Consider the following 144,179-nt stretch of genomic DNA (forward strand, 5'->3'; position numbering starts at 1 on the left):
TAATAATATCTTTCTAAAAGATGCTAATATCTCTAAACAAACCACTAGGAAAATCTTTGTTTGCACACACACACTAATGTGTACACAAGCTTATGCACATTATTTCCAAAATACTAGTTATGTACTCCCTACTCCTAGCTCCATGTGTGAAACCAATACGGACCAATTGAATCAAAGTCCAAAAGCACACGAACATCTTGACTCATGTCCATGACTACTCGGCATAGGGGGATCTTTTTTTGCAAGCTTCGACTTGCGAGCTTTTTGGAGTACCTCCTAAAGCATTTCCCAAAACTCTCTCTCTCTCTCTTTGTTTCTTTATACTACACATTGGTGTAGGCTTCTTGGAGCTTGGACTTGCGAGCTTTTTAAAAAAATGGTGAGGTTGTTGGAATACCTCCTAAAGCATTTCCCAAAACTCTCTCTCTCTCTCTCTCTCTCTCTCTCTCTCTCTCTCTCTTTGTTTCCTGATACTACACGTTGGTGTAGGCTTTTTTGAGTCAATAAATGGGCATAGAAACCCCCCTAATAGAGAGGTGCGGCAATAAACATTGGGAACAGTTGGATGAGAAAGGGCCCATCTAGGACATTGTTGAAAGTGTGGAAGAAGGTGTTGACATTGAGCACATTAAGTCTTGAAGCTTTTCGAGAAGTGGAGGTAGATCTACACCAATCACACCTACAACTACCCCCAGCTCTGCAGTTGACTCACTTGGACACCTCTACACCCTCCCAACCTCCCTTTCAGGTCCAGTCACCTCCTCAGACTATCCTCTCATGTAAGCTCTCGCCTCCTTCAGACTATCCTCTCAAGTAAGCCCTCGCCTCCAAAAGCTCTGACTATCAACTAAGAGCCTCTCCTGACCACAGTTTACACCCCAGCTGACTAAATTCACTCCCAGCTAACACAGAACAGCCTGATTCTTCCTCCGAATGCTGATGGCTGACTCCAGTCATAAAACTATTCTCTAGATATCCAGAATGTCCTCCAGTGTCATCTAGCCTTATAATTACAACCCCAGGACCTTCCTGGACACCGTGCTGACCCTCTTCTGACCACTTGCTGACTGATATAGACTTAATTCTACCTCAGAAGTCTGACACAGAATCTACTGACTTAGAAACCTTCACTAAAACATAATCTTTCCTCAAGTGTCCTCTAACATCCTCAAACTCTTAGGCAGCTCCAAACTGACCAAGATATCACACTTATGACTCTTTGTTACAGCCCACAACTGCTTTAAATCTCACTATACCCGACCAAATAAACTCAACTGACAAAACTAAAGTAGATTCTCTCCCCTCTGTGTCAGTTGTCACTTCTAGACCCTCATTGACACTCAAACCATATCAGGATTCAACCTCAAAATCACCTAGATGACAATAGATGAAAAAATAGTTTGATTTTGCCTCTGAATGTTGATGGCTGACTCTAGTCGTAAAACTATCCTCCAGACCTGTAGAATATCCTCCAGTGTTGGTTGACCTTATATTATTCACAACCGCAAGACCTTCTTGGACACCCTGTTGACCCTCTTTTTCTGACCACTTGGAGATTGAATTGTATCTCAAAAGTGACGCAAAATCTGTTGACTCACAAACCTACACCAAGACATAATCTTTCCTCAGATGTCCTTTGACATCCTTAGGCTCTCAAAAAGCTCCAAACTGATCAAGATATCACACTTATTACTCTCTATTGACAGTCGCAGGCCCACATCCGCATTAGATCTGATTGTACCCGACCAAACAAACTCAACTCACACACTTGAAGCATATTCTCTCCCCTCCTCTGTGTCAACTATATCACTTCTAGACCCTCAAGACACTCAAACCATATCAAGATTCAATCTTAAAATCACCTAGATGACAACATATGACATGGCTGCCACCATAGAAAACCCCATCAGATCACAAACCTTCTGACTATTGATAGCTAACTTCTAACAGACTTCAAACAGTGAGCTGGGACCTACAAACACCTCTCTCAAGCTCAGACAAACCAGAGCAAGCCCTCCACATCTTTAGTTGATCAATCTGATGTCCAGCTTTGCTGATAGTGTTTCAAAACCAATAGATTCAGATTGAGTCAGAATCAACTCTTCAATCCATCAATCACACCTATAGGAGCTCAACTCCATAAACTCAAACAAACAATATCTTCATCACAACTGAACCCCCCAAAAAACAAAGGACATCACAAACCAAATTATGTCTACCTCAAATATACAAAAACCAATCATTGTCTCAATAGCCCTAAACATATCAAAAAAGAACACAAAAACACAAGAATTTCCCTCAGATGAATCACAGCCAACAAAGCTTTGAATACACTATCACGCATGACAGACCTGGCTCTCACAAATAAATAGCCCTCACAACTGATAGAAAAGCAATTACAATCGATGATGAATTGAACAAGATCAAGTCTCTAATGGGGATACTTTCCCTCTGCTCTAATTCAAACAATTTTGCTCACGTTGCATCGTCTCTTCTACATACATTCCTTCCATCTATACATTATGCTTAGAGTGGGTTTGGATTTCTCCACAATAGACAGAGAGAGACAAGATTCACTCTCAACAATAGATAGATTATCATTAAACATAGGTATATATAGGTGAGCCCCAATATGATGATGTCAGCATGATGCAAAGACCTAGAGCATGATGGAAAACTAGAACACGCCTTACCTATACACAATTCTGTTAGCAGATAGCTGAATCTCTGGTTGCTTAGACGTATCACCCATGGGCTTCATTATCGTTTACAATGTCAGGGAAGGCCTCTTCTACATGGTTATCCCTTGCATCATTGAACCACTCCACAAAGCCTTCGAGTAGCGACAAGCCTCTCATTTCAAGGTCTCTAATAAGACTTCGACTCTCTTCACACATGCACTACCAATATGTCTCCTTCTTGAGATAGGTTCACAATTTTGCGAAATCTCAAAACTTTCTAATGTAACCTTCATCTTTCACATTACTTTGAATCATCATGTGCAAAATGGTAGCTTTCTTGCAACATCACAAATGAACAAAAATGGAACATTGCATGTTGTTGGGAAAAAACATGACACAAACAGAAGCACCACATGTTAACCCCTCCAATCTCACCTATTAGGCTCAACTCTAGACTGAGCAAGGGTGAGTATCTTGTCCCTTGCCCACTGGACCAGTTTTGTTGTTCCAGTCATATGCATGAATTAATTGGAAAAATGCATCACCATTGGTAGGGTTTGCAATTTGCAACAATTTGTATACTCTATCTCGAAAGACATTCTCCACCCCTCTAACCTCTTTGGTATGAGCTTGTGTGAACTCCTCTAGTGTCATACTTTCCCTATCCAACTTTGAAGTGGCCCTTTTCAAAGCTTCAGAGAACTCTTACAATGAAACTGGCCACATAATTCTCTTGATTACAACTACACTATAGATAACAACTTGAGATCCACAAGAGCAAGGCTTGCTTTTCTGGAGTTCAATATTTGGAAGGTTAGGCTGGAAGGTTAGGCAATATGCACCAGTCGGCCAACATAGTGTTGTCAGCCAGTCGCCTTTTTTCCACCACTTATATATATTTGTGGAAGAAGTCATGGAGCTTGTTGAGCTGCTCCTCCCCATCAGAGATGCTTTAGTGGGTCTGCCTGGGGTGTCAGTGGGCTTTCCACAGAACAACAACAACGAGAGAGACTGACCATTGTTGTTGAGCTGGTAGCAAACCCTTCCATAATCTCCATGGATGAGCCCACATCTGAACTTCAACCTTTACTAGTAGAGTGATGGCAAAATTCTACCTCTACGCAACAATATGCCAGCTCTGGGCACCGCCATGGCAGATCAATGAGCTCGTTGATTCTTGCATAGGCCCTCGAGCTTGTTGATTCTGGCATTGACGTAGCTTCCTGTGTTCTTCGTCTCCATTCCCTGCACATCCTTGTCTCTCTGGCTTTTAACCACTGTGAAACACACCACACTCGTTAGCTTGATGCTAGGAGCAAAGTGCACCTTACACAGCAACTGATCACCATAGCATCCTGCTTCGCGCACCACACTTTCTCTTCCTCTTCAGGAAGGTTCCTCGTCATCCAGCATCGCAGGAGCAATCTGCTCAGCAAGGCTTGAAACGTAGCCACATACTCATCGTCACTGTCGATAGAAGGAGGCTGCAGCTCGGGTTCGTTGTGGGCAGCCCTGGCGGCAGGGACGAAGGACTGGCCGGAAACTACAGCCATCGAGAGCGAAACAACCACCAAGAGCCACTAGGTCATTGACAATCAGAAGCTAGTGAGCTTATAGACGAGCTCGTTGATGCCATGGCGATGCCCAGAGCTGGTATATCAACGAGCTCGTTGGTGCCATGTGCGATGCCCAGAGTTGGCATATAACAAGCTCGTACGTGCGGTGCCCAGAGCTGGCTCATTAATGCCACGTGCTATGCACCGAGTTATATGTATAATATACTAATTAAGATATTAGTATATATATATATATTAATATATGTTTAATATTAATATATATAAGATATTAATTAATTTTTTAAAAATATATTAATATGTATATATATATATATATATCTATATAATCTTGGGCCTCATAGAGCAACGTCCTTTCATAATGACACCTACCCACAATGATACCCCCTGATTTCATTGTTTTAATGTGGTGGACATGATTTTGAATGTTTTCACTCTGCAAAACTATTGTAGCCCCTACTATTTTTTATGAGTTGGTCATTTTGAAGCCTTGTTTTCTACTCTTTTGCTAGCCTCCTTGTGTTTTGTATTTTTTTTGAGCTGGTCATTCTGAAGCCTAGTTTTCTATTCTTTTTTTAGCCTCCCTACATGGAGATGCCTTAGTTTGTAACTATCGATTGGCTTGCAGAACCTTCTACTCAATTATCTATACAAACCATCCAAGTCCCTGAGGGAAAACTGATTGTATTTGAGCTTTTTTCTAGAAAAGTTCCATGCTCATGCTTTTGACTTTCATAGCTTTAATGTTGTGGTGGGACATAATGGGGGCTCTTATGAACTACAAGGTCATATGGATTTAGATGGCAACAGACATTCTCTCATTGATTGCTCTATGAATTTGAAGTATGTAGTGTTGTTATCAAGGTCCTTCTTCCTCATCTCCTATTGTTCATATAGAGAGCTCATCAGAATCAAATTCAATTCTTGCCAACCAAGAATATAGATCAAGCACCCCAGCTTTCCATCCACCTCGAATGGATCCATCTACTATTGTTACACTAATAGTTCTTATTGATTTGGAAGGAGGGGATAATGTTGTTCCATCAGAGAGCATAATTCCCTTCTTGATGGTATAAAGACTAGAGTTATAGTAATGGAGATCCCTCGTCATTACAATGGGTACATGATAATGGAGTTTCCACCAACATATGGGAAGGTGAAGGCTATAGATGAAATGGAACAGAAATACGATGACATATTTGGACCAAACCAGTCACCACAAACATGCTAATTGGGTATACAGTAAGACTAAGTCACTGCATTCGTTCCCTCCAATGTCATTGAGTTACTTGCCGATACTTTGTAAGCAACAAGAAATTCAATAGTACTTACATCTAGACTGCAATATTGCTCCTATCCCACTAGTGCCAAGTACTTGGTCTATAGCACAGGGCACCAATATCACTTCAGATGAGATAGAAATGTTGGAACAAGCTGGGTTCACATTGCAAAGAATGGAGGATCCATCTAGTCAACCAATCCAACAAGTGAGTATGGATGAAGATGCTCCAACATTATTAAAAGATCCAAGTTGTACTCCCACCCACAAGGGGCTATAGTATTAGATGGAGATCCACAAATTCACAAGATTCGCGAGACGAAAGAGAACTAAGAAGCCAAGGTCTGAGATGATGATGTTGAAGAGTGAAATAGTTCTACAACCTGGCAAAAAAAGTATCTTCCATGTATTGTCTTTTGCCTCCGAGGCTAAAAGTGTTCAATATGATGTACATGTCATGGACCAACCAACATTCTCATGTCCTGATTTTTAGCAAAGGGAATCTGGAAATAAGTCCTACCTTGCCTGCAAGCACCTCTATTTTGTTTTCCTTGTTGTTCTCAAGCTTGATGAGAATGAGCACATGTTTGTACACCTTACAAGGATCTTACAAGGGCCTTGCGTGCAAAAAGGAAACATTGACTCCATTTGTGAACCCTACACCCCACCCACTCCACATTTTTTTCCCTAATGAAATCCCCCCACATATGTATATGTATGGGCACTTTCAGAGAGTGAAGTTTTTTTGTACGTACCTCACCTATATAATGTACCTAAAAGATGTACTTTCCACTACACAACCACCACTAGAAAGAGTATCTTCCATGTATTGCCTTTTGCCTTTTGGTGCTAAAAGTGTTTAGTATGACGTACATGTCGTGGACCAACTGGCAGGCTTATGTCCTGATTTTCAACAAGCTACCTTGCATAGAAGCACTTGTATTGTTTTTCTATGTTGGTCTCGAGCTTGATGAGAATGATCACATATTTGTGCTAAAAGGGATCAGAACTAGGCAGGCTAAAAGGTCCATGCTCCAAGGGCACCTATCAAACTTGCTGTAGTCCTCAGCCCTCCAGCTGACTCAATTAGACACCTCAACACACTCCAAACCTCCCAATCTGATCCAGTTGATTCCTCCAACTGCCCTCCCAGGTCATCACTAACCTCCAACACCTCTGATCTTCAACCTATATAGCTCTACTGACCTCCTCTGACTCCCAGCCTGACCACAACAGCTCCTTGACACTCAGCTAATTGTAAACAATTCGGAAGACCCGAGTCTGAAATGAGTCCTCTAGGCTCCTCTATTGTCCTCCACCATCAACTACACTCAATTCACAACTCCAAGAATTTCCTGAACACTCCTCTGACACTCTTCTGACTAAACTTAGTTGAGACAGACCCAGCTATCCGAAATAGCCTTAACTGATTTAACAGACTCAACTGAATCAAAAACTTTCTTCCATATGTCCTGTGACCTTCCCTAACCCTCTGCTTTAAACTCATCAACATATCACACTAATGACTCTTTGTTGATTATAGCTGACACAGCTGACTCTAATCTGACTGTCCTCTCAAAACTGACTAAATTGACTCAACTTTCTTCCATATGTCCTCTGACCTTCCCTAACCCTCTGCTTTAAACTCATCAAGATATCACACTAATGACTCTTTGTTGATTATAGCTGACACAGCTAACTCTAATCTGACTGTCCTCTCAAAACTGACTAAATTGACTCAACAACTGATGTAGGATTCCTCTCCTCTATGTCCGTTTGACACCTCTAGATACTCAAACCAAACCAAGATCCATCACAATAGACACTCTACTGACATCAGCTCGATAGATAATTGACTCTGGATCATGACTGCTAACTGCTCCTGCTAACTATTGACTGCTGTTGACTGCTGAGACTGACCTCTAATAGTTAGCTCAAACTCACCAACACTTCTTTCAAACTTCAACAAACCAAATCAATCCCAATAAACCTTCAGCTGACTATATCTGATGCACACAACTGACACACAATTGGCCCTGTACCTTCTCTCAATTGATTCTGAGACTGAGTCCGCACTAACCTTGACACACACAGATGCTTCATCCTCAAGAACTCAACCAAAATAACTCAATCATTATAACTAAAACATCAAAACAAGAGACTTTGTATCCATCCACAACTGACACAAATCAAACTCTTTGTCTTCTTTAGATAGACAAAAACATAAATGTTTCATCAGCCCTGAGACGTGGGCACACACATATGAGAAGAAAACATAACAAAGCTCAAGGATTCCTCTCACAGGTAAACCTCGGCGGCGCGAGCGACAAAACTTCAAAAGCATAAACTTCATTAACTATAGTTGAGGAAGAATTGAACTGGATCAAGTCTCTAAAAAAGGCTCTTCACAAGGACCCTAGGGGACACACCTCCTAGGCGGATCTCTGGTCTTTAGCTCTTCCTTTGCGCTCTGATCCAAATAGCTCCTACTACACTGTCTTCTCATCTGCAAACTTGAAAATATCAGCAAGAGCTCTAGCCCACAAACTTCATCAAAGGAAACAAAGCTGTCCTGCAAGAGACACACTCGGGATTTCCCTCATAGCATCAAAGGGGGACGGGAGAGAGAGAGAGAGAGAGAGAGAGAGAGAGAGAGAGAGAGAGAGAGAGAGAGAGAGAGAGAGAGAGAGAGAGAGAGAGAGCTTGTATGGGAAGATATGAATTTTTGTGCACAATGCCAAAGTGAGAGAGAACACTCCAAGACTTAGAAAAAGCTCGCATTTTTCAAAAAAAGCTCGCGTGCCAAAGCTCGCAAAGAAAAACAACTTCTTGGCATAGCATGTTACAAGCTTTGCTAATCAACTAGTAGCCAAAAATTAAGATAACATTATATTTTTAAAGTTACCTTCTCCTAAGTCGATAAGTACTCATGTACTTGTTAACATAGTGAGGCCTCGACCTTCATAATAACTCCAAAATACTTGATCATTGAAAAAACCATAATATATGTTTGATCACCATTTCTTGGTAGATACGCTATTCATCTCTTGAAGGCGATCACGCCACTCTAAAAGGGGGGTTGTTACGTAGCCTGTAACGACATGCGTAAGTTGCCCATAGGCAGCGGGCGACAAAGCTCGATCGGACATGGAGTCCACATGCCGGAGTGCATCTGGCGACTGTGTTTGGGGTTTAGCAGTGAGGTGCCTGGGTCGGAGGACCATAGCCAGGCTAGTGTGGGCAGGCATGCCACTATATAAACTCAGTAGTGTGGACACTTATTCACACTCCTCTATGGTTGGGTGGTGACTATACAGCTCTTGCCCCTCTTGGGCTATGGTGGTGGTTACCGTGATGTAATAGGTGGTGAGAGTGTTAAAGCGTAAAAGGGGAATTATTCTTGTTTATGATTGACACTGGATGTGTCGAGCCATCAAAGGGGAATTTTCCTTTTCCATGCTTGACACTAGATGTGTCAAGCGTGGGGACTTCTCCTTGTCCATGCACTTGACACTGGATGTGTGGACATAGGCTAATAATGGGCTAGGGCATTTTTCCCCTCCTTAGGAGGTTATTTCCCCTAAGCATGTGAACACACTCTTATGAGTGTGTAAGTGACCTTATCATGTCACTTACTTTACTCATTCTCATCAATCTACTTTGAGTGTTGTGCTTCTTTTCATGTATGCTATTGTATATATGTGTATGTTGTTAACTTATGCACATTATTTCCAAAATAATAGTTATGCACTTCCTACTCCTAGCTCCATGTGTGAAACCAATACGGGCCACTTGACTCAAATTCCAAAAGCACACGAACATCTCCACTCATGTCCATGACTACCTGACATAGCATGTTACAAGCTTTGCTAATCATCTAGTAGCCAAAAATTAAGATAACATGATATTTTTAAATTTACCTTTCCCTAAGTTGATAAGTACTCATGTACTTGTTAACTTAGTGAGGCCTGAGGCCTTCATACGTACTCTAAGATTACTGGTCAAATTAGGATGCCATGCCCTGTCTTTAGCTTCAAATGATTCATTGCTTGAAGCATAAACCACACAAATACTTGATCACTGAAAAACCATAATATATATTTGATCACCATTTCTTGGTAGCTACACTATTCATCTCTTGAAGGCAATCATGCCACACTAAAAGAGGGCTAATGTCACAAAACTTTATAATGGTTGGACATAGAAACAGATATGCATTGCCAAGCAACCAAAGTGGTTGCAGGAGTAGACATGTGGATAAGCATGAATCTACTCGTGGGCTGTGAGTGGTACTCTCATTGGTGCATGGTTCTCTTAATTTTCTAGTAGTGCATAGATATTATACATCACATAGATGCTGTCTATGTGGAAATCCTCTTCACTGCAAGATGTGTAAACTATTCTTGGAAGAATGCAAGAACTTTTAGAGAGAGGAAGGTGTACCTTTCCTTAAACTATGTGTAAGGTCACTTAAACTTTACCACATTATAGAACAATTTGCTAAAGACTTGTAAAACAGTTGCGCAAATTTGTTGAATTAAAGTCCATGTGGTTTCTAACCACAAGCGAAAACTTCTTTGATGTTGTAGAACATGCAAAGGAAGTCCTTGAATGTTGAAGCACATTCAATATGAGGTTCTTGAGGATTTGAGAATTTCTGGCGTATACTAAAGGTATCATGTTATTTGATGCCTTAGTAGCAATTTGTGTTTTATTGACATCTTTCATAGTTCCAAGTGGCAGTTGTGGTTTAGGGTTCTAGGTGAAACACAAGTTTTGCATGTTTCCTTGGTTATATTACTTAAGAAAAATATATGATGTGTGTCTTGCTTTCCTTGTTCGTAGTACTTACAGAAGTTAGAGGCATAGATGACCATATGGCTTACTTGTTTACAACTTTATGAACCGTTTTTACCAAAAAAAAACTCTTCTTGAAGGAAAAAGTAAAAATAATGTGCATAAAGTAGGAAGTTAGGAGTAGGGAATGCATAACTATTATTTTTGGAAATAATGTGCATAAAGTTATGAGACTAGTAGATACCAAAGAACTGTCTAGATATGCCTCATCAATACATGCAACCTACTCTTCGAGTTTTTAATCCTTGTGAAACTCATGCATCAAGTCTCCCTCGTTCATATACCTAGACTCTAATTGCTTGTGCAAGTAGGCCACATGTCTCGTCATTATGCACCTAATAAAGCACAACAAGTGTATCCAAGCCTACTTGGTAGTTTTACATGAGCAAATATGAGGAGTCATGCTCTTTTTCACAACACAAAGTGCCACCAATTCATATGCATGTGTAATCCATGCTATCTTGGTGTGGGAGGTGAAGGTGGATGCCATAGTTACATCTAAAGTAGTATCACTATTCAAAATACTCATTCTATCTTGCATGTGTAATCCATGCTATCTTGGTGTGGGAGGTGAAGGTGGATGTCATAGTTACATCTAAAGTAGTATCACTATTCAAAATACTCATTCTATCTTGCATGTGTAATCCATGCTATCTTGGTGTGGGAGGTGAAGGTGGATGCCATAGTTACATCTAAAGTAGTGTCACTATTCAAAATACTCATTCTACTATCTTGCACTGGTGGTGAGGCAGGGCATGCCTTAATGCCAATAACAAAAATGTTTCCAAAGCTCTTTGGAAACCAATACATGATGACGTTCATTATATAGGGCCACAATGAGTAGTTGGTCTTGTCAAGAGTATCCTCAATAGATCACTATTGCTTGTCATTTCATCCTAAAAATAACAAATCGCTAACATAAAATGAAAATATCCCAACAACCTGCAAAAGTATTGTCAATTCCCATAGTGAATGCAACCAAGGTAGCTTACCAACAGAATGATTGATGACCTACAAAGTGTGAAAAATGGCAGAGTTAGTGTAGAAATGTTACAAGTTGTTGACAATGATAATGATGCTGACAAAGCTGTTGATGATGAGCTCAAAAGATGGGATGTTGACGGTAGAGAAATGGTGATGATTTCCCTATTTGCACACCAAATTTATTCTATTGCACTGCAGAAACCCTAAAATTGAACAAAGATAGTTTGAACTGAGACTCCCTTAGGATTTTTGCAAACACCTTACAACATGCAAGTGGGCCCTAGAATGCATCCGAAATGCAAAACTATGTCATCATTGTGAACTCTTGTGAACTCTAATAATGTAGTTGACATCACACACGATAGGGTTTACCTTTTCCAACTAAGAGGATAGCTCAATTTGAGTCAATCAGAAGAGTATCTCAAGGAGGTGATAATTAGAGAGGTGACATAGGTGAAAGCCAAGAGAACCTGCTCTGATACCAATTATCGAAGTGGAGATAAAAGTCAACAACACACACAAATATGCAATAGCATAGATGGAAAGACGCACAACACTCAAAGTAGATTGAGGGACAATGAGTGAAGTACAAGTGAAGTGACATGATAAGGTCACTTACACACTCACTCATAAGAGTGTGTTCACCCACCAGTTACATCACAGTAGCCACCACCCTAGCCCAAGAGGGGCAAGAGCTCTAGTCACCACCCAACCATAGAGGAGTATGGATAAGTGTCCACAGTGCCAGGTTCATATAGTGGCATACTGCCCACACTAGCCCAGTTGCCCACAGTCCTCTAACCTGGGTGCCTCACGCCTGAACCTTGGACATACTCGCCACACACGCTTCGGCATATGGACTCCATGTCCAATCGAGCTTTGACATTACCCCCCCCCCCCCTTCTAAAGAATTTTCATATGCAAAAACAAACTGGAGAAAGTTATTAGTAAGCATATATAGTTGTTTTCACTTGAGACCTGTTCTACTTTATTTTTTCACTTAACAAGTGAATATCGATACACAGTAAACCTCGTGTTTCGATCTCTCAACTACAACTTGAAGGTAAACTATATGCCCTGGATTTTTGGATGCCACTAGCACAAAAGTTAGATGTACTTGAGATTTTTTTGGGAACTCAAGTTTGTAGACTACGCTACCAAACATTTGTAGACTATGCACTGAATACTTGTAGAGTACGCTACCAACTTGTTGACTCTTCTTCTTGCATAGCTCTACGGCCATAGGAGATCTAGACTAGAGTCCATAAAACAATGTAAATGGAGCAAATCTAGTCATTAACAACAAAAATAAATTGCAAATGTGAGAGGTACTCCTCTCCACTATATTATTCATCTATGCACAAGCATATGCTCTAGAACCTCGACCACCATCAATCTATGGATGGTTGACCTCACTCTTACTTAGAGTCATATTTATCCTTTGAAGATTTTCCTTCAAGATGACTATCAAACTTTCTATCTCTACCTAAAACTATATTTGCAGGCATGCCATATAGTTTGTAGAGATGTTTAATAAAGTGCCTTTCAAACTCAGATGTTTTCACATCTTATTAGTTGGTCAAATGTAACTGACCTTTTTTACTTTTCCCTTCAAGAAGAGTTTTCATTCGTGAAAACAGTTCATAAAGTTATAAACAAGTGTCTGTGTCTAGGCCATATGGTCATCTATGCATGTAACTTCCCTAAGTACTACGACAAGGAAAGCCAGACACATATCACATATTTTTCATAAGTACTACGACCAAGGAAACTTCAACACTCATGTTTCATCTGGAACACCAAACCATATATGTCACGTAACCTGTTAATAGCATGCCTGCGTTGCTCGTATAGCGATGAGGACAGAGCTTGACCAGACATGGAGTCTACATTTCGGAGCATGTGTAGCGAGTGTGTCTGAGGCTCAGGGGGTAAGGCACCCAGGTCGGAGGACCATGGGCAGCCAAGCCACTATATAAACCTAGCAATGTGGACACTTATCCACACTCCTCTATAGTTGGGTGATGACTAGATCTCTTGCCCCTCTTGGGCTATGGTGGTGGGCTACCGTGATGTAATAGCTGGGGAGAGTGTTAAAGCGTAGAAGGGGAATTATTCTTATCCACACTTGACACTTGATGTGTCAAGCCATCAAAGAGGAATTTTCCTCATCCATTCCTGACACTAGATGTGTCAAGTGTGGGGAGTTCTCCTTGTCCATGCACTTGACACTGGTGGATGTGTGGATGTAGGCTAATAATGGGCTAGGGCATTTTTTCCCTCCTTAGGAGGTTATTTTTTCCAAGCGTGTGAACACACTCTTATGAGTGAGTGTGTAAGTGATGTTATCATGTCACGTCTCTTGTACTTCACTCATTCTTATCAATCTACTTTGAGTGTTATGCTTCTTCTATCTATGCTATTGCATATCCATGTGTGTTGTTTACTTTTATCTCCAAACTAATAGTTGGTATTTGAGGAGGTTCTCTTGCCTCTCACCTATGTCACCTCTCCAATCATCACCTCCTTGAGATACTCTTCTGATTGACTCAAATTGAGCTATCCTGTTAGTTGGAAAAGGTAAACCTATCGTGTGTAATATTAACTGCATTAATAGAGTTCAATGATGACATAGTTTTTGCAACTTTCAGCCATTTTTGGATGCATTCTAAGGCCCATTTGCATGTTGTAAGGTTTTTACAAAATTCCTAAGGGAGTCTCAGTTCAAACTATCTTTGTTCAGTTTTAGGTTTTCTATAGTGCAATAGAATAAATTTGGTGTGCATATAGGGAATTCATCACCATTTCTCTATCTTCAACATCCCATCTTTTCGTCAACAGCTTTGTCAGCATCATTATCATTGTCAACAACTTGCGGGACGGCGAGTAACATTTTTAACTCTTCCATTTTTCACACTTTGTAGGTCATCAATCATTCTGTTGGTAAGCTACCGTGGTTGCGTTCACTATGGGCATTGACAATACTTACAAGTTGTTGGGATATTTTCATTTTGTGTCAGATATTTGTTATTTGTAGGATTAAATGCAAGTAGCAGCAACAACTTGCGGACGGTGAGTAACATTTTTAACTCTTCCATTTTTCACACTTTGTAGGTCATCAATCATTCTGTTGGTAAGCTACCGTGGTTGCGTTCACTATGGGCATTGACAATACTTACAAGTTGTTGGGATATTTTCATTTTGTGTCAGATATTTGTTATTTGTAGGATTAAATGACAAGTAGCAGCAACAACTTGCGGGACGGCGAGTAACATTTTTAACTCTTCCATTTTTCACACTTTGTAGGTCATCAATCATTCTGTTGGTAAGCTACCGTGGTTGCGTTCACTATGGGCATTGACAATACTTACAAGTTGTTGGGATATTTTCATTTTGTGTCAGATATTTGTTATTTGTAGGATTAAATGACAAGTAGCAGCAGAGTGATGTATTGATAATAAGCTTGGCGGGACCAACTACCGATTGTGGTCCTATATGATGAACGTCATCATGTATGGTTTTCAAAGGGATTTGGAAACATTGTTGTTATTGGCATTAAGACATGCCGTGTCTCCACACCAGTGTAAGATAGAATGAGTATTTTGAATGGTGACACTAGTTTAGATGTAACTATGGTATTCTCACCTCCCACAACAAGATAGCATGGATTACACATGCATATACATTTGTGGTACTTTGTGTCATGAAAAAGAGCATGACTCCTCATATTCTCTCATGTAGAACTACCAAATAGGCTTGGATACACTTGTTGTGCTTTATCAAGTGCATAACAAGACGAGGCATGTGGCCTACTTGCACAAGCAATTAGAGTATATGAGACGAGGGAGACTTGATGCATGAGTTTCTCACAAGGATTAAGAAATCAGAGAGCAGGTTGCATGTATTGATGAGGCATATCTAGATAGTTCATTGGTATCTACTAGTCTCACAACTTTACATATCAAGGTTTATTTCCATGATTTGGCTTATAAGACGAAGGGTAATCCCAATGCCCTTACATTTGAAGAGTTGGTTTGTAGTGCTCTTGTTAGAAGAGAAATACCAATAAAACCAAACTGTTATGCATGTAGGAGATCATGCATTTATCGCTAGTCAAAAAGGTAAAGGCTAAGCTAAAGGTAGAATCAACCTAGTCTTCTAGCAACAAGGATGTAGAGAGGCAGGTGATAAGCTCAAGTTTCTAGATTTTTTGACGTCTCTAAACCACTCACCATGATAGGTCATATGGTTAGAGGCTCTTGAATCAACATGTTAAATTCAAGATGTGCTACATAACAAACAAATGCTCGCATTTATCTTCAGCCTGCTTATTTGAACTTGATCCCGATTGCTATCGTTGCCAATTGCCTCAACCTCTCTAACTCCCCCTACCTTTGAGATTGGCCTCTCTTACCCCCTTGTCTTGAGACTGGCCTCTTCCACCTATGAATGTTTGCTGCTACTATGAATGATTAAGCTGATGTTGTCCATAATTCTAATTTTCAAAATGGCCCACGACCTTGGTCTCGCAACCGTAGCCTCTACCTCTACCGGAATTTGAGTAGAAGGCCTATTCTGAAGTGTTCTTGCTTTGGGGAAAAGAGTTTTCACCCAAAGACTTCTCTTCTATGATTAACATAGAGACCAAATCTCGAAAGTTCGGAACAAGCAATAGAGGTCTTAAATGGCTTATATTCTTTGCCAAGTCCATTCAAATAGACACTCACCAAGTCATTGTCTTCCACTGAGACATTAATAGATCCAAGGGATTTAACAATACTCTTGATTTTCAACTCAGCATACTTATTGATGGACATATTCTTTTTCTCCACTGTATGCAGCTCCTATTTTAGCTATAACTTCCTTGCCTTTGTGTTTGTCTAGAACATCTTCACTAGGTTTGCTTGTAACAACCAGAGATCTGCAAATAGATAATTTCTATGTGTACCCTACAACACATCAATATCTATTATAACTCTTGTAGCAGTACTTCTACACAATCTGTATGCCACAACAACATGTAACCAAAGTATATGTACATACACCCACAGTCACTATCTACACCCAAAATGCACTACTACACCAATGAGAGAGATAGTTCCAGACTAGAAGTTCAAGACTACATGTGCAATCACTATCTACACCCAAAATGCACTGCTGCACCAATGAGAGACACAGTTCCAAACTAGAATTTTCTCAAAATGCTCCAAAACGTCGTGCAATGGCTAAAAAAAAGGCTAAAATACACTCGAAACGTAAATCTAGCTGTAAAATTTTAGTATATAGTACTATGTACCATACAGGTATCTCAGCACATGTGAAAACAACTCCTCAATCGGAGATGTATCTCTTCTAGAGCTACCTAGGAGATGTCGTACTAAAACAAGAAGGGAAAGAGATGATGATGCTCTCACCCGTATATATACTACTTCCTTTGCCTTCGTAGCTTCCTTTTCTTCTCAGCTCCTTAGCCCGAACCAAGCTCTGATAACATGAAAAGATTGGGGGAGGAGAGGGAGTTTGAGCTCTTGCAAGCATACACACACTCTCACGACAATGGATAAGACACACACAGAGATGGAAGGCTAAATTCTTCTTCTCCTTTGTTACTCTCAAAAGAGATCCACAACAAAATATAAGTGAAAACAAGCAAGATAAATGTGCCATAGCTTGGTTGGACTACGTAGGTGTAGTCCAACTGTAGAATCACTAACGAGAAACCATTGTGTTAGCTACCAAACACGCGAGTGGTGTAAAGGTGGAATGGTCACCCAGGCACGTCATGACTGTCAACTCATGTTGAGCTTGACATCTCAACAGTACTTCCCAAGGATATCTAACTACGATATAAACATTCTTAACATGCACTCTGACATCAACTTTCAGGGATTCATGTGACAGAATCCATGACATTCTTGTCTCGCGAGCCACCCTCCCAAGATCTTATAAACACAAGGCAAGTACATGTTAGTTTTCATTAGTAGGCTAGCTCACCATCCTTTCTTAGATCCGAGAATGTCAAATCACTCCTAGCATTGGGACTAAAGCTCCATCCATATAGACCTAGACCACACCGAAACATCCTTGGTATTGCAAACCATACCTCTAGGAACTACCCTAACGAGGCCATCCATGGACCATCTACATCACAATGGACTAATTGGAGTCATGGTCTACGTATAGACCTCATATGCACAATAACACAATATAACAATAACCCATGCTTAAATTGCTTTTGCCTATATCTAATAAAAGCTATACTTATATGTGTGTGTGTGTGTGTGTGTGTGTGTGTGTGTGTGTGTGTGTGTGTACACACACACACACACACACACATGTATATATCTATATATACGTATATATATCTCACATATATATTATATGTATATATACATATACATATACATCTTGTCAATTAGCACATGTGACTTAGGGGAATTGAGAAGGGAAGCTATAGATTAATTGTTTCATCTTGTAGAAGTCATCCCAAACCCAACTCCTGTCAATGGGGAAGTAGAGTGGGCTCTTGTAAGCTGGAGCTGTGCAGTAGACAACCCAATACTTCTTTTGATAAAGATAAGGGCCTAGGGGTTTGGTGCAAGCTTACATTGGTTCTTCAAAAATCTTATCCTTGATTACTGAACAAATTGTGATGCCATGCCTTGTCTTTTCCTTCAAATGATTCATTGCTTGAAGCATAAGCCATTAGACATTTATCACGTAGTCTAGAATGAATTCAAATGTGATGAGATTGGGGACCATTAGAGGTTGGCTGACGTATCTATTGTTCCATAATGCAAGTCTCTTCTATCGGTGCATGGAACAACTTGAAAGGCCTCCTAAGAGGCACACATGAAGAGACTAAGTGTAGGGCTACATGGTATCCAAAGGAGAATGGCTTTGATTGATTTGTTCACCCTTTTATCCTTTAAGAGGAACTACGGAAGATACCCATGTATCTTCACTTGGAGTATTCTCACGCACTAACTTGTTTTAAGGAACACCTAGTTTACCGCCACCACTGTAGATGCCAGTCTAGTCTAATCGAGCTCCAATAAGCAAATTTCTTCTAAATACTCTTCAAGATTGGTGCAAACTACTAAGTAGGAGAAACGTATATACCAACCTTTTTGCAATTGTTTCCTAGTGTATCTTAGTGAGGTCTCACTAAACTAGGTCATAAACTTCTAAACCCCAACAAAATTGTTTTGATTGATTAAATAGCTGGAGTGTTTGAAGAAAAATTCTTAATGCAGACATGATTTGTTCAACGCCACCTGGAAGCTCGATATCAATAGCTCTTTATCGCATCTAGTGGGGAGAGAATAGTTGATAATTCCTCTAGCATGAGTCCTTCATGTGAGAGCATGATGGATTTTCGCATGGGACGGTGATGTGAAGATCAGATTTTTCACCCTCTAGGAACCTACATTAAGGAAGGATGAAACTTTTTTGGGAACAAATCATTTTGCAGATGCATTGATTTTGGGAGGTGATTGCACTTTGTGGTAGAGGCCATGAGCTATTTCTTGAGGGTACCAAGTTGAAACCACAATACAAGTGCCCCTCTAGATCCAAGGGCTTTGCTCTAAAAGCTGTGGCCTCCTGGAAGTAGCTCCCCAATTTTGGCACACGATGCATCATTGAGTTCATGCTCTTGCACCATAAAAATATAAATTTGGCCCCCACAAAAGAGGGATGAGGTTGATCTGTAACAAAATGCCTCCTGCATTGATTATGCATCCCACACAAATCTTCACGTCATAATAAGCTAGTCCACTAAGGACATCCTTGTGCATATCAAATGCATCGAAAATACAAATGCTTGAATCAAAGCAAGAAGCACACAGTCCTGATAGCCATTGAGCAAGAATATCGTATACCAATAACTATCAAGGTATTTAGAACAAAAATCAACATGCCCCTGACAAACCCCATGACCACACACTGAGGAACTCTGCAACATACCAAACTAGCCCACTCTCCGTGCATGCATGTCTGCAAGTTCATACCCTTGTATACATGAATGACTGCACCTTGAAGATTTTCTTGTTTAGTGTTCTATGATACTAAAGAATGCTTTTAGTACAAACAAGCTCCCTGAAAATAGTGAACCAACGCCCCTCCAGCTTTAACGTCAGATGGAAGATTAGTGTATTAATACTCGTTGTAATGGATCCCTCCTACCTTCCAAACCAGGAAAGCAGTACCAAGCATGATGCTGATGATTGTTAGAAATGAAAAGATGAGTACTAACTGGCCAGCATTCAAGGTGAAGTCAAACTTCTTCTCCTCCGGGGTCAGCTTTTTGGGCTCATCAAAAAGATTTGTAGGAACAATAGGCTGGCCGAATTTTGTGGTCTTGCCACTGTCAAGATCAGATTGGCGTAGAGCATTCAGCAAATTCTTGGGACCAAGCTCTTTGAGACCCGCTTTTGAGTTGAGAAAAACACTTGGCTTAGCACCTTTGAGCTTCTCTGCTCCTCCTGATAGAGGTGATCTGGGAGTGGAAATGCCTTGATAGCTTGGTGTTTTGGAGCTCGGGGAAGTGACTGGTGTCACGGTTGATGTCGTGTTTCTGATAGTAGTATTGCCTGCTGATTTGGCAGCTATACGGGAAGAGATTTTGGCACCTACAAAAGGACTCCGAGAAGAAACAGATGGAGAGTCTGGACCACTAGCTTGGGCGCCCTTCTTTGAATCATCTTCTTTTTCGCTTAATTCTGTGCTTGTGTCTTCAACATCTTTGCCAACAGTAGCACGAAGCACAATCCTTTGCCTTCGTTTCGGCTTTATTCCTTTTTTGAGGAGCGGTCCAAAAGCATGAAAACCAGACTGAATTTGCTGTTCTCGGACTGGAGAAAGAGCTTGTACATCTCTGCTCAGAAAGCCATGATGCCCATGTATCTGCACAAAACAAGTTCATAACCGAGCACAAGGAGTGTTATCATACATGCAACATGCCAACAACAAATACAAATGCAGGAAATGCTTTCTTAAGATATCTAGAGAGCCATTAGTGAGGCTACTGGTACGATAACCTCAAGCATATATGGTCAAACTACCATTGATCTCTTGTTGAAGCTAAATGGAATACTTAAAAAAACCAACACTTGAGATTTCGTCAATTAAGGGACCTTTAGATGCGGTGCGACAAGCCCAAAAAGGAAATTGATTTACAAAGCACATAATACCTGTGTGTGGTTGAGAGCTGTACTGCATGTAAAGGCCATCACGGACGCTCTATGCTTCTTGCAACTACAAAAGCACGCCAGTCTGTCATAATAAAATAGAAAAAAAAAGTGTACCACATGTTTATGATCACCAAAACAGAAAATAAGCCTAGGCAAATCTACTTGGGATTAACAACAAAAGTACTTCCAGCAGTGGTTCAAACCTTAAAAGTGCTAAACAGACCAATATGCATAATAATGCACACGCACCTCTTGTTCTTAAGAAAAAACCTCCTTAGACTGCTCCCCCGAGTTGTCTGATGCAATGTGTGCTTGGAGTTCTTCCTTTGAAGTTTGAACTTATGAAAATACGCGCGTTCCATGGAGATCCTTGCTTGAACTTGATGAAAAGCTACAAGTTCCGACTCCCTAAATATTTCCATCATCCACCAACTCCAGCTTGTGAAGCATAAACTCTAGCCCATGATGCTCCACAAAATTGCTCTAATGGTAATACAAAATGCAGCTTGCAATGCATAACTTCGCATTGATCTTGAATAGACCCTTCTTGTCACGTGCACCATCTCTCCTAGGGTGATACATGGACATTCTCCTTCATCTATGACAAAGGATACCTTCGCGAATGGGCCAAGAGCAAGCATGTTGTGAGCCCTAGTCCAAGGGAAATTCTCCTTCATCTAGAGTAGAGGATACCTTTTCTGATGGGCCAAGAGCATGTTGTGAACCCTAGTCCGAGGGACAAGTCGCCAAGTGCCATCTAGGTCATTAGGGTTTAGTCTTGTCGTGCCCGTGGCACAAGTCCATGTAGCCCTCTTTCCAAGATGTAATGTTGTACAAGTTAGACCCATGGTCAGGTGGTTGGGAATGCTAGGTTAGGTGTCAAGTCCTTGTTCAAGTCTCAGACAAATGTATCATTCTATGACCAGCCCATAGGCACCTAGTGTGAAGGGACCAAAAAGGGCCAATTTGCGTTCATCAGGATATTCCTATGAAAGGTGCTTAGGGCTGAAGAAGACACAGAGCTTCCATGCATGTAGCACATGAATTAGAGCTTCAAGCTGATTCTGTGATTTTGTTGCTGCTCGTGTCCAACCCACCCTTACTCAGAGCGCATGGATGAAACCATTGCCTGTGTCTTGATCTTATGATGGTGTAGTGACCATGCAACATTGTATCAGCATCAGGCTCAGCAATGTGAAGTGTTGAAAGTGTCCTGGAAAGAGTGCATAGGTCCAAAGATGAAAGAATGGGTACTATGCAATGATACCCACAAAGAAATGGACAGCAAGCATAAAAAGAGAAAAGAAGATCACTACTGAATATCACCAGAAAAGGTTGTACAGGACGTGGAGCAGCACGAAGGAGGTCCCGTAGGTGTTGCTTATCACTGCAGAAGCTAAAAAGAGAGATGAGAATGAAGCTAAGCCTAGCCATCTTTATATAGGTGGGAGAGGAGCTGGCGGCCAATAGAAAATTAGAGGACTCGCCGACAATGAATAAAAATGCTAAAATGAGGCCTAAAAATAGGCAAAAAAATATGTAGTGCCTCGATGCATATGCAGGGCTTCATATGGAGCCAGATACAAGCATGAATATGCATGGGAAAGTCCATCTGGGGATGAAATAATTTCCAACACCTACTCTTTAGCACCAAATGGATGGACCACCAACTCCGGCACACTACAAAAAACCCTCCAAAGAGTCTGAAGGATCACCCTCCTCATAAAAGGCACAAAGCTCTCGAAGATATGGTACATCGGAATACCAAGAAGTTCTCCGGAAGAAGCCACGAGAAGATCGAGAAGATATCAAAGACGAAACACCATGATCAATCTAGAGAGAGATGTCAGAATACGCAGCGGAGATGATGACCAGATCTGGGAACACGAGCAAAAACGCAGTGCAGAAAATCACAGCTCAAGAGAGAGAGAGATAGAGGCGTGTAACTCTGCTCTATATACACAAGAAGATCCCGAGTATGATACAAAAGTGGTGGGGAGCATGGGGCCTATTTATATGCCCCATGCATGCAGTTGGCCAGCGCTAGTGGCTCTCCACGACTGCATGAAGCAGTCGGCCAGCAGAGAAAACTCCACGACTACTGATTAGGCAATCGGCCAGCCACACGACTGCTGAATGGGCAGTCATCCAGCCACCAGAGACTCCTGCCAACATCTGGCATCCATCCACACCACGGAAAAATGGGAAAAATAGGGGAAAAATGCGGGGAGTGAGGAAAAATGATAAAACACCTCATAAGGGCGGGCACACCCACAACAAAGGCCCTGGTGTATAAAAATAGACAGGAGATGACTTCTAACACCCCCTCTCAGCTCCTGGCTGTGAAACCAACCACAGGGAGCTGGGGTGCCGCCTGAGCAAATCCTGAGATAGCGACTTCGTGAAGAGGTCCACTGTACTGTCCTCCGTCGAACAGAACTCTAGCAAGATGTCATCAGCAACGATCTGTTCACGAACAAAGTGCCTCTGGACGACCATGGGTTCCACCAGTGGAAGCCCAAACCTGCAATGCAACCTCTGCATCCTCACCACCTCACAAGCAGCCCGGTACTCTGCCTATGTCCGCGACAAGGCAAAAGATGACTGCCTCTTACTGCTCCGTAAAACTGCTCCTGGGCCGGAAGTAGATCTCCTCGTGTCCGGATCTCCTCCCCAAACTGAGTCACTCCAACCGTGGAGTCGGACTCCATCAATCAATCCCCCTCCTATGTACAAGAGTCCATGATCCTTCGCATGCCGCAATAACCACAGGAAACGCAATCCTGCCTCCCAAAGAGTCATCCGCAAAACCATGAGCTCAACTGCCTCATCAGGAAGCTCCCGTCCAATCTGGTGTCCATCAACTAGATCAATGAACCATTCTGCTTCTGAGTCAAAGAGGCATCACACTGATCACAAGGATCAACACCTGTTACGGTGCAAAACCAAGTCCTGGAAACCTGCTGAAGACCACGCAAGGCCTTCTGAAACCTGTCAACCACCCCCTCTGAATCCGGAACCACAAAGCCTGGAGAAACCACCTTCTTCTACAAGTAATCAACTACCACCTACTCGGCTTTCCGAAAGGTCCCCGTGGAAAGAACATCCTCATCTACAGGAGGTTCTTTCTCCCGAATACTACGAGACATCAGAGCATAAGTTACCTGTTCAGTTTCCTCTGACTGACGAACACAAGAACTACCAACATCAGTACTGGAGAGTTCCTGCCAACTGCTGCCATCAACTGGCAAGCTATCCACCATCTGGTCCCGGAAAGCCTGCACCTGCAGCATATCCCATTACCAGACTACCACTCATCACAAACCTGAGGACCTGGGAGAGAGAGTGCTGAAAGCTTGTAAACTCCATTCTCCACTCCGCCTTCCCAAACCACTTGGCCTGTTGCTTTGTCCCGGAGAGCAACAAAATGCGCATCAAACTCCACCCGTACACCAGTCTTGCAAACTTGATGCACTGACAACAGATGAAAACCAAGTGCCGGAACATACAACACCTGGGAGGAATGCTTCCCCCCTCTGCCATTGGGAACTATCTCCATCCTACCCTCACTGTGAACTAGGATAGTGGATGTATCCCCAGTAAGAATGTGACCAAAAAACCTGCAGAGATCCTGTAAACCAGAGCGGGAAGGAGTCATGTGCCTTGAAGCACCACTGTCTAGAATCCACTCCCGAGTATCCGTCGCGGAGAGTCCTCCAATCTCCTCCCTGCCTGAAGAAAATGAAACAACGGTGTCCACCACCTCCAAGTGCACAAAAGCCGGAGTCTTCATGATTGCTGCTGAGGAATCTTCACCCTTCTCGGTCTTCCGCTTGGGACACTGCCTCCAATAGTGGCCTTTCTCGCCACAATCATTACAGGTCCTCTCTGTCTTTAGTTTCTCGAGGTCAGTAACGGACTTCTTCTCAGAAGACTTCTCCGACGAAGCCTTTCCTTTTGCCCGTGTTACGGCCTTTCGACCGTTGGCCAGTTAAGGCCTCCGAACCTCCACCCTGAGGAGGGTTCGTGAAACCGGCCTGACGGGCGGTGAAACAAACACTCGCACATAAAACACTTCAACGCCATTGAGGACCTCGAAAAGGAAAACAAACACAGGGAGCTAGAGTGCTCCTGCAAACAGTACACGCACACAAATTGGCCCCAAAACGCAGTGGCGCCCCTTGTGGTATTTCTTTAATTGATTATAAGAGCTTTGATTACAATAAAACTGGAAACTCAGCCATCATAGTAGAACTCCTAAAGCCTGCAAAGAACCTGCATCATGGCTTCTTGTCCACTCGGCATCCACAAACAAATCCAGCTATTTTTCACATCAAAAGACTCTCTCACATTGAGTCTGCATACAGAAGCTTTCTCCCATGATCAAGGCTGCCACAACCATCCATAGCCTCTCACACTATGAACAGCATCACACCCTGACACATCCAGTGCTTCTACATCACAACACACACTCCCAAACTGTCTCTCAAAAGAGAACTTGTATCACAGCACAGCATACCATACAGTCGACACACCTGTACCAACCCTCTCTACCTTCCAAGGGTACTATCCATCTCTATCATGGATTCCTTGTCCCCTGTCCAATCAGTAGCAAGGCTGTACCAAACATGTGTCCATTCCTATACCTTCTGCTTGCACGTGACCTATCTCCTGGAGAAACCCAAAAACATGTTTCCTCGAGAAACCTACGACCTGTTTCCACATGAAACCCTTAGGCCTGTTTCCCTTTGAAACTTCTGTCTTGTTTCCATACAGAACCATTCATGGCACCATTCAACAACAGTGCTAATAACGGCATACATCAAGTTACCTGTTTCCTTAGGAGGAAGAAAACAATCTTCCCCATGAGCACGCAGCCATGCGAGCTTGCTTCACTCCCATGCCAATAAACATAACCAAGTGACCTGTACTTGCAGCCAATAACCCAAGTACAAAGCTGAATTTGCAGCCAAACAAAAACAGCCCATAAACAGTCCTCAAACTGATCTCAAGACAATCCCGAACCCAAAGCAAAGAGAAGCTGAAAGTTCCATCAGTTGAACGCCATCGACATGATGTCTATGTTCATGAAAAACCAGCCCTTCCTTTCTGCAAAAACACGGCGTCCTTCAAAAAGCACACCTGGCTGCCTGTGTGTCTAGAGAAACCAACCTGTAAATCGCAGCCTGACTCTTGTGCAAAAGGGCATGAGTTTCAGCCCTCTGCGCCTGCAGTCCAGCCCACCTTCTGTTCTGCAACCCAACAGTCGCCACATAGAGAGGGCACGTGTGCTACCAATCCAGCCCACCTCCTGTCCTGCAGCCCAACAGTCCTGCCCACGTGCAGTCCAAAGCTACACTTCTATGCAGTCCAGCCAGCCACCTATTCACAGGAGAGACAAAAAGCGTAAGAACTGCTGCAGCCACCTGAACCAACGCCGCCTGTACCTGCAGCCACCGTACACTGTACCTGCTGTCCGTACAGGGCTGTACGGCCTGTTCTTTAAAAACTTACAGTAGCCACACCTTCTCCATCAGTCGACTGCACTTCCCTTTGCATCCACGCAAGAGAACTAGCACGCTTCCCAAAAAGCTAGAGAGAGGGAGAAGAGAATCGTGGGCCTCCAAAAGTGGAGTAGCCTCTATAAATTGCTTAGGGGCCTCCCAAGGTTTTAAAACCTTTAAAACTTTAATTTTTTGCCCACCAAAGGTTATAAAACCTTTTTAAATTAAAGTATCTTTGCCCCCTTCACACTTGGGGTTGTCCACACATGGGCTTCCTTTTTAACTCAAATTTGATGCCATTCACATTGTCCACCATGTCCCCGTGCACACCTGCATACTGTCCAGAGAAAAACACAGGGTCGTGATTGTTCGTGAATCGTTCCTCCTGGTCCAAGACCATGGGCACAAGCTCCTCCCACGTGATGGTGCTGAGCCTGCCACTGGTAATCAAAGACGAGTAAAATGCTGAGTACTGAGAGGGCAAGTGCGACAGCAACGTTATGGCCAGGTCCTCTGACGATATCTCCTTCCCAGCCTGAAGAACTTCCTGCTGAAGAGCCTGCAGCTTGTTAATATGCTCCCGCATCGTCGACGACTTTGCAGGGCTCATAACCCGCATCTATACTTCCAAGGAAATCCTTTTCATGGGCGATACCCTGTTGTAAAGAGAGGCCATATGTTGCCATATACCTCTGGCCAGCATCATATGCTTTACATGATTGATTACCTGCGGTATGCAGTTGAGAAAGATAAACAAATGGATCCTGGCGTTAACACGATCCCACATCTGTGTCTGAGCCTCCTGGTCCTTTCGGATGGACGGTAGCTCCCCTTCCTCTACTTCCAGCCGTGGAACCCCAACAACGACGAAATCAGCCACCAAAGTAGGAAGCTCCAGAATATGTAAGGATATCTCAACAAAATCATCCATCTGCTCTATAGAAGAACCACTATCCTCCTCTGAAAGAGAGGAGAGAAAGTCTGCAATAATAGCATCAGCATGTAACAGCACGAGAAGGAAGATACTCATCCAAAGGGATTAGAGGAACCGATAAGGTCTTTGTCAGAAACTCCTGTATATAATCCACTTTTGTGGACAGGGCACTGACTTGGGTAGAGGGAATAGGTATCTGTGAAGAGGACACCCGTGTACTGTGAGTAGGGGAAGAGAAGAGAATCCCCAAGAGGGGAGAATGGTGGTCTCCAGAAGCCATCACCTCCAAGAGCCCAAACCTCCTTTAGAAAGACTAGAAGAGAGAGTGGGTGGGAGGGACCAGAAAGAGAAGAGAATAGAATGACTGTTCAATGGTAAAGGTTGTAAAGCAACTCTATAGGAAGAAAACACAGCACTTGAGGCAGTCCCGAGTAGAAACGCAGCTCCACACGAAAAAATGCAGGTTACTGATGAAAAACACAGCAAGTGAACAGCTCCTATATGCTGTAAACAGTCAACAACAGCATGGAGTCCCGAGTAAAAACGTAGCTCCACAGGAAAAAATGCAGGTTACTGATGAAAAACACAGCAAGTGAACAGCTCCTATATGCTGTGAACAGTCAACAGAAGCGTGGGACAAGAAACGCAAGTCCCTATAGATGTTTCCTACTCTGATACCATGAAAGAATGGGTACTATGCAATGATACCCACGAAGAAATGCTGCAAGAACTGTAAAACACTGTGTATGGACAACAAGCATAAAAAGAGAAAAGAAGATCACTACTGACTATCACCAGAAAACGTTGTACATGACGTGGAGTAGCACCCATAGGTGCTGCCTATCAATGCAGAAGCTGAAAAGAGATGAGAATGAGGCTAAGCCTAGCCACCTTTATATAGGTGGAAGAGGAGCTGGTCGGCCAGTAGAAAATCAAAGGACTAGCCGACAATGCATAAAAATGCTAAAATGAGGCCTAAAAATAGGCAAAAAAAATATGTAGTGCCTGGACGCATATGCAGGGCTTCATATGGAGCCAGATACAAGCATGAATGTGCATGGGAAAGTCCATCTGGGGATGAAATAATTTCCAACAAAAGAGAGTAAGTCAGCATGTATCAAGACCCCCAGAAGCTGGTTGGTGTTACGCAAACACAAGGGAAGGGTTTCATGAGTCATAGCCGTTTGGGACAGCCAAGGAAGGCTTTTACGGAGCAACTTCAAGGGATGATGATCATCCAAGGGGTGCAGCCAAGGGTGCCATGATCAATTTCAAGAAGAAGGATTCATGTTTGTGATTAGGGATAGGGCAAGAAGGCAAGGGGACAAAGTGGAACACAAGGATTCATGTTTGTGTTCAGGGATAGGGCAAGAAGGCAAGGGAACAAAGTGGAACAAATGCACATGCCTCTACATCAGATTTAGAGTGGAAACAGAGACACAGCAAGGTTTTCAGTGAAAAGGTTGCTAGGAAGGGAAGGATGGCAAGTTTGGGAGTCCATGTGGAGACAAAGGGATGATGTCAATCATCCAAGGTCAAAGGTTGGAATCCCGTCATCAAGTTTAGCAGGAACGGATGTCGTGCACACATGGACATGGCTGATTATCCAAGGCTGATCCCTGATTTGCAGCAGATAGACATTAGGATTAGGGTTCTAGCAAGCCCGATTGAAGCCCAGATGGACAAGTCTAAAGTCGGCATGGTGGACAGCAGCTCCAAGATGAAGTTGGCAACATATATATATTATTTGTTGTCCATGGAGCTCGCCGACAGCAGGTCAGCCAGTTGATTATGCTTCCATGTGCCTATAGAAGGCAAGACCAAGATTCCTTGTAATTCATCTCTCTCCCGTATGGAGGCAAGTCATAGATAGGAGTTAGAAGGTCATTAGTCACCCTTTTGGGCAGGCCAAAGGCCACAGAATTTGTACAGACATACATCTTTTTGTATCATATGAATATACTGAATACACAACCATCTCTCTCTCTTATCTATTTGCGTTTGCATCAGGATGTTCCTATGAAAGGTGCTTAGGGCTGAAAGAAGACACAAAGCTTCTCCGCATGTAACATAGGAATTGCAATTGCGTGATGTCAAAGGACGCGATATACCAATCATCACAATACTCATGGAAATCCCGTTGATATAGCTTGAACATGCGGCTCCAACTTCCAAAATGTTGACTAACAGAATACAAATCCCCGCCCATGGTCGACCTATTAGCAATACTCCACATATTCTAGCTCTTCTGCAAATGCTGACTCCACCGGACACATGGGAAATACTATTGGACCCACCTCATCCTCTGCTAGAGTGAACGTGGAGGATGAACTCGGATGACTCTAGACAATTGGTGTTGCCATCAACTTTGGGTTCCGCTGGTCCTCGAATATCCTTCTTTAGACGCAATTGGGCACACTGCCCCCCCCTCTCCCAAAGGCAGCTTAGTCTTCCAAGCACGAAGACATTATAACTTGTGGTCGCAAAGCTGCCACAACACCAACAAGGGCCCTGCGGGGATTTGAACTCAAGACATCCGATGGGTTACACACCCTTTGGTGACTTGTTCCGATACTTGTGTGCCGACTTTGTAAGAACATAAGATAATTACACCACACCCCCTTCAGCGACTCGTTCCCGATACTTGCATCCACTTTGTAGGAACTGACGACAATTATGCAACTTCTTGGTCGTTTCTCATCCAAACTCTTAGAAACCCCCTCCTACTAAGTTTCGAACCCTGGTAAACTGTTGACTCTCCTCTGTGATGCCCATGTCAAGCTTGCCTGCGTTTGCCAGAACTGCTTATTGGCATTGGATCTCTCTTTGACATTCTGCCAGCTTGCTCTCCTGAGTCCCAACACTTCCAAAGTGTCATTGAAGCCTTGCTTTTCAGACTTGTGAATCCAAGAGATATGAGTCTTGAACATCTTCTCCCTAGTCTTTGACTTGTACTTGCAAAAAAAATTGATCCTCCATCCATGCCTGTCATGAAGAAAAACACAGATATTGTTGCCTCCTGCCTACACCTAGACTTTGCCTAGACTCTCCCTAGCAACCTATGCATATAGAACCTGCATGACACCCCAAAAAAGACCTATGCTCTGATACCAATGTTACATGATAAGTGAAAGGGTGCTTGATTAATGCTGCAGTTCACGCTTATAAAGTGCACAAACTCAAAACACAAATAGAAGAGGTTCAAACTTGCATTTCAACCTAATATGCTTTAATTGACTGAATAATTCTAAATATTTACGATGATAGTTCAGATCTAGACTTGATCTGGACACATGAATGTTGTGCATTAACTTCTATTATGTGCTAATGACCTAACCACTGCCATAAAGATGTTCAGGGCTGGAAGCTGCTGTGGTATGGCTGCAAACTGCTGATCCAGGGCTGAGGCTTGCTTTATCCAACCTGGAATACTAAAGAGTGGACACGCAATTGGTTTTTGAATGGAATAAGACAACGCGGAAAATTTAGAGGAACTGGAAGAGGAAGAAATATAAGGAGAGGACCAACACCTCCTATGCTACTTCAAGAGTCGATCTTACCGGCAATGCTTGCTAGAGCAGAAGCATTGTCACTCATGTCGATTGGAATGGCATCCCTGTGAGACTCTCACAAGAACATGAACACTTCTCAGAGCGCACAACTTGCTGTGTGTCCTGCTGCTCATCCTCTGATAACAGGAATAGCAGCCAAAAATAGCACCTAAGTCCTGATGAGGTTGGAGATGAACCCATGTCTAAGGCTGGAGATCATTTTGCTGATTATTACTTGCTGATGCTTATAAACTGCGGAGAGGCTAAGCAGGCAAAAGCTTGAAGCTCAACAAAAATATGCTAGCCTCTAGGGCTCTTATTTATAGGGTCCCAAATAAACCTTTGCAGGCTGACTGTCAAAAAGAGGCCCAGATGTGAGCACTCTCGCCGAGATTGCCTCTACAGACCTGCCTGCCCAAATGGCCCGCAAAAACTGCTCAGACCTGGTCCAACCAGCATCCATGTCTGTAAAGACCTTGTCCCTAGTCCCCTCCCCATAAGCTTTTTGGGACCAAATGCTTTGAAAAATAGGAGGCCCTACCGCACACATCTCCTCTTCCAATATAGCTTCAAATCTTCTATGTACTACCTAAGTTTCATAGACTCTGCGAAGCAATTTAACGTCTTTCAGAGCAGGTATGCCTACAGTGTACCCAGACTCTATAAAATGAAGTGTAGATTAGAGCCTCATCTGTTAATCTTAGTTAGGGGATGATTCTCCAGCATTGATTCCTCTTCTCAGACAATACTTCTACAGCCTACAATCCATCCATTGTGCTCATATCCGTCCTGTCACCTTGTGGTGTATTTCAATAAAGTCCTACCCATCTTTCTTCAAACTGAGACTCACAACACTAAGCTTTGGCAATAGCTTTCTACTGTGCTAGGTTGGTCTCACCCAGCTACACGACTTCTTCGTAGTTAGCCAATTGTGTAAGTTATAAGCTCTGTGTCCATCCACATGGCTTTAAAGAGCTCTTCATGACACTGTGTCCACAATCTGCTGCCCTACGTGAAGCTCTGTCTCCTTTGACAGTCTATGGCTGATCATCTTAAGGATATCACACCAAGCCATTAAACCATGATGAGCATACCAAATGTGCACATGTTGTGTCAGGGCATGCATATATATAATACAAGTGCAAGATATGTGTGTTAGCCGAGGGGATACGTAAACATGTCCCACGAGGGCAAGGGTACATGTTATCTGCACATGCTATATGAGGGCATGCATACATGCTAAATAAGGGGATGCCTACATGAAGGTAGTCGTCATATACCCTTGCCCTTATATCACGTATATGCATGCCCTCATATAACATATCTGCATATGTTAAATGAGGGCTGTGCATGCCATGTTGTAAATGAAAGTACACAAGGGTTAGTCGTTTGAAACTAAAGAGGGCCAACAGTCATGTACCCTTGCTCTTATCTGACATGTATACATGCCCTCGTATGACATGTACCATATATATGGTAGATGAGGGAAAGTAAACATGAGGGTTAGTTATGAGGCCAGCAATCAAATACCCTTGTTCTTATATGACAGGCATACATGCCTCATACAACTTGTATACAAATGGCAAATGAGGGCATGTGCAAATGCTCTATGAGGCCATGCATACATGAGGGTCAGTCATTGGGAATAAAAGGAGCTCTACAGAGGACAGCATGGGTATCTTCATTACTTTGTGTATTTACTTGGTGTATGTAAACCCTTGCCCATTCTCATTGGTTTTGAAACCAAGAAGAAAGCTTTAAAAATTCGGTACGTACAGCGAAATATTAAGGCGTTGTTTAATGGCGTAATGGAGAATTACCTGGAGCTATGGCATACGTGAGCGATTCCGACTATAAACTATGTCATCTGGCCTTGAAGGAGAACTTAAAACATACGAAGGAAGAGATAAACTATTGAACGGTGGTTTTTTTGCTTGCCTCATATGCATTAATTAAATCCACCTTAATGCAATGGCATTTTTATATCATGGGCCAAACATAAGAGATGTGTAATGGTATGATTGATCCTAGGAAATGAGCCAATCATAAGGGAGGTGTAATGGTATAATTGGTTTACTCAAATCATTTTAGCATTGGCACATTGTCACCTAGTTGAGGTAAAGTTTCCTTTTGATAATATTAATTTTGATGTCTCCTAAAGTTTTATGAGATTCCTCTGAATATTTAACACCTCTGCTTACTAATGTTTGAGCTCCAAGTATATCACGAGCATCATGGCCAACACCACTCATTTTTCCTCCCCAACACCTTTGCTCACTTTTGCTACATCTCCTAGCTCCAATGTTGTGAGTACCACTTCTTGGTCAAGGTGATCTCCTGAGATAAAATAGTTTCTTTCTCAAAAAAAATGTAATCAAAGAACTAGTAATCAAGTTATAAGTAAAAGGACCCATATAAAAAATCACTAGAAACGTAAAATTATCACCTATTATTGTTATTGCTATTGTTATTATTATTACTATTACTATTGTTGCCATCATCATCATCATTATTGTTGTACTCTCTCTCTCTCTCTCTCTCTCTCTCTCTCTCTCTCTCTCTCTCTCTCTCTCTCTCTCTCTCTCTCCATGCGCGCACACATTTTGTTTTGTTTCAACTTGGCACAAACGTGCCTCATTAAACTCAAAAGGCCAAAATCTTTTGTCACTATGTGTGTTGGTGTGTGTGTGTGCGTGTGCATACGTGCGTGCATGCGTGTGTGCGTGCATGCATGCGTGCGTGCGTGCGTGTGTGTCTGTGTGTGTGTGCATGAGTGCACATGCACACACACACAGACACATAGTAAATTTAAATGGCCTTGAAGGAGACCTCAGTTTTGTGAACTCTATTTTGTCTGCATGTGAGCAAAACTTGAAAAAATCCAAGGCTAAAAATGAAACAATAAATAATGGTAAATATGTAGATACTTTAAATTCTTTATTATGATAGTATCAAGATGTTTTTCTTGATGATTCGCCAGATGGTGTCCAACCACTAGGTTGGTAGACCATTCCATTGATGTTCTACCAAGTATCAAGTCTACAAGCAAGCATGTTTATAGACTTAACAACTCTGAAGCACATGAGTTGGAGTAGCAATTTGGCTGATTATGCGAGAAAAGGTTTCATAAAACCTAGTTCTACTTCGTCCATTCTTTTGGTTTAAAAAAAAGATGGTTCTATGTGTATGTGCTTAGATTATCATGCTCTTAATCAGATTACAATTAAGAACAAGTATCCAATGCCCTGCATTCAATGGTGCATGTTATTTTTCTAAAATTGACAGCCTACCACTAGGTCAGAATTAGGAAGCACGATGTTTCCAAAACAGAGGTTTGGCTTGTTATACGCACGCTAGTAGTAGCCGTTGCCTTCCTTGTGAGAAGGGAGTACAAATCTGAAGCAATTAGCCGAGGTTTTTGTAAGAAGAAGAGGGAGCTCTAGTCTGGAGAGACTAGATGAGTCTCTTGGGTTATGTACTGAGACAAAGAGATCGAGGGTGCACTTAAGGGTGAACCCTTCATAAATTTGACATTGTTTCATTGCTTTATAAAGGTAGAGTTTATGTACCATCTATTGGTGACTTTCGATGCCAAATGTTTATTTACAAAAGACCTATGCACTATTTAAAAGACAATTCTATTAGCCTAGTTTGTTCAAGGATGTCTAAGTTCGTGCTGAAATGCAAGAAGTGCCATGTCAATAAGCATGAGCATTTTCAAAGTAGGATGCTTTCCCATTGGACATTCCCAAAGGAAAATGGGAGAGTATTTCCATGGATTTTATCATAGGGTTACCTAAAATGAGTCGAGGATATGATTCAATTTGGGTGGTTGTAGATAGGTTGAGTAAAATGGCTAAGTTTATTCCTACTATAGAAAGGAGGTAAAACTCCTAATCTAGCTAAATTGATTATCAAACATCTTTATAAGCTATATGGCCTACCCCAGATATAGTTTCTAATAGAGATACGAAGTTTGATAGCCACTTTTGGAGGGAAGTCTTCAAAAAGTTGGATACTACTCTGAGTATGGGTACAATTAGCCATCCACATTCTAATGATCAGACACAAAGACTCAACTAAGTTCTAAAAGACATGCTTTGCGCGTATGTAAATAAAAAGAAATCAAATTGGGAGGAGTACTTACCACTTTTGGAATTTGCTTATAATAGTTCAAAACATTTGGCGATTGGATTTAGCCCATTCATGTTGATGTATGAGATATCTTGTAGCCATAGGGCTAGAGAAGGAGAAAATTCAATCTGTCAAGGATTTCCTTGAGGACATGCAAGATATGCTAAAAGCGACAAGAGATAGCGTTCGTAGTAAACAAGGTCATGAAAAAACATATGGTGACAAGAGCCGTAGAGAAGTGACCTTTGAAAGAGGGTGACTTCGTTTTCTTGAAATCCCCTATGAAGTCGGAGACTCTCAAGACAAGGAAGTGCCACAAGCTTTCTCTTGGATATTGTGGTCTGTTTAAAATCCTTAAGAAGATTGGTAGCATAGCGTACAAACTTGAGTTATCAACAGAGAGCTCTTGAGGACATCCTATTTTTTATGTCAAGTAGAATACAAAAAATAATCGATCATCAGGATAACGTAGTTACTCCTGACGTTTTGGTGAAACTTATTAAACCGTCATCTCTTCCACATGAACCCGACAGGATTCTTAGATTTAGGGACTGGAACACCAGACATACTATGTATCGAGAGGTCCTTGTCAAGTGGAAGGATAGAGACAAGGAAACGTCCACTTGGGAATGCTCGAGTAGGCTTACCAAATACTATCCTCAGCTTGTTTTCATGGACAAAAACTCTTTGTAAGGGGAGGTAATGCCACGTAGCTTTAACCAGCTACTTAAGGCTTTACCAAACATGGAGCTCGATCATCAAAGTGCGATCGATAAGGGTGTCCAGGGTCAGGGGTGAGGTGCCCAAGTTAGAGGACTACGGGCAGCCGAGAGAGAGTATGGGCAGGCATGCCACTACATAAGCCCGGCAGTGTGGATGCTTATCCACACTCCTCTATTGCTAGGTGGTGAACAAGAGCCCTCCTCTCCTCGCTTATCTTGGTAGCTATGGTAGCTTCCTATGGGTGGGCAATGCTAAAGAATATGTTCAAATACATCATCATAAAAATACTATAAATATATCATCACATAAATCATTACAAAATCCATCAATATCTTTGCTTACCCACGACGTATTTTTTAGATCAGAAAGGTATGCACTACTAAGCTTGAACACTCTCCTAAACAACTATTCTAACTAGAGAAGCCCACATCTAATAGCCATACCACTCCCAAAGCAAGAACGCTCCACCCAACCAGTGAACAAGAGCCACAAGAAACTGATGCACATGTTACAGGCACTATGCTAACTAGAATTCTTGCATCTGAATCCAACAGTCATGCCAAAATCCAAGGAGCCACATTTGACAGCCATACCACTCCCAAAGTAAGAACGCTCTAGCCAACCAATCACACAGGAGCCATATGAAAGTGACGTGCATCTTTAATGCCCTACCTAGTACAACCGGAGTTACCTCTCATCCATCACATTGGTCATGTAAGGAGTACATCCACATCCAATCGAGATGGGTCAGGGTCTCGAGTGATCGTCTTTGTGACAAGACTCACCACTTAGGTGACATTTGCAATGTAAACCATGCACCTAATAGTTGGTACCTTCACAAGCATTTATAGTAAAAAATTTCACAATAAATACAAGATAAACAAGTAAAACATGATAAAATAGTCATGCATCCACAATCTGGTAAACTATCACAACTTCGACGAGACTTCCACACTCCTCGAGTCACAACTCCATAGGGAGTCGTTGTAGATTTTTCTATAATCACTAAGGTTGAGACACAAGTAAATCTTATAGTGGCTTTGCATCCCTTGATTTCTAAGTTCACAACTTGTGTCAGATCTCTATAGGAGATTCTTAGCATATCCTATCCATAGGGGATTCTAGACTTCTAACATATCCTATGACTTAGGACTTTAGGTCTTTAAGACCTTCCTTCAAAAGTCTCATTACTTTATACTCTTATCAGCATATACTTATGGGTCTTTAAAGACATAAAAATCTTAATTGAATTGTTAGTTCTCTTTATTAACCAAAAGCTTTTGGCTCTTAATGCCAACTAATTTAACTAAAAGCTTGGATCTAACTACCTCTCTTTTTCTCTCCTAAGCAGTTCTAGATTAACCTTTATTCTTCAAGGTTCTTCTTGATGCAAACTCTAGAATAAGGGGATATTTCTCTTAGGAATTTAGTCTAAATGTCTTGTTATACTTGGCTTAAAAACTTAAGAATTTATATTACTCGATTTATCTTATCTCTAGGCTAAAAAAGAATCTTTCTCTCTTTAGGTTTGATTTGAGATTTACTTCATCATTTTTATCCTTTGTTTTTGACCCAAGAAAATCTCATAAATTGTTTTCTATCCTTCTAGACATAATCTTCTTTCTAGAGAGATACACAATTTCTAGAGAATTCTTCTTTCTCTATAACTATCCCAAGCTAATCCCAAAAAATCTTCATAGGTAAAGGGTTAATTCTATGATAATATCCTATCTATAATCTAATTTCTAGAGACAAAAAAAGGATTCTAAAGAAATCTTCTCCTCGGGGCATGGCTTCACATGCTTTATGGGATAATGTAGAAGATGTCACATGGCTTTCTGCTAAGTTATCTCATCTCATACTCACTCCCTACCATCTAGTGTGCACAAGGCACCACATTCTCAACACCCACCACATTCTCAACACCTACCATCTAGTGTGCACAAGGCACCACATTCTCAACACCTACCACATCCTCTAGATATATGTTGGTTTTTCAGCTCTCTCGGTGATGATTTGAGTTGACTTTTGGACTCTATAGAGTCCTTAGGCTATGGGTAAACACCTCCTAGGAGGGCTTCAGCTAATTGTGAGCACACACTATGAATGGAGAATATGAGAAGGCGGCTAAGAATCGTAAAATTTGGATAGCATTGCATGAATCTAGGCAAAACCTCTAGTGGAATTGGATGCCTTGGATCATAGAACATGGAGCTAAAAGAGTTGGGTGGTTGAGTAACATAAGCAGTTGGAACCTTAGCCACAAGTGAGCTTAGTAAATAAGCTTATGGATAAGTGATAATTATGAGCTGATAAAGATGATTAGTTTTAATTAAACTGAGTGTGAGCTTGTGGGGAGTAAAGAGCATCACCTAACCTAGCAAAATGAGGGGTTAAATGGAGATAGGGAAGCTTGATACCATGATAAAATACATGGTGAAGTTATGGCTATGGTGTTGATGAAGCTATGGTGGAAGTGTGAGTGAAGAATTTATCATGCTAAATGAGACTGTGTGGGCTAAATAAACTGCACACTCAAGTTAATTAGACTCCAAGATAGATTAACTTGGACACATAGAGAAACTTGAGATAAGTGCATTGCTTCATTGCTTTAAGATGAGCTCTTTATATAGGAGTTTGGTACATCCTTGGATCTTGGCTTTCACCTGCTTTATGGGACAAAATAGAAGATGCCACATGGCTTGATGCTAAGATATCTCACTCCCTACCATCTAGGGTGTGCACAAGGCACCACATTCTCAACAATATGCCTCTTGCATGTGTTATGAAGTGCCTATTCATGCAAGATATCTATATGAAATACAAATCCCTTGAATACCCCAAGTGGCATGCATGGACTGATGATGTGCCCATGTCGGTGCTCCTCTTCATGTTGCTTTCTTCTTTGTACTGCTTTCTTCAATGTTTGCACCATCTCACGTCTATTTTCTTTGACTTATAGCATTCTAGCAAATCATGTAAACAAAAATTATGAGTGGGCATGTTGCTTGTGATTTTCTTTGAATTCTAGGACCTTGAGATAAATTGAGATATAGAGTAACCATGGCTTGTGCTTTGGAAGCTTCTATATTTACTCGTGTTCTTGTCTACATGCTTTTGCTTTCTTAGGAGATGGAGATGATGCAAAGGGGGAGGGATTCAACAACACAAATGTCATCAACGTAGTCCCACGCTTCTAGAAACAAGAGCCACCCTTAGAGTCCAAAATCATGGTTGAATTTTTCTAGCCTTGAAATTAATGGTCCCCAAATTTGGATAATTTTAAAAGAAATCCAACACGAATAAATATACCGTCATTTCGAGATGACTTCTCTTTCTTTTATCATTTTCTTTCTTTTCACTTTTTCTTATGTTGTTTAGCACTCTTTTCTCATTTTCTTCTTTCTTCTCTCTTTTTCTTGCTTGCTTTCTTTCTTTCTTCATTTTCCTTTTCTTTTTCTTTTCATTCTCCCTCTCTTCTTCTTTTCTTCTCTTTCTTCTTCTCCCCTTCTTCTCCTTTTATGTTTCCTCCTCCCCAACTTCTCTCTTTCTTTCTTCCTCCTCCCCTTTTTATCCCTTTCCTTCATGTGTGCAAAACTGGGTGGGTAGGGGCTAGCGCTAAGGGGACAGGTGGGTTGGATGCATGGTAGGGCCCGTGGGGTGGGTGCATGGGTGGGATGCATAGAAGGATAGGGCTGGTGGGTTTTGCACTGTAAATGTGCTAGTGAGGCTAGGGCTAAGGGGACGAGTGAGTGGGATTTGTGGAAGGGTGCGGTTGGGTTTCCTTAGCAATAGTAGCTGGACTGATGGGACCTACAAAGTCTATGCCCCATAGAGTGAGTGGGATGTGTGTGGAAGGGCATGATTCCTTGGACGAAGGCTACTAAGAGACAAGTGTGTGAGATGCATGGAGGGGCGTGGTTGGCACAAATCTATTACGGCTTGGACACTCTAGGTCGCTCGATGAGTGAAGGCCCCTAACCAACTATTGGCACACGAGTGGTTATTCATCTAAGTAAAATCCCAAATATCTCCCTTACTAGCCGTTTTTGGGGTCCAAGGATCTAGGAGCCTATCCACCTCTGAGCCACTCCTTAACCAGTTAGGCCATCACTAGGAAGCCTATCCACTCTAGAGACCACTTCTGCATTTCTCACCTAGGCGTGTACTAGGAGTACACCCATATTTGACAAAGAGGGGTCAAGGTATCGGTTGGATAACCTTCACATGGCGCACCCTGTGGGTGACATCTGCACAAGAAAACAAACCTGCTGCGTGGTACTCTCATAGATCTCCTCATCATTTGCCGATGATCCTTTACCACCACTACTATCACATGGCACTTATTTTAATTGTTCTTGAAAATAATTCACAATGCTTTGAAAAGATGCTTCATGCATGACACAAGTTATCAGACAACTATTGCAAGAAATTTATTGTAAGATAAATGAGACAACTTAGCGTTTTAGAATGATCTTTCGACCATGGGTCACGTGGCCTTTTTTTTTTTGTCCAAGTCTCTACCATTCTTTCTCTAGGAAACGATAGGAATTCCTTGAGTTTCTTTAAGATCTAAAATCTTTTCCTATAATTTCTATAAGTTATTGAGATGAGGAAATTTCCTCTCCCTTATCTTTCTTTGATTTGAGGGCAAGCCTTAATCTAACCCTTAGTATAGATCCTTTAAAAAATCCCATCATTTTCATTGGTTCCTTTCCTTAATCCAATCCTTAGTATAGATCCTTTAAAAATCCAGTCATTTCCAATGGGTCCCTTTCCAATCATTTCCAATTGGTCTAATTCTATTTTACCACCTATCAAAATCCAGTCATTTCCAATGGGTCCCTTTCCAATCATTTCCAATTGGTCTAATTCTATTTTACCACCTATCAAAATCTATTCCTATTACGATAAACTCGTCTTCTTTTTTAGTACTATGATTAATAACATTAATCTAGCTTCAAAAGAGATTAATGAGAATTAATAATTCTAACTTATATCAAAGAATAATATAACTTATTATTTTGATTTTTTCAACACTTATTAATAAATATGTTTTAGACAAGTCATCTCTACCATCATTAACTTTCTTAATCACATTCTCATTTCACTAATCTCCCTAAAAAGGAATTTAATGAATCTCTATTTTGATTTTTTCAACCCCAATTGACAAATACGTTTTAGCCAAGTCATCTCTAACATTATTAACTTTCTTAATCACATTCTCATTTCACTAATCTCCCTAAAAAGGAACTTAATTAATTTTTAACATATAATCAAGAGACGAATCCTCTTCGATCTTACGGAAAAAATTTAATTAAGATACCTAATCATCTCTACATCTCCATTTGTGCATAAAACTACTTGCATAAATTTACTTCTCTCTTAACTACTCTCTAATCTCATTTAAAATTAAGGGTTTTTTATTCACACATCTATTAGGCTATAATAAAAATTAGCATCTAATTATCTTGCACCATTTATGATTAATACCTAAATCAAGTTCATTAGTTACTCCTTAAGATTACTAATCAAACTAGAGTTTTCAACCATATCTAGGGTGATTGATCCATCAAACCTTCTTAGCTTTAGCCCTAATTTAAGTCCTAAAGCATCTACACACACTAATCTCAATTCTAGAAGGGGTTAAGCCCTAAACAATTTGTTTGGTAAGTATAGTCAATTGAGAGAATTTATCACCTTAATTATTGTAATTAATGTATGTGAATGGACTCACTTTTGATGACTCAGCGTTGAAAAGGTTTTGAGATATCGGAGAGGCCTTAACTGAGCAATAGCATCCTCTCCCACTTGAAGATGATTCCTAAAATAAAGTAATCTCCCTTAATCTTCTTGCTAATCACAAAACAATGGTGTCAATCCTCATACCTCAAGGGGTCTTTATATAGGCTAGAGTAGCCCAATCCACCCCCCTTACATGTAAGAGAGATAAGAAGTCAAGGGACACTTGCATGCTCAGAAGAGAATGGTATTCATCCTTATACCTCAAGGCATCTTTAAAGTAGCACCCCCCCCCCTACATGTAAGAGAGATAGGATATAAAAGAGAAGTGTCTTGCCACATGTTAAGTCAAGGATGTGAGCTAAGGGGTAACAAGTGTCATGACACTTGTCCATCCTTTTGACAAGTCATAGCACACTTGTCCCACTCTCCAAAGCTTTCCTTTTAGAGGTTAGAATTTCGTAAATTGAAACATATAGATTTAGAAGGCATTAATAGGTAAATATTATTATATTTAGTAACAGACTCCCTAAAACCAAGGAAATCCCTAAGTTTTAGGATTAACATTTTTAGGCTAATCCGAGGCTCCAAAATTTTAGGGATCCCCCAATATGACAATCATATGAAAGATCTTTTTAAGTACATATCACAAAAATAGTAATAGCATTTTACTTAGATGTTTTTATTCATAAGAATGATATTCTACATTCTTGGAGAGGAACTTTACATTCTCCCCCACTCGAAGAATCGATAAAATAGATGTCACCGTGGGATAAACATGATATATCATAAGCTAAAACATGAAGTGCTTCTTTTACTTTGTTTATTGTGGAGAGGATGTTTTACTTGGGGATAATGATAGTGGTAGCATGCCAAAATAACTGGGAGCACATTGTTGCCCATTTTATAGCCTTTAGCACATGATAAGACTTTAGATTAAGGTTCAACTCTTACCACATCTTTTTTACTTCACCTTTACTCACTTTGTAACATGGTAGAATCACCTACACCTAAATTTATGGCTAATTGATTGCTCACCAAAATCATAGGAAGGAAACTCCTACATTTTAGCAAGCTATAAATTGCACCAACACCCACTTTTGAACAGCTAGTATCTCTCAAATGGTGTCGAATTTGAAGATGATCGAAACTACAAAGTTGTAGCCAATCATATGAACTATTATCCTACAAAGCCTTCATCAGCACTAGCATCATAGGCATGGATATATTATAGCTGCAATAGCCATAGTTATATAGTAATTTTAAGATTTCACCTACCACCAATCAAGCTTAAAGATCTATGTATAGTCAATGTAATTTGTTGTGATCAGAGTGAGTAATACAAGGATAGAAATTTGTATTAAGAGCTGATCTTAACAAGCTAATTAGGTTTTGAGGGATTGAGTTAATTCTCCCATGTGTTGAGTTCATTTAGCTCATTCTAGTGTGCAAGCATTAATCTTTCATAATACAAGCATTTTCTTGAGTTTTTTCTAGTTGTAAAGTCTCTCTATTTGTGTATTTTATCTTGATATTCAATCAAGTTAATCTCTATTTTCCACAGTGCTTTCAAGTAGTCCATAGTGTATTTAACCTTGATATTCAATCAAGTTAATCTCTATTTCCCATAGTGCTTTTAAGTAAACCATAGAGTAGTATTTTTATTTAGTATTTTAAGTGCTTTTTAGTACTTATACAGTGCTACATCCAACACTCTAAAAGCAGTCATAGTGTTATCTAGCCTATACTACTTTCTTGAACATGGTATCAGAGCATAACATGTGGTAAACCCTATGTCCTTGTGTGAATCCAAAAAGCCTAGGAAGTATTTCATCTCATCTCATCTCATAATGGATCTAAGTGATATCCATGTCCTTAGTGATGCAAGCAAACTTGACAAAAACAACTACAATGCATGGAAGTTTAAAATACAAGCTCTACTAATAATTTAGAACATGTGGAGGATTGTGACAACCCATGATGGTGGAGAATAAAGGAATGATTGGGATAGAAGATCAACTCAAGCTTAAGGCTTCATCAATATGAATTTCAATGATAACATGGTTATATACATCTAAAGTAGTGGTGCAAGTGGAAAGGAAGCATGGGACATCCTGGCAAATATGTTTCAAGGTAAAAGTACCATTAGAGCTATGCATTTAAGGGCTAAGCTTACTAACATTCCAAAGAATTCAAATGAAAGTGTACATGATTATCTACTAAAGCTTGAGAACATCCAAGATGAGCTTATAAAAATGGGTAAAACAATGAAAGATGAAGAGATGACACAAGTAATCCTCAAGGGAGTCAAGAAGCAGTACAATAACTTTGTTACCTCTATTATTGCGAGTAAAAAACTTCCTTAACTTGAAGACCTTACATCCCTTCTACTTTAACAACAAGAAGAAAGGTCATTGGAAGACACACCCAACTTAAGCAATAAGAACCACCACCTACAAAGGAAGATCCAAGGAGAAGAAAGGTCATTGGGAAGACACACCCAACTCAAGAAAACAAGAATCAATACTTACAAAGGAAGATCCAACTTTAGAGGAAGAAGTAGAAGAGGAAGAGGAAAATACCACAACTACTACCCAAGAGGTCCAAATAAAGCTTCAAACTCACCAATTGAAGCTACAAACTCATAGCAACCATAATATTAAAGAGGAAGAGGTAACTAGAGAGGATCAAGAGGAAGAGGCTATGGACAAAGAAGTCCAGGAGTATGCAACTACTGTGACATTCCGGGCCATTGGGAAAGAGACTGTAGGAAGAAGCTAGCAATAAATGGAAGAACCCAAATCATAAATGGACAAGCCAACAATCAAAGTTCAAACTAATTCAAACTATGTAGCCTCAAGTTTCGATCAGCCCCAAGAGCAGGTGTTTCTCTCTACATGCATGGCACATCTACAACAAGTGGTAGAAGATGATTGGTATGTTGACTAAGGAGGTTCTAAACATATGACTCATCCTAATTAGTTCAGCCCATCTCAAAGGATGCATCAGTGATGATTACAGAGGAGATGACTCCCATCATACAATACAAGGACAAGGCCCCAATCTAATACAAACATCATTAAGTCAGGTAAAAGATTTAACACATGTCGATCAATGGGTTTAAGAATAGTTTTGCAAGTGATGATATCACTCTCTTACCTATATATTGATGATTGTATTCTCACAGGTAGCAACCTGGAAAGTAGTCAAGACACTTTTGGCAAAGGAGTATGAGATGAAGGATCTTGGAGAACTTCACTACTTCCTTGGAATTGAAGTCTTTAGAGGGATGCAGACAATTATCCTCTCATAAATAAAAAGTATGCTCATGACATCCTAAAGAGTTTAGCATGGATTCATGTAAACCTACCAACACGGCTCTAAGATGGTTAATACAAACATGTACAGACATCTAGTTGGAAGTTTTAATTTACCTCACAAATCACAAGACCAGATCTCTCATTCTCTGTGAGTGTTGTGAGTCAATTCATGCAAGAACCTAGGCAATATCATTGGTTGACAGAGCCAACATGTGAGTGTTGTGAGTCAATTCATGCAAGAACCTAGGCAAACTCACTAGTTGGCAGAGCCAAGAGGATTCTCACATATATCAAGGGTACATTTGATCATGGATCGATTTATGAAGCTAACTCTCCCATGAAGTTCTTTGCATACACAAATTCTAATTGGGTTGGAAATATAGAAGATAGAAGCTCTACATCAGGATATTGTTGCTTACTTGGAAGTGGTATGATCAGTTGGTCAAGCAAGAAACAACATAGAGTTGCACTTTCATCAACAAAACTTGAATACAGAGGGGCTACAAATGTTACAAAACCTAAATACAGAGGGGCTACAAATGTTACATATGAAATCATATGGAAGAATTGAATTTATAGTCCCCCTAAAGTCTTTTGGCGAAGTGGACCTAGTACATTGCTTCACTCACCAACAAGTTGCAAACATCTTCACAAAATCCCTCAACCATGAAAAATTCAATATGCTCAAAAAGAAGCTTGGTAGTATTGAGCAAGTACACTAGGGGGATGTTCAAGTTAGGCACTTACACTAGGCATTTTAAATATCATGTGCATTTTAAATATCATTTTTCGTATCCTTTAGCACATGATAGGACCTTAGATTAAGGTTTTAACTCTTACCACATATTTTCTATGTTACCTTTATACACTTGGTATATTTCATAGCCTTTAGCATATGATAGGACTTTAGATTAAGGAAACATGCTAGAATCACCTACACCTGAATCTGTGGCTAAAATCATAGGAAGGAAACTCCTACATTCTAGCAAGCTATAAACTACTGCACCAACACCCACTTATGAACAACTAGTATCCAAATGGTGTCAAATTTGAATATGGTTAAAACTACAAAATTATAGCCAATCATATGCACTATCATCCTACAAATCCTCATCAGCACCATCATTATAGGTGTGGAGATATTACAACTTCAACCATATTTATTGGAGGATTTCGACTGCACCTTACAGAGGGTGAGGGTGATTAGATTCCAAGCACATGAGTGGCACATAGACCCCCGCCTCCCAAGGTGTCTAGGGAGAGACTCTCATGGCTATGGATTTGGTGTTGAGATATCGAGCTCATCTAGTGAGGCGGTGGACACTGATGACCTGCCTCGGGGATAGGCCCCACACTTACACCACTGGCATGGTCGGTGAGATCATGGGTGATATGCGGCCAATGGGATGATAGGCTATGTGACAACCATTCTAGAGACTAGCATAGTTATAGCGCTAGCTCATTTAGTTGGGTTCACACTATAGAGAACCCTAGTATGTATTTGGTTGAGTACCTTTTCATATTGTGTGTACTCTTATCTTTGTATATGTGGTGTGTTGAGTGTTGTGTGAAGAAGAAGAAGATTTTTAGCCTCTCACCTTGTGTGTTCTCTTTTAGGGTTTTGTGAGTGTGTGTGCTTGCAAGAGCTCAAGCTATCTTCTCCCCTGCATCTTTTCATGGTATCAGAGCCTGGTTCTCTTTTAGGGTTTTGTGAGTGTGTTCTCTTTTAGGGTTTTGTGAGTGTGTGTGTGCTTGCAAGAGCTCAAGCTCTCTTCTCCCCTGCATCTTTTCATGGTATCAGAGCCTGGTTCATGCTAAGGGTTGAGCTGCAAGCAAGAGAAGCACAGGAAGCGGTACAAGGGTAAGAGCTTCATCTACTCTTCCCTATTTGTATTGGCGACTACACCCTTGTCGGGAGCTCTACGGGAGGCACCGACAAACGATCTCTAATTAAGGAGCTTTCTTCGTGGGAGTAAAGCTATAGGGCAACTATCTTGGCCTATCGGACAGAAATTTTTTGGGCCGAAAACGCGTTTCGGGCGCATTAGGACCTTCGTTTTTTGGAAAGCAGGCGATTTCGAGCACTGCGGGTAAGTCATCGATTCTTTGCAGAACTCTATTTTAAGAACTGCAGGAAGATAGATTGTTTGTGCAGACATTGTGTGTGCTGCAAGGAGGTCAACAGTTGCCATTGGGTGTATGTATGCACATTGAGGTCACTGGTTGTGACATTTGAGTGTAATACAGTACCGTTGTAGAAAATACAGCAGTTTGTGCAGGACAAACCAGAGTGCTGTTTTTGGTAAATTTGTGTGTCTGGCAAGATGTCAAATGATGGCATAAACCAGATTGTTGCTAAGAAGCTTAATAAGAACAACTTCCATGCTTGAAGGTTCAGGTTGACAAATTTCCTGATGGGAAAGGGTTACTGGGACTACATAGAAGGTGAGCATGAAGAGGCACCGGAGATACCGGAGATCAATTCGACTGCTGCAGATGTGAAAGACTTCAAGGATTGGAACCAAGGAGCCAGAAAAGTTATGTATTGGCTCTCTATCAGTATACAGGACAACATGATTGGACACACATAGGATGCCAAGTCCCCCAAGGAGGCATGGGACACCTTGGTAAAACTCTATGAAACGAATACCAAGGCACGAAAGATACAGTTGAAGAATGAACTTCATACTGTGGAGAAAAAAAGTATGTCTGTGAATGACTATGCATTGAAGATCAAGGGTATTGTGGAATCCCTTGCGTCTATTGGTGTTTCAGTAGATGATGATGATGACAAGGTGGAAGTTTGTCTACGTGGTCTCAGGCCACAATACAAGGCATTCAAGACGTCTGTTCAGACTCGGAAAAACATTCCCAATTTCACAGATTTGGTGTCTATGTTGATTATAGAAGAGAAGAGCTTGGGTGGAGACCAACAGTCTTCACAAAACAAAAACAATTCAGAGCAACAGGCCTTCTACACAAGTTCAAGAAGAGGATGAGGTAGAGGAGGCCGTGGACATGGCCAAGGAGAGGTGGCCGAATAGATAATCAGATTATGGCCCAGCAATAGTAACAACAACAGTCCCAGAATTCACAACAACAACAACACGCAGGTGGAAGAGGCCAATTCAGAGGCCATGGGAGTCAAAGAGATCATGGAAATTGGCAAAGGTAATATACTGATACACGTGGATGCTTTTATTGTGGTAAACCTGGACATGTGCAGGCAGATTGTTATAAGAAGCAAGTTGACATGCAAAATGGTAAACCTGGACATGTGCAGGCAGATTGTTATAAGAAGCAGGTTGACATGCAAAATGGGAAATTGCAGCAAAACAACTATGCATCCTCGAGCAGAAACAATGAGGATAATGTAAGGTTGTTTGTTATGCAGCATGTCGTTAATGCCATATCTGAAAATGTTGAAGCATCATATAAAGATGATGTATGGTACATTGATTCAGGTGTTTCGAACCACATGACAATCATGGGGAGTGGTTCAAGGAGATGAAAAACCTTGAAAGACAAGGTTTTGTGGAAACAGGGGGATGACACTGCTCATCCAATTGCCCATGTTGGAGATGTGCCATTGTCTATGCAGGATGGCAAAGTGAAGTACCTTGCAAATATACTTCATGTTCCGAACATAACAAAGAATCTGGTTTCAGTTGGTCAGATGATTGAGCAGGGTTTGCAGGTTCGATTTAACCCTAATGGTTGTTATGTTAAAGACTTTAAAGACAAGTGCAGGTTGGTTACAAAAGGCAACAGAGTGGGCAGAATGTTTACATTGAATGTAAACATGCCTGAAGTGAGTGCTGCGATGTTTGCAAATGGTTCAAGAATTGTTGCAGACACAGACATTTGGCATAAAAGAATTGGACATGTGAATGTGCAGAGAATGAAGTCTATGCAAACTAAAGGAATTGTGACAGGGCTGCCAAAGTTTAAAGTTGAAGGCATGCAGAAAATATGTGAAGCATGCCAATTTGGAAAGCAAACAAAGCATGTATTTCCACGTGACAGAAATGTGAGCAGAAATGCACTAGATGTTGTGCATTCAGATGTATGGGGTCCTATAAAGACTATGTCTATGGGAGGCTACAGATATTATGTGACATTTATTGATGACCACACAAGGAAAGTGTGGGTATACTTCATGAAGGAGAAGGGTGAGGTGTTCACTCATTTTTAGAATTCCAGAGTTATTGTTGGAAAAAAAATAGGAAAATATGTAAAGTGCCTAAGGTCAGATGGAGGGGGAGAGTACTTCTCCAATGAGTTCTCTGAATTTTTGAAGAAGAATGGTATTCGGAGACAGTTTACATGCAGATACACTCCGCAGCAAAATGGAGTTGCTGAGCGGAAAAAGAGGCACATTGCTGAGATTGCGCGAGCATTGATGGTGGGGGAGAAGAATATGTCGCATAGCTGAGGCTGTTTCTATAGTATTTTACATCATGAACAGGACTCCAACTGTAGCCATACATGATGTAACTCTAGAGAGGAGAGGTTTACCCTGATTTGTCTCATCTGAAAGTCTTTGGATGCATTGCATATATGCATATGCCAGATGAGTTGAGAACTAAGCTGGATCCAAAAACTGAAAAATGTGTGCTTATTGGGTATTCCCTTGAGCAAAAGGGGTACGGCTATGGAAGCCATGAATGCAAAGCTGCAAAGATCTGGGAGAGTGAAGAATCCTGTGCAGAGGTTTACCTATGATGGTTATGTGGCACATCACTATGCATACATGGCAAAAGTTATGCAGGTTGTAGAGCCCACATGCATTGATGAGGCTGTTGGAAATGTGTGTTGGGAGAAAGCTAAGGATGAGGAGATGGATGCACTATATGGAAATGAGACTTGGACTTTAGTGCAATTGCTTGAAGGCAAGAAAGCCATTGGATGCAAGTGGGTGTACAAAGTAAAACATAACAATGATGGAAGCATAAGCAGGTACAAGGCTAGATTGGTAGCCAAAGGATATGCGCAAACATATGGCATTGATTATGAGAAAACTTTCAACACAGTTACCAAGATGGCAACAGTGAGAGTTGTGATAGCAGTGGCTGCGTCAAAGCAATTGTCTTTACATCAGATGGATGTAAAGAATGCATTCTTGTATGGGGATTTGTAGAGGAAGAGGTGTATATGTTGTAGCCACCTTGTTATGAGGATGTGAGTCACCTCGAGCATGTTTACAGGTTGAAGAAAGCCTTGTATGGCTTAAAACAAGCACCAAGAGCATGGTCTGACAAGATTTCTGAATATTTTGTCACTATTGGCTTTCATGTAGCTAATGCAGATTTCTCGCTGTATGTGAGACACAGTGATAGTTGGGTTGTGCTTGCTGTCATCTATGTAGATGACCTGATCATTACGGGGGACCATGATGCAGAGATCTTTGATGTAAAGATCTTGCTTAGATAGAAGTTTGAGATGAAGGATCTGGGAGAGCTCAGATATTTCTTGGGTATTGAGATGATTAGGTCATCACATGGTATTATTGCAGAGACAGTATGGCTTGGACATGTTGTCCAAGTATGGTATGATAGGCTGTAAGCCTATCTTAGTGCCATTGGATCAGAATGGCAAGTTGAGTGTAGATTCAGGAGAGATTTTGGAGGATCCTACTATGTATAGGCGCATAGTAAGAAGCCTGATCTACATGACGATCACCAGGCCAGATTTGAGCTATGTTGTTGGGTGGGTGAGTCATTTTATGCAGGTTCCTCAGAAGCCGCATTTTGGATGCATTGAGATGCATACTAAGGTATGTGAGGTCTACTTTGCATTGTGGACTATTTTATGAAACTGGGACAGAGATATGTGTACATGGGTACACAGATGCTGATTGGGCTGGTAGTATCTCAGAGATAGAAGATCTACTAGTGGCTTCATGTTTTCTGTGGGGAGTGCTGCTGTGACTTGGAGCAGCAAGAAGCAGCCTACGGTTGCTCTATCATGTACAGAGGCCGTGTACAGAGGTGCTGCTATGGCAGCATGTGAGGTAGCTTAGTTGAGAAAGCTACTTGCAGATTTGGGTCTATCAGTGGATAGACAAGTTGTTATTTTCTGTGACAACATTAGCAGTTGGCCAGGAACCCAGTTTTTCATGCTCGCACGAAGCATATAGAGGTCCACTACCATTTTGTTAGAGAGAAGGTTTTGGCAGGAGACATTTTTGTTTATGTCAGCATATAGGATCAGGTCGCTGACATCTTCACCAAAGCATTGGGTACAGAGAAGCTCCGTAGATTCAGGGCTTCGCTTGGTGTACATGAGATGGATTTGAGCTCGAGGAGGAGTGTTGAGATATTGAGCTCATCTAGTGAGGCAGTGGACACTGATGACCTGGGGGATAGGCCCCACACTTACACCACTGGCATGGTTGGTGAGATCATGGGTGATATGCGGCCAGTGGGATGATAGGCTATGTGACAGCTATTCTAGAGACTGGCATAGTTATAGCGTCAGCTCATTTAGTTGGGTTCACACTATAGAGAACCCTAGTATGTATTTAGTTGAGTACCTTTTCATATTGTGTGTACTCTTATCTTTGTATATGTGGTGTGTTGAGTGTTATGCGAAGAAGAAGAAGATTTTTAGCCTCTCACCTTGTGTGTTCTCTTTTAGGGTTTTGTGAGTGTGTGTGTGCTTGTTGCAAGACCTCAAGCTCTCTTCTCCCCTACATCTTTTCATTTGGGAGAGCCAACCTCTCATGCGCCTCTCCAGTGAAACTCGAGAGAGTGGACTTAACGTGATCGTGTTGATTGGGAGGAGACTCTGGATGCTTCCTTTTTGCATATACGATGTGGCTAGGCCACACGATTCAGATGCCATAGATTGATGGCACTACAGCAACAACCAGCATGACATTGGCAGTCACAGGGCCTCTCCCAATTTTTTCTTTCAGATTTTTAGAAGAGGCTCTGGGATAGTTTTCGGCCTTAAAAGATCACCCTCTTTCTTTGGATGATGGCACACGGGAGCTTGGCCATATACACATGGTTGGCCATTGGAGATCGACCAGTAGCTTGCCCAAGGTGCAACCACCCTTAAGAGTCTCAGAGTGACATTGTCTTTGGGATTGCCCAAAGGCTCGACAAGTTTGGCAGCGGATTCTTCGCATCTTCACGATGGGGATAGGACCTCAACCCGTGCGATTACATGGGGCACGGTCGCTTGGGCAACAGAGACTAAGGTTGTTAGGGCTTATGAGGAGGATGGTGGGGGGCTAGCCCTTCAGCTCTCTCACCTCTGCATTTCGGCAATACCAGTCAACTGCATTAGGGATGGGATATTTGTAGTAGCATTGGCACATCTGGAGAGCTAGATGTAGCAAAGCTATCAAGGGTACCACACTCCACCTATGAATTCCATAAGGAGAATCTGGCTTGACATCATACATACCCTCCGTGGGGGGTGGTTAGTTGGGGGAAGCCGTAGGGAGGTTTTGACTGCATGCGAAAGTGGCAGGAATCTTTCTTGAGGCTTTGGTGGCCTAGCCCTTTTCTCACCACCACTAGAGATGGTGATCCCATTTGGCATTACAGACCAGCTGTGTGGTTATTCCCCCCTCCCCCTATTGAGATAGCCTTCTCCTCATAGAGTGACCATCTCGAGGAGAAGTGCAACTTTCTCCACCTCTTGATTACTTGTTTCCCCACCCTATGCATGGAGGCGAGGTTGTCTCTAGCCCTTCATTTGCTATTTTTTACTAACTAATAGAATGATATTTTTCTTGGAAAATAAGAAATTGACTATTTTTGTTGTGTTAGTGTAGTGGCATGTATGTGAATTGTCAATGTTTGTTAGTGAAATTGAATGTGTGTGTGGGTGAGTGAAATTGTGTGCCTAGTTTTATGTGATCACTTGTAGCATTGTGTGAATTTTGTTCATGTGTGCATATGTGGACGTATGCATAGAATTGTGTGAATTGAATGTGTGTGTATGCATATATGGTGCTTATGTGATTTGTGTGTTTCTTTGTAAGGGTTTATTGAAGAAAATCCAAAAGTAAATTTGAATGTGAGCATCACCTCGCCACCCACAAAAATGAGACAAATGAAATGGTGGGGAAAGAAATCACAAAGAGCATGAGTGTGAGGAAGGGAAATGGGGATCCCTCACATGATGTGACCTTGGAGGCATCTAAAGGAAATGAAGGAAAGAAAGAAACCTCAAAGGAGAAAGAGGAGAGAAAAAAAGTAATAGAGAAGGGTGATCCGTGGGAGAGTGAGCGACAACATATACATAAGGAGGGACTTTCTTAGTTTGGGACCACAACACACAAGATCTTATTATACGTGCTTGAGTCCTCTTGAAACAAGCTTTTTTGTTGGCTATTCTTATCGTTGGCTTCAGTTTCATAAAGGTTTTCAGTATGTGACTACTATGGATACTCTTTTGGTTGATATTACAACCATTGATGAGTGCGCACGAGAAAGGTGAGAATTTGTTGTCTAGTTACAATGTCTTATAGTTAGTGCATGTAACAATTATCTTCACTCTATTTGTAGTATTAAAGAGTTTTTTCAAAGAAACTCTACATCTATTTACCACTATCATGGTGCACCTTCTAAGGAGGTAGCTCAACTCATTTTTACCAATTTTCCCACTTCTATGCTAGTCCAAGGGTTTCCACGTAGTATCACAAGGTAAACTTTCGGTCACAAAATGTTGAGAAATCTACATGATTGTTTAATTAATGATGTTTTATCACATATCTCTTTATAAATGAATGCAATTGGTTTGATTCATTAACTGATTTCATGGTCCTCTTGAATAGAGGGTCTCAAAAAAGATATCCCAGATTGGAATGTATTCTCCACTCAATTGGTTAAGGGGACCATGGACATTGCACATGTATATCTTATAGATGAGGGAGTTCTTGTTACTTCATTAACTGATTTCATGGTCCTCTTGAATAGAGGGTCTCAAAAAAGAGATCCCAGATTGGAATGTATTCTCCACTCAATTGGTTAAGGGGACCATGGACATTGCACATGTATATCTTATAGATGAGGGAGTTCTTGTTACTTTATGCCTTGTTGAGCATTTTGGAAAGGTATTGAAGTATGCAGGTAAATCAGGCTTACGACTCCATCAGACGCTTATGTACGATGGTGGTTACATGCATCGAGACACTCTAGAAGAGGTGTGTATGTTGCAATATAGTAATCTGATTCATCCAAAGGGCTGGCAACTTGCCAATGGTTACTTTCAAAACTGTGCATAAACTTGCTGAACTCAAAGACCCCAAACTAAATGTGTGGCCTTGTATTTTATAGATAGATAAGGCATTTGATAGCCTACTAATAAAGTGATGCACCAAATATTCCGCTTGCACCCTGGAGACTAAGCCTAGCACCTGTCTCTACTGGTGTAGCCCAACAGGCTTCAAGACCAAACCATGTAAACAATCTCTGTATGTACTTTAAATGCAATATCATAATACTATCATCACATTGCAAAAATTGTATGCCAAATAATAATGCAATGAGCCCAAATCTGTCTTCTCAAATTATGCATTTAATTGAACATTGAAAGATGAAATCTTCTCATCATTAGGGCCTGTGAGAGCCAAAAAACAATATTTACTCCTCTTTACATAGAGGGTACTCTCAGTTGGACTATTGTAAAAGCCATTATGCATTTATCTTCTCATACCATGCTCTAAGAGCCTAATTAAGGCCATATAAAGCTTTTCTTAACCTTCATACTTTCATGTCCCTTATCACCAAAACCACGAGGCTGAGATACATATACTTCCTCATGTAAATCACCATTTAAGAAGGCAATCTTGATGTCCAATTGATGTATGTGCACGTTTCAGAGAGTTTTGGGCACGTTCACAAGCTGTAAGGTTTTTGTAGACATCCCAAGGGAGTGTTAGTTCAAATTAATTTTGTCCGATTTTGGGCATTCTTCATAGCAGAAGAAACATTTATGGTATAAAAAGGACCCTCATCATCTTTGACATCACATCTTCAAGCTCAACTTCAAGTTTTCATACACTTTATAGGTTTCCATCATCATCCTAGTGATCTACTGGCAGAGTAACATTGGTTGCATTCAGTGAGAACATTGACATTACCTATAGGTAGTTAGGATATTTACATTCTATCTTAGAGAATAGTTATTGCAGCAGTGATTTATTTGGAATGCTTTCTACTGAGGATAAGCTTGATAGGACCAACTTCTCATTGTGGTCTTATATGATGCATCATGTATTGGTTGCCAAAGGGATTTGCAATGTTGTTATTGGCATTGAGGCATGCCCTGTCTCGCCCACAACACAACAACATAGTACAGGTACTTTCTTAGTGAAAAAAGCCAAGTAGGATGGCAGGGAGGTTTAATGGATGAGTTCCTCACAAGGATTGAAGATCTCAGGAATGTATTGATGAGGTTTATCTGGATAATTCTTTGGTGTCTGCTATTCTTTTATAGCTCTATCAGATTTATACGAGGGTTTTGTATCTACACTTTGGATCATAATGAAGGGTAATCCCAATGCCCTTACTTTTGATAAGCTAGTTGTTGCAGTGCTCTTGCAAAAAGAGAAATCTTGGCAAAACCCAACTAGTATGCATGTGGAAGATAATGCATTTGCTACCAGTTAAAGGTAAAGGCAAAGCCTTTTCTCAGGGTGGCTATTATCCAAAGGCAAAATCAACCATTCTTCTCGAAAGGATGCCAAGAAGGGGGGTGATAATCCTGAGAAGAAAGGCAAACTACTATTGGAAGCCAAGCCGATGCATCAACAACAATAAGTGATGAAAAGAAGGAGTCAACAAACTCTATGCACATGATTGGGCATTCATTGTGCTCTATCCATAATGTATGCATGTCAGTGTGATAGAGAAACATATATGGTATTTTGATAGTGGTGCTACCAAGCACATTACTTCTTAGAATGATTTAATTTCTCACTTGAGTCTTCTCCTCAAGGAGGAACAACCACATGTGCAAACAACTTCTCCTCCTTGAGTCTTCTCCTCAAGGAGGAACAACCACATGTGCAAACAGCTTCTCGTATCTAGTAAAAGGAGTTGGTAAGAATGTTCTCACTGTTGTAAATAGTGGGACAAGCACTCTCTCATAAGCCTTATTTTGTTAGTCATAACCTCTATGGGGAAGCTCACTATTTTATTTTAGGATTTTTTATTTTGGATGCACCTTTTATTTATATTATCTACCACGATTAATGTGTTTAACCAACTATGTGTACTGGTATGACATAGTCAGGATTAATGTGTTTAATTGACTGTGTGCATTGACTAATATTATTTTGGATGAAGGTGATGATTGAGTGGAGGATTACGTGTTGATCGTCAGGTGGAACATGTGTTAGGACCACTATGAGATATTTTGGAAGACATGTGAACACCTACTATGGTTTCATATTTTGGGATTAATATTTTTTAAAGACATGCCTCAAACCTTTACACATACCAAATAGTATTTTATACTTTTGGTAGGCCCAAGACTTTTTAATTGTAGCTGACTATATTGTTGTAGCTGACTATATTGTTGTAGAGCTTTTATGCTCAAAAACTCAAAAGCACTTGTGCTAAGTTATCTTTTTAAAAAGTAAGCTTTTTCTAATACATATAAATATGGGTAAGTGATACAAGGGCCACACTCATCAAAGCAGATTCAACCAAATCTTGTGTCGACAGTGATCTCTTTCTTATTCTCTAGCTCTCTTGATTATTTTGCTTTTATTTATTATGCTTTTAATTTGTGCAAGTATATGTTATGCTCTAATTTTTATTGAGAAATTAGAATTCCTTTTCCAAGGGTCTTAAAGGTCCTCACATGTTTGCATCAGAAAGAACTTGCTGTCAGTTTCTCTGTTTGCTTGGGTAGGCCTAGTGGTCAAATTTGTTGATGATGAGACAAGTGTATAGTTCATGACCAGAGTGATGTGGAGACATCACTGTGGTATTTAGTACTCTAATACATGGGCTTTACAGGTTGGACACATATAAGATATTGGCACCTAATGTTTGTTTAGTTACTGCCACACGTACTAAGAGTGATGTAGAGCTATGGTATGTCCACTTTGGTCACTAGAACTTTAGCAATTTGTTATGCCTTAAAAGGCAAGAGATGGTGTCATAATTGCCAAAGCTTGAGGGCTGTATATGTGAGGGTGCATGTTAGGAAAGATGCAATGGGTATTATTCCCAAAAGATGGATCAATTAGGATTCTCAAAAATTTATAACTTATACATAGTGATGGTTTGTGGTCCCATGAGGACACCGTTGTGATCGAGGGATATCTCTACTTTGTGACTTTTATTGATGACTAGTTACACCTAGGTGTATTTGTTGAAGACAAAGTTAGAGGATTTACATGCTTTAGACACTTTGTTTCTATGGCTGAAAATGTGTCCACATCTAAAGTTAGCACCCTTCGTACAAATCGGGAGGGGTGTTTATGTCAAAGAAGTTTCATGTATATATGTCCACAAGAGGCATAAGAAATCAATGCAAAATACCTTATACACCTCAAAAAAATAGTGTGGCTAAGAGGAAGAACATATCTCTCATGGAGATGACACGTTGCATTGTTAAAGGCCAAGATTTGCCTGTACTTAGAGGCATCTATATGTGCCACTTATGTGTGCTAAAAAGATGTCCCACCAAGGCCTGATAGATACTTACCCCTTATGAAGCTTAGAATGGTAGGAAGACCTTTATGGCTCATTTACATGTTTTTGGTTGTTTTGCTTATGATCTTGTTCCTAAAAAGATGGATGATAAAGTAGTAAAATGTATTATTATTGGATACAGCTCAGCAAGCAACGGGTATAGACTCTACCATCTGACCACCCACAAAGCAAATTTGGGTGACGAGTAGAGATGTTATCTTTGTTGAGAACTCAGTTCATCCCATGCTTTTATGCAAAAAAAACAAAATGTATGCTCATAGGACATATTTGATATACCTTTGTGCAATGCTCGAAGACATATGTGGAGAAAATGAAGGCTCAAAAAGATGCTGCAAATCAACCTATACTAGTTGAAAATCGGCTTGAATTTCAACCAATAGATTAGCCTATTTAATGAGGCAATCATGGATGATACAATGGCGGATAAGGAAGGGGAAACCATATAGGCATCCAAGAGTATGCCAAAATGGCTAGTGCAAACATTGCGGGACAACAAATTAGTTGTTTGTTTACCTAGCAGGACACGTGCAGATTCTCATCATGCATTTTATTCTTTTATGGATCACCACTATATGTAATGAAGAGGAACTTGTTTCATTTGAGAAAGCATAGAAAAAATGATCATTGGATGGAGGCCATGTAAGATGAGTACGACTCAATCCTCAAAAATGACACTTGCTATTTATCAGATTTACCTCTTTTGGTAAAAAAGCCATTGGTACGAAGTGGATTTATAAGCTGAAGGGTAAAGATGATGGTAGCATTGACGTTGACATACAAGGCAAGGCTTATTACAAAGGGTGATTCTCAAGAGAAGGGCATAGAGTATAATGAGACCTTTGCACCCATGTCTCGTATGACTACAATTAGGTGCATCATGGTTGGAATGTACATCAGTTATGTACATGAGTTGGATATCAAGACTGCCTTCTTAAATGGCGACTTGTATGAGGATCTCAGCCTCATGTTTTTGTTGAGAAGAGGAAAGAATCTAAAGTATTCAAGGTAAGAAAATCTTTATATGGCCTTAAGCAAGATCCAAAGCATGGTATGAGAAGATAAATGTATACTTGGTTACAAATAATTTTTGGGATAATCTGACTAAGACTACCCTCTATGTAAGGAGGAGTAAAGATTGTTTTTTGGTCATCATTTTATACATTGATGACATGTTTCTCATAGGCCCTAATAAGGAGAAGATTTTAGCCTTCAAATCTGAATTATATGTGTCATTTGAGATGATAGATTTAGGCTCGTTGCATTTTTATTTGGGCATATAATTTATGGAGCATGATGATGATATTATAATGCTGCAGTCAAAGTATATACAGAGATTGCTTACACGATTGGTCTTTAAGGCTGTAAGATTATTACTATACTAGTAGAGATTGTTAGTATACACTCAATGCCCGCCTCTCAGCGTGTATCTCACTTTGATGTATAATGCACATTTGTTAGGCCCCCATTATGAGGAGTAGCCATGGTGCATATATCTTTAGTGGGAACCCTAGCTTAGACGCCGATGGGGTCATTATTGTGACCATTGGGGGTTCAGGGGGACAGGAGCCCCCGAGGCGACGATATGATGAATATTCCTTAGAATATTTCCTCTGATACTAGGTCCATCATTAGTGGGCGGTGGGCGGTGGTGGGTGGTGGTCGATGGGCCGCATTTTTGATATGCGAGCGATGACCATGTCTATGCAGTGTAACCGCCCTCATTGTTTATGCATCTATCATACTGCCTACAGTACTATATATGGACATGGTTGCTATGAGCTAAAGTATCCAATGCTTGTGAGTATCCACCCCCTTCTACACCTCGTATATACTCCATCCAGAGTCTGTCTAGATCGCCATCTAAGCTTTACTTGAGAGCGCATGGGTGGACAGCACCATCACTTGTACCTCTTTGGTATAATCATCATTTTATATTCTCTCTATTGTGTATCTATTGCATTGTCTATTATGCTTTGTCTTTCTATCTCTTTCCTATGTGCCATATTCTTATAGAGATAGGTGCTAGGATTAGTCTCTCCAAGATGCAAGTGAGGCTGTTGGATGCTTCATCTATCTATGTAATACGAGGCCATACATTCAGTTTAGGGTCTCCCAGTTGAGCAGGTTTATGCACAATCATGAAAATAAGCATTGGGAAGGATGCCGAGTACGTATTCAAATACTTACAAGACACTCGGTCCCTTGGCTTATTCTATGCTAATAAGGGGGGTGATGTTCAACTGCATGATTTCAATGATTTCCATTGGGCTAAATAATATGACATGTGAGTGTCTCTCCTAGTGCCTTTTTCTTTCAGCTTGGTGATTCATGTATATCATAGGTCAGCATCAAGAAGCAGCCCCGATAGTGGCTACTTCGAGCTATGAAGCTAAGTACATGTGCGAAGTACATTGTAGATTTTATAGCTATGGAGTGTGTATGGCTCAAATGCCTTTTGACAAATCTTGGTGTTGGATAGCAATCCCCCACCTCCATCTTCACTGACAACCATAGTGCATTAGCCGTTTTGAGGAACCAAGTGTTTCATGCTCACAGCTTATGTCTCTACACATGATAGTGTGGGAGATATGCTCACAAAGGCTCTCTCAGGAGAGAAGTTTTAAGCTTTTCACAAAGCTTTGGGCTTATTACCATTTGGGGATTGATCAGCCCCACAGAATCCCTGTACATGTTCACATCATCACTATAGGGGAAATTTGTAGCCATTTATATGGTAGTGATGTGTGGACATAGGCTAATAATGGGTTGGGATACTTTTTCCCTCTTTAGGAGGTTTTTTTCCCCCGAGCGTATGTATGCACCCTTATGAGTGTGTGTAAGTGACCTTATTATGTCACTTTAGTCATTCTCATCAATCTACTTTGCATGTTGTGCTTCCATCTATCTCTCCTTTCTTACAGCATCCATGTGTGTGTTGCTACATTCATCTCCACTCCAACAATACAATTTTACCTATTTAACTCTTAATAAAGGGCTTGCGAACAAATTCTTTAGTAGAGTTTGGGATATTTTCCAGGTTAGAATGATTCCTATTTTTGTTAGTTTGAGGGAGTATTCTACTCAGAATGGTTTGCTCTTTTGAAAGGGAAAGGTTTGTGTGCACAAGATGTATATGGTACAAGGAGTCTCATCATGTTTGAGTGTCATGACATACGTTCTGCTGGGCATCCAAGTGTAGTGAGGAATGTGCATTTGGTGAGAACATATTTCTTTTGGCCAAAGCTAAAAGCTGATGTCTAGTAATATGTTGACAACTATCAGCAATGCGCCAACTCAATAAAGTTGAGCATTGAACGTGGTGGTTTATTGTACCTAACAAGAAATGACCACGAACTTTGATGGGAAATACTGCCATATGTGGCCAACTCACTAAGATGGCAAGATTTATTCCTACAAAAGAGAAATTCTCAGCTATGCAACTTGCTCATTTATTTATTGAGAAGTTGTTTTATGGGGATTTGCTAGTAGATATTGTCAATGATCAAGTTCTTAAGTTCTCTATATATTTATGGCATGAGATGTTCAAGAAATTGGACACAAAAATGAGTATAAGCTCGTCTGATGATCCAGAGTCTAATAGACAGACACATCATGTGAATTAGACCATGGAGGACACGCTAGGTGCATATGTCGATGTGAGAAATTCTAATTGGGAAGAGTATCTTCTGTTAGTAGAGTTTACTTGTAATACTGCTAGCATTCTGCCAATAAGATGATCTCTTTTATGCTGATGTATGGATATCAACCTAGAGCCCCATGGATGATTAGCTTAGAGAAAGTCTGAATTAGAGCTACGGTTGATCACTCCTTGAAACAATAGTAAGAGATGCTCCAGTTTGCTAACCAAAAGCGATCAGCTAGAGTCCCAATGGGTTGACTTGAGAATCCCTGAAGACACTTAGGTAGTGTGGACTAAAAATGTATATAAGATATCTTTAAGATATTATGAACTCATATGATCTTAGAAAAGATTGATGAGGTTGCATCACCCAATGGAGTAGTATGTGTGCAGCATCATGTCTTTTCATGTTAGTATATTGAAAGAGGTGCTGGGTGTAGGAGATAGCTTGGTTTTCAACCAGGAGCTTGCGAGACTTGTTGACCTATATGTTTGGTTCCCTATGAGCTAGTGAAAGTTGTAGAGAATCATAAGGAGCACACCCTTAGAAACATGTTAATTTCTGAGTGGTTGATTAGATGGAGGGATTGTATGGATGAAGACAAAAATTGGGGAGAATGTTACTTCAGCTAGATACCAGTATCTAGATTTTGTCTCCTCCCAGTCATTCTCTCATTCGTAGATAGGGAGAGAATGTTATATCCTATGCTTGGACATAACGAGGCTAGTGATTAGAGACTAGTGAGACACAACAATTCTTATAATAGTGTGAAATGGTTATTGGGCTATATAGTTCAGATTATGGCTCATTTGTATGAGAGTTTGTGTGTGGAACTCTATCTTAGGAGAAGGGCCTCCCAGGGGACCCAACTTGTGGTTAGCCATTCCAATAACAATTGTGAGGATTGGGGGTGCATGGTATGGGACTCGCATGTCTTAACGGTGCAAGCTAGCCATGATTATGTTCGTCTCTAGTTTGAGGGTGGCTTACCATTTCTTAATGATTTGGAGCCTATAGTTGGGTGTGGTGAGTAGCCTACCCCTTTATGTTCCCATGGATGTTCATGTGTACTCACCATATGGTGTTGTTGCATTTCTTGGGCTATTCTTTGTGAGTATCGGTCTTCGGACACACATGTGAGTGGATTCTTACTATGGGGTGTTTCAATATAATAATGAGAACGTTGAAGGAGGGATATGTTACATTGATGATGAAGATATTTTGATAAGATTGATTGTCTTAATGGATGCCACTTTTGATTTAATTTTGAATATGTTTTTGCTTTCAACATTTATAGACTCTCTCATAAGAATGCCACTTTTAATTTCTTTTAGAATATATCTTTGCTTTCAATGTCTATTAAATCTATCTTCCCACACACACACTCACTCTCTCTCTTTCTTTTAGAATATATCTTTGCTTTCAATGTCTATCAAATCTATCTTCCCACACACACACTCACTCTCCCTCTCTCTCTCTCAATCTCTCTCTCTCTCTCTCTCTCTCTCTCATGCCATTTGTGACAATATTGTCCCTTTGTTGAAAATTTGTTTGTATAAGTTTTATTTTATTATTTGAATTTTCTCTTTTGTCTAATGGGAGATGAGGTTGAGGACATGAGGTATAAGGTTATGATTTGGGGTTGAATGGAAGCAAGAAAATAAGAAATGCTTCTTGTTTGATGATCGATCACATTCTTAGATGTGATCATACTATGTATGGATTAGGAGCTTTGTTTGGAGGACCATATTTTGGATGAGATTCTTGTTATATGGGCTCATGAGATGAACTACCAAAATTATTCAAACTTACCAAATAAGCATCGATGCAATCTCATCATGTCCTCAAATAAGCACTTTTACGTTACTATGTGTGATAGCGAAACTGACTCACTAAGATGGCGAGATTTATTCCTATAAAAGATAAAATCTCAGCTATGCAACTTTCTCATTTATTTATTGATTTATGGGGATTTGCTAGTAGATATTGTCAGTGATCAAGTTCTTAAGTTATCTGGATATTTTTTGTATCAGGCTTTCAAGAAATTGGACACAAAAATTAGTATAAGCTCGCATGATGATATTGAGTCTAATAGACAGACACATCGTGTGAATTAGACCATGGAGGATATGCTACGTGCATGTCTCTGTTAGACATTCTAGTTGGGAAGATTATTTTCCGTTAGTAGAGTATGCTTGCAACACTGCTAGAATTCTGCTAGTAAGATGATCTCTTTTATGTTGATACATGGCTATCAGCCTAGAGCCCCATGGATGATTAGCTTAGAGAAAGTCCAAGTTAGTGCTATGGTTGATCACTCCTTGAAACAACACCAAGAGATCCTCCAATTTGCTAAACCAAAGCAATCATCTAGAGTCCCAATGGGTTGACCTGAGAATCCCTAAAGACACTTAGGTAATGTGGACTAAAAATGTATATATGTTATCTTTGAGATATTATGAACTTCATATGATCTTGGAAAAGATTAATGAGGTTGTATCACCTAATGAAGTAGTATATACGCATCATCACGTCTTTTCATGTTAGTATATTGAAAGAGGTGCTTGGTGTAGGAGATAGCTTGGTTTTCAACCACGAGCTTGCAAGACTTGCGGACCTATATGTCTATGTTCCCTATGAGCTAGTGAAAGTTGTGGAGGATCATAAGGAGAACACCCTTAGAAACATGTTAGTTTCTGAGTGGTTGATTAGATGGAGGGATTGTATGGATGAAGACAACGATTGGGAGAGTGTTGCTTCACTTAGATGACAGTATCCATATTTTGTCTCCTCCCAGTCTTTCTCTCATTAGCAAGGAGATAACATTGTGTCCTATGCTTGGACATAACGAGGCTAGTGATTAGAGACCACTGATACATAACAATTCTTATAATAGTGTGAACTTGTTATTGGGCTATATAATTGGTATTATGGCTCATTTGTATGAGAGTTTGTATGTGGAACTCTATCTTAGGAGAGGGGCCTCCCAAGGCCGTGCTAGTGATAAGCATGAGGTATGGGGGTGTGAGATATGGGACTCGTATGCCTTAACAGTGCATGCTTGCCCCATGATTATGTTCGTCTCTAGTTTGAGGGTGGCTTACCATTACTTAATGGTTTGGAGCCTATAGCTGGACCCTACCCCTTCTATGTTCCCATTGATGTTCATGTGTACTCACCATATGGTGTACGTGATGTCATGCTTCTTGGGCTATTCTTTGTGAGTATCGGTCTTAGACGGACACACATGTTCCCATTGATGTTCATGTGTACTCACCATATGTTCCCATTGATATTCATGTGTACTCACCATATAGTGTACATGATGTCATGCTTCTCGGGCTATTCTTTGTGAGTATTAGTCTTAGATGGACACACATGTAAGTGGATTCTTACTATGGGGTGTTTCAATATAATGATGAGAATGTTGAAGGAGGGCGATGCTACATTGATGAGATGAAGATATTTCAATAAGATTGATTGTCTTATTGGATGCCACTTTTGATTTAATTTTGAATATGTTTTTGCTTTCAACATTTATATACTCTCTCATAAGAATGCCACTTTTAATTTCTTTGAATATGTTTTTGCTTTCAACATTTATATACTCTCTCATAAGAATGCCACTTTTAATTTCTTTTAGAATATATCGTTGCTTTCAATGTCTACAAATCTATCTTCCCACTCTCTCTCTCTCTCTCTCTCTCTCTCTCTCTCTCTCTCTCTCGCTCTCTTTCTCTCTCATGCCATTTGTGACAATAGTGTCCCTTTGTTGAAAAATTCTTTATATGAATAAAAAGAGGTTTTATTTTATTATTATTATTTTTCTAATGGGAGATGAGGTTGAGGACATGAGGTGTAAGGTTATGATTTGGGGTTGAGTGGAAGCAAAAAAATAATAAATTCTTCTTGTTTGATGATTAATCACATTCTTAGATGCGATCATACCATGTATGGATTAGGAGATTTGTTTGGAGGACCGTATTTTGGATGAGATTCTTGCTTTGTGGGCTCATGATGAACTACCAAAATTATTCAAACTCACCAAATAAGCATCGATGAAATCTCACCATGTTCACAAATGAGCATTTTTGCATTGGCAAACATCTCCCTTGGGAAACTTACTCACTGCTCGGTGTATGACTGCCTCAATCTAGCTTTACTAAAAGTTAACAACCACGACAAATACATAACCTAATTAGACTAATAATTCACAACCTCACAATACTAAAAAGCTACACCTTTAAAACACTTCCAAATGTTTAATGAGAATAAAAACAAATCTTTAACATATCCAAAATCTAGAGTGGAAAAAAATTACAACTAAAATCACAAAATACCAACATCATTGGTGGATGACAAGATTGTTGACTAAAAAGAGCACCCACTCACATTATGTAAAAAGTAAGACCAGTAAAGCATAAATAAATAAATATAAGCATATTACTTAAAAAATAAAGCAATAACTCATACATTTAACAAATATAAGAAATAAAGCCTAAACAAATATGTATAAGCATATTACAAGATTTTATATAGAAGTAAAGCCACCTTGCTATAGGCCACAGTACCCATGAACCCACACAAGTGGCACACATAAAGCATATAAGCCATAACTAAAGGCCTAACACTACAATTGGGCAAAGGGAGGAGCTAGATGACCAAAAGCAAGAAGACAATAAGCATGTATGTACACACACATGAACACGTACACACGTGGGTGCACATGCGCACACGTACACACACACACACACACACACACACAAACTATATAAAATATACTAAAACTTAACTACACAACATGCCAAATGTACACACGTGGGTGCACATGCGCACACGTACACACACACACACACACACACACACACATACTATATAAAATATACTAAAACTTAACTACACAACATGCCAAATGGAACTAACATTACTAAGTTAACACACACTTAAAATCCCAACTAGCCCCACCTTATACTTCTATTAACGTAAATCTAACTCAATTTAACTTAACAACAAGGTAACTCACACCCAACTAACACTACCTACTACTTTGACTAATGTAAGTCTAATACTATCTCTACTACTTTGACTAATGTAAATCTAACACTACCTCTACTACTTTGATTAAAGTAAATCTAAGACTACATCTACTACTTAAAGCCTAACTAACACTACGTTTACTACTTTGACTAATGTAAATTTAACACTACGTCTACTACTACTTAAGCCCAACTAACACTACCTACTGCCAATGTTAATTCAACACTACTACTACTACTTTGGCTAAGGTAAATTTAACTCAACTAAAAGCCCAACTAACACTACCTCTACTACTTAAAGCCCAACTAACACTACCTCTACTACTTAAAGCCCAAATAACACTACCTATTGCCAATGTTAATTCAACACTACCTACTATTTTGACTAATGTAAATCTAACACTACGTCTACTACTTAAAGCCCAACTAACACTGCCTACTTTACTACTTAAAGCCCAACTAACACTACCTATTGCTGATGTTAATTTAAGACTACCAAATACTTTGGCTAACTCAACTAAAAGTTAACAACCACAATAAATACATAACCTAATTAGACTAACAATTCACACTCTCACATTATTAAAATAAGCTATGCACTCCCAACTATTTAATGACACTAAAAACAAATCTTAAACATATCTAGAATGGAAAAAAAATTAAAATTAAATCACAAAATCCCGACACCATTGGATCACAAGGTTGTTGTGACCCAAAAAGAGTGGATGCACAAAAATCCACCCACTCTCTAGAATGTCTTGCAAAGGGCAAGTTTTATTTTTTGAGGAAGACTTGAAATTAATAGTAAATAAATATTTACACTTGGCTTGTGTGTGTACAACTCACACACACCGCCACCAACAATTTGTACAAGGGTGCACATCCACCATAGTGCGCGGCGAAGGCGAAGATCGAAAACAGAGAACCTTGGGATAAAATCGTCCTCTTCTACCAATTGAGGCTACTACCAATAAGAGGCTTTAAAAAGTGCAGGCTTCCTTTGTCCACATTTTCATGGGGCTTTGTCCAACATTTTCATGGGGGACGTTGTGATTGTCGTAGGGGTTTGATGTACACGAGGTTGGCAGGCACAAAGTGCTTCTCTCCCTCTCAAGTAAAACCCTCCATAGTACCCACCTACCACCCTCCCTTTCTCCGTGCAGCTGTGTGTTTTCTCTCCTCAATTCCTGCACACACACATTCAGAGATGGCTGCCTCCGCCATAGCTTCGTCCCCTTCCTCTTGTTTCCTGCAGGCGGCCGCCTCCTCTTTCGTCAAGCTCCCCGCCTTTTCAGCCCGCACCTCGCCTGCTGTAGCACGATCGATTCAGCTCCGCTCTCATGCTCTCAGACTTCCCCCCAGATCCATCGGTAAGTCATTCTTTTTTTAATGGAAAATCAGGGCAAAATGAAGGCATACCACAAACATTTACAATCAGGACATACATGTACTATAAGGCATACATCAGATTAGGGCATACATAGGCATGCATCGAATCAGGGGATACATAGGGCATGCATCAATCCAGGGCACACATAAGGCACATTGTCAATTAGATGCACGTGAAGGACATACGTCAAATTAGGGCAGAGCTCGATCACATTTAAAATCAGGGCAGAGCTCTCTGACATTGTGAATTAGAGGATATGCAATACATGCAGATTTTCTCTTTCATGTGGTAGATGGAAGAATTAGGGTAGAATGGAACATGTAGTACATATGGAGACTTAGGGCAAAGTGAGAAAACTAGGGCAGGACTTAAATGAGGGCAGAGTTCTTTAGCACAGTCAGGGCTCATGTAGTTGGAGATTTCGTCTTTTATATTGGGAATCATGGCATAAAACATCAAATGAAGCTGTCGGTGGGCTCTTGCCCAAGTGTTTACCTCACGATTCACCCTACCCAAGGCATTGCGAGTTCAAAAGCTGAGAACTCATGCCAAAGAAATTTTTTTCAAATACAGCTCTTCTGTCTGAGTCCCCTCCTACTCTGCAGGAAGTCCATTAATGGCACATGCATCCTGCATGCAGCACACCATGCAGTCATCATTCATTGAGATTATGGGGTTCCAAACTACCTCTTCAAGGTGCCTTGATACATTGTAGTCATGTTTAGCTTCATATGCGAATCATTCGTCCTATGGAGATTGGCTTTCCTAAAGCTGGTCCAATGACTGAGAAAAAGAGCCAGTATTTTTGTATCTTATGTCAGATCTGGTTTTTGCATGGTATCAGATCAGATTTTTTTCAGTCATGCTTTGCTAGGGCTCACTAGGGCATGACTCGTTCTCTCCTTTAGGTTTAGGTCTTTAGTTGTATGGGCTCTTAAATTCCCTGATTATGAAGATCATTATTGAACCAATTCTAAGGGGACCACTGCATGCTTGTCTTAGACATTCGGGTACAGTTTGGATTTTCTCTACATGCACATGGGCTGTTACAGCACCTTGTGCAGGATAGTTGCGGCCATGGCTTCATGGTTAGGCACAAGGAATCACACATGTTACAGTGGGTTAGCTAGCCAATTAACCATAACTGCTCTCATGTATAGGTATCGAGCTCACAAGTGGTTAGTCATCTTGCATGATGTAGAGATTCCTAGGCTGCCTTGTGGCTTTGCATACTTGCGTAATGCTTAGTTAGCCAACCAGAGCTAGCCGTCGTAGAGGTTCCCATGCTGACTCATGGCTGTCATGCCTGCGTGATGTCCCAGATGCATGGGTTGAAAAGTCATGCTGCCACGAGGGATGGAGCTGGGCATTCTGGCCATCATGCCTACATGGTGTCCATCTTTTTTTTTTCTTTGCGGGGAATGGGAGTGTGCATAATGGAGCAGCTGGTGCATGAAAGGTTTACTTCCAAACCCCAAAACAACACCACAAGGTAATTGTTTCAAAGCATCCAATCTGTGGGGTCAGCCATGCTTTGTTCAAGCAGACTTATCCGTGTCCCATCTGTCGCATCAGTCAATACATTGTTCGGGTGTGTGCCATGCAAAGACCTGGACCAGTGCACGCTTGTCTTGTTTAGGTACCCTCGTGTTATTTCTTTTCCTATTGTCATGTGCACCTTGCACTTGGCTGCCAGGTGGCATATTAATCACCATATGTGCCAATTTTGGGTTAGTGAAATGCACCCCGTTGTGAGCCCTAGTCCAGGGACATGGCAAGCCAATCACCATCAGGGTAGGCTTGGGCAAGCCCAGGCAGTTTTTAGTGTGTGAAGCCTGCACAGTTTTGTAACCCACTTGGAATTGATGTGTGTACAAATGTCATGGTAGCTCATTAGGCCAAGTGCCAGGCGCCCGCTAACATCAAGGCAGACAAGTGGGGCAGATCTTTTGCCTAGGAAGGGGTAGATCTCCATGACGTGTTTCAGCCCGCTGGTGCCCCTGAATAGCACACGTGTGGGTCTTCTACTGTATGAACAATTTCAGAAAGACCACCACAGCCATGTGTATACAGGCAGACAGTGCTGTACAGCAGCCCAGAAGCATGCTACAGTCCACGCCGCTCTCTCTTTCTCTTCCTCCTCATAGGTGTCCCTTTCATGCATGCGCCAGGGTTTATCCCCTTCCTGTGTCATCTTCTCAACATGAGGCACTGCTGTCATAGCCATGTGCACACAAAAAGGATCCAGCAGAGTGCCAAAAAGCAAGAACTCCTACGCATAATCAAACGCATAGAATTCTGATCTCTACAGAACTCGACCAGCCCTATGTATGCCACAGAAACACAGTCCATACCTTTTTTTCACGATTGCGACTAAGGCCACAGGGCTTCATTCACAAGTTACAACCGCACCCACAAAATTCAGGTCAGAAGACAAGCAAACTCAAGCAGACAGCCAAAGTCAAAAAAGCTCTTGCTTGTGTGTGTGTCATAGTAACAGGGGACACCCGTCCCGGGCCTTAGGGACGGGGGAACCCCGTTCCGGCCTCCCTTGCACACGGGAATGCGTCCCTCTGCAGGGGGGACGTCCCATGTGCCGTCCCTCACAAGGGGATGGCTGTCCCATATCAGGGGACGTCTTAAATTTGTGGGACGGGAGGTGTTTGGGGACGTGAAATTTTTTTTGGAAGGCTTTGCCTCTTAGGTTTTAAGTTTTAAGTTTTAATGTTTTAAAAAAAGCCTATCTAAAGGCTTATGTGCGAATCTTTGTTGTGCACACTTGCTCTCTTCCATCTCTCCTCTGGAGTGTGCAAACTGCACACTACACAAGTTCTTGAGGCTTGAGTGTGCCAAAGCTCCATCTAAGTTGCCATCAGCCTTCAATGGCCTCTTCCTCGCGAGCACCAGCAGTCCGTGTTGGGGGCAAGGGTTCAGGTTGGTCTTGGTAGGAAGAGGTGAATGCCCATAGACACGTCCCGTCCCCGTCCCCGTTCCCTGCCTCCGGGCGTTCCCCATCCACAAACCCTTCCCCGTTCCCGTTCCCGTCCCCCGACCCATGTGACATGTGGACTATGGTGTGTGTGTGTGTGTGTGTGCGCGCGCGCGCACACACACATACACACGCGCACACATACATACATATATATATATATAATATTATATATATATATATAATATTATATATTATATATAATATTATATATATATATAAATATTATATATATATAATATTATATATATATAATATTATATATATATATAATATTATATATTATATATAATATTATATATATATATATAAATATTATATATATATATAATATTATATATATATAATAATATATATATAATATTATATATATATATATGTATGTATGTATGTGCGCACATACATACATACATATATATATATATATATATATATATATATATATATATATATATTCACTCGCGCACATACATACATACATATATATATATATATATATGTGTGTGTGTGTGTGTGTGTGTGTGTGTCACCAGCTTGGACATTTCCAAGTATGAAAGGGGTTTGGTGGACTCCAGGATGTCTAAATATTTGGAAAGTACAAGCTTTGGGAATGGGGGATTATCCTAGAATACAAAGGACCACACTCCTAAAATTTAGGAGAGTTGCTATTTTTGGTCCGACTCCGATGAAAATTCTGTTCGCGTCATTACATCACAAATTGAGCAGATACCAAGAGTTGGCAAAGTGCCTATGACAGAATGTCTACTAGTTGGGATATTTTTAGAGATAAAGTTTATGGAAGGACCCATCTCTTAGATTGGGACATGTGGCAAGAAAGTGGATCAAAGTGAGACAAGTAGCCTGACACTTGTTAGAAAGTGGATCAAAGTGAAACAAGTAGCCTCACACTTGTCACTCCAACTATTGTGTGGCTCTCCACTTGTCATTGTAGCCTTCTCTTGCCATTTTAGCTCATGGGAGGCCCAAATCTATAAATTGGAGCCCTTTCTCTTCATTAATAGAGGCTCTCTTGCTGCACACTAGCCTCTATCACCGTTATAGGCTGCCCTAATGATCGCTACTCTCTTTCTCTCTCTCTCTTTCTCTCTTTCTTGAAGGCTGTCCATGAATAATACCGGCTGTTGGGAATTGTTTTGGAGGCTTCCATCGCGAAGAAATACTGAAGGCAAGGGTATTTAATCATTTATTATGATTTCTAGCCATTGTACTTGTTGTACTAGCCTTTGTACCTACTGTACCAGCCATTGTACGGGTTGTACCAGTCCTTGTACTTGTTGCACTTGCTGTACCACCCATTGTACCGACTGTACCAGCTTCTATACTTGTTGTACCAGCCACTGTACCTATTGTACCAATCACTGTACATGGAGAGTTGTACTTGCTGTACCAGCTCTATTTTTTTTTTGGAAAAACGATCCTTCTATTAGTTAATGAGAAAACGCCATAAGGCTACAAAGCTCACCTCACAAGGAGGGATAAAACACACAGTGAACACCTGAGCTCCACCCCCGTGGCTGGCCGCTCTCTGGGGGGGGGCTACCTAGTAGTACATGTGGGAGGTGAGAAGAGCCAAACTGGAGGCCTATGGTGCCAAGTGACATCCTCGCCCCTCGCGATGAGGAAAGGGCCAGGCTGCCAAGTGCGGAGGAAAGCCTTGCGGCGACCTCTCATGCGATCCGAGTCGCCCTGAAGTTTCTCCCAGTGTCCTCTCAAGGTGTGAATGATGTCCACCCAGAGGGCCTGTATGACCTCCGCCGGTGGAGTCGCCTGGCGGTCAATGGCCTCCCTGCATCGGGCTCTCCATATGTGCCAAGCCGTCATGCTGCTGATCATCTCCCATCTGTGCCGGTCCCCCTCCTGGGAGACTGCCGAAGAGAAGTCTGGCGTCGGAACCACCGCCATCGCCCTCTCAGAGACTTGGATGGTCGCACTGCCAGGGACGTCCTCATATCCAAGGGCCGGGCCGCTGTCTGTGGCCCAAGCCACCGCACCCCACGTCACCATCATCTCACCTGGCGAGCCTGCAAAAACTATCCTGAGAGTGCGCTGCCAGACTTGCTGTGCCTGTGGGCAATCCCATAAGCAGTGCCGCTGCGACTCCTGTGCATGGCCGCACCGAGGGCAGGACGCTGGGTGTCTGCCAAAAGCTAGCCAGGCCCCCACAGCCAGTCCTCTATGCGCTGTAAGCTAGAGAAAAAGCGTCACCTTCCGGGGCCGGAAGCTGGCCCAAAGGCGCTGCCAGAAGTCCCTAAGGAAGGCAGGGGAGAGCCCCTGTCGCTGCCAATGCTCGGCCGCCGCCGGGGTGCCCGCTATCCTGTGCCTCTGAATCCGTCGCCCCAGCCTCGCTGTGTACTGAAAAAAGGGGATGCCTGGGCTGGTAGGGGCCGAGTAGGGATCTCGCCAAAACCACTCACCTGGATCCCACTGAAGGCGAATAAGAGGCTTGCTGTCCCAAGCCCATAATCTCCAAGAAAAGTCCTCCCCTATCGAGGCCGGTGAGGGGTCTACATGCCACTGTCTCTGATGAAAGCCGACCACCCGCACCCTCTGAAAAATACAACCCTGGAGCTCATCCAAATCTAGTCGTGTCCTCTGAAGCTGGCCACCCTCTCCCACCTCGAAAGTGAGTGGGGCGACTCTCTCTGCTGAGCCGTAGACCGCTAGAAGGATCTCATGCCGAGTAAAGACGCCCATCCACTGTGGAGGTGGAGGGTCCTGTACTGGGGTCCGCCACTCCCGGGGGATGGCCGCCTCAATGTCCTGCCTCATCAACTCTCTGCCCCTCATCCCGCTGAGTCTCCTCTCTTGAGCCTCTAGAGGCAGCTGCTGAAAACATATCCAGTCGTCTAGGGACTGGGTTGGGCCGGAGCTCAACGGGCCCCACGACACGTGAGACCCCGTTCCAACCATATGACCACTGGGAAGTCGGATCAAGGGGTTCCAGATCAATGGCTGCCTCAGGCGCTCCTCATCGGTGCCCCGGGGGAGTCTGGAAGAGTGACGGCCTCAGATGCGCCCAGGCCCTCAGAAGGCTAGCTGCAAAACGCTCCTCGAAGCCAAGGCCCACTCCTCTGGATTGCTGCTCTGTAAAGATCCACCTGATGCTGGGGGTCCAAGGGCCGCTAAGAGGAGGAGTGCGGCTGAGAATCCTGGAAACAAGAAACTCCTTCCACGGCTCAGCGCCTGGTAGGAGGCCACGAACCACCAACTTGCCAAGCAAAGCTCGGCTTTGGCAAATAGGATCAACAATGCCCAGGCCGCCTCTCTCCCTCGGCTGAGTGATCACAGCCCATGCCACCTTGGCCCTAGCGGGCCGCCCGTCGCCACCGGACCAAAGAAAGTTCCTGATGAGCCTCTGCACCTGGCCAATGCACGCCCGAGAGAAGGCCCAGCAAGAAGTGATGTACCACATGGTAGCAAGCAGAACCTGGTTGGCCACAACCACTCGGCCAGCCAGAGATAAACGAGCGGTACTCCAATACAGAAGCTTCTTCCGAATGCTCAGAAGAAGGGGGGCTATCTGCTGCTCCGGAGATATGTCAATGCCCACATATTATCCCAAATAGCGCACTGTAGTGCCGGGGGGCAGCCACTGAAAACCATCAAAACTGGCCTCCAAGTCGGGGGGGGGCATAGAACTGACCCACAACCCACACGACTTGTGCCAGTTGATCAAAGCGCCCGAAGCTCTGCAAAACCTGTCCATGGCTGAGGCGAAGCGGCGGAGGTTCTCCTCTCCTTCCTGAAGATAGACAGCAGTGTCATCCGCAAACTCCGAGTCTAGGAGCTCCTCCGAAGTGCGGATGGGGAGCTGGAGGCCCCGCAAACCTGTATCCTGTGCCGTCAAAAAAGTGCTCATGGCCTCCGCCACAAAAAGAAAAAGAAAGGGCGCCAAGGGGCACCCCTGCCGCACCGAGCGCGAGAGCTGGAACCCCTCTCCGCGCACGCCCTGTATCAGCACCTGGCTATGAGCCGATGTGTAGAGTGCAGAGACCCCACGGATCCATTGAGGGGGGAAGCCCATCCTCTCCATAGTGCCTTCCAAGAAGGCCCAGTCCACCCGATCATATGCCTTCTCAAAGTCGAGAAGGAGCGAGATCCTCCTGCCGAAATCTAGCCAAAGCCGTAGCCTCCCAGAAAGAGAAGATGTTATCCAGGATGCTCCTATCCTGGATAAAGCCTGTCTGCGTGGAGTGGATGATGTCCGGAAGGTGAGGCTGAAGCCGCCTGTTGATCGCCTTAGCTAGGACCTTGTAGGCCGTGCCTAGCAAGGTGATCGGTCTCCACTGTCTAATCTCCAGTCTGTCTCCTCCCTCTTTGGGGATCAAGTGAATCAACCCCTCTGCCATGCTGTTTGGCATGTCTCCCGACTCCATAATCTCCTGGAATGCCAATCTGAAACCCCTATGCAAGAGACCCCAGTACCTCTGGAAGAAAGCCACTGAGAGACCGTCCTCTCCTGGGCATTTGCCTCGAGGAAGTGCCTGAAGAGCCTCCTCCAGTTCCGTATCCGAGAAGGGGGAGAGAAGGGAGTGCTGCAAATGGGCCGGCACAACCGGTCTCGTGAAGCTCCAGATTGCCTCCCGAGCCTCTCTCACCCTGTCATCTGCTGGTTCAGCAGAGAGCAGATCCCTGTAAAAATCTGTGGCTATCGCCCGAACCCTGGGGGGATCCACCACAACCTGGCCATCAGCCTGCCGAAGACGCCTGAGACCCTCTCGTCTGAAGCGAGGCCCTGTTGCCTCAAAGAAATCTCGAGTCACTCTGTCTCCAACCTGTGTCCAAAAAGAAGCCCGAGCATGGAATCGGAACTCCACCCTCCTCTCCTCGATGGATCTGATCTCTGTGCGAGCTGACTCCATCTGCTCTGAAATCCAAGGGCTCGTAGGATCCCTCTCCTGGAGTCTCTGAAGGGACGCTAGACTCCTCCGCAGGCTCCTCTCCTGCTCTCTGAAGGCCTCCAGATGGTCCAGGGCAGCCTGTCTGAGCATCCTACTGATCTCCTGCAAGCCCCTGGCAAGATCGCTGGCTGCCGATCCTCTCCTGAACTGCAGCTCCTGCCAGACCTGCTCAACTCTGGTCGCAATCTCGGGCTCCTCTATGAGACAATCTGGAATCTGGACGCTCTGGCCTCGCTCTCCTCTCGTAGGGTCCTCGATCTAGAGAAGCACTCGAAAGTGGTCTGAAAACGAGGAGCCCAAGTATGCCCACAGTGCCACCTCTATCACAAGCCCACTCATCAATGTAAAACCTGTCGATGTGGGAAAGGTTAACTCCTGTGGCCCGTCTATCCGAGCGCGAGAAAGATAAACTCCCCTGCAACCTGCCAAACTCCGAGAGAGGCCACGGATCCTGGCCTGTCACCTGCAACACTAGTTCCTCCCAGGCAGGGAGCTCCGGCCCATGAATGGTCTCCTGGCTGCCCCCCATCCTGTCCTCTGCATCCTCCAGCATGTTGCAATCCCCCCCTAGGCACCAATGGTCTGCCACGGGGAGGGACTGCCTAATGGTGCTCCAGAACTCGACTCTCCCGGTCGCCCCATTAGGGGCGTAGAAGTTGAGGAAGCCAATGCGGTCTTCCCCAACCTGAAGGATGATCCACTGCGCTCGACCCTGGACCAGAATGCCAGAATCCACAACCTCGGATAGAAGCTGCTCGCTGACTGAGATGCATACTCCACCCTGGTTCCCCTGGGAGCCATATGCCGGTGACCAAAAAGTGTGACTCCTGCCTGGCAAGATCTTCCCGCAGGTGCGGGTACGCCCGGCAGAAAGGTGGTGTTCCTGGATGAAAAGGATATCTATGGGTCCTCCAACGAGAGCCCTCTGGATCTCCTGGCGAAGTCTGCCCCGACCAATGTAGCAGCGATGTCCACCGAGACCCTCATGGATGAGCTATGGCAAGTGAAGCAGCCGCCACTAGCTCACCCCTCTCAGCCGGCCCGGATGATCTGCCCTCCACTCTGTGAGTCTTGGGCGCCGGCTTGGAGGGAGAATAGTCACTGTCTGTCCGGGTGCGGAGTCTCTCCAAAAAGAGGGTGACCTGTCTCTATGTCCAGCCCCACTCCGCCTTCGCCCTGTCCAGGGCATAGGCGTGAGACCAATCCTCTGCATATATGTATCTAAAGGTAGGCTGCACCCTCGGGGCGGCATGGAGGAGAATCAGTAGCACCGCCTCAACAGAGGTGTGGACCGGATCCGCCCGCCAATCTCCTATACCAAACAAGCTCATGCGGGTTGAGTGTAATCGGGTCTGCAGTAGGTCCGTGAGCCCCAAGTCACTGAAGTGGTGAGAAAACTCCAGTATCTGATCACGCAAAACTTCCTCTACAGAGTTGCAATCCCATGCTGTGTCTGGGGCAACACTGAGAGGAAAGGAGAAGGCCACCATGCTGCTCACCACTGAAGGAGAGCGAGAGGGATGGCACACCACGCAAACTCGCAAGGGCGCGACCAGTGTCTCGAACGGGCCAGCATCCACCTGGAGGCACCTGAAAAAACCGTAATCCACTGGGAGCCCCATCACTCGCGGGGGCCCCCCAGGGGAGGCTGGAGAGAACTTTGTGGCGGGCGAAGCTAAGATCGCCATCTCCACCGGCCCGGAGTGGCGGTGGAACAGCCGCCGCTGGACTGAACTCTGGCCTACCCAGCTGCGCTGCCCCGGGGCAGTGGGTGGTCTGGCGGGGAGAGGCATCTGCCAGAGGATAGGTGTCAGGGGGGGCCGCCGGGGGAGGCGGGAGGGGGGGGGGCTGGGGGGGGGAGAGGGGGGGGTGGAAGGAGTGCTCTCCGGGTGAGGGGAAGAGGAGCCGGGTGTCGCAGAGCGCGGCCCGGGATCCTCAGGAATCTGCTCCATGGAGGGGGCGGGCCCCCCCGCGGGGGGAGGCGGGAGCGGGGTCTCCACGTGGGGGGCTCCACCGGCGGCCTCAACGGGCACTGAGTCTGAATCCTCGTCCATCGGGGTGGGACCTGCTGGCCACCTATCCCTGACTGGGCAGGAGGAAGACCCGGGCCTTACATGTACGAGTGTCCGGTCTAAAAGACCGTGATGATGCGGAAGGGGAAACCAAGGAGCTCTTCTCTATGATGGGCATTGAAGCCACGCACACAAAGGCATGGAGAGTGGGAAAGAAGAGAGAAGGTAGTGGTGGCGAATCTTCTAAGGAGAGAGCACTTATCATTCGTTTCCCCTCCATGGAAGTGAAGAAGGACTTCTTGAAGAGACGTCCTACACTCAAGAAGACGGGAATATTTCTTGGAGATGACCTCACACTCTCGCAACTTGCTCACATGAAAGAAGTTATGCCAGAGATAAGGGCAGCCCGAGAGAAAGGGAAAGTGGCCTTCTATAGAGATGGTAGAGTGGTGATTATGGAGAGGCGCTCTTCATGACGGCGCGAGACCTATGGGACTACACTCAAAGTTGCTATTTGGAATTGTAATGGATCTCTACGTCTTGATGTAGGGGCTTTTGAGGATAGTTTCACTGGGAGGGACATCATCTTCTACTGTGAGACGCATCAGGCTCCTGGACAGTCCATGCCACATGTTAGTGGATACCGATGGGAGACAGCTTGTAGACAGGAGACTCGTTCAGAGCATAGAGGATGGGGCTCAGGAGGAGTGGCAGTATTGTTTAGAGAGGAGCTACAGCCACTGATACATATAGTCCGCAGAGATGAGCAGGCTAGGTACATGTGGGTTAGACTGAGGCCAGGGACGGGCAGATATCTCTACATTGCTATATGCTATTTTGCTCTTAGTACATCAGTGTATGCATCACCTAGCGAGCAGTCTCCCTTTTCTATTTTGGATGATGATATTTGGGAGTTCTCCAGGGATGGTGACATCATTCTCCTGGGGGACTTCAATGCCAGGACCGCCCATAACCAGACAGTATTTTATGATACCTCAGAGGAGATGTTGAGGGAGCTTGATGTTAGGGATATGGGCCTATCTAGACTATCACAGGATGAGGAACATACAGTGTATGGGCGGTATTTGATAGACATGGGGACTGCACATGGATTGGCCATCCTGAATGGCCTACAGAGATTCCCGACATCGGGCGGTTTCACTTGCTTTCCACATAGGCATGGTGCTAGTACAGTGGACTATGTTATGGCTCAGCCCAGTCTCATTCCCTCTTTTCAAGATTTTATGGTAGGCACTAGGCCGGTTGGAATAGCAGTGGATCATGCTATCTTGTCCTTCACTCTCACATTTCAGTTCAGCACCGCTCCATTGGGACAGGTCTCCACACACACTCGTTATACCTTTACGAGGGAGACTGACACCGTGTACACGGATGAGATATACAGACGCTTATGTGCCGAGGAGCCGGGACGGCCATTAGATGAGCTCACTCAGATATTGATAGATACGCTTCATGCTGCAGCATTAGAGGCATATCCCCATAGTCAGCCTACATGGAGACGATTTGGGAACATGCCCCAGAACAGTTGGTATGATGAGGAGTGTAGAGAGATGAGGATCAGATTACAGAGAGAGGTGCTCATGGGTGTTACCACTCACAGACAGTCACACGGATTACCTTCCGGCACCTAGTGCGACGGAAGAAGAGGGCTTATCTTGCTCAGTTAGAGAGGGATTTGTATCAGTTATTTATGAGTCGGGACTCAGGCGAGGCATGGAGACTATTTCATGAGCATTCACCATCACCAGCCATTACCTCCACAGAGATTTGGGGTGAGTATGCAGCATCCCTGTACACAGCAGCAGGACAGCCGCCCCTGCCAGACCCATCGGAGCCATGCCCAGAGACATGTGCTTTCTTTACTGCTGAGATGGTAAAGAAAGCTATTGACAGGATGAGGACTGGGAGAGCATATGATCATGATGGTTTGGTAGCAGAGCACTTTATTCATGCCAGAGATATGCTTGCAGAGCTTATTGCTATGATGTTTAACCGAGCCATGTGTGAGGGTTTTCCTGAGACTTGGAATATGTCCACGATTGTGCCTATCTTCAAGTTAGGGGATCCCATGCTTCCTGGGAATTATCGTACCATCATGATTGGTCACACATTGGCTAGATTATATGCATCTGTTCTTGAGCAGGAGTTGAGTAGATGGGCAGAGAGAGAGGGCATACGTGCATCAGGGCAGGCAGGGTTCAGGAGAGGTTTCTCCACTCTTGACCATATCTTGACACTCAGAGCTATTATTGAGGAGGGCAGATTATATGGCAGGAGGATTTATTGTTGCTTTGTGGATTTCCGCAAAGCCTTTGACACAGTACCGAGAGCCAGATTGATGCGCAGACTACAGGAGATGGGAGTGCCCACAGAGCTGATTTGGGGAATCATGGCTTTATACAAGACAGTTGTGGGACAGGTACGTACTACTCAGGGTATATCTGAGATGGCTCACTCCACTATTGGAGTGAAACAGGGCTGCCCCCTTTCTCCCACCTTATTTGGAATGTACGTGGATGAGGTTTTAGACTATGTAGAGCGGGAGGGTGACAGCGGAGCACAGCTAGCAGGGACATGGATTCTGCTGTTATTGTATGTTGATGATATTGTGCTGATCTCAGATTCTCCAGAGGGGATGCAGCGTCATTTGGATGCATTGCACACATTTGCACAGGACAGTGGATTGTCTGTTAACCTTGGTAAAACCAAGGTGATGGTGTTTAACACCACAGCACAGTGGGTTAGGAGGTCAGTACCCACCTTTACATATGGTCAGGAGACAGTGGAGTATACAGATGCATATACTTACCTTGGTGTGGTTTTCAGTGGCCCACTATTTTCCTTGAGGAGAGCAGCGGAGACCAGATTGACCAGAGCTTATGGAGCATTGGGGAGACTAGAGAGGATATGTTCGCAGGTTCAGTTTCACGAACCTCGAACAAAGCTCTGGCTCTTTGACACTTTGGTCACTTCAGCCATGCTGTATGGAGTGGAGATATGGGGACCCTCAGTGGATCACCACAGCCGAGCTGGTAGCACTGATGGATGGAGACATATGGAGAGGCCCTTGGTTTCTATGATTTCCCGGATGATTAGGGCCAAGGCCTCCGTACCACATGATATTATCCGTGCAGAGATGGCTGCCCCCCCATTGGTGGTAGAGGCACTCACTCGATCAGTCTCCTTTATACATAGCACTTGGGCTCTCCCTAGAGACAGATATGCTCGCTTAGCCCTGGAGTCTTCACGACAGTTGGCATCACAGGGAGACGGATCATGTTGGTATGCATAGATGACAGCTTGGTTCCAGTTGCATGGCTTTAGTATGGAAAGGCTACCTCCATTTCAGTACTCCCTGGATGCACCCTCCCTCTCTCTCACACGGGTAGAGATTACCAGACTTATCAGGCAGGACTTGATTCAGCTGGACACTAGGAGGACATGGATACAGCCGACACAGGAGCTTGGTACGAAGATGGCTTTCTATAGGGATCATCTTCTCCAGCTCACGCAGGATGGGTTTGTGATTAGACCCAGCTACATGGATACTCATCTTTCTCATGGGGTACGGTGTGTTATTGGTCAGATGCGCACATCCTCACACCAGCTAGAGATTGAGACTGGCAGATTCAGAGGAGTACCAGCTGAGGCCAGGATTTGTCAGCTATGCCAGATGGAGCCAGAGACAGAGTTACATTACATATGTCACTGTCCAGTATATTATGAGATATGAGGCTGTTTTCACTGCCTGTTTAGAGAGGGTTTCGGACCACTTTCTAGAGTCATGAGATACCAGGATCAGAGATGCCTCGGATTATACTTGCTGGAGCTTCGTAGACATAGAGAGGGTCTCTTGAGAGGGACGGGATCAGAGAGGGAGACACACCTACAGAGGCAGATTACAGACTTCTTTCGACCAAAGATTGAGCAGTCAGGCCAGCAGGCATTGCAGCTAGCCCCAGAGTATAGCCGCACTAGAGGTACACTGATTGCGGGCTATAGAGCTGGGGCGGTCCAGGCGCCCCAAGATGAGAGGCCCATCTCGACACCGGCGGAGACTACAACAGAGGATCAGGACCATACTAGCACGGCATGGGAGACGTCCAGTCAGAGTACTCACCATGGAGGACATTGAGGATATCCGCCATCGACCGATGAGAGACATCTTTGGATAGTGATGTGTATGATGCTTACCTTTGTTGCTAGAGTTTTCCTCCCAGATGTTATCCATTAGGAGCTCCTAGTACTGTACTTTTCCTCACAGTTATTTCAGTTTCAGTTAGTTGTTTTTAGCTTTTCTTACACAGACATTGTATCAGATCCACCAATTGTTGTAACCTTTTTGGTCTCATAGGTCATTTTGGCCTTTTGAAGACGTTAATATATCATTTCATTTCATTTCATTTCTCTCTCATTTCTGTGTGAGCTTCTCTACCCTGCACCTAACCCTAATGTGCAGGTTTGTGTGTGAGTGTGTGAGTCCAACACCCAACATTTGGTATCAGAGCTGGGAGTTGGGAGCTGGCCTTGGAAAACTGCAGCTGGAAAAAAACCCTGCGAAATTCCGTCGAAAATAGGCGTTCCGTCCGTCGCCTGCGTTTTTCCGTCAACGCTGTGTTTTTCCGTCGCCGGATTGTCTGGTTCCGTCGGCGCTCCTCCGTCCAGCCACCAGAATCGGGCGGCACTAGTGGAGAGCCCACCGCCGCCGCCCAGCTCGCGGGCGGATCCTCCACTTCCGACCGGCGTCCTGTTCCGTCAACGCCCAGGTGCGCCTCCGCTCCGTCGCAGCAGCCGCCGGCCCACCGTTGTGTCGACCCCCCGTTCCGTCGAGCCCGTCTCTGCCACGTCGACGGTCGATACCTCCCGCTCCGCCCTGGCCTCGTCCGTTCTGCTGCTGCTCCGTCCCCACCAGCACCCGTTGCCGTTCCTGCTCTGGCCGTCCTATGTCGGCGACTCCAGGCGCCCTCTGTTCGCTCCCAACGCTAGCCCACGACTGCCTCGTGGCCTTTGTTCGCCGCCTCCGCCTACCTCATCGCTAGCGACTCCAGCTCGCCTAGCTGGCTCCAGCATGCCTGCTCACCTAGCCAGCGCCCGTCTGCTATTCTCCCGCCTACGACTGGCCCGTCGGCTGCCCACAGCCATCTGCTCGCCCGACACCAGCGTCCAGCGCTCGTTTCTGCTGGTCCGCCTCTGCTGGTCCGCCACCGCCCAGAGCACGCATCCGTCCTCTGCAACGACTCCCTACAACACCCAACATTGCATCGACTCCCTCCAACGCCTTCACCTGCAACGACTCCCTTCAACAAGGTCTCTTCCCGGCTGCCCAGGTACCTTTGTTTCAACAAACAGAAAAATAAACATTTGGTTTGGAGGCAGATTTTGCTTTGAAGATTTGAAAGCTTGCAGGTGGTACAGGATTCAGGCAAATTTGGGGGATTTCTCAATTTCAGGACAAATTGCAATTTGGGGGTTTTTGAAATTGAGGTCAAAATCAGCAAATTGAACCTCTCATTTGCAGAAATTTGGGGGTTTTCAAAATTGAGGTCAAAATTGGCAAATTGAACCTCTTTCACTTGCAGAAATTTGGGGCTTTTGTGAAAATTGGCCAATTAGATGCACATTGAAGCGATTGGAGTGCATAAAAATTGGGGATTTTCAGATTGGAGCATGTAATTGGGCATTACAGCTGCGATTTGTCGCGTATGTATACACATTGAGTGTAATTGGACAATTTGGTGCAGGTTTACACTTGCTTTGGTTTGCAGGCATACATTTGCACAGGACATTTGGTTGCCTGGCAGTGCACATTGGTGCTTGGTTTGCTTGCAGTTATACTTTGTTGACATGGCACAGAATGCTACAGATGTATTTGGTGTGCTCACCCAGGAGGACAGGCTAGATGGATCTGACTACTCCCTCTGGAGTTTTATGATCCGTAATTTGCTGGTAGCCAAAGGACTTTGGGGCATCGTGTGTGGTGATGACACACGCCCACATACCATTCAGCCAGCCACGCCTCAAAGGGGAGGTGCTCAAAGAGCTCCTGATGTAGATCCTGCTCCCACACAAGAGCAGAAGAGATGGGTCTCTAGAGATGCACAGGCCATGTCATTGATAGCCCTTTCAGTGAAAAGGACTATTATTCCGCACATTCGTTCATGCAAGACGTCGAAGCTTGCATGGGACACATTGGAAGCAATGTATCAGGTACGCAACGAGGCAAGAGTTGCCTACTTGAAGAGGCAATTGGATCTTCTTTCTATGGATGTGGGTGACTCCATGGCAGATCATCTCACCAAAGTGAAAGATTTGCAGGAACAATTGCTAAACATTGATGAGGTTATCCCAGACAAACAGACGGTCACCAACACTCTTCATTCTTTACCGCCTTCCTACTTGGGCTTTCACACCTCTCTCAACCTCTCAATGAGAGGAGGTGGTGATCCCGTCACTTTTGAAGAGCTCGTGGGTTTACTCTTGCATGAAGAGCAAACAAGAGCAAACTTATCGAGCAACCGTGGTGGAGAAAAGGCATTTACAGCCAAGGATAAGGGTAAAGCAAAGAGCTTTAGGCATGGGGGACAACAGTCTAGCAAGGCTGGTCATGGACAGCCCTCTTGTTGTCAAATCCCCACGGATCCCCTCGTGGATCGATCTCGGTTCGAAACTCGAATCCTGCAAACAAACGAACAAACAAACAAGCAAGGGGGTGGAGCATAGTAGCAGGGGAACGCCGTTTCCACCCCTTGGGAACGGTGGAACGCGTTCCCCCAAGGCTGAGATGCCTAAACCGGGTGGAACGTGCATGGGGGAACGATTTGGCATGGGAACGGCCAGGGGAACGTGGGGGAACGTGGGGGAACGGTTTCATGGAACGTTTGGCTGCCGTTCCCCCTTTGGGGAACGTTTTTTATGTTTGGCCAAGAAAACAAAAAAAAAAAAGAGAAAAAGTGTACCTGTTGTTGTGAGCCGCCTGTGGATATCCTTGAGCGACGTACCCTATTGTCGCCTGCCCACGTACTTCCTAGGCCCGTGCGGCGTGGGTACTTGACAGCTCTGAGTCACGAGTGGGCTCCTCTCTGGAGTCTCTTTAGACTTTGACTCCTACTTTCCAAGGCAAGGCAGCAAGGCTACTTACTTTTCCCTCTCTTTCTCTCTCTCGTTCCCCCTTACCGTTCCCCCTCGTTTTCATTCCCCTTGTGGCCCGTTCCCGTTCCCCTAATGGGGCTTTCGTTCCGTTCCCGTTCCCGTTCTGTTGCTACTATGGGGTGCAGGCCTGACTCACCTCCCAACCATGACAGCCGTGGGCAAGCCCACAGTCTTGGCTGTCCCCACCGAGCCACGAGCTGAGCTAACTAGGTTGACGTACCGACCAATCTCCTCCTCGCGATGTCCCATACCGCCACGAAGCTGCCCTCGCGGGCCTCGAGACTGCTGCCGACCTCGGCTGCATAAAGCAGGTGCACGTCTGCACTAGATCCAAGCTCCAAGACCATAGAGCTCTCACAAACTCGCGAGACTCGCTATATTACAATAACTAACCTTGGCCACCCTTTTATAGGCTCTTGGCCGGTCATCGGGCGTCCACACTTGGCCGCCCGTCCGTCCATACTTGGGTGCCCGCCTGTTAGTATATCCCTAACTCAGCTCGTCAATCAGCCTGCCTAGTTCCAAGCTTCCCCAAGCCTCGAAACTAGTCTGCATGCGTATAGCACACGGTAGATACACACTGTGCACATGACATACTCCCCTTCCTCTAAGAGCTCACTCCTGAGCTCACTAAAAAGCCAGGGTAATCTCTCTGAAGAGTAGTCAATGTCTCCCATGTAGCGTCCTCCTCAACACGATCCTTCCACTTGATCTTGTATTCTGTGATAAGCGTATTACGCAGTCTTCGTTCACGAAATCCAAGAATCTTTTCAGGTTCGTGTGGAACAAATGTCATGTCCTGGACATCTATAATTTCTTGAGGAGTAACTAACTGATCTGCTCCACCCAGTACTTCCTTAAGTCTACTGACATGAAGTATAGGATGAACTTTCACATGAGAAGGCAAATCCAATTCATATGCAACTGAACCAATCCGTCGTGTAACACGAAATGGTCCACAGTATCTAGGGGATAATTTCGGAGATCTACCTGTTCGTAAAGTCTCGGAATCTTTCGGAACTCGCAAATTGAAACCGGCCTCCGATAGAAAACCAGAGTGCGGTAGGAGCAATCACCCGTCCACTTGTAGTCTAGATGAGAAACACAACACAGATTGGAGCTAGAGTGCCCAAATCTGAAAACACAGCGACACCTGTTGGCCCCAAAGCTTGGCGCCCCTTGCGGTATTTCTTTATTCAATTAAAATAATATGTATGGCTGAGTACAACACAAAAACCAGCCAAGAGTTTACACCTGTAAGTCCAATCTGACTGCCCACAAATCCTTCTCAGCACAGAGGATCTATGCACACAGATCTGTGTCCTCAAGCAACACACTGTGCCTCCCTCTGATCAGCCAAGATCACAAAGCAGGCCAGCCATGGGCATACATCTGGCATAACTCAAGAGCATGATACATCTTCTCAGCTCAAACATACATGTGCTGTCCAATCTCTGTCTTAATCCCTTGTCAATCTGCCAAACCCCTCCTCTCACAAGGAGCCAGATAACACATACCTGCAGCAGACATCAAGCAGTAGAAAGAGAGATGGAAGAACAGAAACAGAGCTTACCAAGTTCAGCTCGTGAAACAACACTGGAGGAAGCAACAGCACCAATCTGTGCCTGCAGGCACTTGAATCCACAACCCTGCTTCACACGTGTGCTTGCACTTGCCTGTATCCTCCTCCTGATGCTCACTCCTATGCTGTCCTTGAAAATACAGATCTGAAAATCAGCACAGTACCCGTCTGTACCGCCTCGGGATACGTGCCAGGCGTTGTACTTGCATAAACAGCCTGCTGTCCACTTCTGTACCTGCCTGAATCAGCATACACAGTTCTGTCCAGCACCCTGAAAAGCGCCGCCTGCAGCTACAGAATTCAGAAAAGCATGTGCAGCCCTGTCCGTACACTGTACGGCTGTCGTACAGGGCTGTACGGCCTGTGTACTTGCTGGTACAGCCTGTACTGGCCTGTGCGCAGAGTTCCCAGCAGCAGTCTGTGCGCAGCCAGCCACAGAGAAGAAAGAGAGAGAGAGTATTTGCCCAGTTCTGGCCGTACAGTGCTGTACGGCTGATTCCACTCAGAAAAACAGCAACCAGACTGGTCTTCAGCAGCCGCCTCCTTCTTCCTGTGCTTTTCCACGCTAGTTCTCAAGCGCATGAGGGAACTCCTCCTTTTGCTACACGATTCCCCAAAAAGGGAAGAGAGAGAGAGAAGAGAGAGAAAACTCCTCCCCAATTTAATCCCTAGGGCCCCAACTTAAATAAGTTCCTAGGGCCACTAAGGCCTAGGGGCAAACTCCAATAAACATTAAAACTTAATGTTTTTAGTTCCCCCCTTCACACCTAGGGATGTCCACACATCTTAAACACTGTCCGGGCACCCCCCATGTGAATCATAAAATATTCTGACTCTGCAACCACCATGCCCACACTTGTCCTGCTCCATTTTCACAGGGCCATGACACAAATACACCATCATTCCTTCAGAGAACTCTCTAGGTGAACGATGTCTATTAGAATAAAACCTGTCTCGGTCTTGAGCACTTCTAATAGATTCCTTCGCAACTTGTAACATTTCCTGCATATCTTGCAAAAAATTACGTGCTGCATCATGCTGAAGTCCTGAGAATCCTACTGTAACAGGTGATCTAGGTTGAAAACCATACATAAGCATGAAAGGACTAAACCCTGTACTCGTATGCTTAGTACTGTTATATGCAAATTCTAACAAAGGAAGATAATCCTCCCATGAACTCTGTCTTTTGGATACATATGCTCGAAGCATATCCTCCAAAGTCTGATTCACTCTTTCAGTCTGGCCATCAGATTGAGGATGATCAGAGGAACTCAAATTCAAAGTTGTTTCCAACTTCTCAAAAACAAGTTTCCAAAAATCACTCGTAAACTTAGAGTCCCTATCACTGACTATGTCCTGCGGTAACCCGTACAGTCTAAACAATTGCTCGATAAACTGCCGAGCTAATTGCGTAGCTGTAATAGTCTTTCGGGTTGGTAAAAATCTAGCCATTTCGTGGCCTTGATGTGTTCTTGGCAATCCGGTAATAAAATCCATGGAAATACTTTCCCATTTATTACCTAGGATTTGCAAAGGATGCAACAACCCAGCCTGTCTAAAGCGTTCAGCTTTATTTGCCTGACAAATCTATCACTTGAGAACATAATCTTCTACATACCCTTTCATCTTCGGCCAATAAAAAGTGTGTTTCACTAATGATAGTGTCCTGTGTACCCCAAGGTGTCCAGCAAAAGGGGCGTCGTGACACTCCCTCAGAATCTTGAACCTAATGTCCGGGATCTGTGGTACACAAATTTTGTCATTACGGAATAGCAAACCATTCCGAATCATCCACTGACCTCCTGCAGCCTGAATAGTAGACTGCTCAGTCACCGAGTGTTGGTCAATCAATGAGCTCCCGTCCTGGATCTTCTGCCAAAATGGACCAAAATAACTATCAGTCGCAAAGCCCTCTCAATGACTGAAATAAGTCAGTAGAAATCTCGATGAACGACAAAGTATTCACCTCTCTAATCCGACTAAGCGCATCTGCGATATTATTCATGGACCCTTTGCGATAACGGATCTCAAAATCAAAATCTTGCATTAACTCCGCCCAACGAGCTTTCCTGCCTCTCAAATCATTCGCATCACACATAGTGTGAGCTGAGAGTACTCCCGTACAGATTTCCGAAGAAAATCAACATAACGGAGAAAAGAACGAAGTTATTTCACTGTTCGTGGTATAGGCCAGTCCAAAACCTTCTGAACTCGGTCATAGTCAATGCTCAATCCATCTCTAGTGATCTTGTGTCTCAAGTAAATGATGTCGGTCATAAAGAACTCACATTTACTCAATTTAGCATATAGTCGATTCTGTCTTAAAATAGATAAGACAATCGTGAGGTGTCTGACATGATCCTCAAGAGTACGGCTATAAATCAAAATATCACCCAGGAACACCACCACAAATTTCCCCAAATGTTCACGAAAAAGATCGTTCATCATTTGCTGGAAAGTGGCTGGAGCATTGGTTAACCCAAAAGGTAATACGAGAAACTCGTAATGGCCATACCTAGTCCGAAAGGCGGTTCTTTCGACATGCCTTTCATGAATACGTATCTGGTGATAGCCAGTACGTAAATCTATCTTCGTGAAATATTTCGCTCCTGCTAACCGGTCAATCAGGTCATCTGATTTAGGGAGAGGATAACAGTTCTTAATAGTCAGCTTGTTCAATCTTTTGTAATCTATACACATTCTCCAAGTATTGTCCCTCTTTCTCCTAAGCAACACAGGTGCACCCCAAGGTGATTTACTTGGACGGATCTGGCCCATCCTCAAATAATCTTCGAGTTGTTTAGCCAACTCATCTTCCTCAGCTTGGCTCATCCTATAAGGTGGAATACTGACAGGATGAGCACCAGCGATCAAGTCAATACGATGATCTACTGCCCGTTCAGGTGGTAAACTCGATGGCAATTCCTTAGGAAATACATCTTGAAACGAATCCAAGTATCTTCTGTAATTCTTTGCTTTCAAACACACTTAATTCATTCACATCCACGGAAGGGATGAGAAAAGAAGAAAGTGGAATCAATACACAATGGAAAGTGGTATACAAAGAAGAATTCATTATATTTCCAAAATCAATTGTATTTACAAGAGGTCCCTGAGAGGGATGGATATAATCACCTAAAATACTATACTTGGTGTCCCTATGCTGAAAAGAAAAAATATGACTAGACCAATCTATCTGGACATCAAGAGTCTTAAACCACTCAATCCCTAATAACAAGTCTACATTTTCCAGATGCATAACATAGTATTCCAGAGTATCTTTGTAGTCCTGAATCTGGATTGGAAGCATCTCCATCTTGCGATCCCAAACTTGTCTTCCCGCAAGTAGACGTACCTCATAGGTATGGTCGCTGAGTGTCGTATCAAGACTCAATTTCTGCATAAGTTTGTAGTTAACAAAGTTATGCGAACTGCCAGGGTCTAAACTAGGGCGAGAAAGTACAGTAATTGACATACCTGTCAAAGACAACTGGTTAGCTGCCTTTGGCTTGGGTCCTGCGTTTGACTTGGTACCCTTTTGCTTCGGGCACTCGTTACGCATGTGTCCTTTTTCTTCGCAGATAAAACAACGTCCTTCCTTCTTGAGCTTCAGAGCCCTAAGGAGTCGTTTCTTCTTCGCTGGTGTCGAACTTGAATTCTTCGAAGGTTGGTCCGAAGACTTGCCTTCATTCGTGTTAGCCATAGGTGCAGAGAACTTTCTTTTATTCTTGTTCCCCTGCTCGGTAACGGGTTTCGACTTGGAAGAGACCATCGTATCATCATAGATACGAGCTGAATGAATGGCCTCGTCCAATGTTTTACATTTGTTATTTTTAACCTGTAATCGGTACGAGTCTGGTAAACCAGCTATGAAAATCCCAAAAGAGTAGTGGGATCCATCTTTGTAGCTTTCATCTGCAAATCACGAAACTTCTGGAGGTAGACCTCATAAGTGAGGTGCTGCAAGGTCATGGTCAAAGGTGAAAACCGGGCAACAACATCGTAGTCGTCCTCTTTCTTGAGGAATTCTTTCTTGAAGATATCTTCAAATTGTGCCCAAGTCGTTGGCTTTGGGTTCAGTTCCTTCCACCAAAGCAAAGCTTTGCCGGATAGGAAACCTGCTGCTAACTGTATCTTCTTTCCATCATCATATGGATGAAACTAAAAGTGAACTTGCCACTTGTGTAGCCACGTGTCCACGATCTCCTTGGTTTGCTGCTTTTGCTCGCCCCCGAACGGTTCCGGAGTAATATTGGGGCCTAAAGCTGAAGCCAAGGTATCCATTCCCGAGAAAGTAGAGAGGGTAGTGGTCAATAGAGCGATGGAGTTCTGCAAAGCCTGCATTTGGGCTGCGATTTGTGCCTGACGTTCCGTCGAAGAAGCTTCAAGAGCTACTTTGAACTCTTGGAAATCTGATTTTGACACAAAATCGTCAAAAAGATCGGCATCGGTACCTTCCGTAGCCGGCAAGCCTTCGCGTTCCACGAGGGGCTCCAACTCTGATTCTTGGGTCGACATCGTGAAGAGGGTACGTGGAGAGAAAATTCGATCTTTGCACAACAAAAGTGCGAGCGAACTCGAGAGCTTGAGAGCTTGAGAGCTTGAAAACTTGAGAACTTGAGAACTCGAGAGATGTGTGGCAAGAAGCCCACGTGAGGGGTTTATAAAGGTTTCCCAAAAGCCAAAAATCTGCAAAAGCTAGGCTTAGCTTTTGCTTTAGCTTTTGTGTTTTTTTTCGTGAATAAATAAATAAATAAATATATATATATATATATATATATATATATATATATATGGATATATATATTTTATTGTCTTTAAAAAAAAATAAACATCTTGAAACCTTTGAACTCTCGGAGAGAGGGGGTTCTTTTAAAACTTAAAAAATAAAAATAAAAATTTTAAACTCCAAAAAACTGAAAGCTAAAAAAAAAAACGAAAGCTTTCCTTAGTTTTTTTTTTCCCCTCCCCTCCTGGATTCGCCCGTCGGTGAGCTGCCGGCGCATGCTTTTCCTCTCGTCGCTGACGTCGAGTGCAGTACTGCCGGCGCCTGTCTGCTGACAACTGCCGGCGCTTGCTTGCGCACAGGCGGCCTGCAGTGGCTTGCGCCACCGTCTCATAGGCCTGGCCTAAGCGTCTACGTAGGCCTGGCCTGGGCACCAGCCCACCTGGCCTAGGCGCTGCGTAAGCCTGTTGGCCGCCTGGTTACATGGCTGGCTGCCTGCGTACAAAGCCTGACAGCCTGCCTGCGTACAGAACCTGCCAGCGCACAAGTCTCAGCCAGCGGTACCCTGCGCATACCACAGCAGTCGATGTTCTCCTCTCTCTCTCTCTCTCTCTCTCTCGTTCAATCAACGAAAAGCAAACTTGCTTTTTCGTTTTTCTGTTTCTCTCCCTGCAGTTTATGCGACTGCACACACAAAACAGGCCTCTTCTTTGCAAAAGCAATCAACCCTTCTAAACCTACCATCTCCCATCAACATGGGGTTCTTTGATGAAGAAAAAACACATACTAATTTGAAAACTGCAGTATGCACAGAAAAAACAGCAAGTTTTTTAACACATACCGTTCTTCGACCTCTTCTTCTCTACCTACCGACTTGCTCGTTCACAAGGTATGCTCTGATACCACTGTCAAATACGGATCCCCTCGTGATCGATCTCGGTTCGAAACTCGAATCCTGCAAACAAACGAACAAACAAACAAGCAAGGGGGTGCAGGCCTGACTCACCTCCCAACCATGACAGCCGTGGGCAAGCCCACAGTCTTGGCTGTCCCCACCGAGCCATGAGCTGAGCTAACTAGGTTGACGTACCGACCAATCTCCTCGCGATGTCCCATACCGTCGCCGGGCCTCGAGACTGCTGCCGGCCTCGGCTGCATAAAGCAGGTGCACGTCTGCACTAGATCCAGGCTCCAAGACCATAGAGCTCTCACAAACTCGCGAGACTCTCTATATTACAATAACTAACCTTGGCCACCCTTTTATAGGCTCTTGGCCGGTCATCGGGCTTCCACACTTGGCCGCCCGTCCGTCGATACTTGGGTGCCCGCCCATTAGTATATCCCTAACTTAGCTCGTCAATCAGCCTGCCTAGTTCCAAGCTTCCCCAAGCCTCGAAACTAGTCTGCATGCGTATAGCACACGGTAGATACACACTGTGCACATGACACTTCTAGTGGTGAAAAGTCTGACAGAGGGGATGCAAACAAGCCCAAAAAGAAGAGCAAATGTCACTACTGCCATAAGCCTGGACACTACATCAGTGAATGTAGAAAAAGGATTGCAAAAGAGAAAAAGAAAGAAGCAGGCAATGCAGTAGCAGACTCTTCGGATGACAAAGCACAGCAATCAGCTAATGTAATCCAGGAAGAGTACACTTTTTTTGTCACATGCACTAGTGACACACCAAGTGCTTCAGACACTGATATGTCTTGCATTGCATCTGACAGACAGAATGCATCATGGTAAAGTAGTGGTGCTTCGAGCCACATCACTTCATGCAAAGATGTATTTCAGCACTTGGTTTATGCTTCAAATGGCCGCACTGTATCATGTGCAGATCATACCACATATCCAGTAAAGGGAATTGGTAATGTCACTTATTGCAGCCAATGGTGCCAATATATGTATGAAAAATGTATTGTATGTTCCAGGGATAAAGAAAAATCTGCTCTCCGTCTCAGCCATAAACGACCAAGGTTTAAAGGTTGAATTTGAAGATGGGAAGTGTTTGGTAAAAGACCCATCAAAGGGTTATGAAATAGTCACTTCTGGAACACGATACAAAGGCTTGTATAAGCTGGATAGCTATGACAAGCGCACTTATGATGTAAATACAGTGGCTGCCCACACTCCTGCTATGCACGATGCAGAGCTATGGCATGCTCGTTTTGGGCATGTAAATTTTCAGAGTTTGATGCTTTTGCAGAAGCATTATATGGTTGATAATATGCCACCTCTTGAATCTCCGCCAAGACATGTATGTGAGGGGTGTATTTTGGGAAAGATGCAACGGAAACCATTCTCCAAAGATGGAGCTGTTAGAGCTGAAAGTAAATTACAGCTCATACATAGTGATGTATGTGGTCCAATGCGGACACCATCCATAGGGGGGCATCTTTACTTCGTCACATTCATTGATGACTACTCCAGGTTTGCTTGGGCTTACCCTTTGAAAGCGAAAGAAGATGTGTTTACATGCTTTCGACACTTTGTAGCAATGGCTGAAAATATGTGTGCATGTAAAGTCCAAACACTCCGCTCAGATAGAGGTGGAGAATACATGTCAAATGCATTCAAGGATTATATGCTTCAAAAGGGCATCAAACACCAATGTACTGTGCCTTATACACCGCAGCAGAATGGTGTAGCTGAAAGGAAAAATAGATCTCTCATGGAAATGGCAAGATGCATGGTGAAAGCAACAAAAGTTGCCTCACAAATTTTGGATGGAAGCTATAATGTGTGCAATCATGTGTTGAACAGGTGTCCAACAAAAGCTTTGAAAACCATAACACCATTTGAGGCTTGGTATAGCCGAAAGCCAATAGTGGATTATATGCGTATATTTGGGTGTTTGGCATATGCACACGTGCCAGAACAACTCCGAACAAAGCTAGATGACAAAGTAATTAAATGCATTTTTGTGGGCTACAGTAATGAAAGCAAAGGATACCGTCTTTATAATCCAACTACACGAAGGATTTTTGTGAGTAGAGATGTGGTATTTGCTGAAAATTCAGAACAGCCCATGGTCAGCCTGTATAAAAGCATGGACATGTTTGATGGAGTTTTACCCATTGCAATTAGGGGGGATTCAGATCAGCCAGCCCCTACACAAGAAAATCCACATGTAGAACATGTGGACCAGCCAGCCATTCAGCCCCCTTCTATGGAAGAAGTGGAAGATCTTGTCAGGGAAGAACAAACAGCCATAGACACAGCCAAGTCAGTGCCAAGATGATTGCTGAAAACTTTGCAAGAAAGCAAACTTGCAGCTCCACTCACAGGTAGAACAAGGGCTAGTTCTAGCCATGCTTTGAATGTACATCGTGGGGAGTCTGCATTCACAATGGGTGGTCTCTTTGATTCAGAAGAGCCTTCTTCTTATGAAGAAGCACATGAAAATGAGCATTGGTTGCAAGCTATGCAAGCTGAAATTTCTTCTATCATGAAGAACAATACATGGGATCTTGTGGAATTGCCTAAAAACAAGCATGTAATTGGAACAAAGTGGGTGTACAAAGTCAAAAGAAAGTCTGATGGTACTATTGACATGTACAAAGCAAGACTTGTGGCTAAAGGCTACTCCCAGAAAGAGGGAATAGATTATGAAGAGACTTTTGCTCCTACTTCGAGAATGACCACAATAAGATCAGTGATTGCATTGGCTGCCCATAAAGGATGGAAAGTGCATCAATTGGACATCAAAACTGCATTCTTAAATGGGGATTTACAGGAGGAAGTATATGTAAATCAGTCCATTGGTTTTGTAGTTCCTGGTGAGGAACATAAAGTATGCAAGTTGCACAAAGCATTGTATGGGTTAAAGCAAGCTCCAAGAGCTTGGTATGATAAGATACATGCTCATCTAACCACCCAAAATTATGAGAATAGTCCAGCTGAAAGCACATTGTATGTGAAGAAAACCGATGCCGATATTCTCATAGTCATCTTGTATGTAGATGACATGCTCATTACAGGTACAAGCAAAGCACAAATTTCAGATTTCAAAGCTGATTTGAAAGCTGAATTTGATATGTCAGATTTGGGGCCTTTACACTACTATCTCGGTATACAGTTTATGCATACAGATGATGGCATTGTTATGCAGCAAACTAAGTACATAAAAAGTTTGCTAAAAAGGTTTCACATGGATGAATGTAAGCCCATTTCTACTTCGGTAGAACCAGGTGTACGGCTTACTATGCATGATATTGGAGAGCCTTTTGAGGCCGGCATTTACAGCCAGGCAGTGGGATGCCTCATTTACTTGTGTAACACGAGGCCAGACATATCTTTTGGGGTGTCTTTGTTGAGCAAATTCATGCACAGCCCAGGCACAAAGCATTGGCAAGCAGTCAAACGCATTTTTCGATATCTTAAGGGTACCCTGGATCTTGGTTTGTTCTATCCCAGGGGGGGCAGCTTGCACCTTTATGCATACAGTGATTCAGATTGGGCTGGTGATTATGATACCAGGCAATCCACCAGTGGGAATTGTTTTTTTCTTGGCAGCTCATGCATATCTTGGTTTGAGTAAAAAGCAACCCACTGTTGCTACATCTACTTGTGAGGCTGAGTACAGGGTAGTCTTTACAGCTACAGTAGATTGTGTATGGTTGAGGAGACTATTGGCTGATCTTCGTGAGTGTCAGCAGACACCCACCACCATTCTCACTGATAGCCAGAGTGCTATGGCCGTGTTACGAAATCCAGTATTTCATGCACGTACCAAGCACATAGAGATTCATTATCACTATGTCAGAGAGAGGCTACATGCAGGGGAGATCAGTTTATCTTATTGCCCTACACAGGATAATGTTGTAGATCTATTCACAAAGGCTTTACCTCGAGAAAAGTTTGAAGCTTTCCGCAAAGCTTTGGGCTTACTCTCATACAGAGAGTGATCTGCTACCTTGTACAGGTTCACACTTCCACTAAGGGGGGATTTGTAGGCATATGCTCACTTATGGTAGTGCTATGTGTGAACAGGGCTTAACCAAGGGCACTTTTTCCCATGTGGTTTTTCCCCTTGGACATCAAGTGTGAAAGGACACTCTAACATATAATATTTTGTACTTCTATATTATATGGATGTGGTACACATGCAAGGGTTGACTTGCATTTTGTGGATACCACACTTTTGGCTCTCTCTCTCTCTCTCTCTCTCTCTCTCTCTCATTTCTGTGTGTGAGCTTCTCTACCGTGCACCTAACCCTAATGTGCAGGTTTGTGTGTGTGAGTGTGTGAGTCCAACACCCAACAGTTGTTCCCTTCAAACCTGAGTTGAGGGCCCGATTGTGTCAACCAAGCAATAGCACCAAAACAAATCTAGGCATCCCTCCTCATCCTTCCAAAAAGGTATGCTATTGCAATCCAAATCCTATGTGCCTCCCTGCACTCCCATAAGCAATGGTAGATGAGTCACCTCATAGTGATTCTGTAATTCCAGTAGCCTAGATCTACTATAGGAGTTCCAAACTGGCTTAGGTAAGGGTCAGGGTACTTAAGAAGGTGCTATGTTGGGGAATAACCCACGGTTAAGGGATAAGCTAACCCACGGTTAGGGTTAGGGCTTAGCTAGGCGTTGGGGCTAATGGCTAGCAAGGATGAGGTCTAAATTGGATTAGAGTCAATTAAAAGTAAGCCAAGGGCTATATATGGCTAAAATAGAGGGCCAATTATAGCAGGGTTATCACTATATAAGTGGCTTAGGCTTAGGGGTCACTTATGATTATTATGAGGATCCCTCGTGGTGGGGGAGCTCCGCTTGGACGAGCAAGACCTCAAGGCTAGAGTACCTGCAAGTGGGCATGCACATTGGTGATATGAGATGCCAGGGCATGGTTGTGGGGCTTGGTTGACTCATGGCAATTCGATCTCAGGCTCGGGGTGGCTTTGGAATGGAGCCTATGGTTGGGAAGCGAGTCAGTAGCCATTATCTATCATTGTCATCGATTCAGATTTGATGCGGGTTTCTTCTAACCCTATTAGGGTTCTAAGTATGTGGTCCAGGTGGCCAATGGGTAGAAGCCTGTCCATGTCACACTCGGGAGAGTGTGCACGTGACATTGGAGGGGAGAGAAAAGCAAGGGAATTGATGGATTATGACATTTTGCAATAAAATGCGGCTAAGTTCAATTGATGTGGCACTGAGCTGCTTCACAACTATATCCCAGGACACTCTACATGCTCCAGCCCTGCAAAATCCTCGGGTTAACTGTTTTGAGTTGAATCTACAATAGAACATGAGGATTTTGACATGTTTCTCCTATTCCTGCAGTCCCCCCTTTTCTATTGCAATTGCCAGCTTCTACACGCCTGTACGTAACTCTATAGAGGTGAGATGAGGATGGGTCCATGAGGTTATAAATTGCACATTCTTATAAGGTGAATTTGGGCATGTTCTTGGATTCATCTAGGTATATATATGGGTCCATGTCACACTCTTAATTGCTAAGCTCTTTTATGCTGGTAGTCTTTGCTTGGATTTGGTCAGTTTTTGACTGCTACAGATCAGAATGGACCACCTTTTTTTAGGTGCTCTATCCTTTTTTGATCGGTTCTATCCTTTTTTGATTGGTTCTTGTTATTGTCATGGTTTTTTGAAGTTTTATTTGATTGAATCTTCTATTAAAGCATCTTGATTGCATTCACAGCCTGAAACAAATGCCCATGTTGTTGCAGTTGGCCGATCCATGGTTGTTGCAACAGCAGAAGAGGCGACTGTTGAGACTGCTAAGATCATTGACGCTCCGGTTGCTGTCGTGACGGGGGCTTCTCGAGGCATTGGGAAGGCGGTTGCTCTCGCCTTGGGGGGTGCTGGTTGCAAGGTGGTTTAATTTTTCACACAATGACGTTTTCTTTAACTTGTCGCTGGCAAGCTTTTGAAACGAGAAAGGAAGTGTGGTTGAGTGGCATCAACCCGTCTGGCTGATTTTTGCAGGTTCTAGTCAACTATGCACGGTCCTCCAAAGAGGCAGAGGATGTTGCCAAGCAAGTAAGCTTTCAAGCTGTTGCCCATTCATCATAGATATAACTGGATGTCTGCTGGTTTCTAAGTTTTCATCGAATCTCTTTTTGTTGCAATGACTTCTGTCATTTATGATTGGGTGCGTTTGGTAGTTCAAGCTACACTTGCTTCAGAATACTGATGAGGGTTGCGTGACGCGGTTTGCAATTGTTACGTCCCTTAAGCATGATCTAGGGGGTTGCGTAAGCTGAATGAAAAAGTGGTTGGTTTTGTACTTTACTGTAACCCTGATCATGCTGAGTCTGCCCCCTTTATCTCCCAGGTAGGACGTATCTTTAAACATAAATCTATGGCTACACTTGGCTACTAAAGATGCCAGTAGGGATGCCATAGCACATAGTGTACTGTGCGCAAGTGGACCACCCCATGCATGGGGGTGGCTGTGTGGACGAGGAGGGCAGCCCAGGTTGTCTCACCCGCTCTCTCTCTCTTTCGCGATATAACTGCATAGAAGACTCTCAACATCTTTGTCAAGAGTGTATACATGCTGAATGTAAGTGACCAATGGGGCCACCCCAAACCATAATGCCATGTGGTACAAGTGGCTCAGTCCCGATCATGCGTGACAACATCATCACTTGTAGCCCCTAAATGCTCCTCCACTCAACCTTTCCCTAGGCCTGCCCTCAAAAGGCTGCACCATCCATAGCTGCTGTCGTACTAAAGTGTCAAAGAGCCAACACTTCGTATGGGGCTCCTGGAAATGTGCCTAGAAACTTGCCTCTCCCGACAGCTTAGAGAGGCATGCCCTCACTAGTCGGTCAGTGGCAGCAGCCATGGTCATGCAAAAATTGGGACTTGTAAAGAGACTCCAAGGTATATGTACTTGTGCACAATATCCACTGGGGCCTTTCTGTATAAGAAAGATAATCGTGAGGTGACCACATAAGATGTGTTGAAGACCATAACCTTGGTTTTGCCCAAATTGACCGAAAGGTGTCTTTCCCTGCAAAATCTGTCCAATGCATCCGAGTGTTCATGCAAACCCTCGGCTGAATCTGAGATCAAGATGATGTCATCAGCATATAGCAACATGGGCACTACTGTCGGGGCCAATGGTGAGACTCTACCTCCGAAACTGTCCACAAATACTGCAATCTTATGAATGTATAGACTGAAGAGTGTAGGTGAGAGTGGGCAGCCCTTCTTAACCCCAATAGTGCTACATATGTCTCATGAGAGTCCACCGGGTGCACGTACTCGGCCAAGTACTTCCTCATATAGTGCCATCACACCCGAGAGAGGGGAAAAAAAGAACTAATATTAACGTCTACAAAAGACCCCAAGGGTATATGAGACCATAAGTGATACAATGATTCCATGGATATATTGAGCCATGGAAAAAGTAACTGAGAGAATGGTTGTGATATCTTGTTGGGTATGCCTTGGTGTCATAAGGTTAGGGCAGTGGTGGATACTTATAATAGAAAGACTCATAAGGGTAAAGAGCATGTCTTGGATGTAAAACTTAAAGGGGAATCTATCCATGTTGTTGTCACATTCTCCCCTACTTGCATTGCATTTGTCCTCAAATGCACAATCCATTTAAAGTGCCCTTCCATAGAAGGAAAAGATCAAAGCAAAGCTCATCCAAGAGACCCAAAATCTCGAACATTGTGGGACCACTTTGTGTCCACTGCGAAGGCTCACATTTTTGTCCTCGCTGCATCAGCACGAAGACCTTTAAAGTTTAGAGAAACCTGCAGATGACTAACTTCCACTTGATCGAGCACTCTCTGTTTGTCCAACCGTCCATGAAAAAACAATACACACCTCTGAATATCCTCTAGTAGCCCACAAGAAGAACACTCCAGAAAATGGCCGCATAAAACTTTGCTATCCAAACTCCAGTCACTAATGCATCGGCTTAGATGGAGCACAAGAATTGCTTGCATCGTCTCCAAACTCCAATGCACCTTGAAGGAAGAAAGCATAACCAAGCACCATATTCCTTATAAACATATCACCAAATCTATATCCATCAATACTACTCACCTGGATGTCTAAGCCACTCATGTTCTGTGGAAAATACTCCAAGTAATACATCCGCTGATACACCGAAGTCAAAACCCCGATTGTTGTCGTTACACTCTCCAAGAAGTTGGTGTACTGTGAAGATAGACCAATTGGCCTATCCTCCCATGAAGAAGACAAATCTGATGACATGTCCTCCTGTGGGCCTCTATGACATCAGACTATTGCATGCGCGGAAGCCTTGCTGTACTGATCCATAGCCCTAAGCCTGATTAAGAACAAGGTAATGATTTAAACATGATTAAGATAGAGGAGAGAGAGATTGGTGTAAGGGTTTTTATGTATTTATATGGTACAAAAAGGTTACTTTATGCTTGTACATGATTGGGCCTTGGTTAGCCCCATAGGGGTGACCTCTGGCCCCTTCTACATGCTTCTACTGATAACTATGCTTGATGAATGTTGAGTAATGATTGGTGCTTATATATGTATGATGAAGTACAGGTCGGCCTGCTACCCTGTTGTCGGCCTGTAGACTGGACAATATTCATGACTTTGTTAGAAGTCATCTCCTGTCCAATTTTATACACCAGGGCCTTTGTTGTGGGTGTGCCCGCCCTTATGAGGTGTTTTATCATTTTTCCCCACTCTCCGTATTTTTTTCCCCTACTTTTCCCATTTTTCTGTGGCTTGGGAGGCAGCCCTGAGTTGGCAGGAGGATCCATTTGCTGGCCGACTACATCAGATGTGTATTGGAGCTGGCCGACTGTACCTGATGCAGTCGTGGACCCTCAGAGCTGGCCAACTGGCTGCATGCTGCTGGCCGACTGCATATGCAGTCATGGAGCCTTTTTCAGCAGGCCGACTGCACATGTGGGGGCATATAAATAGGTCCCCACCCCCATACCACTCAGTGTATCATATTCGGGATCTTCTTGTGTATATCAAAGCAGAGTTACACGCCTACATCTCTCTCTCTCTCTTGTGCTGTTTTTCTACATGCATTTTTTGCTCTTGTGTTCCCAGATCTGGTCATCATCTCCGCTGCGTATTCTGACATGGTATCAGAGCCCTAGGCTCTTGATAGTTCTTGGGATTTGTGTGAGCAAGAGGGGGACTGTTTTGTGGCTGATTGGTGGACTGCTTTGGACTGTTCGGGAAGAGGAGAAGCAAGAGGAAGGTGGGCTGATTTGCTGGACAAGTTCTCCTTTGTTCCCACCCACCCACCCTTTTCAGAGTACATCCCCGCTATGGCAGATCTGTTTGAGATGGCCGAGAGACATGTGAAGATCCCGACACTCCCCACGTTCCCGGTGGACCGTCAATTGGACGGGAGCAACTACGGCATATGGAAGGTTATGATGGAATCTGTTCTGGAGTCTTACGACCTCGCTGATTTCGTCGTTGTTGGTGTTCCACGGCCGGAAGTAGAGGAAGGGGAGTTACCGTCAACCCAAAAGGACCGGGAGGCTCAGACACAGATGTGGGATCGTGTCAACGCCAGGGTCCGTTCGTTTATCTTTCTCAACTGCACACCACATGTAATCAATCATGTAAAGCACATGACGCTGGCCAGAGGTATATGGCAGCATTTGGCTTCTCTTTACAACAACAGGGTATCGCCCATGAAGAGGATTTCCTTGGAAGTACAGATGCGGGTTATGAGCCCCGCAAAGTCGTCGACGATGCGGGAGCATATTAACAAGCTGCCTGCTCTTCAGCAGGAAGTTCTTCAGGCTGGGAAGGAGATATCGTCAGAGGACATGGCCATCACGTTGCTGTCACATTTGCCCTCTTCGTACTCAGCATTTTACTCGTCTTTGATTACCAGTGGCAGGCTTAGCACCATCACGTGGGAGGAGCTTGTGCCCATGGTCCTGGACCAAGAGGAACGATTCACGAACCCTCCTCAGGGTGGAGGTTCGGAGGCCTTAACTGGCCAACGGTCGTAAGGCCGTAACTCGGGCAAAGGGAAGGCTTCATCGGAGAAGTCTTCTGAGAAGAAGTCCGACGCTGACCGCGAGGAACTGAAGGCAGAGAGGACCTGTAATGATTGTGGCGAGAAAGGCCACTATTGGAGGCAGTGTCCCAAGCGGAAGACCGAGAAGGGTGAAGATTCCTCAGTAGCAATCATGAAGACTCCGGCTTTTGTGCACCTGGAGGTGATGGACACCGATGTTTCATTTTCTTCAGGCAGGGAGGAGATTGGAGGACTCTCCGCAACGGATACTCGGGAGTGGATTCTCGATAGTGGTGCTTCCAGGCACATGACTCCTTCCCGTTCCGGTTTACAGGATCTCTGCAGGCTTTCTGGTCATATTCTTACTGGGGATACGTCCACTATCCCAGTTCACAGTGAGGGCAGGATGGTGATAGTTCCCGATGGCAGAGGGGGGAATTCCTCCCAGGTGTTGTATGTTCCGGCACTTGGTTTTCATCTGTTGTCAGTGCATCAGGTTTGCAAGACTGGCGTACGGGTGGAGTTTGATGAGCATTTTGTTGCTCTCCGGGACAAAGCAACAGGCCAAGTGGTTTGGGAACTCTTGTGTTCCCAGATCTGGTCATCATCTCCGCTGCGTATTCTGACAGACTTGACTTCATTTAATGCTGCGCTTACTGTCCCACTGCTTAGGCCTTAGCTGCTTGTCGCCTAGATTCCCAGATGGCTGCGGACTACAACTTGTATGCTTCTTATGGCTGCCGACAAGGTCCCTGACCTCCATACTGCTGTTGATGATGATGATGATGTTGATGCTAAGGATGATACTGATGTTGATCGTTCTACTCATGACGATGATGTTATTGCTGATGTTGATGCTGATGATGTCCTAAATGCTGACTTAGATCAGGGATTAAGACTGTTTGTGCTAGAGATTAGCCATGGCACAGGCATGCACGTGACATCAAACACTGAAGATACTCCAAGCAATGCACACGATAGGTGAGAAGAGTCCTCCTAAACGAACCGAGAAACTGAAGTGACCGCCACTGAAATCAAAGATTCTCCACTGATTGCAAACTGCAACAATAAAGACTCTTTCTCAGAGACTTGGCTGAAAACTTCCTCTGTTCGTACATGTGGCCTGATGCAATGAAGCACCCTGGATGTGTGCTCAACCTGAGAAATGAAAAAAGCCGAGATGTGCACATGCATCTCCTTCACACTCATCCTCCGGTTTTGAAGAAGTCTCCTTCTTAGACTGCTCCTCGGGTTTTGAAGAAGCCTCCTCCTCGGACTGTTGCTCCAAGGTCTTTGGACAATCCTTCGCGATGTGCTCGGTGGAGTCACAATAAAAGCATCGCCTATCAACCATCTTGGTGCGACACTCTTCAGGGGTGAGGCGAGTCATCAAGGCTTCCCCACTTGCCTTGGCCTTACCATCCTTGGCCTTGGGCTAGCTACCCTTGTCTTTGCCTTTCTGCTGCCCCTGTTGTTGAGTCCTAGACGTAGAACTCTCCTGTGTCTCGAGGGCTGTAGCAAGATGAAATGCGTCTGAAAGACCATAGGGCCGATGTGCACGAATGTCTATGTGCAAAGATGGTTTCAAACCATCCACAAATCGCTCAACCTGCTCCCACTGCCGGCGGACGGTCCTTAGGAGCATCAGCAAAAGCTTCCAAAAATGAGCAAGATAGTCGGTTATTGATTCGCCATGTTTCTACATAAAACACTCCCACTATTTCTTCAATTCATGCTCTCATAATCTACGGGAATAAATTGCTTCAAGAACGCCTTGCGGCAGTCATCCCTGCAAGTCACAGAGTGTTGCCTAGGATGGCCTTCCCACCACAAGAGACAGCGCCTGTCAAAGCCGTATGTACCAAATGGAGCTGAAAAATATCTAAACCACCTGCTACTACTGGCCAATGTGGTAGCCATCTCGCGGGTCCTATTGTTACGACTTCTCCGTCTATCTTCCTGTTGAACTTGGGAGGCTTCAAAAGTTTAGTTATTGAGTCGTTCCTCATGAGGCATGGAGGAAGAACTTGGCAAACCAGTAGTCCCCCAACGTCGAGCTGGTTGTTGACTCACACACTCACACACACAAACCTGCACATTAGGGTTAGGTGCAGGATAGAGAAGCTCACACACAAAATGAGAGAGAGAGAGAGAGAGAGCCAAAATTGTGGTATCCACAAAATGCAAGTCAACCCTTGCATGTGTGCCACATCCATATAATATAGAAGCACAAAATATTATATGTTGAGTGTCCTTTCACACTTGATGTCCAAGGGGAAAAACCACATGGAAAAAAAGTGCCCTTGGTTAAGCCCTGTTCACACATAGCACTACCATAAGTGAGCATATGCCTACAAATCCCCCCTGCAGTGGAAGTGTGAACAATCCCCCCTTAGTGGAAGTGTGAACCTGTACAAGGTAGCAGATCACTCTCTGTATGAGAGTAAGTCCAAAGCTTTGCGGAAAGCTTCAAACTTTTCTCGAGGTAAAGCCTTTGTGAATAGATCTGCAACATTATCCTGTGTAGGGCAATTGGATTTCGTGCCACGGCCATAGCACTCTGGCTATCAGTGAGAATGGTGGTGGGTGTTTGCTGACACTCACGAAGATCAGCCAATAGTTTCCTCAACCATACACAATCTACTGTAGCTGTAAAGACTGCCCTGTACTCAGCCTCACAAGTAGATCTAGCAACAGTGGGTTGCTTTTTACTCAACCAAGATATGCATGAACTGCCCAGAAAAAAACAATTCCCACTGGTGGATTGCCTGGTATCATAATCACCAGCCCAATCTAAATCACTGTATGCATAAATGTGCAAGCTGCCCCCCTTGGGATAGAACAAACCAAGATCCAGGGTACCCTTAAGATAACGAAAAATGCGTTTGATTGCTTGCCAATGCTTTGTGCCTGGGCTGTGCATGATATTGCTCAACAAAGACACCCCAAAAGATATGTCTGGCCTTGTGTTACACAAGTAAATGAGGCATCCCATTGCCTGGCTGTAAATGCCGGCCTCAAAAGGCTCTCCAATATCATGCATAGTAAGCCGTACACCTGGTTCTACTGGAGTAGATATGGACTTACATTCATCCATGTGAAACCTTTTTAGCAAACTTTTTATGTACTTAGTTTGCTACATAACAATGCCATCATCTGTATGCATAAATTGTATGCCGAGATAGTAGTGTAAAGGCCCCAAATCTGACATATCAAATTCAGCTTTCAAATCAGCTTTGAAATCTGAAATTTGTGCTTTGCTAGTACCTGTAATGAGCATGTCATCTACATACAAGATGACTATGAGAATATCGGCATCGGTTTTCTTCACATACAATGTGCTTTCAGCTGGACTATTCTCATAATTTTGGGTGGTTAGATGAGCATGTATATCTTATCATACCAAGCTCTTGGAGCTTGCTTTAACCCATACAATGCTTTGTGCAACCTGCATACTTTATGTTCCTCACCAGGAACTACAAAATCAATGGGCTGATTTACATATACTTCCTCCTGTAAATCCCCATTTAAGAATGCAGTTTTGATGTCCAATTGATGCACTTTCCATCCTTTATGTATAGCCAATGCAATTACTGATCTTATTGTGGTCATTCTCGAAGTAGGAGCAAAAGTCTCTTCATAATCTATTCCCTTTTTCTGGGAGTAGCCTTTAGCCACAAGTCTTGCTTTGTACCTTTCAATAGTACCATCAGACTTTCTTTTGACTTTGTACACCCACTTTGTTCCAATTACATGCTTGCCTTTAGGCAATTCCACAAGATCCCATGTATTGTTCTTCATGATAGAAGAAATTTCAGCTTGCATAGCTTGTAACCAATGCTCATTCTCATGTGCTTCTTCATAAGAAGAAGGCTCTTCTGAATCAAAGAGACCACCAATTGCTAATGCAGACTCCCCACGATGTATATTCAAAGCATGGCTGGAACTAGCCCTTGTTCTACTTGTGAGTGGAGCTGCAAGTTTGCTTTCTTGCAAAGTTTTCAGCAACCATCTTGGCACTGACTTGGCTGTGTCTATGGCTGTTTGCTCTTCCTTGACAAGATCTTCCACTTCTTCCATAGAAGGGGGCTGAATGGCTGGCTGTTCCACATGTTCTACATGAGGATTTTCTTGTGTTGGGGCTGGCTGATCTGAATCCCCCCTAATTGCAATGGGTAAAAGTCCATCAAACATGTCCTGTATGCCTGTATCATTGCTTTTATACAAGCTGTACATGGGCTGTTTTGAATTTTCAGCAAATACCACATCTCTACTGACAAAAATCCTTCGTGTAGTTGAATTATAAAGACGGTATCCTTTGCTCTCATAGCTGTAGCCCACAAAAATGCATTTAATTGCTTTGTCATCTAGCTTTGTTCGGAGTTGTTCTGGCACATGTGCATATGCCAAACACCCAAATGTACGCATATAATCCACTATTGGCTTTCGGTTTAGTCATCAGAAGAGTGTGCTACTGCATTGCCTGCTTCTTTTCTTTTCTCTTTTGCAATCCGCTTTCTACATTCACTGATGTAGTGTCCAGGCTTATGACAGTAGTGACATTTGCCCTTCTTTTTGGGCTTGTTTGCATCCCCTTTGTCAGACTTTTGACCACTAGAAGAGGGCTGTCCATGACCAGCCTTGCTAGACTGTTGTCCCCCATGCCTAAAGCTCTTTGCTTTACCCTTGGCTGTAAATGCCTTGTCTCCACCACGGTTTCTCGATAAGTTTGCTCTTGTTTGCTCTTCCTGCAAGAGTAAACCCACGAGCTCTTCAAAAGTGACGGGATCCTACAAATTGCAATTTTCAATTTTCCCTCAAATTGAGAAATCCCCCAAATTGCACATGTAATTTTCCTTTGAATCTGACTTGCACAGAAGTGTCTGCAAAATCTGCATATGACCGGCATTGAAATGGTTGCTAATTTTGTATTTGGGTTTGACCAAAAATGTGCACTAGGAATACCTTGTAGTTGCAGAGTGTAAATGATGTTAGGCAGGGAGCGCACAATTGAGGGGCCTGCAGATGTTGTCGAGGAGGAGCACAGAGCACAGAGCTACATATGGGGCTCAGGTACCACTTGGAGCTGCAGGGGTCTAGAAGAGCGCACGCAGCTGACGAGGCAGGCGGATGCCAGCTCTGGGCGGTGGTGGACTAGCACAGGCGGCGGTGGCGACAGGAGCAATAGCGCCGCCGAGTCAGGGGCGGAGGTGGTCGCCTGCGCACTATTGCCGCCGGCTGGGCTGGGCGGTGGTGGCTCCCTGCGCAGTAGAAGCGCTGGCGCGGCTGGGCGGCGGCGGCGAGCAGAGGAGCGAAAACGGCGGCGCAGGGCGGCGAAAACCAGAGAACGCCCCAGAGCTCAGAATTGGACGGAATTTCGCCGGCTTTTCTCCCAACAGCAGAATTTCAGGGTCAGCTCCTAGCTCCCAGCTCTGATACCAATTGTTGGGTGTTGGACTCACACACTCACACACACAAACCTGCACATTAGGGTTAGGTGCAGGGTAGAGAAGCTCACACACAATGAGAGAGAGAGAGAGAGAGAGAGAGAGAGAGAGAGAGAGAGAGCCAAAAGTGTGGTATCCACAAAATGCAAGTCAACCCTTGCATGTGTGCCACATCCATATATTATAGAAGTACAAAATATTATATGTTAGAGTGTCCTTTCACACTTGATGTCCAAGGGGAAAAACCACATGGGAAAAAAGTGCCCTTGGTTAAGCCCTGTTCACACATAGCACTACCATAAGTGAGCATATGCCTACACTGGTGACACGAGGCATGGAGGAAGAACTCAGCAAACCGATAGTCCCTTGACGTTGAGCTGGTGAAGGCGAATGGGAACTGCCCGGCGAATCCTAGGTGCTCGAGGTGTCAACTCCATCTTGTTGAGACGGGCAGATATAGCCTCCATTTTAGCCGCTTACATGTCCATGGATGCCTTCATGCTGAGAAGCAAATCAATGAGTTGTGAATCCATGACAAATATCTAGTGATCAAGGACCGGGTGAGGGATTTTAACCTTGTGCAATGAGGTGAGGTTTTGGTGGGGCATGGTGGTTTCATTGGGCAGGGAAGCACAACATACCCCAAATAACCCAAGTACAGTTAAGAGAACCCAAATATTCACTCTTCCCAAACCTGAATGCACACGGGTGCCGAAACAGAAAAGATTTTGCAGGCTCCCTAGGCTTTGATACGAAGTGTAGAACACTTGCGCCTATGTGCTAGGGTTTTCCAGAGATTGAAGAGTGCGGGGGATCACACATACAACACACAAAAGTCCTAAATTTTTGCTTTGTATTATGTACAAGAAGAAGTAACACAATTGAAATTCAAGTACAAGATGTGGCAGAGAATGAAGACATCAAATCGTAGCCTTGTGACCTACTGTTCACTCCTGGCTGGCACTTCGCCTATAGAGAAACGCTCTGTGAAGTAGAACGCTGAGGAAAGCAGATGAATATGACGATTTGGTGACCCATGTATATATATGCACCAATGCTCCTAGTCGGCCAGTAGTAGTTGTCGGCCAATTGGACCCGATTGCCATGTCATCATCGCCACATCATCAATGCCACATGTCCTTTGTGCTGCCCAACTTTGCCCATCGGCTGTTATCTGATGTTTGGCTCTATCCTGCATACTCATAGGTGAGGGATACAGGGCACTGGGACAAGTAGGGTTCGGGAGGACCTTCTCCACACTGGATCACATATTCACGCCTTCGGCTATCATACAGCAGGCCAAGGCAGATGGCCGCCGACTATACTGCTACTTTGTGGACTTCCGCAAAGCTTTTGATACAGTGCCTTGAGCCTGTCTCCTACAGCACTTACAACGTCCTGGGGTCTTGTCTTCTACAGCACTTCCATCATCCCAAGGTCCCGTCTGACATGATTTGGGCTATCATTGTCTTATATGAATCAGTTATTGTTGACAGGGTGAGATACCCGGGAGGACTATCTGATGAGGTTTCTAGCACCATCGAACTGAAACAAGGATGCCCACTATCTCCGAACCTCTTTGGACTTTACATAGATGAGATCTTAGACTTCATTTTGATAGAACCAGAGGTGGAGGAGCTTTTCTAGGAGATATTCTTGTTTCCATCCTTTTATATGCTGATGATATTGGACTCATTGCAGATTTTGAGGGGCTATAGAAGCACATGGATACTTTACATGATTTTTGCACAGGGGTTTCTTAGTCATCCTTGGGAAACCAAGATTATGGTATTCCACTCCGCCTACCTAGTTGCAGGCCGTATAGAGATCACTTACATGGGTAGGTGCACTCATGTGTCTATCTCGGAGCTACCTTCATTAGTCCACGCTTCTCTATGAGAGGATACTCACTAGAGGATATGCAGCTCTAGCCTTATTGGAGAGGTAACGTTTCTAGGTGCATTTTCAGGAGCCGAAGACGAAGGGTTGGCTTTTTGATACCCTAGTCACCCCGGCACTTACGTATGCAACTCCTTTCTGGGCACTAGATTTATCCTCGACAAATTGGCAGTGCATAGAGCGTCCTCAGATCATGATGCTATCATGGATGCTACGCACCAAGCATGTGTTTCCCACCAGATCATCCATGCAGATTTTGTAGTGGCTCCTATGTTGATGGAGGCCCTGTTCCAGACAGTCACTTATATACAGCGGGTGAGGAAGATGGATCCACTTCGATTCCCCCAACTTGCACTACAATCATTCACTTATATACAGAGGGTGAGCAAGATGGATCCACTTGGATTCCCCCAACTTGCACTACAATCATCACAACAGATAGTTGCCGGAGGAGAGCATTCATCTTGGTATGGCACAGCACTCACTTGGTTTCAGGCACATGGATTACATATGGACCGGCTCCCTCCATTTCAGTACGGTCCAGATTCCCGATACATTAGGCTTACACATGAGGACAGGAACCGAGTGATCCGATTTGATCTACCAAGGCTATACACATGTAACACATGGATCATACTGGTAGGCCCATTGCCTACCAGTGTTGCATAGAAACGCATTTCATACAGTTTCAAAACGTACGAAACGTTTCGTACAGTATGAAACGCGTTTCATACATCATGCAGTTTTTAAAAACCTTAAAAAACGTTTTCTTTCGTGGATTCGTACGGCGCAGTTTATCACGCTTCCCAGTGGCCGCCGCATGTGAGTTCGCCGATTTGTGTGCCATGCTTCGATTCCTTCCATCGCTTGTGTCGACCCCCTGCTCCTTGGTGTCCTTGGGCCTTGTGGAGGTCTTCCAAAGGGGTAATGTCATGTTTTGCTTTAAGTTGGTTTTCTCTGCACAACTCACAAAATAGCACACTTTTTTCTCTTCCATCAATATTTATGGCATATCTTCCACGGTCCACCCTTGCTCTGTTGAGATTAGTTTATGTTATGTGTCGCACTTGCAGGGCCAACAATCTGCATTTATCCTCGTCTTGTAGGATGCCTCGAACAGGTGATTCTCTTTGGAACAATGTCACCTTCGAGTCTAGATATGGTGGCTCAGGCTCCGGAAAGTGGAAATGCAACTTTTGTGCTGATAAGCACCATGGCAGTGTCACCAGGTTGAAGGCACATTTCTCACAAACAAAGGGTTTCGGCATTGGGCCATGTAAGCATGTGCCACAAGAAATCTATGATAGCCTCAAGGCTTGGAAGGCCATGCAGCTAGGTATCCCCCTTGAGGATATCCCCAATCTGGGAGAGCCTGAAGCACGTCAAAGTGTCTCCAAGAGGACTCGCAGTATCAGAGAGGAAGATACCAGTAGTGAGGTTGCAGGTGGTGTTGCAGGTGGTTCTAGCTCGGCACCTCGAGCCAAAAGAACTAGTCTTCCAGTGTTCAAGAAAGGACATGTACAGGCAGGGATGCAAAAGGCTACCATGAAAGAGGCAACGAGGGAGTTGATGAAGTTGTTTATTCAATGTGGTTTATCCTTCCACATTGTCAGGACTCCTCCATGGAAGAAGGCAATGAGAGATATCTCCCGCATTGGGTGTGAGTGGGATGGCCCCTCCTACGAGACATTGCGCACTACTGAGCTTCGCAAGGAGCAACTGGCTGTGGAGATGGAGATGGAGCCTCTCAAGGCCACTTGGGCAAAGTATGGTTGTACTTTGCTTTGTGATGGATGGACAGATGCGCGGAAGAGAAATGTGTACAACATTCTTGTGTCCTCCTGCAAAGGCACAATGTTCATTCGTGCCATAGATGCATCGGTGCCAGGGATAGTGGTTACAGGGGAGTTCATTATGTCCCACATGCGCCAGGCAATCAATGAAATTGGGCCTGATAACATTGTGCAGGTGATCACGGACAATGGGTCCAATTGTGTATCCATGGGCAGGATGTTAGAGGAGGAGTTCCCCAAGATTGTGTGGACACCTTGTGCAGCACACAGCCTTGACTTGATGATTGAGGATGTGGGAAAGCTTGATTGGGTGAGCCATGTATTTTCAGCTGCATCTACCATGGTGAACTTTGTCACAAAGAGGCCAAAGGTTTTAGGCATGTACAGGGCCAATAGTGATCTTGAGCTTCTAAAGCCCTCCAAAACTCGGTTTGCATATATGTTTATTGTGGTGGAGAGACTAGTGAGAGTGCGACATGGCTTATTACGCACTGTTGTGTGTCGTGAATGGACAGCATGGGAGGACAAGGATGAGCCCAAGTCTATAGCATTCTCTCGTATGGTCATGAGAGATACTTGGTGGCAGGATGCAGAGGGACTTGTGAAGGCACTTCAGCCCATGTATAGTGTCCTTCGGCTCACAGACATGGAGGGAAGTACTATTGGGCTGCTTTATGAGTTCATGGACAGAATTGGTGAAGCTCTCAATGATTTCACTACCTTGTCGCGTGACAGGTGCTCACCCTTGGGCTTTAACTTTAGTCTTTGAGTTATTTTATAAATCTTGATCTCTTATGTATGTCACATGTTACATGTAGAGTTCAAGATATTAAGGAGATCTGGAATCGGCGTTGGGATTGGTTTCATAGGCCAATCCATGCTGTTGCTCACATTTTGCATCCCCTTTGGAGGAATGAGGAGCAATACCTTAATGAGGAGCTAGAGTCAGGATGGATCGAGTACATTACCAAGTTGGTGGGAGTGGGAGGTGATATACAGCTGATGAGAAAGCTCGAGGATGAGCTTCTCATTTACCGCAACGGTAGCCATATGTTTGGGCGAGCTACTGCATTGCTCAGGGAGACACAGTTGGAGCCAGTGTCTTGGTGGGAGAAATACGGTGTTGGGACACCCAACTTGGTAAGGTTTCTTGATTCTTGAATCTTGTATCTTTGTCTCGTGAGTCCTACTCTTTCAAAATCTACATTCAAATGCTACTCTCTTTTTGACTCTAACTTAACATTCTTTTTTGTACAATGTAGAGACGGATTGCACTGAGAGTTCTCTCCCAGGATTGCAGTTCAGGGCCTTGTGAGAGAAACTGGAGTACATGGGCTCTTTTTCACACGAAAAAGAGAAATAGACTCTCCTCAGCACAATTGGAGAGGCTTGTCTTTTGTCATTGCAATCTCCGATTGCTAGAACAAAAGGGTCATCCCATTGAGCCTCGCCAAGTGAATCCAGATAAGATTGATATCATGAAGTGCAAGGAGATTCCCGACATTCCTCAGGAGGAGAGAGACATCTATTCTATGCTCTATGAGGAGATCATGGCTCCGGCTCGCACTACACGATCTTCTCGAGAGGCTAGTACTAGTGGTGCACCTGCACCTCTAGAGGATGAGGCCTTTGAGGACTCGGCTACTGGCAGTGACCTTGAGAGTGAGGCTGCGGAGGCAGAAGATGCAGATGAGGATGAGCATGAGGATGCAGATAGTAGCTAGCAGCTGCCAGTATCATTTTATTTGGACATGTTATTTAGTTTGAACTTTGGACATGTTATTTATTTTGATCTTGGATTTTGAGTCATGAATCATCACCCACGTGGTGATGCTTTTGATTTTTGTTTAGTCATCAGTGATCACCCACGTGATTTGTGATATCATCATATCTTACATGTATTTTGTTTTTATTGAAATGAATTCAATGTGGTCTCTTATAAGTTATGTCAACAGTTTTTTCTCTTGTATATTTCAAGTAAAAAATATACATGTTTTTTCTGTTTTGTATGAAACCTTTTTTTACCCGTTTCTTACCTTTTATGAAACGTTTCAAAACGTATGAAACCCGTTTCATACCTGCCGTTTCTGAAACGCCTGGCAACTATGTTGCCTACCAAGATGCAACATCTCGATGCCTTCATGTCCCATGCTATGAGGATAGCCATTGGCTAGCTTAGGGTATCATCCCATAGATTGAGGATAGACTGGCAGAGCTGAGTGGATACCCAGAGAGGACATGACTTGTAGACCTTGTTAGATGGGAGTTGAGTTGGAGGAGCACTATGTTTGCCAGTGTCGAGTCTACTATGAGATCAAAGGGAGATTTCATTGGCTATTCAAAGTGGGCTTTGGACCCTTATGGATTACCCACATCAGAGGTGCCTTGGACTCTTCCTTCCAGAGCTTAGCTGACACAGAGTCACTACTCAGTAGACCACATCAGATTGGGCATGCACACTTCAGAGAGCTAGAGGCCCTTGTCATGACCACTATGTCTACACCATCAATGTGCACATACATAGTACTTTCAGTTGGACTATTATGGAACCCATGACTGGTCAAATGTGCATGTATCTTTGCATACCACACTCTTGGTGCCTGCTCAAGTCCATAAAGTGCCTTCTTCAAAAGGCATACTTTGTATCCTGTGCCTAAGCCATCATTGATCAACAATGCAAAAATTACACAGCACAACTGCAAACCCAACTACTGCAAAGCGAGGTGTGTGTGATCAGCCCCAATGGAATGGTGTGTAAGAAATTACGAAACAACAGAAGCCAAGATCTTTGTAGACAAGAGAAAACACAGAGATATGGAATATCAAAAATTTCTGATTACTGTATGCAATTACAATAGATAGCTACCGCTTCCCAGCCGTGTGCTTCGGTGAAGAAGCTTTGATAGCTGACTGGAAGAAGTGAGAGCGAAGGCTGTATGCAAAAAAAAAACATGGGTGAAGAGTGATTTTAGTGGAAAAGACCGTCTCGCTAAATAGAGCTTTGCGTGCATGATTTTTCATCATGCAATCATAAATGACCACGGAATCTATATTCCGGTTGGCCCGCAAAGTCCGCATGGAGTTTAGCGTAAACGGCCCTGCAGAGAGGGGCTCACACCTCCCTCCGCACCTTCCCCCAAGTAGGCTGGTGTGAAACTGCGCGCCGCAACGGACCCAAAATTTACAGCCCATATGTAGTAGGTGTATAATAACTCACCGCATATGCATGTAGCCTGTGCCAACCCTCTACAGAATCGTCTCATGCTATCTGGCCACAATTGGCCACCATCCGGTGTTTAAACCGGGGCCTACCAGGCGACCCGTGCTACTCATAAATGCCTTCTCCTCATATAGGGGGGGCTCACAAAGTAGAGTTAGCCGGTGCCTGCGTAGTTACCCTGAGGGTGGAGCAGTGATATCCAACATGGTGAAGTCCTAGATGTGTCACATAAGAGCAAGAGACCCCATCAGGGAATCCACAATGCTTGATTCCTTTCCATATGGAAAGCCAGTGAGGTTGTCCGATGTGGGTCAGCATGACATCCCGTTATAAATAACTCATGCATGACTCCCAATTCCAGACCCTGCATCTTGGGATGACCGCTGAAGCTGTGACATGGGAGGGATTGATCGTAGTAATCACAACCTTAGGCTAGTACTAAACTTCACTTAATGATGCTTAAGAGATGGACAATGTTGTCAATGCAATGCAGCTATATTAAATGCAATGGTTACAAATGAAGATCTATGAATGGATCTATGCTGAATATCCTTCTCAGAATGAGAGAGATATGTTGAACGCTGATGGTGATTGGCTAATTCCTGCTCCAATGCTGAGGTCCACCCTTGAATGCCGGATTTTGCTCTATGTAGGAGGTCGGAGATGACTTGAATGCTGAACGTATGCTGACTACTGTCTATATGTTGAATGTACTACTGATCTGCTGACTCCCAATGCTCCCTAGGAAGGAAACACTGAAGAGAAGATGAGATATCTAATGCTGATTTGATGCACTTCTTATATATGGTGAGCTGCTGCTGGTCGGGTACCTAAACTGCTATCGGCCAAAGGACTGTACCCCTCACTACTGCAATAAATGCCTACAATAGGCTGTCAAGTGCCTTCCACTGCTGTCAGCTGGTCACAACAGCTCCGACCTGATACAATGAATGCTCTAAATTTTGCTATATGCCTTGTAACTACTGTTGGTGCTGTACAAGCCCCAAACACATGCTTATGCTGTGATTAATTCATGGATTAATACTTGGATTAATGCTTAAATGTCTTGCTTAATGCTTATGGATGTTAAGATATGCCATGTCACTAGTGCACCTGATGGGTGTGCACGTGACATTCCCCTTTGCTAAACTAATGTTGGGTGGTACACCTGGCAACCTTTCGACTCCTCTATTGATCCTCCTCCATCGAAACCACTGCCCCCTTCTGACTTCTTTTGTCGGGACTGAGGTCGACTGCAGGAGTTGAATCCTTTGAGGCAAAGATTTCTTCACTGCGGGAACTGAATGGCAAATGCTGCTAAAACTGCTTGGAAATACCCGAGTCACCCCTAACTTGTCTGTGGAATCTTTTCACACACCATCTCCGTCGTTCTTGAACCTCTGAACCTTTTGAGGCGATGTTCGAGCAAACTTCCGTCTTCTTCTGTGGAAGAGAACCCCAGTTGAAGCCCAAAACTCTATTTACTCCTTTGATAATGGATGTCATTCTTCCCTAGAGAACTCATGGGTAAAACCTGTATGCCTTGCAGATGCAAAATGCTAGACTAACTACTAGGATGACTGCTATGCTGATGCAAGCCCTGTGCAACCCTATATGCTGAGCAAGAATGCAGATGGATGGGTTACTAATGCATGCCTAAGGGGAAAATCCTAAGGGTGGCCTGCAAGATCTTGAGAACTAGATTTAATTGAGCGGAAGTGACTAACATGCTGACTTGCTGAATGACCTTTGGAATGAACATGAACTAAGGCTGGTTACCTTGTAACGCTCTGATACCAATGTGACATGGGAGGGATTGATTGTAGTAATCACAACCTTAGGCTAGTACTAAACTTCACTTAATGATGCTTAAGAGATAGACAATGTTGTCAATGCAATGCAATGCAGCTATATTATATGCAATGGTTACAAATGAAGATCTATGAATGGATCTATGCTGAATATCCTTCTCAGAATGAGAGAGATATGCTGAATGCTGATGGTGACTGGCTGATTCCTGCTCCAATGCTGAGGTCCACCCTTGGATGCCGGCTTTCCTCTATGTAGGAGGTCGGAGATGACTTGAATGCTGAATATGCTGGCTACTGTCTATATGCTGAATGTACTGCTGATCTGCTGACTCCCAATTGTCCCTAGGAAGGAAACACTGAAGAGAAGATGAGATACTTCTTCTATATATGGTGAGCTGCCTGCTGGTCGGGTACCTCAACTACTGTCGGCCAGAGGACTGTACCCCTCACGACTGCAATAAATGCCTAAAATAGGCTGTCGGCTGCCATTAACTGCTGTCGGCTGGTCACAACAGCCCCGACCTGATACAATGAATGCTCTAAATGCTGCTATATGCCTTGTAACTGCTGTTGGTGTTGTACAAGCGATTAATGCTTGGATTAATGCTCAAGTGTCCTGCTTAATGCTTATGGATGCTAAGATATGCCATGTCACACGTGGACCTGATGGGTGTGCACGTGACAGCAGCTGCATCTCTCGGGGGTCTATCTTTGAAAGCATGACAGAATGGACATGAAAAGCGTACATGTGCACCTGCATCCCAGCTTGCTGTGCATTGAAGAAGTCACCCAGTAGAAGGATGTCTCTGTGTTGAGAGAACTCCGCAATGTCTGCAAACAAGGGGGCATATAGGGACTGCCCATCCCGAGAGAGAGAGTGCAATGTAAAAGCTTCAGACAATTATTAAATCATGTATTGCACATATGAGCTCACACTGGACTTGTGCAGATTGAGGACTTAGGTGGGGCAGCTGTTGTGTGTGGCGGAGATGTTTCAAAAGAGGACGACGTTGATGCAATCATGAAAGCTGTGAGTGTAAAACATGAAGGGTCACAAGGTGACTGTTCTTAGTTGGAGTTTCATTTTTATGGCTATTAGCAGGCTTAATTATCTCTTGTGCAGGCTGTTGACAAATGGGGCACGATAGATATCTTGGTGAACAATGCAGGCATTACCAGGGACACTTTGATGATGAGAATGAAGAAGTCCCAATGGCAGGAAGTCATTGACTTGAACTTGACTGGTGTTTTCATCTGCACACAGGTGGGATTAAGGGTGGATGAATAGGTATTATCAAAGCTGATTAACAGAGGTTAATATGTGCTTATCTTTTCTATTGTCAGGTGGCTGCGAAGATAATGATGAAGAAGAGAAAGGTACATTCTATACTGCTTAGAGATGTCTTTTAAAACCTCAAAAAGTGAAATTTCTGTAATTTGATGATGGCACTAAAAATTTCAGGGAAGGATTATCAACATATCATCTGTTGTGGGTTTAACTGGTAATGTCGGTCAAGCAAACTACAGTGCTGCCAAAGCAGGTGTGATTGGGCTTACCAAGACTGTAGCTCGCGAGTATGCATCTAGAAACATCACTGTAAGTCATAGTTGCAAGGCTTAAGTTTTTTACTTTTATTATAAGATTTTTGATTGATCCTTTATTTAAAGTTCTTCAAACTTCCTAGTTAGAATATTCTCATACACATCTCCTTCATACATATATATTATATTAATGGATATCATTATATGCTTACATGTATGGATGGATGTGCATATATGTATGCATGTACGTATGCACAGATGGATGGATGGATGTGTTTTTTTTTGGGGTGGGTGGGGGGTCTGTGCCTTTTTTGTATGTAAGCACATTTGGATATCTTTACATATCCTTTTGCATATATATATATATACATATGACTTTACACACAAAATATCTCATTGTTAAATATATATATACATAACTTTCATATCAATTGTCTTGTCGCGCATTATGTCCAGTATAGCAATTGCTGCTGAATGCATCCTTGAAGTGTGCTCCATTCAAGCATAAGAATATGCACTTGTTAATAAAAGTGATGTTTTTTTTCAGGCAAATGCTATTGCACCTGGCTTCATAGCATCTGACATGACAGCAAAGCTCAGTGCTGACATTGAGAAGAAGATTCTTGAGACCATACCACTAGGTATTACAGCATTTGAAACCATCATCACTCTAATCTCTGTATTAGAGGGGTTAAAATGTGTCACAATGTGGCTCCAAGGTTTCTTTCTGCTGTTACTTTCCAGGTAGATATGGTCAACCAGAGGAGGTTGCTGGCCTTGTGAAGTTTTTGGCTCTAGATCCAGCAGGTGCATATATCACTGGCCAGGTGTGTTGATCTCCAGAACCCATGCACTCCTTTTTATGCGGTTGTGTGTTTGGCAACCAGTGGCTGTATAATATGTGTGGTTAGATTTATGAGTGCTTATTGCCTTCATAACTAATGGGCATTGTGTGTTGACAGGTGCTGACTATTGATGGTGGTATGGTAATGTGAAGAAATCATGACACCATAAGACGAGACTAGTTTACACTTGAACTTGAGCGCTTCATGGGCAGAGCTACAGTTCTATATATACTCAAGCTCCGGAAGAGATTTTGAAGCTCTATGTACTGGGGTCTAACACGCTTAGATCAGTAGCTACCCTCTTTCTTTTTCTCTTAGTTTAGTTTAGGCAAAGCTTAATGTCTGAGTTTGTAGGAATTTTTATAATCTTTGCGAGGTTGGTTTTTCCATGTCATGTACTTGCATAGGACAAATTCCGTTCCTATGATGGATGATTGCATATTGCATGCGTGTGCTTGGAGGAATTTCACGCAGTATGTGGTAGATATATATATGGATTTTTTCAAGCACACCTAATTGATGTTAAGTTTGAAATGTCAACAATTACCATGAAATCATGTTGAAAAACACTTGCAGAAAATATTTTTGGGGTAATTTATTACTTGGACTTTTTAAAGAAATTCCAAGAACTTCTTGGAGGCAAGTGCAAAATGTGTTCTATGTGGCTCGCTATTGAATTCTCACTTATGTTCTAACATTTTTAGTTTTCACTTTTTTAAAAATTGTATATTATCTTATGTTTTTTGATGAATTTAAATGAATTCAAAATCTAATTAATGCATCTAATTTCAAATGAATGAATCTAACTCTAATAAATGCACACCTAAATCTATGCTAGTCCTTAAGATTTCTTACAAAAGTAGATAAATAATCATACAAAAGGACATAGGAAATTATTTGAAAGTATCGAACTTTTGTAAGAATGAAACATGAGGAAATTTTGGAGGTCATTTCTAGGGCCTTGTAAGAAATTCACAAACTTGTATTTTTTCTCTTTAGATTTTTTTTAAAAAAAAAGATGTCCTCATTAAATGTGTACTTGACAAGAAATTGTCGTAAGTTATAAAAAAAAATGAATTTGACAAGGTATTGAAATATATGCACTAGCTTACAAGTTATCATATGGCACTTTTTTTAAAAAATTTGATGCTACGCTCCTAGCAATTTACACTTACTGGCAGTTTGGTGTAGAATTTGGTGCTTTTGATATCACCATTGCAACTAGAGTGGCCTAGAACTCTCAAAAGGACTTTTGAATCACTTAATTCGGTCACTTGTGGAGAGGCAGAAATGACCCAAAGAAGGAGAGAAGCCTTATGCGCGCCAAATTGCACAAGCGTCTTTTTTCCTTCTTTTGGTCGTTTCTATCTCTCCAGGTGATCGAATTAAGTGATTCAAAAGTCCTTTTGGGAGTTTTTGGCCGCTTTGGATGCAATGGTGATGTCAAAAGCATCAAATTCTAAATCAAAATACTATCAGAAGAAATGTATAGACTCAAGTGTCTACAAAGTTTAGCTTCGAAGTGCTTTCTCTTATCCAATGATCATAAGCTGTATTTAATAAAGTAACTCTACCTCATTTGAAAAAGATATCCGTATTGAATGTGTATTTAATCGTTTTGTAAAAAGATATCCTCATTGAATGTGAACGTGACTATTTTTTGAAATTTTTCAATGAATTAAGCTATTTTTTGACGTTACATTTGCTTCTTCCTCATTGGTTGTGCTCTATTTTCTCTCTCCTTTAAAAGGCTCTCCAAATGACCTTCGAAATTTTTTAATGTCATTTTTTTTATTTTCTTTTAATTATAAGTCAAAGCTTGATTATGCATGGATATGTTGTTTTGATAATGGTATGATATAATGTAAAAAAGTGAGTTGCAGATCAACGCTCTGATTAAAATACTTTTATAATAGGGGAGCATTTATCACATGATAATGATGTGATTATTTAAGTTTGATTAGACATTTGGTTAGCTACTATGTGTTTTCTTTAAAAATGAAGGCTTTGTGAATGGCTCGATTGCATGCACTTAACATAAAACTATTCACTCCATGCTATTGAAGGTGTTTGAATTTGTGCTAAACATGTGATTAAGCTAAAAATTGTTACTTGGAGGGATGATAATGGATTTTATACCCCTTTCTTTCTAATGGTGGCTTGATTAAACAATAGAGCTAATGAACCGGTGCACAAATAGACAATGCCAAGAATTAGCATGGATTTAAAGTGAGCACCATTGTTACTAATCCCAACTTCACTAAAACTTACAATATCTTCTTGTCTCCCACAATCAAGTGGCTATCGCCAAACTGCACCTTTTATGTGCTCCAACTAGTCCCATAGGTAGGCAATGCTAAACAGCACCTTCACACCATGTCAAACATAAAGGTTAGCCTTGATTTTTAAGATCACCTTCATATGCAAAAGGTGTCTCAATACTAGCAAACAAGCCAAAAAGCTTTTCCAAATCATATCATAACTATTCGCAATAGCAAGGTATTTTTCTTGTAAATTTGATAGTTTTGGTCACATAATTCATGCAAAGTCAAGTTTATGGACTCATACATAATTTTGATTACATAATTAGACTCATGCAAGCTCAGGTTTATAGACGTTTGAGCCAAACACCTTGTATGCCATGGTAAAGAAAGTTGCATGCACTAGTGGAGTCTCCTAGGTTCGTCATACCTTACTTGGCCTTAATAATCAACTCATACCTAAGATAATCACTAATTTCTTATTCAAAGGATAACAGTGTACAGTGCCATACACACTTCAACAAAATGGTGTGGTCCCATACACACTTCAACAAAATGGTGTGGTCTAACATAAGAATAGATCTTTGATGGAAAGAGCTAGATGCATGGTCAAAGTGAAAATTTGAAAGTGAAAACTTACATTAGCGTCGTTTTCTTGCTCTTGTGTGCTTTGTCTCGTGCGCTCTTTCTCTTTCTCTTCTTCTAGCCCGTGCTTCTTCTTGCGCTCGCGATCTCTTCTCCTCATGCTCCTGCTTTGCTCTTTCTCTTCCTGTGCTCGCTCTTCTTCTCTTGCTCGCTCTCACTCGTGCTTTTTGCTCTTTCTTGGAGATATTTCTCGCTCCTCTTCTTCTCACACGTGCCACTTCTCACACTCGCTCTCTCGCTCGAGATCTTTCTTGCTCGTTTTCTTCTTCTCGCACGTGCCACTTATCTCCTCTCTTGCATGTGATGCCAAGTCCCGACATCAATTTGCTATATGCACAAATTTAGTAAGCAAGCACATTTCTTGCACCTCTCAACAAGAGGGCGGACCGATCTTAGCTCCAAGGTGAGGCTTATTTGGACTCACCAATTCTGAAGAGACAAGTACGATCGCATTCGTTAGACCGAAGATGGACTCGGGCCAATCTGGGTCGTAGGATGGCATGAAGCAAGACCGTTGATGGCCATAATTTTATGATCATGAGCAGGGCCCATTTGGGCTATCAAATCTATGCACCTCTATTGTGTGTGTATGTGTGTATCTGCAAATAGAGGGGGTGGTGCACATGTGTGTTTGTGAAAGTGTGTGTGTGTGTAGATAGAGGGGGTGGTGCACATGTCGGTGGGTGTGGTGTGCAGGCGCAAGTGTGTGTACATACATGTGTGAGTGAATATGTGTATTCATGTTCGGTGTGTGTAAATGTGCACATCCAATTGCTTTAATTTTTTGACGACGTTTTGGTTTATAGGTTTTTTAATCATTCTCGATAGATGAGTCTGTACAATTGGTAAGAGGTGCCATGTTATATATGTACAATGAAGGTTTAAGGTTTTCGGCTTACTGTGTGGGCTCACTCAGCCGACTGGTGAGTTAGTACTGTGACATGGCACATAAGGAAGTAATGTGCTTTGTAGCACCGAATCAAATAACCAATCAACATCCAACAATCACAAACAAGAAGCATATAAATCACTGCATTTGACTGTTAAGGCATCACTGATGTTTAGAAATATTTTACACAACAAAGAAATGGGCAAACTAAAGTATGTCTGACACAGCAGTAGCTTCAAGTGATTCATAATACCTCAAATGTCTGTTGAATGCATGTGCAAACTTACCAAATAAACATTCTATAGATTGGAAGCTACAGGTGGAATTGGTGGACGTAGAATCTACAGGTTAGAATCTGTTGATGTGGAGTCAAAAAGTCGAAAGCCGACATGACATGAGAAGGTTGGAAGCTAACATGGAATCAGCAGGTCAGCCGGGTCGAAAGCTAACTTGGTAGCAACAATAGGATGGAGGCTGATGTGGAATCAGCAGCAACAAAAGTCAGAAGCTGACGTGAAATCGGCACTTCAAAAGCTAAACAAGTTGTCAGACGGAATCTAAATCAGTAGTTCAGAAGATGAATAAGTTGTCAGAGGGAATCTAAATAAGCACTTCAGAAGCTGAACAAGTTGTCAGATTGTATTTAAATTGGCTAACGGACGGCTGACTGAATCAGCTCTGACGGAAGCTAAAAGCCAAACACTGAATGCCGAAGGCGGAAGTCCGAAATCCGAAATCCGAATGCAAAGTGCCAAAGATGAAAAATCAATTGCTGAATGGGTAAATCTAGCCAAACGCTCAAAGCTGTGAGTGCTAAAGTGGAGGCCGCAGTCAAATGCTGAACACACAGTGTTGATGCAAAAGGTCAAACTTAGTAAACCCAGCGAATTGCTGAATGCTAACAATTGAAGACTGAAAACTGAGTGCTGATGCAGAATCCGCAATTAAATACCGAATGTCGATGGCTAAAAGCTGAATGCAGATAGCCACGCGTTGAAAGCTAATTGCTGAATGCTAAAGCCAAACGCTAAAAGTGGAAAGCTGAGCACCGAATGCTAAAAGCTGAAGCCGAATGGCTAAATGTGGAGAGCCTGAACCCGAAATTATGACTAAATGGTTAAATGGTTGAATGGTTGAATGCGGAGAGCCTGAAAGCCGAATGGTTGAATGCTGAAGATGCTTAATGCTGAAGTCGAATGCTTAATGCGGATTTCCAGAAGACGAAAGGCTGAATGCTTAATGCAAAATGCCAAACGTTGATGAATGGCTTTGACCGGTCAAAGCCGATTGATGGAGCTAATGGAAGTAGAAGTCCGAATGTCGATAGCTGAAAGCCGAAGGTTGATTAGCTGATCGAGAAAAATCAACAGACGTAGTTGAATGGCGGATCAGCTAACTGACGCAAGTGAATGGTTGAACGAGTAGAATCGACGAACACAGAAGTCCAATGCTAAATGGAAAGCTGAATGGCTGACTAGGCTAAATTGACAAACGTAGAAGTCTAATGTCAAAAACTAAAGGCCAAAACTCAGATAGTAGCAACAATAGTAGAAACAAGGGAAATCGATGGAGATTGAAATCCAATGCCGAAAGCTTCTTAAAGCAAGTGTAGTGCTAGTGCGCGGGGTTGCCTAGAATGTACAACAGTAGAAAGAAAAGCTGCCCAATATACAGAGGAGGTAGAACCGCTAGACTATGAGAATTTCAAAGTGCAAAAGCTAAATCCAAGAGCTTATTTTGATACACCACTTTGACAGGAGGTGACACCAACAAAGAGGACATTAAGTCCAATCGAGCAAGGAGTTGGGGCAAGAATAGATGGGAACATCGGTGGCGAGAGCCATCAACCAAATGTGAACGTAGGCATTGAAATCGAGATATTGAACATTGATCTGATACCAATGTTGGATGAGGGTGTAGATGCACTGCACACACACACACACACACACACAAAGTCAAATCGAGCTCGAAGAACAAGAGAGAGAGCAGAAGCAAAGTTGGAAAGTACTCGATCATAATGATCACCAAAATGAGTAGAGTACAAGAGTACTATAGCCCTAGCCCTAGGGTTGATGTGGCTAACACACGAGTGTGTTCACACAGGGAAAAACACATGCCGAGAATAGGGTAAAAAGTGCCAGTGTGTAGGGTTGTTCACACCAGGGAATTCCAGGCTAACACAAAGATTCATGGGGCACGTAGGGTATTACAGAAGATTTATCTTCCTATATGCCATACATGCCAGACCTTTGTATACTTTATTGATTATCTTCGAATGGGCAAACCTTTGTATAAGCTATTGATTATCTTCGAATGGACATACCTTTTTATAAGCTATTGATTATCTTGGAATGGATAGATGAATGCTAATTCGTATATGAGAAACTAAAGAAGGCATTAGCAAGTGCACCCATCCTGAGATCCCCCAATTGGGATCTAATTTTTTGTGTGCATATAGACACTTCAACCTTTGCTATTGGATGCATTCTAGGATAGCCAAGGGAGCTTTACTAGTCGTCAACTTAATGACACAGAGCAAAACTACACCACCACTAAAAGAGAGGGGTTAGCCATGGTATATGACGTGAAGAAGTACATGCATTACCTGCTGGCACTACTACCAAATTTATGTTCTTTATTGACTACCAAGCATTGCTATATTTTGGTGAACAAGTCTTGCACCATAGAATGTAAGGCTACTACCAAATTTATGTTCTTTGTTGATTATCAAGCATTGCTATATTTGGTGAACAAGCCTTGCACCACAGGATGCATCACCAAATGGTTTTTTATTCTTTGGGAGTTCAATTTCAATATCACAGTGAGAAAGGGTTATGTGCATATCCATGTTAACCACCTTTCCATAATTTTAAATAGAGAACCCCTCTAAGAGTGGAATATTACTTCTTGGCGCTCCACTATTTTGCATATTAGGAGTTAATACATCGTCCACTTCTTAGCTAATGTATTTCCCATCGACCGCTCTATAAAAAAGGATAAAGCCAGATGCCTCATTAGGAAGGCAACCCCCTATCAATTGATAGCGGGAACGCTTTACAAGAAGAGTCAAGAAGGCATCATGAGGAAATGTGTTTATGAAGGTGACTTTGTCGTTGTTCTTGAACAAGCCCAAATTAGCATAGGTGGAGGGCACTTTGCTAGGGACACGACTACTCACACAAGGTTCTTGAGGTTGAACTTTGGTGGCCTACACTCTTCGGAGATGTAGCTGAATTTGTGAAGCACTATAACGAATGCCAAATCGCCATAGTCCACGAGAAAGACCGAATGCCCCTAACCCTAGTAGTTTCGAAACAAACCTTGAAAAATGAGGTTTGGATTTTGTTGGTCCCATTAGCCTTGTTGCTAAGGGAACCCAAGCACGTTTTATCATCGTCGCCTTGACTATTTCACAAAATGGTTGAGGCCAAAGCAACATAAAAAGTTAATCTGAGAGCTACTGCCAAGTTTCTCTATGACGAGAATGTGATTACCCGTTTAGGTTGCCCACTAGAAATAGTGAGCAATTATAGTACACATTTTATCAATGAAGTGGTGGAGTTCTTTTACTTGAGGGATTCCTTGTGGTGCACACAGAAAGTCAACACCTTACTACCCATAAGCGAACGGCCAAGCTAAAAGTGCAAACAAGACTTTGTGTATTATTCTCACCAAGACGATAGAAGCATCGAGGAGAGATTGGGGAGCACAAGCTGCACTTGGCTCTATGGGCCTACTGCACAATATTTGAGGTGGCTATTTCAGGTGGCTGTTAACAGCACACCTTTCTAGCTCGCATTCAGGCTTGATGCAGTCATGCCAATGGAACACTTGGTTCCAAGCCTCCAAATTGCGCCAAACATAGCCTTAAGGGGAAACCCTCTCACGGGAGAGATTAGTTGCCTTAGAGCAACTTAGAGAGCAAAGACTTCGATGATCTGCTTACAAATTGATGGGTTGAGAAACTAAGGCGCAAGCAGCACGGTTTGACGTGATCAACTCAAGGATAAGTTTATAGAGGTAGGAGACATGGTGCTAATATATAGTGTCAAAAACACAAAACATAGAGGACTGAGTGACATAGATTACTCCTCAAGGCGGGTAGCCGCCAAAGGGAGAGACCAAGAAAGTCTTAGGTGTATGCTTAGCTTTATAGAATTGAGCTTTTAAAGTAAGGTAGAACCTTGCATTAATTAAAGAGAGTCTTTGATTGATTGGGTGATGGTGTGGGATTCTAAAAGGGTAGATTAATTACCACAATAATCATATCTAGTGCCTATGGTTCATAATGTTGTGCATGGTGAGTAATGAAATCGGTATCGCTTCCATAATCAAATCTAACTTCATTATACATGATAAAATTTTGATACAATTCAGCATTGTGGTTGTTAAACCTTAAATTATATGGTTCATGGTGTAGTAAAGCAGATCAAAGTTTTCACACACCAAGATTAGAAGGTTGAATGCAAAAATTACAAAAGGGTATGTGCTACTAAATTATAGTGTGCATGATAACCAAGAATAGAACGTCTTATAGTAGTATGGGGCTCTATACACCATGCATGTGCATGGGAACAGATGAATTCTCACTTGCTCCATCCTTCATAGATGGGTGATAACCTTGATGGGTGAGGGAGATGTTTGTAAAGCCTCTAAAACCTACTACATACATAAACTGAATGCAAAGTTACAAATTACAACCTTGGAAGACAACAAAAGTAGAGCAAAGAGAAGAGTTCTTTTTATTGATCCTGGGTGAGAGGTCCATAGTAGTGTTTCAACTTGCTACCATTGAAGTAACCTTCTATCTCAATCCTATTGACGGTCTCTATCCCCCCCAAGATTAAGTAACACGGGGTCTCAAATGTGCCTAGGAGATGGGATCTACGCTCACAAAAAATGAGCCCAAGGTTAGCCATTGTTTTCAAGCCGTTGGATGCTAGTACATTAAGAGGGGTGGTAAACTACGATTACCGCGATGAGATATAAACTAGGGTTATTGGCACAACTATGGAAAAGTAGGAAAAGTGGTAAAGAAGGGAGATAAGTAATCTAAGGAAATTGCTAAAGTAGGTAATGGAGTAAACTAGGAAAATTAGTAAACTTGGAAGGATAACTAAGAATTACTAAATTAAGGATGGTAGATATGAAATTACCAAACTAGGGAGGTATATGCCTCCATGCATGTTTTCAAGAATAAATATTCAATGGAAAATAGAGCTAGCAACAATGATTACCTGGTGAAATGGTTAGCATGAAAGTTTTCACATAATGCACAGAGTTAATGTTCACAAAAAATATTTTTCTCTACAGATTATGACTATAAAATTTTGCAAGGTTACCTTGAAAAAATATGTTTTTTAAATTAGATCACAACTAAAATGCCTTGAATTTTGCATATCTTTTGAAAATAGGATAAAAATCAAGGGTAAATATGAGAATCTTACAGGTCCTTTATAGGCTTTTTGTGAGCACTGGCGAGAGAGAAAGAGAGAGAGAGGAGGGAGGCGAGGGAGGGGAGGGGAGGGGAGGGGAGGGAGGGAGGGGGTGGGAGGGTGGTGTGATGGATAGAGTGGAGATCTGCATCATGGTGGTGTTTCTACTTTCACTTGAATACTTATGTTGGCACATAAAGACTGTGGTGGCTTAGCTATTCCTATTTGCAGCTTAATGTTCTTTTTGGTGGTACTAATATTCATTGTGGTGTTTCTGCTTCCTCTTGAATAGTCATGTTGGAACATCAAGACTACAAGTTGATAGTGGTGGCTTAGCTATTCCTCTTTTTGGCCGTACTACTACTACTCATGGTGGTGCAAGGGTGGTTGGTTGTTAGTGGGTGGAGTCGTTGGTATGTCAAAGTGCTTTTGAAGCTGGTATGATGTCAAATGGTGTCCCTTACATGTTGGTTTGGTAAGATCTACCTTTTGGTGAAGGCATTCTAGACCATCTACTGGTTGCTACCACTAAGGCCTTAGATTGGCATATGGAAAGTAGTGCTAGTGTTGGGGGAGGATGGAACGTCAATAATTGTGTTCTTAATATCTACTATTGTAACGATGGCTTCCATTGTTAATGTAATGAAGTAGGTTTGGGTGCACATGCACATGGGGTAATGGGACCTAGGCACTTGGGCTTAGGGACATTTACATGTGTACTTTTAGAGTCTCGGGGGGTGCACTATATGGAAGCCCCTCCTACGACGTGCGTTCAAGGGGTATTTAAAAAACCCCTTATCTGTGAATTTTGAGCTAATAAAACTACCCCTTTTTCTTTATAGACTTACGGGTTTTTTTCCAAAGTACAATTAAAATACCCCTCTTGTAATTGTATTTCTGTAAATTTACCCAATATTTTGGATTAAAAAAACCCCGCCTGATGATCGCACGTGGTAGACTTACATTTTTTGAGGTGCACCCCCCGAGTTTAGAGTACCCTATATGAGGCATAGGGCTCATGGACTTTGTGCCCTTTTTTTTAATCACATTCATTCTATAGACATTCATGTCTTCTTGGTACAATCCACCCTTGCCGTGCTTCAAGTAAACAAGCACACATCTAGCTTCCATGGCCTTCTTGGCTATTGCCCTAGGATGGTGACCCATACCCATGTTGTCACTCCATGCTTTGAGTGGCCAACCCTAGTTTCTTGCAATGGTATCAGAGCCTTTGGCTTAAGTCCTTGCTTAGGGAGTGATTAGTGTTAATAATTTTTGAAATTGATTTTCACATAGTTTTCAAATTTACTAATTTTTTGTTTGACAAGATTAGCACAGAGATTTCTATTAATCGTTTTTGAATTTATATTAAATACGATTTTTCTGAATCCTAATCCAATTTAGGGTTTGGTTCTTGAACTTCTTGAACTTCTTGATCTTCTTGATCTTGATTTTCTTGATCTTGATTTTCTTGATTTTCGAATTAGAGTTTACAAAGATTTTTGTAACTAAATTTGAGAGATTTTCTTGCATTATCCTACTTAAAGAGCTTACAGTTCTAATTATTAATTCAGTAAGTCTCTTTTTCTGTTCTATGTTTCAAAATCTTGGAGTTCTTGAAGCAGATTTACAAGAAGCTGGTTTCTTAAGCAGTTTTACAAAAAATTTCATTGCAATTTCAAAGACTGGTGCAAACTGTACAAAATATTCAAATTACAAAGTTTATGTAGAGTACAATTGCTGTGTAGACATCAAGATTGTTGTGCAGTTTTCAAATTTCCGTGCAGATTATTGTGCAAAGTACAGATTGATGTGCAAAACAGAGTTTTGGTGCAGATTATTATAATAGTTATAGATTCCGTGTAAAAAATTGAAGATTATCCCAGTTCATTGAAGTTTGTGCAATTTCTTGAAGTTTGTGCAAAGTTTTATGTAACTGTGCAAAGTACCTTGAAATAGTGACAGTTAGTGCAAAGATTAGGAAGAAAATCCATAAAGTTTATAAAAAAAACAATGCGGAATGAAGAACTTAAGTGTTCTAAGCAAGATTGGTACAAAACTTTACATCAGTTATTAGTGATCTTTACCTTAAACTCCATTCTATTCTTGATTTTCTTGTTTTTGTGCAAGAAAAAGTGTTCAGCAAGCTCATCTTCGCAAGAAATTTCAAAGATATAACAATCCCTCTCAAAATTGAATTGAGATCATTGGCAAGCCAATGTGTTACCATTTACACAAAGAGATTCTACTTATATATATCAAAGTTGCAAGAATTGACAACTCTTGCTAGATATCCAACAAACAAGCCAAACAATTTTGAATCTTTTTGCAATCAAGGCAATTGCAAGCAAATCTTGATGAATGTCTAGCAAGATTGACAAATTTACAAACAGTTTGAGTTTATGCATGAAGAAACCAATGAAATACATCTATGCAGACAGTTTGCAAGCCAGCTATTGGATGTATGCTTGTGTGTCACTGACCGACATCAACAAAAAGCAACCATAGGAAGCTAAGCTAACACAACAACATCATCGCCATTCAAGGCTCAGCACTCAGATCTCTGGCAGCAACATTAGTGCGCTGAAACTCTGTGCTACTGCATATCTTTCTATTCCTGCAGCCACAAGATTATGCAAACCATTCATTGCAAGCGTGGATAGTGCGTCAACTAGCAGCTTCATCGCTTCTGAGAGGCTGTGCAGTGTTGTGGAACTTGCGGTTGATGGTGCAAGATCTATCTGATTGATGATTCCAACAATCCATCACTACCACAAGCTTTCATTAAAGCGTGCAAACCAAGTAATCAAGTGTTGGAGTCTACCCTCCATGGCTGGGAGCCTACAATACCAAGAGACACCATCGACGCCCCAGGTAATGAAGAATCCAAGGCTCCAAGTACAAAACAAGGCTGCAGGACACTGCTGCATGCTATCTGAGTCCCCACCAAGCACTGTAAGTGCTTCTCAAAGGGTGTAAAAGCTTTACAACGGCTCTCAAATTTAGAGAAGAAAGCACCCTAGTCCTGGCAACAGTTTCATTGCCTTCCTGCACTTCAACGCCTTCCTACAAGCAGCGCTTCATCGCCTCTAGCCAACGTTTCTTGCATGCGCACTCCAACAACGGTAAGCGTGCCCACTCCAACAACAACAGCAGGTGGCTCTAACAACAGCTGAGGCTCACCTCATCAAGCGCAGTCAGTATGCCCACTCCAACAGCAGGCGGCTCTAACAGGAGCTCAACGCTCAGTCAGCATCCCAGCCTTTGTGAAGCTCAGCACCAACACGTAGCGCTTCCTAGACGCTCAGCACATGCTCAGTTGTCTGCAGCTTTGCAACGCTAGCACTTCGGCCATCCAGCAGGCGGTACCAACAGAGGCGCTTCATTGCCTTCCTAGAGCTGGCTCAGCACGTGCTCAGTCGTCCGCAACGCTTCATCGCATCTAACGAATGCAACTGGATTTGGAGGCTCAGCATTCAGTACATTGCAAAACTTCAACTCAATACATTGCGTTAAGCGCTGACAAGAAGCCGTGTTAAGGTCACAGGGCTCATCGCCTCTGTGAGGCTCATAGGCTCCACGCAACTATGATGCAAGAACATTTCCACAAGATGGTGCAGAACACGACAAAATCGCTGCAACATCTTCATTCCACGAGTGTTTAGCTTCATTGCTTCAGATGCTCAGCCAGTGACACAATCAGCACTACAGTTCGTATAAATGGCATCTCAGCAAGTGTTTCAAGCAGTCGTTTCACCCTTTCAAGCTACGTGCAAATCATAAGCGTTTGATCACACGCAGCTCAACTACAGTGGTGGACAGTTTTTTTTTAAATTTTATTTTATTTTTTTAACGCAGTAAACAACACGGAGACGTTCAAGCAAAGTAGAGAAGAAACTACTGTCTAGCCAGAGGGAAGAAACTACTGTCTAGCCAGAGGGAAGTAGGAGACGTTCAAGCAAAGTAGACATTTGGTTATTTTCTTTCTTTCTCTACAGAGCAAAGTCAAGCCAACATTGATGATATTGATGTATCACACACATACACATGATGATAGTGATATACATGCACATGATGCCACTGACTTATATGTACATGATGATGATGTATGTGATAGTGATAGTGAGAGTGATGTGTGTGAGTCAGATCATGTGGGAATGATCTTGATGGGAGGGATGGCAGCGAGCACATCAAGCATTACGAGCATCATAGAGCTACCCATCTCTATTCCTAGTGATCATAAGGATACATTAGGTGACCATAGTGATACATTCCATGATCTTGATGGGCATTTGACTAGTCATGATCATTCGGCTAGTCGTACATCTTTAGTCTCACATGGGATTGACACTTCACATGTCATTGATCACATCATAGACCATGAGGAGCATAGACCCAAGGTTCTAGTATTAGATGTGTTGGGGATACACCTCTAGATTTGTTACATGTAGAGAGATTTCGGATGCGTCCACTACTCGTAGTTTTCATAGCATTCCTAGCAACTTTCGAGTGGATCGAGTTGTTATGATTGAGCAGTTAGGATAGTGCATGAGAGTAGTGATGAGTTCATAGAGGTGAGACATCGTAGGAGCATGCATATTTCTAGCATATCCTATGACATTGACTTTGAGAGTTTTACAGTTGATCTGGGTATTTCCTTAGATCCAGTACTATTGGAGATTGATCTATCATGGGATTTAGGTCATATAGGGACACCAATGATGCACTACAAGACAATGCTATCATACACGCGATAAATTACGAGCGCGCGTATGGTCGCGCATGTATTTGAATAGAATCGGGTGCGTGTATTTTGGCATTTACATTCGCGTGTATATTTGCATTTATCAACGTGTGTATAAGCGCATTTAAATATACGCAATAATACACGCATCAATACACGCTTCCATACACGCTGCTATACACGCATTAATACACGCTTGGCAAAGAAAAACTGAAAAAAAACTGAATTCCTTTACAAAATTAAGAACTATTTTCTTTAAACCATCTCATAGTACATTACAGTATATATCATTACACAATCCCACTACATGCATTTACAATAATGAAATATATTCAAAAATAAATGCATGTAGTGGGATTGATTACACAATCCCACTACATGCATTTACAACAATGAAATATATTCAAAAATAAATCATGCATATGAGATGATAATTAAAAGACAACACATACAATAGAAATGTCATCAATTTAGAACGATACAGTGACGGATTGGTTAGGGTTCGATCTCATCTTCAATAAGATCCATCCTTGCCAAACGATCAACATCAATATCCATTTGATCAATTTGTAAGGCTACGATTAAATTTATTCCACTATCGATATTCTATACTCCATTGATAATGGTATCGATGTCCTGATCATCCTCATGGCAACATCACCATCATCCTCAATGGTAGGGTCATTCTCATGATCATGAGAAATGGCACGCTCATCCTCATTATCATGATCATCTCTTATTTCTTGATCATCGATCACAACATCTTCATTGGCATGTTTGACATCATCTTCATTGGCATGTTCGACATCTTCATTGGCATGTTCGACATCATCTTCATTGCGGCTTGTTACATCCTCCATATGCTCCATATCAGTGAATGTATTATACATCACTTTGTAACGTGGTGCAATAGGGATGACGTACCACCATTTAATGTCATGCACCATTGGTAGACAGATAACCTACTCAAATACACATACTACAATAGTTAATTAGCATATCAAAAGTCAAGGGATACGCGAGCTTAGATATATATGTACATGAAACACATTAGTAAAAAAATGCATACCTGCTCACATTGTTGTGGCAATACGAGCCTATCTTTCTTTGTTTGCCAAAACTTTGTAGAGTCAATAGTTACATAGCCACTTGCATGGCGTTTTATCGTTGCATCAGGCCCTTTTTCCACCACGTTCATTTGCCATTTGACATCCAAAACATACACAAAGAAGCGACGAAAGTCAAGCCTAAATATGTCTTGGATTATGCCACAATAATCATCCATTTTTCCATTAGCTCCCTCAAAGCTACTAATGACACCGCGATCTTGTGTATTCCTCTTTTCATTAATTCTTTGTGAGGTGGTTGCAAGATCAGGGTGCCCAGTTTTGTCCACTCAGGCACCCTGTAAACAGTAAAAAAACAGGCATTTGTTTACCTTTAGTAGCTAATCTCTCCTAGTAAATGAAGGAATTTCGTTTCAAGTTCTTTTATTGGAACATCATATTCAAAGTTGGTAATATAGTTGCATAATTTGATTAAGCATTAGATAGTCAAAAGTCCTCATTTTCTTAGGTACAAAGTCAATGTATACACCCTGTCCCAAATTTGAACTGATTCCATAAAATGCTAATATCTTTTACATATAAACTCATATGAGATTTCCACTTTGTACCTTAGATCTTCACATAATATGGAGCTTAACTTGATTTTTTGAGAAAAATTTAAGATATCTGTCTATTTTTTTTAAATATTTCAAGGTCTTTAAAGTGTTATAATATACGCCACTTTTTGTACCCACAATAGCTACCACTTAAAATCCTCAATCTTGTAGATCAAAAGAGTGGGTAGATACTAAGACATTAGTAGAATGTGGTGGTAAAAATTACAAATCCAATGGTTGGATTTTTAATGATCTCTTTTTCAAAATTCTTCCAGACTATCAGAAGGCCTGCAAATATCAATAATCTAATTAGTAAAATTACATTTTTGATGTGAATCATCTAAAACCTATAGGGACTATTGTACTTATCATGATGCATCTATGGAAAAATAAATTGGATCACTCTAAGTATGGAAAGATCATTTGTTTATCATTTCATCATATTTTTGATTAATTTTGATTAATTAGACTAATTTATATTAATTTAAGTTATATTGGGTTAATTTAAGGGCAAGCGTATTTTCTATTATTTACTTGATCTCATTCTAAGTACCTTGCCCCCCCAAAATTTTCTCTCCAAGCATTGTCCCAGTCCAGCATAAACTGGATAAAACTGGATACCCTGGTCTTGCAACAACCCTGTGTTCGAAAATGCTTGCCTTCACACCATATAGCATTGAACATAGTGCACTGGACCAAAATAGAAGCAATATTTGTGTAAGCAATGTGAATAAATATTAAAAGTAAATCACTTACAACTAATGCAAAACATTAGTTCTATGTACCTTTAACATGCATCCTCGTGCATACTCCCATTCTTCCGCCGTGATATGTAGCCACTCGTCGCTCTCTGCTCTCTCCATAGTTCCTCCAACTCATCAATCAACGGTTCAAGATAAACATCCATATGCTTGACTTTATGTTTCCCTGGAATTAGAAGGGATAACATAAGATGTCCCTTCTTGATCGCCATTGATGGTGAAAGATTGTAATTCACCAACACAACTGGCCACACGCTGTATGCGGTGCTTTTGAAACCAAATGGATTCACTCCATCCATACCTAGGCCAAGTCTCAAGTTTTTGGGCTCTGTTTTAAAGCTGGGCCACTCATCTTCAATATGCTTCCAAGCAGGAGTGTCTGCGGGAATTCTCCACATGCCATCATCCGATCGATGTGAGGAATGCCATGACATGAGCTCTGCTATGGATTTGCACTTGAACATGTGTTTGATGCGAGGAATTATAGGAAAGTGTCGCAATACTTTACGAGGTACATCAAAACTCTTCATATCTGTTCTATACCTTGCTTCACCACAAGTGGGACAATGTCGAGCCTCCTTATGTGTCCCACGAAAGAGAATGCAATCATTGACGCATGCATGTATGCGATCATAATCCAATCCTCCAAGAGATGTCACATAGCGCCTCACTATGTCTCTTGAGGTGGGTAGTCTATTTCCCTTTGGAAGCATGTTTGATAATAGCCTGCATCCAATATCATAAATTATAATTAGTCTTAAATCCTAAACCTTAAACCACTAATTCAAATTTGTAAGTTAGAATGCTTACTTCAATAATGCGTCAAGACTTGCATTGCTCCATCCATAAACTGTTTGTATATTGAGTAGTTCAAGTGAAGCACGTAAAATAGAGAATGTGCACCCTTCAAAAACCGGTGTCGATGAAACCTTGTAAAGATACTCATGTTCCATATCATCGCCGTCCTACCTTTGGGATCATCCTTAAAAAGATTCCGCACCATATCATCAAGCACTTTCTCTTCCACAACTTCGTGGGGTGCAGGGCTATCGTCATCCCTTTTCCACTCATCTCTGACAATAGATCCCGAAGCCTCAGCATCATCTTGTCGACGCTTTGCGTGCTCTCGTCGCGCGTAGGGCACCATGTTAGGGTGTGGTACTGCATCCTGCTTCAATTAGAGTTTATATATTACAACTCGATTAATTTAATTTGGATACCATGAGTCATTTGAATACCATGAGTCATTTGAATACCATGAGTCATTTAATTTGGATACCATGAGTCATTTGAATACCATCAATTTACATCTACTCACCTCTAAACCTGTTTGATTCCATTCTCCATACATGGAGATGTGATTCAAGGTAATTCGACGTGCTCGTACAATGCATCCTTGACATCGATTACACATACATTTGATCCGTTGTCCCAACCACACACCGCGATTACGATGACGCATTGTCTCATCTTTCCCAGAACTGCTTGAGGAGGTTGATGACATCCTATGTACAAACCAGAAAACACAAAATCATAATATGTTTTTGATGAAAGTATAAAAATCGCGTGTATTAACGCGGCTATTTCCTAAAAATTGCGTGTATTAACGCGGCTATTTCCTAAAAATCGCGTGTATTAACGCGGGTAATTTGTGCAAAACGCGTGTATAAACGCAGCTAAATTATCATACACGCAAATATACACGCGTTTATAAACGCGACGGTCTGTTTAAACTAAAAATAGCCCGCCTTCCCCAAATAAAGATTTTGAACTAACAATACTGTTCTTTTTCGTTTTCGCCTCTTCCCCAACAGAAACGAAACCTAAGTGCAAGGAGGGAGAAGAGAAGGAGCACACACGGGAGGAAGCCGACCAAGAAAGAAGACTCACTTTTTCAGAGGTGAGTCAGTTTGTCCTTTGCCTTGTCTCCTTTCTCAGATTTGTTTATGCTATTTTCTCTTTGCTTTTTGGGTTTGTCTCCGTCCTTTTGCTTCTGTGCACACGATTTTGGGTGAACGATTCTGACAGGGGCGACAGTGGGCCTTTTATAAGGACACATTGTCGGAGTCGGTCCCTTTCAAATTTTTTTTTGCGCAGGTCGCGTGTAGAAACGCGTGTAAAAGTGCGTGTATCCTGTTTGCACAGTCTGTTCACGTGGATATACACGCGTTTCTGGACGGGTGTATACACGCATTTTTTGACGGGTGTATACACGCGTTTTTGGACGCTGCGTTTCCTGTTTCTATGGTTTGCAGGCTGATAGGTGACTTGTATAATGATATTTGTGTGAGTCAAGAGACAGCCAATGATCTACATGCAACCGGAATCTTATTCTAGGAATTGATTGTGGAAAGTAGAGAATTAATTCAATCATAAAAACCATTGCTTGTAAGCTTCAACTAAATCAAATCAATTGAAAAATTAAACACTTAAACAAAAAAATACTTAGCTTATAAAAGACCATATTGGGTGCAATCTTCCCCCCTCTTGTGCGTGGCCTCTCCCCACACAAGAGTATTTCTTTATTAGCTTTTCTTTTCACCAAAATTAGGCCATAGCCCCCAAAATACAAGATGTGCTTTTTAGAGAGCACGGCACTCTTCTTTAACAAAAATAGAGTGTCAAATTGGGACTAGGGTAAAGCCATAGGCTTTAATAAATTCCACAAAAATAAATGTATCTTTCCTAAAGTTCAAAATGGAAAAATCATTTAATAAGATTACAAGCTACTATGCTTGCCAAAATGAAATGTGATGATCCAAGACATTTCTTCCAAAGTAAACTCTTCAATTCTCATAGTCTTCATCACCTGAAAATATAAGCCCAATTAATTATTAAATTAATCCCACAAATATTAAACATGCACAAATCATCACCAACTCATGACTACCAGGCGTAAGTACCCCAGGAATCACCCTGCCATACAAACCTAACTGAAATAATCATAGGTGGCCTCAAACATACGTCATATACCGCACGTATTAATATTTATAGTGGTGTCACCCACGATATTAACCTAGTCGGCATGACGCAAGAGTAATCTAGGCGTCCCCAAATTACTCAAGAGGGGATAAATAATATTTTTCTAGAGGACTTAAAATATATTCTCATGACAGTACATGAGGATTATTTTTGCAGATTCTTTATGGATATTCCAGGTTCTTCATCCGATCCATTTGCGTACAGCAATTGGCTGATGGAGATGCTAAATCATTTTGGGCGCCATCCTGGTCCAGTTGAGCTTACAGAGTACATGTATGCCCATCCCCCTCCTTCCATGCTTGGTGTCTATACCCCTACCGCGAGTATCCAGGGCACTCCAGTGCCGTCTATGCCTACGAGTCCGACGAGACGGCATGCAGCTTCTCCTCTTCCACGTCCACCGAGGAGACTTACCTCGTCCTAGACACACTCACGCACACCCTCACAGCCACCATCACGTGCTCCCTCAGAGCCACCGTCACGTCAGGGCTCACAGCCACCGTCACGTAGACAATCTCCCAGTCGTGACTCCACCCGCAGCAGTAGGAAGAGTGGGAGTGGAGGATGCGGCGGGTGCTTTGGTGGGGGAGGTAGTAGGGCACGCGGTGAGAGAGGAGATAGAGGGAGAAGAGTTAGAGGAGACAGTTCGAAAGAGGAGGAGATGAGAGAGGTGGAGAGAGTGATCTGCTATGATGTGACGGATAGGGGCGGGATAGTGATGGATGCGAGGGGGAGGGAGGTAATGGAGTACATGCGTGGGGTAGTATCAAATTTGTATAGAAATTGTTTTATTAAATTTAAAGATCAAAATAGCCGATTAGTTGGGGAGGTGATAGAGGCTGTACATAGTCGGTACCCCAATCCCCCACATGCTACATTCTCAAATGTATGGGGAAGGACGCGAATAAGGGAGATCTTAAGTAATAAAAGATCTCACCTTAAAAAACTCGCGTACGATGACCTGCTAAATGTAGCTGCAGGTGGCTATCCTGCCGAGAAACCTGCCACCCACTGCGCACAAACGCGAGTGGAAGGAGGCAAAGAAACGAGCAGAGGGTGGCGTGAAGAGCAGGCAGCATGTGGAGGCACGACGGATCCAGATGGAGACCATTGGATCTTCGCATTTCGGATCTGGCGGCGCCGAGTCATGGGAGGCAGAGTTCGTAAGTATCTTGCCACTTTATTTGATTGTTTACTTAATTCATTGATTCTATGATTGTTTTAATCTTACAAATTGTGTTGATTATGATACAGCGACGGGTTACGGGGAGGAAGCCCACAACCCACGATACTGCGTATGCTCACTGGCATAGCAGACGTGACACGTGAGCCATCTTCAGAGCCGAGGGATGTATTACGAACGCACAGTTTGAGATAGCCATGAGACCATACGTTCAACAGGTACTTGAAAATTCTAAACGAATGATTTTGGTTTATTGAATTACATATATATATACTTATATACTATATATTACTTGAACAGGCACAAGCTGCTGATGATCCACCCGCCGCCACTGCAGAGGGTGGACGTGAGCACTACTCATCGGACATTCCGACCGATGTGAGCTCATCTGAGCATGGAGGGAGCACCGAGTCATCATCTGGGTCTGAGTAGTACTCAGACTTATAGTATCACATTCCATATTGAGGATGTGGTTGTATATTTTTTTTTGTAAACTGAAGCCATGGGCTACTTCGAGATATGGACTCCCTTGTATATATGTGTGAAATTTTGATAGTAATATTGAATCGTGAATTGATAGTATTACATTCATGTCTGTCTTGAATCGTGTATTGACAATGTATGCATTCATGTCGTTCTTGTCTTAATCTTCCTCGTGGATATGTTCTTTGTGGATGGTCTAATGCACAAAAAAAAATCCAGAGAGTGTTATTGGGTGCTGGAATGCTGGAACAGCATTTAGGCACCAAATAGCACTCTCTGGATTTTTTTTTTGCTCTCTGTTCGCGTGTATAAACGCGTCAGAACTGCTAAAACTCGCGTGTATATACGCGGATAATCTGTAAAGCACGCGTGTATAAATGCGTCAAACCTGAGAAATACGCGTGTATAAGCGCATCTAAATTAACAAAACGCATGTATAGACGCTTGTATCAATGCGTCTAAATGCATCTGAACTGATAGAACGCGTGTATACGCCCGTGTATGAGCGCGTTTGCGTAGTCCTATACACGTGCTTTTACACGCATGTCTCTGGCCGCGATGATACACGCGCTGATACACGGGGCCGCTACTTTTTTTCACAAGTCATTTTTAGCGGCTAGGAGCGCGGGTATGAGCCCGATCCCTTGTAGTGATGGAGTTGGTCTATACCTTTGGCGATGACTTTAGTGACCTTTGATAGTGAGTTGACTGACATCACTTTTACCTCGTGTAGACACTTGGTCAGTGCTTAGTGATGACGATCTTTATGATGGTCCAGTTTTTGTTTTAGAGGGTCACACATGGTATCTCAACACAACGAGATGTGGACGACCACAACGTATCCAACACCTCAAAGTACTCCCAACAAGAAGACCTCACTCCACCCGTTCAGATGTTTTTTCTTTTTCTTTGCGATACTTTTTCTTTAATGTGTTAACCCTAGTCCTCACTTGATCATTTGTGTACACCCCCTCAACCTCCTTGTTTGTTTAGTTGGTTTGTAACCTCATCTCAATCTTTGTTTCTAAAATTTTCCTTTTTCACATGAGACCAACGCTCCTCAAATTGCTTAATGAGCGTGTAAGTGGAAGCCTCATTCCACAAATCCTTCAAAGTGGAACAAGCTCGTTTCACACCCCTATGGTCACTAGAGTAAGGTGGTGGATTAATAGAAATGGTTTCGTGTTGGTCATTTCTCCCCATGTGTTGAGTCCCACCGTTATCATTCAAACATCCCTCCCAATTAGGATCGGTCATCAGGGCAGTGTAAATGTTTTGGGATTGTTGTGTGCATGGCACTTTATCCTCCTCAAATTTCCCACTAGTCACCCTCCCTAAACCCCTCACTTCTCTCGGAACATGGAAGGGAAACTGACTCATGATGTGAACCTGTTTAGCACATAAAAGTGATTGCCTCATGAGTAAGTGAGTAAGTATAATTAACTTTATTCCCTAGAGTGGGTAGATTAAGCATGTAAGTGGGTAGATTGGTCATAGCCGTAGAGTAGATTAAGCATGATTAATTCACAATCTACACAAAGCATGATTAATTAAAGTATGATTAAGCATAATCTACACAAAGCAAGATTAAGCACAATCTACATAAAGCATGATTAACTCAATCTACCAAAGCATGATTAATTAAAGCATGATTAATTAAAGTATGATTAATTCACAATCTACACAAAGCATGATTAATTAAAGTATGATTAAGCACAATCTATACAAAGCATGATTAATTAAAGCATGATTAACTCAATCTACACAAATCATGATTAATTCACAATCTACACAAAGCATGATTAATTATAGTATGATTAAGCATAATCTAGACAAAGAATGATTAATTACAGTATGATTAAGCATAATCTACACAAAGCATGATTAATTACAGTATGATTAAGCATAATCTACACAAAGCATGATTAAGTAAAACATGATTAAGCGTAATCTACATAAAGCATGATTAACTCAATCTACACAAAGCATGATTAAGCACCTTGCTGTGAGAAGAGAACGCCTTTTCTGCATGGTGGCCATTGTTAGACGCAGAAGAGAGCAGACTATGGCGAGAGCACATATAGCCTTAGCACATATAGGAGGTCGGCCACCCTAAAGTCACTTTGCAGCCCACCCAAGATTCCCAGAATATGCCTCTGGTCACCCATTGTTTTGAGCACATAAGGAGGTTGGCTAGTTTTGGGTCAGGTGGCCGGAGTTGGCCGAAATACTTGAGCACATAAGGGCGGCCAGCCACCAACGAGACCTAAAAAAAACACACATGTATTATGATCAATTTTTTGTGCAAATATGAATATAAGAGTGTTTCTTTTTTTTTTTTTTTGTAGTTGCTTAGATGCGTGCTACTACTGGGGGAGACCACTCCATCAAAGTCACCCGAGAATCGAACCCGGCCCTCCACAAGCTGTTAGACCATCATTGAGAGCCCACCTCAATGATGCAGGCCATGCACACACAATCTCAAGAGAGTGCCTACCTCTCATGAGATTCACACATAACACTAACACAAGCCAATGCAAATGATGAACACATGAAAACACATGCAAAAAGTACAAACATTATGCACTGTCAAACAATAACCCAATCAAACATAAAACAAATGATGCACATATGAAACCACACACAATCACATAAACGAACATGCTCACATGCATACACACACACACACACACACAGAGAGAAAAAAAAACCTAAAAAAATCATATGAAATAATGGGACACCGTCCAATAGCTCACCTCAAACCCTCTCCATCATGTGTCCTGCAAAACCGAATGGTTTTCATTAGGCATAGTCTGAGAAATGTTAAAGATACACTTTGACAACAACAAATCAGATATTACCTATGTGAGAATGGAACTCGTTTGTCTCACGTAATCATTAGAAAGAACTGTTCTCATTCGCAAGCCCATGGCCCTTTGTCGACTCATACACCTCCATCTAAGAGGTTCATTGACGTTGGGGTGTGGATCGACTTGATCAATGGGTTTCGTCTCTCCTTGCAATTGCACATAGTTGTGCAAAACACAACAAGCTACGACCACAGAAGGAGCAAAGGGCAAAGCAACATTCAAATCTCTGAGTCTATGCCATCTACTTTTCAAGATCCCAAAAGTGTTATCGACTTTCACTTCCCCTTGGCAATCTGTTTATTAAACTCATTTTTCTTCTCTAGGTTCTCTCTTGCTTTCGATTTGAATGCCTTCAACAAGAAACTTGTCGGCTTATAAGAGGAATCCCCGACGATGTAAGGCCTAATATTCATGCTGTCTATGCATTTAAGAGGGCTACTAAGGACATTACATGCCTTCAATTGCGCATAGATAGCTGATCCCTTGAAAAGAGTCGAGTCATGGGTCCCGCCAAGCGCGGTACAAACAACATTCCAAAATGTCTTTTTGGAATACACAATTCCTTGCAAAAGGATACTATGAAACCCACGATGACTAACATATTGTACTGGAAAATACTCGAGCTTCGGCTTTCTTTGAAGTTTTATGTGGGTGCCATCGATAGCTCCGCACATATTGGGAAGCGCATTGATGTTTTCAAAGTCCAATATGATTTGGCTTAAGCGCTCCCCGGAAGGGACTGAAATGCATACTTTCTCTAACATGCCTTGGGTACAAAGCTCACCCACTATAATGTGAAGGTATTTCCTAATGGTCGAATCACCTATACCAAGCAACTCCGAAACCGTCTCCTAGAAGAGTGTCCATGTGCTAATCGCCATAACACACTAGCCAAAGCAGATCAGCTTGAATGGGCTCCCTTCTGACAAAACCTCCTACTTGTGTGCATGACAAATAAGGCTCTATATTCATAAGACATTCGATAGTACATCGTATATCTATGCTGGTTTTGCAAACGTGCCTCACTCCAAAAGTGAGAGTGAATAACGCTCCAAAATGATGTCTGTCGTGGAAAGCGCCACCACAACCTAAGACCCTCTTTTACCAATCCTTCTTCAAGCATAAGAAATAAAGTTGTCCAACAGTAAATCAAGCACATGAAACCCGATGAATATATTGACATGAACTCCGACTCTCGCGCATAATCAATCACACTACGCACATGACTACGACTACTACTAATTTGGCGCATGTTCTCCAAGATAATGAATAATAAGGCTGAACAATCACCTTCAATCTCCATCCTACATGTACACACATTGCATAAACTTCAAACTCTCTCTCTCTCTCTCTCTCTCTCTCTCTCTCTCTCATGTAAAATCGAGAAAAAATAAGATGTGTGTAATTACCTTTGATTGAGAAAGCAATTTTGTGATCTCCATTTGCATTCGCATATACATTTCCATTCGCTTTGTTTCTTCCTCTAATTGTATTCTCATCAGCTCTTTCGTTTCACGAGACCTTGCCGCTTCCATTTCTCGAATTGTCTCACACACCATGTCTTCATGCCCTTCCTGAGAGTTTTAGAGATTGTCCCAAGAGATGAACATTTTGGCTCTTTAGCTTTTTGGGCTTTTACACCCGGCAAGTTTTCCTCCCTCTCAATATTACCACTCTCTTTTCCCGCCCCATCTCTCTCCCTCACAAGGTTTGGGTCAGTCTCCCCATGAGCCTCACTGACATCTACATCTAGAGGTTCTTGAATATCAAAGACCCTAGGATTTGAGGAAGAGTCTCCACTTGCACCAGATTATTATGGAGCCATTGCCTTGGATTTTTCATGCCTCGGATTTCCGTTTGATCCAAGAGGTTGCATATATAGCCTTATCATCGACGGGAGTCCTCTATCCTTTCCATTTGGCCCAGGGGACTACCCTTCGATTTGGAGGATATCATTGTAGGAGGGGATGGTAATGAAGTAGGTTTGGGTGCACATGCACATGGGGTAATGAGGCCTAGGCACTTGGGCTTAGGGACATTTACATGTGTACTTTTAGAGTATCCTATATGAGGCATAGGGCTCATGGACATTGTATCCTTTTTT

At 42.8% G+C, this 144,179-nt stretch overlaps 3 protein-coding genes across 3 annotated transcripts; 2 read left to right on the forward strand and 1 right to left on the reverse strand.

Moving 5' to 3' along the window:
* Positions 1 to 19,145: 19,145 nt before the first annotated feature.
* On the reverse strand, positions 19,146 to 32,508 carry LOC147634116 (uncharacterized). The gene is made up of 3 exons (XM_086805229.1): positions 32,379 to 32,508; positions 20,570 to 20,633; positions 19,146 to 20,282 (listed from the first exon to the last, which is right to left on the reverse strand). Exons 2-3 carry the CDS (start codon positions 20,606 to 20,608, stop codon positions 19,533 to 19,535), a joined length of 789 nt encoding a protein of 262 aa, XP_086661355.1. The 5' UTR covers positions 20,609 to 20,633; positions 32,379 to 32,508; the 3' UTR covers positions 19,146 to 19,532.
* A 34,201-nt stretch (positions 32,509 to 66,709) lies between these two features.
* On the forward strand, positions 66,710 to 118,699 carry LOC147634117 (3-oxoacyl-[acyl-carrier-protein] reductase 4-like). Its single transcript, XM_086805231.1, has 10 exons — positions 66,710 to 67,213; positions 97,323 to 97,468; positions 97,582 to 97,635; positions 116,722 to 116,802; positions 116,896 to 117,036; positions 117,117 to 117,149; positions 117,235 to 117,369; positions 117,862 to 117,955; positions 118,059 to 118,141; positions 118,277 to 118,699. Exons 1-10 carry the CDS (start codon positions 66,913 to 66,915, stop codon positions 118,307 to 118,309), a joined length of 1,101 nt encoding a protein of 366 aa, XP_086661357.1. The 5' UTR covers positions 66,710 to 66,912; the 3' UTR covers positions 118,310 to 118,699.
* On the forward strand, positions 110,002 to 112,045 carry LOC147634118 (uncharacterized). Its single transcript, XM_086805230.1, has 2 exons — positions 110,002 to 111,476; positions 111,560 to 112,045. The coding sequence occupies exons 1-2, from the start codon at positions 110,005 to 110,007 to the stop codon at positions 111,900 to 111,902; spliced, it is 1,815 nt and encodes a 604-aa protein (XP_086661356.1). The 5' UTR covers positions 110,002 to 110,004; the 3' UTR covers positions 111,903 to 112,045.
* Positions 118,700 to 144,179: the final 25,480 nt, after the last annotated feature.

The sequence above is a fragment of the Cibotium barometz genome, chromosome 11, assembly GCF_041138505.1.
Source record: "Cibotium barometz isolate CiBa-2024 chromosome 11, ASM4113850v1, whole genome shotgun sequence".
Taxonomy (NCBI): domain Eukaryota; kingdom Viridiplantae; phylum Streptophyta; class Polypodiopsida; order Cyatheales; family Cibotiaceae; genus Cibotium; species Cibotium barometz.

What these genes read in the sequence shown, in the direction of transcription:
- LOC147634118 (XM_086805230.1), top strand. Translation starts at nt 110,005, where the DNA reads ATGTGTCGCACTTGCAGGGCCAACAATCTGCATTTATCCTCGTCTTGT. An exon ending in ACTACCTTGTCGCGTGACAG is followed by an intron (nt 111,477 to 111,559) that starts GTGCTCACCCTT and finishes TGTTACATGTAG; the next exon opens with AGTTCAAGATATTAAGGAGA.
- LOC147634117 (XM_086805231.1), top strand. Translation starts at nt 66,913, where the DNA reads ATGTACACGAGGTTGGCAGGCACAAAGTGCTTCTCTCCCTCTCAAGTA. An exon ending in TAATGATGAAGAAGAGAAAG is followed by an intron (nt 117,150 to 117,234) that starts GTACATTCTATA and finishes TAAAAATTTCAG; the next exon opens with GGAAGGATTATCAACATATC. An exon ending in ATGCATCTAGAAACATCACT is followed by an intron (nt 117,370 to 117,861) that starts GTAAGTCATAGT and finishes GTTTTTTTTCAG; the next exon opens with GCAAATGCTATTGCACCTGG.
- LOC147634116 (XM_086805229.1), bottom strand. Translation starts at nt 20,608, where the DNA reads ATGGCCTTTACATGCAGTACAGCTCTCAACCACACACAG. An exon ending in CAGCTCTCAACCACACACAG is followed by an intron (nt 20,283 to 20,569) that starts GTATTATGTGCT and finishes TGTTTTGTGCAG; the next exon opens with ATACATGGGCATCATGGCTT.